The sequence below is a fragment of the Macaca thibetana genome, chromosome 5 (genome assembly GCF_024542745.1).
Source record: "Macaca thibetana thibetana isolate TM-01 chromosome 5, ASM2454274v1, whole genome shotgun sequence".
Taxonomy (NCBI): Eukaryota; Metazoa; Chordata; class Mammalia; order Primates; family Cercopithecidae; genus Macaca; species Macaca thibetana.
This window is the reverse complement of record NC_065582.1, coordinates 185,247,150-185,369,430: the sequence shown is the minus strand read 5'-3', so window position 1 is coordinate 185,369,430 and position 122,281 is coordinate 185,247,150. Positions and strand designations below refer to the sequence as shown.

At 53.9% G+C, this 122,281-nt stretch overlaps 6 protein-coding genes across 55 annotated transcripts; 3 read left to right on the top strand and 3 right to left on the bottom strand.

The window, feature by feature from the left end:
• Positions 1 to 725: 725 nt before the first annotated feature.
• Positions 726 to 2,178, bottom strand: TMEM271 (transmembrane protein 271). Its single transcript, XM_050790742.1, has one exon. The coding sequence runs from the start codon at positions 2,176 to 2,178 to the stop codon at positions 1,033 to 1,035; it is 1,146 nt and encodes a 381-aa protein (XP_050646699.1). The 3' UTR covers positions 726 to 1,032.
• Positions 2,179 to 2,392: 214 nt separating this feature from the next.
• On the top strand, positions 2,393 to 41,494 carry LOC126954473 (uncharacterized). The gene is made up of 3 exons (XM_050789976.1): positions 2,393 to 2,872; positions 38,472 to 38,544; positions 41,146 to 41,494. The coding sequence occupies exons 1-3, from the start codon at positions 2,393 to 2,395 to the stop codon at positions 41,316 to 41,318; spliced, it is 726 nt and encodes a 241-aa protein (XP_050645933.1). The 3' UTR covers positions 41,319 to 41,494.
• A 5,028-nt stretch (positions 41,495 to 46,522) lies between these two features.
• PDE6B (phosphodiesterase 6B) lies at positions 46,523 to 89,901 on the top strand. The gene is made up of 22 exons (XM_050790804.1): positions 46,523 to 46,990; positions 54,728 to 54,880; positions 55,287 to 55,376; positions 71,326 to 71,466; positions 71,554 to 71,628; positions 73,075 to 73,139; positions 74,427 to 74,493; positions 74,731 to 74,778; positions 76,574 to 76,723; positions 77,063 to 77,206; positions 77,868 to 77,933; positions 79,267 to 79,413; positions 80,993 to 81,100; positions 81,364 to 81,473; positions 81,969 to 82,056; positions 82,653 to 82,753; positions 82,995 to 83,102; positions 83,802 to 83,865; positions 84,199 to 84,273; positions 85,478 to 85,561; positions 86,773 to 86,926; positions 89,058 to 89,901. The coding sequence occupies exons 1-22, from the start codon at positions 46,523 to 46,525 to the stop codon at positions 89,117 to 89,119; spliced, it is 2,568 nt and encodes an 855-aa protein (XP_050646761.1). The 3' UTR covers positions 89,120 to 89,901.
• Positions 89,902 to 91,442: 1,541 nt separating this feature from the next.
• On the bottom strand, positions 91,443 to 102,337 carry ATP5ME (ATP synthase membrane subunit e). 50 transcript variants are annotated; one of them, XM_050790797.1, is made up of 5 exons: positions 102,334 to 102,337; positions 93,258 to 93,320; positions 92,954 to 93,008; positions 92,341 to 92,439; positions 91,443 to 91,532 (listed from the first exon to the last, which is right to left on the bottom strand). In XM_050790797.1, exons 2-5 carry the CDS (start codon positions 93,291 to 93,293, stop codon positions 91,507 to 91,509), a joined length of 216 nt encoding a protein of 71 aa, XP_050646754.1. In that variant the 5' UTR covers positions 93,294 to 93,320; positions 102,334 to 102,337; the 3' UTR covers positions 91,443 to 91,506. The 50 variants fall into 50 exon arrangements, with proteins under 50 accessions (XP_050646754.1, XP_050646716.1, XP_050646730.1 ...); XM_050790759.1 differs by lacking the exon at positions 102,334 to 102,337 and adding an exon at positions 102,224 to 102,227; XM_050790773.1 differs by lacking the exon at positions 102,334 to 102,337 and adding an exon at positions 101,367 to 101,370.
• MYL5 (myosin light chain 5) lies at positions 93,511 to 101,188 on the top strand. Its single transcript, XM_050790809.1, has 8 exons — positions 93,511 to 93,742; positions 97,000 to 97,137; positions 97,772 to 97,879; positions 98,077 to 98,152; positions 99,063 to 99,167; positions 99,653 to 99,731; positions 100,287 to 100,335; positions 101,048 to 101,188. The coding sequence occupies exons 2-8, from the start codon at positions 97,135 to 97,137 to the stop codon at positions 101,147 to 101,149; spliced, it is 522 nt and encodes a 173-aa protein (XP_050646766.1). The 5' UTR covers positions 93,511 to 93,742; positions 97,000 to 97,134; the 3' UTR covers positions 101,150 to 101,188.
• On the bottom strand, positions 101,113 to 106,285 carry SLC49A3 (solute carrier family 49 member 3). The gene is given in 12 exon segments (XM_050790807.1): positions 101,113 to 101,317; positions 101,319 to 101,414; positions 101,755 to 101,875; positions 102,203 to 102,312; positions 102,631 to 102,788; positions 103,030 to 103,182; positions 103,645 to 103,761; positions 103,882 to 104,019; positions 104,981 to 105,057; positions 105,253 to 105,466; positions 105,698 to 105,856; positions 106,152 to 106,285. Coding segments are annotated over 12 exon segments (1,584 nt in total). The 5' UTR covers positions 106,188 to 106,285.
• Between the last annotated feature and the right edge of the window lie 15,996 nt (positions 106,286 to 122,281).

Genomic DNA, 122,281 nt, shown 5'->3' with positions numbered 1-122,281 from the left:
TGTTATCATACTCAAAATTACCAGATTAACGAAATAATCAACAGGAAAATTATCTATGCCAGAAAAACTATGACTGATTTTCCAAAATAGGATTAGATTGTTCATATGTATTAACCAAAAATAAGCTCTGCTTTGCAGTTGAAACCACACAACCAGTTTCCAAAAAAAAAAAAAAAAAAAAAAAAAAAAGGAAAAAAAGAAAAAGAAAAGAAAAGAAAAACGAAAGAAAAGAAATGTATGGGATGTGGCATCAGTGTCTCTACACACACAGAAAGTTAGCTTTAGAAAGAGGCTGGATTCAGTCAACTAGCTAGCAGAATACAACTGTTCAAACTCAACGTCTGTCAGACCAAATGAAACCATTTCTCCCAACACTGACTTGTGCGTAGACATCCTCTAATTCCAATTTGATGAATATTCTCCAATAACATAGCAATTAATTTAATAAAGGAACTCACCAATTTTAAATTGCAATAAATTTACCAAACATTTTCACTATTTATGGAGAGCTTTACAGTAAGAAAGTATCAACAAAAGCAGGCACATCCGTGTACAAAGTGTTGCCGTTGGGTGTTTTCGCTTCTCCTTTCCTGAATTACCAGTTGCTTTTCGTCTCTGTCCGCTCTTCCTCCGTGGGAAGTCGCCGTCCTGGGGCGCTCGCTCTGTCCCCCTCGCCTCGGACCACCAGGCAGAGCAGCCCCAGGGTTTGGACTTGCCAAGAAAAGTGCAGTCGGGCTAGCCAAGCCCAAACATTTATTGTAAACTTGAAAATGGAATCCAGATATGAACGACACAAATAAGAAGAGAAACCTCCCAGATACAGAAATGGTCACATCAGGGGCCCCCTCCTGTGGTCACGGAGCCCGCAGAGGGGGCCAGGCCGGAGGCTGCAAAGCCACGTGGAAGAGGCAGCGCCCCTGAGGCCTGGCCCTGGACCCCACCCCGCCGCCCGTCCTCCCTTGCCGCGGGGGTCCTGAGCGGGGCGGGGGGAACGCAAGCACGGTCCGCGGGATGGGGGTCCGGCCCGCGGGCTCAGCAGGCCCGACGGGTCTCCCAGGGCCGCGGCGTCTCGCAGGGCGGCCGGCAGCAGTAGGGGTAGGAGGCGTTGAGGTCGGGGTCCGAGGGCGCGTACCCCGGCAGCTCCACCGACGGGTGCCCCCCGCAGCGCACCTCCGCGCCCGCCTCGTCCAGCGCGTGGAGGACGCCCACGTTGATGTAGGAGACCGCGTGGTGCGCCGCGAAGCCCGCGCAGTCCCCGGGGGCGGCCAAGTCCGACTCCTCCGGGGAAAGGATGGAGGCCTCGCTCGGCCGCTGCTGCAGCCGCCGCCCCCGCCGGCCCCGCCGGCCCCGGCGCGCCCGAGAGGCGAGCGGCTGCGCGCGGAGCCCGGAGCCGCCGCGGGGCCGCGCCAGGGCCCGGCCTCCCCTCCGCCTGCCGCGCCGACCGCGCCGGGCCTGCGACGACTTGTAGTTCTTGACGAGCAGCAGGCTGAGCAGGCCCAGCAGGCACTCGAGCGAGTTGAAGACGGTGGAGAGCACCAGGCCGCGCTGGTAGTCCTTCAGCTGGCGGCACTTGGCGGACGTGGCGCTGTCCAGGGTGCTGCGGGAGCGCGGGGCGCCGGGGGCCGAGCCCGGGGCCAAGCCGGGGGCTGAGCCGGGGGTTGAACCTGGGGCCGAGCCGGGGCTCGAACCTGGCGCCCGCGGGGGCAGGCAGTAGTGCGAGTACTTGCGCTCCACCAGGGACACGGTGTCGCCGTCGATCACGGCGCCCGCAAAGGCGCTGAGGACCCCGAGCATGAAGACCAGGACGCCGAGCAGAAGCAGGTTCTGGCTGCTCACCGGCCCCGGGGCCCCGGCCGCGGCCCCCGGCTCGCCCGGCGCGGCCTCGGAAGCTCCTGCCGGCGCCGCGGGTACCCCCAGACCCGGGCCCGGCTCCGACCCCGCGAGGGGCGCGTCCCGGGGTCCGCAGCAGAGCAGGGCGGCGCCGAGCAGCGAGAGGCCGGCGGCCAGCAGCAGCCCCGAGTAGAAGGCGCCGGCGGCGGCCCCCAGGCGGAACGGCTCCCCGCGCAGCTCCGAGCCCAGCGAGAAGCACTTGAGGCCGACGGCGGCGGCGCTGAGCGCGCAGGCGAGCAGGAGGCAGGAGGAGAGCGCGGCGCAGGCCCCGCGGACGCTCCACTTCATCCTCCGCGCCCGAGCCGGCCCGCACCCCGCGCGCCCGCCGCCGCCCGCCGCCGCCCCCGCCGCCTGCGCCTCCTCCCGGCGCCGCGCGGCCGGACCGCCGGCCTCCTCCTCATCCTCCCGCGTCCTCCCGGGCCCGCGCCGCCGCCGCCGCCGGAGCCCGCATCCTCCGCCTCCCGCCGCCGCCGCCGCCGCCGCGACCCCGCGCCGGGAACCGATGCGGCGCAGAGACCGCAGGGCGCGCGCCCCCTCCCCAGCCCGCGGGGCCCCTCCCAGGACGCTCGTTCCCCCCCCACCCCCCCACCCCGCCCGCGGCCCCGCGCGCCTCGCCCTGGCGCCGCCCTTCCCCGCCCCCGGCAGCCCCCGCCACCCCCGGGACGCCCCTCCGCCTCCTCCTCCCAGAGCGGGGGTCCCTGGCCGCGTCTCTCCGCCTTCCTTCCCTATCCGCGCCCCTATCCGGCGCGGGCCGCTGCGGAAACGCCGCTCTCCACCCCCAGCTCGCTCTCCCGGACCCCCTGGGCCCCACCCCCAGCGCTCCCCACCGCTCGGCGCCCCTGCGTCTGCGCTCCCCTCTCTCCCCTCTCTATCCACTGGGTCTGGGCCTCACTTCCCGCCCACCCGCCTGCCAGCGGCCGGGAAGCCTGTGGAAGTTATGGGGGTGCAGGGAGTTGGGGAGAGGGGAGCTCGTGTGCTAGGGGTGAGTGGGTATTGGGGAGAGCCTGGGTAAGGAGAAGGGGAAAGGGGGAGCCTGGGAGAGGAGGGAGGAAAGGAGAGCCCGGGTGCTGGGGTGGGGGGGAAAGGAGCCCGGAGAGGGAGGGGGAGGGGGCCAGGTCCTGGGGGGAAGGGAGGAGTGAGCCTGGGGAGGGAGGGGGAGGGACCGGGTGCTGGGGGGAAGGGAGGAGTGAGCCCGAGTGCTGTGGGGGGAGGGGGTTGTTCAAGGGATGAGGACGTTCAGGGTCTCTGGGAAGTGCTGACGTCTGCGCCTGTGCGGCGTGTTGCTTGTGGGTGCCTGTGTGGTGTGTTTCGTGTGTAGTGTGTGCATGTGTGTGCGCGCGCGTGTGCACGCGATTCGGGGGATGAGTAGGGGCGCTGACTTTTAGGACTAGCCATTTGAACTAAGCTGGAGCCGACGTCTTAGAACCTAGGATGAGTCTCGTTTGGTTTTAGTCTGCAAAGCTCGTCTGGATCAGACAGGAATTTTCCCCAGACGCGGGTGCACGTGAATTAATTCATCAGAAGGCGGTTCACGGCCTGAGTGAGGGGGACAAGGGCGGCAAATTCCTCCGCCTCATTCCTACCCTGACGATTCGAGGTGGGTGAGAGGAAGGCGTGGGGCGGCTGGGTGTGTGGGGTGGGGGAAGGTCACCTCCCCGGCCTCTCTGGGCCCTCCAGCCTTTTCCTGAGAAGAGCTCGCCTCGGCCCCTTGGTTGGGGGGATGGGAGCGTCTCCGGAAGGCCCTCGGCCGAGCAGCTGGGCCTGCACCCCTGGTCCCTTCCAGTTCGTTTCTGCTGTGGCGGCAGGAGGCTGGGGAGCCGATGACTCACCCTGCCGGCTAATTGCAGCGTTAAATAACTTTGCGCCGGATTCAGTGGCTGCAGCAGGGAACGCGCTCCGGGCGCCGGGGGAGGTGCAGGGACGCCCTGAGAACGCACCTCTGTCTGTGTCACCAACCTTAGCAAGTTCTGGCCTGTGGAGCCTGTGGAGCCCTCACCCAGAGCGCAGAGCTTCATGCCCCTGAAGGGCGCAGTTTGTCCCATGGTGCCCGGTGGGCCCGGACAGAGCCCCCAGAGGCTCTGTCTGAAGGAAGCTGCACCCACAGGCTGCAGGCAGCGCGGGCCCCTCGCCCACCTTTCTCGGAAACCATCTGCCCATGTGAATCTATGTGAAGGCCCTTCATGCGCTCCTGGACATCTGCGTGGGATTTACTTCAACTGCTATAGCTGCGAGGAGGACGAGCATGTTTCACTGTATTTTTAGCAGAGAGTGCAGATTTTAGAACCTCGCGAATGGTCCTGTGTATCCTGCACGATGACTCGCCAGAACAGTAGGAATAGTGACCCTTCATTTGCATTTATGGTGCATAGGTTTTCAACGGACAGTGTGTAAATCAGCTTGTATAATAATCGTGGCACCCACGCGCGCGAGCAGACTTACCATGAACTGACTTCCACTGATTATTGCGGTTTCCAGGGAAACGAGGTTTGCAGCCACCTCCGGTGAGGGCGGAGCGGCCTCTCCATTCCCAATGCAGCAAGGCTGCTGCAGCCACGACGATTAGGCTTTGGAGGAGGAAGTGAACTGATGGGGCCTCATCCTCCTCCCTCCCTAAAGGGTGAGGGTGGAAGGATGGGGCTGTGCCCTCTTAGGGCAGGGAAAAACAGCTTGGAGGGGTTTCTGCCATCAGAGATCCCATAGGAGGCAGGTCAGTCCTGCAGAATTTCTCCCCAGTCTGGCCACCAGCCTCCCCGGCCCCTTGCTAGAGGCCCCCATCCCACTGGCGGCTTGCTGCTGCCACAGGGCCTTTGCACAGGCACCTCCTGCAGCCTAGGGTGTGTCGCCTCTCCACGTCCTCACCGGCGTCTGCCTTTGCATTTCCCAGATGCTCGCTTCATCCCACTGAGGAGTAACTCAGTTTTGTGGGATCCCACTGCCCTCCAGGTGCCGCTCCGCGTGCTCTACACAGCCTACACAGCTTTTCATTCAGTCCTTGCGGCACACGAAGGTAGGCGGCCCCACTGTCCTCACAGAGGCTTCCTATGCAGGAGCCAGTGACTGGCGAAGCGCCGCTCACACTCAGGCTCCAAGAGCTGCCTCCCTGCGGTCCCCTGCCCCGGACAGACGCTCCTCCATAACAGGCAGGATTTCCCTGTGGTCCAAAGGTGTGTATCCCTGCCAGACTGGGAGTTCAGCTCACTGCGATCCTGTCCAGCTTGCCCCCATCTCCCATCCCCATCAGGATCTGGCTTTGCCCCAGCTATGTGGAACGAACGCATGAACAAATGAATGGGTGGGTTGCTCCATCTTGTGACAGGACGGCAAAGTCAGCTGGTTCTCCTCCTATGGCGCTCAGGGCCAGGTGAGGCAGGTGGGCCCACACGCAGACAGGCCCCCATCTCTGTATTGGGTGTGGGGAAGGGGCTCTGGGAGGGTGCATGCCCCAGCTGCAGGAATGTCAAGAGCAGAGGCCGTGGAGGAGACAGCCCGGAGCTGGCGCACAGTAAAGTCCTCAGGTAGGAGGGGCAGAGGGTGCCACCGTCGGGCAGCAGATGCCCACCCAGAAGGGTCTTTGAGCCTTGCTGGGAAGTTCAGATTTTACCCTGAGGATAAGGGAGGCCCTGGACCCGCAGGAGGATGCCCTGGTACGTCTAGAAGGAGCCCTGCCACTGGGGAGCTGGTGGGGTTGCTGCCCATCACGGTGCAATCACAGGTTTGCCTGCTCATCTCCCCCACCCTTTTCCCATCACTTCCTGAGACTCTGCAGATGGTCAGCAGTGTTCCTGAGTGGATGACATTGGGTTGGCAGAGAGAGGGGAGGGCAGTCTGTGGTCCCGGTCATGCAGTTTCCTTGTACAGTCCGTTGAGCTCACAGGGACCCGTCAATGACCCTTCACTCAGAGGGACGGCCTCTACACTTGAGCTGGTTTCTGACACCTAAAAACAGAAGTGGAAATGGGAGCAGACGCAGGCACATTTTCAAAGCTGATTCGGTTGCTTTCTGGCAGAATCCCTTCCCCCAAGCACCTGCGGGGCCCACCCCTTAACTCCGCCCCATGAGGGGACCTCTGGCAGCTGCAGTCTAGTCAGGTGATTTCCGGGGCTCAGGGCTCAGGGAGGGGCACCCACCTCAGAAAGAAGCGCCGTGCTTTTGAGAAATGACTTCTACAGGTTGTTGGGGAAAGAGGAGTTATTTTAAAGATCACAGAGCCCGTGATGTGCCAGGAGCATTCACACAGGGCATATAGTCCCCACAGCTGCCTCTGTGCTGGGGCCACCTCGCCCTCCTGTCCTAAAGACAAGGAACCTGAAGCCCAGAGATGGTGTCTTAAAACAATCGTGCGGTTTTTTTCTGATTACAACAGCAATTGTGTTAATCCAAGAATATTTTTCCTATCAACTGTAAACCTTATTTTAATATTTACATATTTATTAGCATTTAAAATTCAATCTCCTAGAATATTGACTTCAATTAGTTTGGCTGATTCTATTTTTTTTTTTCCTAATTTGTTTATCACTTAACTTTTTAAGTACTTTTTTTTTTGAGACAGAGTCTCACTCTGTTACCCAGGCTGGAGCGCAGTGGTGCAATCTCAGCTCACTGCAACCTCTGCCTCCCGGGTTCAAGTGATTTTCCTGCGTCAGCCTCCTGAGTAGTTGGGACTACAGGCTCCCACCACCACGCCAGGCTAATTTTTGTATTTTTAGTAGAGACGGGGTTTCATCATGTTGTCTAGGCTGGTCTCGAACTCCTGACCTCAAATGATCCCCCCACCTCAGCCTCCCAAAGTGCTGGGATTACAGGTGTAAGCCAACACACCCAACCTCTTTTTAGTGCTTTCATCCTTTATCTTTTTAACTACGTAAGTACTCAACATTTTAAATTATTAATCTTCACTGTGTTATTTCCAAGAACAATCACTACTGACCTTTCACTTACGCGGCCACAGTGTGTGCCTCTCTGTGTAACTCTGCACAGCTGGTGATTTATTGAAAGAACTTACTCTCATAAAACCGCAGCCAGCGAGTTCTCAGAGACACAATAATGCACCTTAAATATTACTTTAAAAGCTCTTATCTTGTGAAATGTAATCGATCCACAGAAAAATCATAAAGTATATATGTAATAGCTTAATGACTTATAAATGAGCATCTGTATACTTTCCACTCAAAAAACAGAATATTGCAGGATTTGAGTACACAACCTGTACCTTTCCAACTACAGCCTCCCTCCCACCAGAGCTTCTGCTGAGTTCACTTGAAATCACTTCCTTGCATTTATTTATACTTTCATTACCTTGACAAGCATCCCTAACCATTCTAGTTTGATTTTGCCTGGTGTTTGAACTTTATATTAATGGAATCATAGAACATAATTCTTTTTTTTTTTTTTGAGACAGAGTCTTACTCTGTCACCCAGGCTGGAGTGCAGTGGCCGGATCTCAGCTCACTGCAAGCTCCACCTCCTGGGTTTACGCCATTCTCCTGCCTCAGCCTCCCGAGTAGCTGGGACTACAGGCGCCCGCCACCGCGCCCGGCTAGTTTTTTGTATTTTTAGTAGAGACGGGGTTTCACAGTGTTAGCCAGGATGGTCTCGATCTCCTGACCTCGTGATCCGCCCGCCTCGGCCTCCCAAAGTGCTGGGATTACAGGCTTGAGCCACCGCGCCCGGCCTTAGAACATAATTCTTATATCTCTGGCTTCTTTCATTCAACTTTGTGTCTGCGAAGTGTATCCATGTTGCATGCAACGGGGGCTTTTTCATCGCTGGTTACTGATTCACTGCATGAATATGACACAGTTTATTATCCATTTCATTGCTGATGAACATTGGATCGTTTCTAGTTTGGGAATATTATTAATAAATTGTGAACCTTCTTATTTGTGTGCCCTGATGTACTTGGACATGCATTTTTGTGGTGTATACTTAGTGAAATTGCCGGTTCATTTGGACATGCATTTTTGGGGTGTATACTTAGTGAAATTGCCGGTTCATGAGTAACACCTATCTTCAGGTATTACTTTTTGTGCCCTTTTATATTGATACAATTTATGTGCAATACCAATCATTCATGTTAAGTGTACAACTCAGTGAGTTTAGACAACTGGACACTTCGTTATGAGTCACCATCACTGAGATGATCCAGCACTGTCCCAACTCCCCCCACGTTCTCCTTTGCAAGCACCCTCTCCCTCTGTTCTGGGCACAGGCAACCACGACCTGCTCTCTGTCACCGTAGCTTTAGTATGAAATTTCACATACATAGACTCAGGCAGCATAGTCTTTCCTGTCTGGCTTCTTTCTGTTGGCAAAATGCTTGGAGACTTTTCCATGTCGCTGTGTGAATCAATGGATCATTTGTTTTCATTGCTGAGCAGAATTCCACCAACATTTGTTTACTCATCCATGAAATGATGGACATTTGGTGTTTTTCCAACTGAGATTGTTATGAATAACGCTGCTATTGTCATTCAAGGACAAGTCTTCTGTGAACATGTTTTCACTTCTCTTGGGTACATCCTTAGAAGTGGTATTGCTGGACTGTATCAAAAGTTAATATTTAACTTTCAAGAAACTGATAAACTGTTTTCCAGAGTGGCTGTACCATTTTGCATTCCCAGACCAAAGTGTGAAAGCTCCAGATGCCCCACGCCCTCACCAGCCCACGGTGTTGTCAGTCTTAATAATGCTGACCATTCTGGTGGGTTTGCAGTGGTATCTCATTGTGTTTTAATTTGCATTACGTTGACAACTAATAGCACTGAGCCTTTCATATATCTTTAGTAAAGAGTCTTTTCAAATCCTTTGCCAATTTTTTAAAAATTGGGTTGTCTTCTGGTAATTGAGTTGTAAGAATTATTTATACTTTCTGAACGTAAGTTATTTATTGGATAAATGTTTGGCAAGTATTTCCTCCCAGTCTTTGACCTACCTTCTTATCTTCTTATCAACATGTTTTAAAAAGCAAAACTTTCCATTTTGATGGCATCCAGTTATTACTTTTTTCTTTTATGGTTTTTATGTACTACTTAGGAAATAATTGTCTAAACCAAGATTACAAATATTTCCTTGTCTTTCAGAAGTTTTATGGTTTTAGCTCCTAAGTGTACATCTGTGATCCACTTTGAATTAATTTTTGTAAATGGGGTGATGTAATATTCAAGGTTTTTATTTTTGCACATGGATATCCAGTTGTTCCAGTACCATTTCTTGAAAATAATCACCAATACCATTAAATTACCTTGGTACTTTTATTAAAAATCAATTGACTGGAAAATGTGGATTGATCTCTAGGCTCTCAGTTCTGACCCATTGACTTATATGTCTGTCCTTTTTTTTTTTTTTGAGATGGAGTCTCACTGTGTTGCCCAGGCTGGAGTGCGGTGGTGCTATCTCGGCTCACTGCAACCTCTGCCTCCCGGGTTCAAGCAATTATCCTGCCTCAGCCTCCCAAGTAGCTGGGATTACAGGCGCGTACCACCACACCCAGCTAATTTTTGTATTTTTAGTAGAGATGGGGTTTCACCATGTTGGTTAGGTTGGTCTTGAACTCCTGACCTCATGATTCACCTGCCTTGGCCTCCCAAAGTGCTGGGATTACAGGCATGAGCCACTGTGCCCAGCCATGTCTGTTCTTATGCTAACACCACAGTATCTGGATTATTGTAGCTCCATAGTGAATGCTGGAATCAGGTAATGTGAGTCCTCCAACATTTTGACTCTTTTTCAAAATAATTTGGCTATTTTAGGTCCTTTGCACGTCCATACAGATTTTAGACTCAACTTGTCAATTTCTACCCGAAAATGTCTGATTGAGATTGTATTGAACCTATATCTTAATGCGGGGATAATTAGTATGTTAGCAATATTGAATCTTCTAACCTACATTTACTTAGTCTTCATTAATTTATCTCATCAATATTTTGTAGTTTTCAGTGCACAGACTTTGCACACATTTTGTTAAATTTCCCTATAAGGATTTCATATTTTTATATTTTTCATTTTGTAAATGTTAAAGAAATAAGACACCCTTGTTATTTTTCTTTCTTTTTTTCTGTTTTTTATTTTATTTTATTTTTTTATAGAGAGAAGGTCCCACTATTTTGCCCAGGCTGGTCTCGAACTCCTGGGCTCAAGCAGTCCTCCCACCTCAGCCTCTCAAAGTGTTGGGATTACAGGCAGGAGCCACCACACCTGGCCAGATACCCTCATTAGATTTTTGTGTCTATTCTTATTTCTTTAAAGTAAAATTTACTTTAGTAAATGTTACTATATAAATATATAGCATTAATATAAAATTGTTTGTTACTAGTCATATAAATACAATTAACTTTTTAGATTGCCCTCTTACCCTGTGACCTTGTTAAATTCACTAATTCTAGCAGCTGCTTTTGTGTATTTGGTAAGATTTTCTACAAAGACAATTATGCCACAGGTACACAGAACCCATTTTACTGCTTCCTTTCCAAACTGCATGCTTTTTTTTTTTCTTGCTTTATTGTATTGGCTAGGTCCTCATGCACAATAGTGAACAGAAGTAACGAGAGTAAACAGCCTTGCCTTGTTTCTTGTCTTAGTGGGAAACCATTTAGTCTTTCACCCTTAAGGATAATGTAAGCTGTAATTTTTTTTGGTAGATGCTTTTTATCAGGTTGAAATCTATTTCTATTTTGTTGAGTGTTTTTATCATGAATAATTGATGAATCTTGTCAAATGCTTTCTTCCTCATCTTTTGAGATTATCATACGGTTTTTCTTTTTCAGCCTGTTAATATGATGAATTACACTGATTCAGTTTCAAATGTCCAACCAAGCTTGTACTCCAGAGGTGAAGCCCACTTGATCACATGTATTATTCTTTTAATATATGATGGATATGACTTGCTGTTCTTTTGTTGAGGATTTTTGTGTTTATGTTAATGAGGATATTATTTGTAGTTTTCTTGTAATGTTTTTGTCTTTGTTTAGTGTCAGAGTAATGTTGACTTCATAAAGTGAGCTGGGAAGTATTCCCTAGTTTTCTCTTTTCTGTAAAAGAACTGTATAGAATTGATGTTATTTCTTCCTTAAGTGTTGCGTAGAATTCACTTGCAAAGCCATCTGGGGTTGATGTCTTCTTTGGGAATGACTTTAGCTATAAATTCAATTTATTTAACAGATATAGGGCTATTAAGGTTATTTAATTTTTTTCTTGAATGAGCTTTAGTGTCCTGTGTTCTTCAAGGAATTTTCCCATTTTAGTTACGTTCTTAGATTTGTTGGCATAAAGTTATCCCAATATTTCCTTAGAAGTTGTGACTTTTACTGCATATAAAACATACCTCAATAAAGCCAAAAAAAAAAAACAAAAAAAAAGTAAAAGAATCCCTTTTGGCCGGGTGCAGTGGTTCATGCCTGCAATCCCAGCACTTTGGGAGGCCGAGGCAGGTGGATCACCTGAAATCAGGAGTTCCAGACCAGCCTGGCCAACATGGGAAACCCTGTCTCTACTAAAAATACAAAAGTTAGCCAGGTGTGGTGGCACACGCCTATAATCCCAGCTACTTAGGAGGCTGAGATAGGAGAATTGCTTGAATCCGGGAGGTGGAGGTGAGCTGAGATTGCACCACTTCTCTCCAGCCTGGGCAACAGACTGAGACTCCATCTCAAAAAAAAAAAAAAAAAAAAAAAATCCTTTTTTATCTATAGGATCTGTAGTGAAGTCCCCTCTTTCATTTCTGATATTGGTAATTTGTGTTTTGTTCGTTTGTTTTTTGTTTGTTTTTTTTTTTAGATGGAGTCTTGCTCTGTCACCCAGGCTGGGGTGCAATGGTACAATCTCTGCTCACTGCAACCTCTGCTTCCTGGGTTCAAGTGATTCTCCTGCCTCAGCCTCCTCAGTAGCTGGGATTACAGGTGCCCGCCACCACGCCCGGCTAATTTTTGTATTTTTAGTAGAGATGGGGTTTCACTATGTTGGCCAGGATGGTCTCAATCTCTTGACCTTGTGATCTGCCTGCCTCAGCCTCCCAAAGTGCTGGGATTACAGGCCTGAGCCACCGCGCCCGGCCTTGTGTGTTCTCTTTTTTCTTAATTTGGTTAGAGATTTATCAGTGTTACTGACCATCTCAAAAAACTAGTTTTTGGTTTCATCATTATCTTTATATTTTGTTTTCTATTCATTGATTTCTGCTCTTTTGGCTATTATCTCTTTTTTCTGCTTCCTTTAGCGTTAGTTTTCCTTTCTTTTTCTAGCTGTCATTTGAGACCTTTCTTTTTTTCTTATATATATATATATATATATATATATTTATTTTTTTTTTTTTTTTTTTTTTTTTTTTTTGAGACGGAGTCTGGCTCTGTTGCCCAGGCTGGAGTGCAATGGCCGGATCTCAGCTCACTGCAAGCCCCGCCTCCCGGGTTCACGCCATTCTCCTGCCTCAGCCTCCCGAGTAGCTGGGAGTACAGGCGCCCGCCACCTCGCCCGGCTAATTTTTTTTGTATTTTAGTAGAGACGGGGTTTCACCGTGTTAGCCAGGATGGTCTCGATCTCCTGAACTCGTGATTCGCCCGTCTCGGCCTCCCAAAGTGCTGGGATTACAGGCTTGAGCCACCGCGCCCGGCCCTTATATAATTTTTAATGCTATAAATTTTGCTTTAAACATTTCCTTAATTATATTCCACAATTTTCCTTATGTTATGTTTTTATTATTACTCTGGTAAAAAAATTTCCTAGTGATATTTGTGATTTCTTCTTTTACTCATTGGTGTTGAGAAGTGAGTTAACTTCTAGACATTTGGGGTCCTTTCTAGATTAGTTGTTGTTGCAGATTCCTAATTTATTACTGTTGTGGTCTGGAAACACTCTGTAAGATGTTGATCTTTTGAAATCTGTTGAGACAAGCACATGGCCTGTCCTGGCAAATGTTTCACATACAGTTGGAAAGAGTGTGCATTCTGAAGTTGTTGCTGATTATGTTCTCTAAATGTCAATTCAGTTTAGTTCATAGTGTCATTTGGATCTCCCGTATACCTTTTTCTTTTTGTCTACTTATTCTGTTACTGAGAATAGCATGTTAAATCTCCTGCTATGATTGTAGATTTTCTATTTTTCCCTTTGGTTTTATTAGTTTTGTTCATATATTTTGGCATACTGTTATTAGATGTGTATATGTTTGTAATTGTTGTCTCTTCCTATTATATTGAATTTTGTCTCATAATACTCATTCTATTGAAGAATTTTTTTTTTTTTTTTGAGACGGAGTCTCGCTCTGTCACCCAGGCTGGAGTGCAGTGGCCGGATCTCAGCTTACTGCAAGCTCCGTCTCCCAGGTTTACGCCATTCTCCTGCCTCAGCCTCCCGAGTAGCTGGGACTGCAGGCACCCGCCACCTCGCCCGGCTAGTTTTTTGTATTTTCTAGTAGAGACGGGGTTTCACTGTGTTAGCCAGGATGGTCTCGATCTCCTGACCTCGTGATCCGCCCGTCTCAGCCTCCCAAAGTGCTGGGATTACAGGCTTGAGCCACCGCGCCCGGCCTTTTTGAAGAATATTTTGTGTGCTATTAATACAGCTACTACAGGCCATGCACAGCGGCTCGTGCCTATAATCCCAGCACTTTGAGAAGCCAAGGCAGGAGGACTGCTTGAGGCCAGGAGTTTGAGACCAGCCTGGGCAACATAGTGAGACTCCCATCTCTCCAAAAAAAAAAAAAAAAAAAAGTTTAGGAAATCAGCCAAGCATAATGACATGTGGTGGCTGAAGAAGGATCTACATAGGAGGCTGAAGCGGTAGGATTGCTTGAACCTAAGAGTCGGAGGTTACAGTGAACTCTGATCACACCACTGCACTCCAGACTGGACGACAGAACAAGGCCCTGTCTTAAAACACACATGCACACGCACACACGCGCGCACACACACACACAGCCTCAGCTATGACAACTTTCTTATGCTAGCTGTTTGCATGGTATATTATTTTCCATCCTTAAATTTTAATTTCCACCTCTTTCTTTCTCTTGAAGGCAACATAAGGTTGGTTCTTGCTTTCTTAAGTCAGTCTGACCATTTGTGCCTTTTGCTTGGGATACTTCATTTATGTTTGATGCAATTATCTAAATGGTTATAGTTACATGATATTCTCTATGTGTCTCATCTGTGTTTTGTTCCTCGGATTATTCTTTCTTGCCTTCTTGTTCATTCATTAATGTTATATTTTCTTTGGACATATTTTTCTTCATTCGTTAGTGGAAGTAAATTTCCATATCATTATTTTATCCATTAAGGCAAAGCTGCACTGTGTGTGTTCAAATTTACATTCCCACCCAGGTCCCTTTCTCAGTTACCTTTTTCAATCTTTTAACTTTTTTTTTTTAATTTTATGTCTCTCTATAGATTTCTGGTTATATCCATTCTATCTCCTTCTATATATTCTTATTTTATAAATGGTGGGCAACAAGCATGCCCACAGACGTGACTTGCAAAGGTGAAAGCTGACTCCCTGGGGGTGATGAGAAGAGGCTTACCCCTGCTGCCTTGCCCGGAGCTGCTCCTCTGGTAGCTTGAATCCATTTCTTTCATATCCAGCCTTCATCCCTCAGTAACCCAACTGGAGCCACTCAAGACCCATGCGCCAGAAGGACGACCATCGTTATTCTGGGGCGGGCAGCAGCTTCCAACAAGATGGCCTTGTGATTCCAGGTCACGACTGCCTGCTCCCTTCAGAGGAAGGGCTCACCCCAAATCCAAATTCCGCTGTGCGTGGCCGTCAAATGTGAGAGGCCATCTGGGGACTTGTCATGGGGACTGGGGTGGACACAAGTCACCTTTCTAGCTCCCTGTTGGATAACCTTTCTGTATTTGATGAAAAGTAGTACCTGAAATATAGTACCTGATGAAGTAGTACCTGACTTCCGGACTTGGAGTTTGAAACTCAAGTTTCCAGCTGCCCGGAAACGTGCTCGGGAGACTGACTTGGAAGACAGAGCGTCAAGGAAGCGGCGTCCCAGCGTCACTTCCGGCGGGGAGGGGCGGCGTTTGGCGTCCTCTGACGCTGACTTCTCAGCGGAGGATCGCTGTGCCTCGGGCAGCAGTGCTCAGAGCTGCCGGGTGGGATATGGGATATGGTAACCTCTGGGCCGCAGTGCCCCGAGGTGCGGGGGATATGGTAACTGGGAAACAAGGCCCCGAGCCCAGTTACTGCCCCTGTTAGTTAGGCAGTGAGGATTCAGTAGTTTGCAAGACTTTGCCTGACACTGTGCCCGGGCGTGGTCTGGGCAGTGTCTTCGCAACATCAGCGAAGGTATCTGGGCTTTTTCCTGTGGGTCAGCGGGTGACTCCTTCATCTGTCGTCCCTCCATCCGTGTGGCCATCTTTTGTCACGTGCCTGCGCTGTGGACGTCTGGCTGGGGACACACAGGACCAACTGGACAAGGTGAGATCTAGAATTTATGCCTCATTCAGTTAATGTTCTTTAGATAATTTGTTCAACATTTATTTGGTAAGAAGCGGGTAAAAGTTTTTCCACTGGTAAAGACCTTACACTTTCTCAGTAACCTATGTACCAGCTGTCCTTTTCGCTCACATCTTTGAGCTTTTCTCCCTGTATTAGTCAGGGTTCTCTAGAGGAACAGAATAGGATAGATGTATTTGAAGGGAAGTTTATTAGGAGAATTGACTCACACGATCACAAGTTAAGTCCCACAATAGGCCGTCTGCAAGCTGAGGAGCCAGGAAGCCAGTCCAAGTCCCAAAACCTCAAATATAGGGAAGCTGACAGTGCAGCCATGTCTGTGGCCAAAGGCCCTGGAGCCCCTGGCAAACCACTGGTGTGAGTCCAAGAGTCCCAGAGCTGAAGAGCTTGGAGTCTGATGTTCAAGGGCAGGAAGCATCCAGCATGGGAGAAAGATGGAGGCAGGAAGACTCAGCCCGTCCAGTCCTTCCACATTCTCCTGCCTGCTTTTATTCTGGCCATGCTGGCAGCTGATTAGATGGTGCCCACCCGGATTGAGGGTGTATTTGCCTTTCCCAGCCCACTGACTCAAATGTTAATCTCCTTTGGCAACACATTCACAGACACACTCAGGATCAGTACTTTGCATCCTTCAATCCAATCAAGTTGACACTCAATATTAACCATAACATTCCTCAACTCAAAAAAGCAAAGAAAATTCCCCCCAAACACAACTCCACTTTCTCATGAGTGTTTGTGAGAGAACTTGCTTAGGATTGCAGGGGTACAGTGGTTTCTAGGTGCACAGCACCTCCGCAGAAAATTTCCATTATCTTTCCTCCTGTCACGCCTCCCTTCCAGCCTCCCGAAGACAGGCCTCCTGCCTCCTGACCCCACTGTTCAGTCTTCCCTGCGTCTCCTTTCTCGACTTCCCTCGGGTCCCTTCTGTCCCCTCCGTAACGCAGGGCAGCTCAGCTCTGTCCTCCCAGCACCTGTCTTCAAGCTTGAGCAGCTCCCTCCAGCATCTCCAGGTCATCAGACACCACCTTAGAAAGTTGTGGGGGTAATGACCGGGTGCGGTGGCTCAAGCCTGTAATCCCAGCACTTTGGGAGGCTGAGACGGGTGGATCATGAGGTCAGGAGATCGAGACCATCCTGGCTAACACGGTGAAACTCTGTCTCTACTAAAAAAAAAAATACAAAAAACTAGCCGGGCGAGGTGGCGGGCGCCTGTAGTCCCAGCTGCTCAGGAGGCAGAGGCAGGAGAATGGCATAAACCCAGGAGGCGGAGCTTGCAGTGAGCTGAGATCCGGCCACTGCACTCCGGCCTGGGCAACAGAGCGGGACTCTGTCTCAAAAAAAAAAAAAAAAAAAAAGTTGTGGGGGTATTTTTTAAATGGATTTTTCTTTTATGAGTTCAAGTTTAAGGGAGTCAGTTTACTTGCTAGTTTTTCTACTTCTGTGTAACAAATTTTCACCATTTTAGTAACTTAACACAAATGCATTTTCTACCACTTTCTTTTTTGTTTTTGTTTTTGTTTGAGATGGAGTCTCAGTCTGTCACCAGGCTGGAGTGCAGTGGCACCATCTCGGCTCACTGCAACCTCTTCCTCCCAGGTTCAAGTGATTCTCCTGCCTCAGCCTCCTGAGTAGCTGGGATTACAGGCACCCACCACCATGCCTGGCTAATTTTGTGTTTCTGGTAGAGACGGGGTTTCACCATGTTGGCCAGGCTGGTCTCAATCTCCTGACCTCTGGTGATCCACCCACCTCGGCCTCCCAAAGTGCTGGGATTCCAGGCATGAGCCCTGCACCTGGCCCTCTCCACTTTCTGTGGGGTCAGTTGGGTCCTCTGCCCCTTGCCGCTCCAGGCCGAAATCAAGGCGTCACCCAGAGCTGTGATCTCATCTGAGGCACAAGGGTCTCTTCCAGGGTTGTTCTGGTTGTTGATTTGTCAATGATCAGTTGTAGGGCTGAGGCCCTCACCCCTCCCAGAAGTCACTACCCTTCCCAGGTGGCCCACATGGGCCAGTCTGCATCCTTCCTGCTCCTGCTTCTGCTCTCTCCTCTCAGGGATCACCTGATGAGGTCAGGCCCACCAGAGGAGCCCAGGAGCCACGTGGGCCGGAGTTGGTGAGCACTGGCTCCCGGAGCGGATTGCTGCACTGCAGGAGCTTTGCAGGCCAGCTGTTAGATACAGACATTGCTGAACATTAAATGATATGCACTTAGAATTAAATAAAGCTTACTTAAAACATAGGTAATAAATACTCAAAGCCATCCCTTTGTAATTGTTTTACTACATTTTACATCACCTGCGTTCCTGAGGTCACTGATACCGGCTGTATCTGTAGGGGTAAAAGCTGGAAGGGGCTACCACCGTCTCTTCCTAGCACCGTGCTCAGTGACGTTTTGTGTGTGGCTCCAAGTCGGCCACAAGGGGGACATTTACACTATAGAAAGTGGCAAATGCTACAAATGCAGGCTGGATTGTTGCTTTATTGACTGTCTAGATTTAATGAAGTTATGGGAAAATTCGAGTAATGTAGATTAAATTTAAACGTGTGTTGCGGCTGTAACCATTACATTGTGAATAGTACCAAAAATCAAGGAAATGTTCTTCCAGTATTAGAAAACTATCATCTGACTCAGAAGAGACACTCATGTCATTGATGAAGTGACGTTCCACTGTCTTTGCGATTTCAGTTCTCTTTTACTTATTAACATAAATGAAAGTGTGAACCACGTTCAACTCAGAACTGCACTGTTTTTTAATAATGTGAGAAGTTCTCTGCTGGGTCAGATGATAGTCAGGCATTTATTCAAAGCCTGGTTCTGTCAAACCGTTGTTGGTGATAGAATTATAAAATCTGAGAGTGGGCCAGGTGCAGTGGCTCACAGCTGTAATCCTGGCACTTTGGGAGGCTAAGGCGGGCGTATCACTGGAGGTCAGGAGTTTGAGACCAGCCTGGCCAACATGGCAAAACCCCATCTCTACTAACACTACAAAAATTAGTCAGGTGCGATGGTGCACACCTGTAATCCCAGCTACTTGGGAGACTGAGGCAGGAGAATCATTTGAACCCAGGAGCCAGAGATTGCACTGAGCCAAGATCGTGCCACTGCACTCCAGCCTGGGTGACAGAGTGGGACTCCATCTCAAAACAAAACAAAAAACTGATAGTGGATTTTGTAAGAAACAGTAAGTCACACTGGAGTGATACGTACAAAACAAAAAAACAGAGAAGAATTTTGCTTAAAATATATGTTATTTCTAAAATTATATGAAGAAATTACTAATGGAAATTTTTATGTTAACTCTTACATAGTAGCATGGATTTTAATAACATAAAAGTATTTTCAAATGTTTATCCCTGACCCACCAAGAAAACAGAATAACTTATGTTTTTTAAGTGTGGCAATGGTAAAAACAGACACAGAAAAGAATCCTGGTGCCCTTCACTCATGTACTTGCTTATTGGCTTGTTACTGTCAGGCAGCCAGGGCTTGCTCTAGGCCTTGGGGCACAGCAGTTTGCAAAAGGACAGGGCTCCTTTTGCAAGGAGCGTGGTGGGAGAGACGGAGATGAATCACATCTTTACAAAAATACCCAGTTACAAACCATAAGTCCAGCTGCTGAAACATACAGGAGCATGTGGCAGGGGCTGCTGTCTCATAGGGACTAGGTGGAGTCCCCTTCACACAGGTGTCCCTAAGTCTTAGCCCTTGATTCTGTCCCTTCTGTCTACACTCACTCCCTTGGTGACCTCGTCTAGTTTTTCCTTTCCTTTCCTTTCCTTTCCTTTCTTTCTTCTTTCTTTTTCTTTCTTCTTTTTCTTGGCTATGAGTTTGTCATACATGGCTCTTATGATTCTGAAGTATGTTCCTTCAATACCTAGTTTATTGAGAGTTTTTAACACGAAGGATGTTGAATTTTATCAAAGGCTTTTTCTGCATTTGTTGAGATAAATATGTGGTTTTTGTCTTTAGTTCTGTTTATGTGATGAATCACATTTATTGATTTGTGTATGTTGACCCAACCTTGCATCTCTGAGATGAAGCCAACTTGATGGTGGTGAATAAGACTTTTGATGTGCTACTGGATTTGGTTTGCCAGTATTTTATTGAGGATTTTTGCATCAATGTTCATCAAGGATATTGGCCTCAAGTTTTCTTTTTTTCTTGTATCTCTGCCAGGTTTGAGTATCAGGATGATGCTGGAGTCATAGAATGAGTTAGGAAGGAGTCCCTCCTTTTCAATTTTTTTGGAATAGATTCAGTAGAGTAGTAACAGCTCTTCTTTGTACCTCTGGTAGAATTCAGTTGTGAATCTCTCTGGTCCTGGGCTTTTTTTGGTTGGTAGGCTGTTTATTATTGCCTCAATTTTAGAACTCATTTTTGGTCTGTACAGGGATTCAATTTCTTCCTGGTTCTGTCTTAGGAGGGTATATGTGTCCAGGAATGCATCAATTTCTTCTAGATTTTCTAGTTTATGTGCATAGAGGTGTTTCTAGTATTCTCTGATAGTTGTTTGTATTTCTGTGGGGTGAGTGGTGATATCCCCCTTATTATTTCTGATTGTGTTTATTTGATTCTTCTCTCTTCTCTTCTTTATTAGTCTAGCTAGTGGTCTGTTATATTAATTTTTTCAAAAAACCAGCTCCTGGATTCATTGATTTTCTTGAAGGGTTTTGGGCATCTCTGTCTTCTTCAGTTCGACTCTGATCTTGATTATTTCTTGTCTTCTGCTAGCTTTGGGTGGGGCTTGTTTGCTCTTGGTTCTCTAGTTCTTTTAGTTAAGATGTTAGGTTGTTAACTTGCGATTTTTCTAGCTTTTCAGTGTGGATACTTAGGGCTATAAATTTCCCTAACACTGTTTTAGCTGTGTCCCAGAGATTCTGGTACATTGTCTCTTGTTCTCATTAGTTTCAAAGAACTTCTCGATTTCTGCCTTAATTTCATTATTTACCCAAGAGTCATTCAGGAGCATGTTGTTCAGTTTCCATATGGTTCAGTGGTTTTGAGTGAATTTCTTAATCTTGAGTTCTAATTTGATTGCATTGTGATCTGAGAGACTGTTATGATTTCAGTTCTTTTCCATTTGATGAGTTGTGTTTTGCTTCCAATTATGTGATCAATTTTAAAGTAAGTGCCATGTGGCAACGAGAAGAATGCGTATTCTGTTATTTTTGGGTGGAGAATTCTGTAGATATCTATCAGATCCACTTGATCCAGAGCTGAGTTTAGGCCCTGAATATCTTTGTTAATTTTTTCTCAATGATCTGTCTAACATTGTCAGTGGGGTGTTAAAGTCTTCCCCTATTATTATGTGAGAATCTAAGTCTCTTTATAGGTCTCTAAGAACTTCCTTTATGAATCTAGGTGCTCCTGTATTGGGTGCATGTATATTTAGGGTAGTCAGTTCTTGTTGAAATGAACCCTTTACCATCGTGTAATGCCCTTCTTTGTCTTTTTTGCTTTTTGTTGGTTTAAAGTCTGTTTTGTCGAAAACTAGTACTGCAACCCCTATTTTTTTTTTCTGTTTTTCATTTGCTTGGTAAATTTTTATCCATCCTTTTATTTTGAGCCTATGTGTATCTTTGCATGTGAGATGGATCTCTCTCTCTCTCTCTTTTTTTTTTTTTGACGGAGTCTCACTCTGTCACCCAGGCTGGAGTGCAGTGGCGTGATCTCCGCTCACTGCAAGCTCTGCCTCCCAGTTCACGCCATTCTCCTGCATTAGCCTCCTGAGTAGCTGGGACTACAGGTGCCTGCCACCATGCCTGGCTAAATTTTTTTTTTTTTTTTTTGTATTTTTGTAGAGATGGGGTTTCACTGTGTTAGCCAGGATGGTCTCAGTCTCCTGACCTCATGATCCTCGCATCTCAGCCTCCCAAAGTGCTGGGATTACAGGCATGAGCCACTGCTCCTGGCCTAAATGGGTCTCTCGAAGACAGCATACTGACAGGTCTTGGCTCTTTATCCAGCTTGCTACTCTGTGTCTTTTAATTGGGGCATTTAGTCCATTTACATTTAAGATTAATATTGTTTTGTGTAGATTTGATCCTGTCATCATGATGCTAGATGGTTATTTTGCAGACTTGCTTATGTGGTTGCCTCATAGTGTCACTGGTCTGTGTATTTGTGTGTCTTTATAGTGGCTGGTAACAGTTTTTCCTTTCCATATTTAGTGTTTCCTTCAGGAGCTCTTGCAAGGTAGGCTTGGTGGTGATGAATTCCCTCAGCATTTGCTTGTCTGAAAAGGATCTTATTTCTCCTTTGCTTAAATTCTGGGTTGAAAATTCTTTTCTTTAAGAATGTTGAATATTGGCCCCCACTCTCTTCTGGCTTGTAGGGTTTCCACTGAGAGGCCCACTGTTAGTCTGATGGGCTTCCCTCTCCAGGTGGCCTGGCCTTTCTCTCCGGCTGCACTTAACACTTTCATTTCAACCTTGGAGAATCTGTGATTATGTGTCTTGGGGTTGATCTTCTCATACAGTATCTTACTGGGGTTCTCTGCATTTTCTGAATTTGAATGTTGGCCTGTCTTGCTAGGTTGGGGAAGTTCTCCAGGATGATATCCTAAAGGATGTTTTCCAATTTGGTTCCATTTTCCCCATTTCTTTCAGGTACCCCAGTCAGCTGTAGGTTTGGTGTCTTTACATCATCCCATATTTCCCAGAGGTTTTATTTCATTCATTCTTTTTTTTCTATTCTTTTCTTCCTATCTTACTTCAGAAATACAGTCTTCAAGCCCTAAGATTCTTTCTTCTACTTGGCCTGTTCTGCTATTGGTACTCATGGTTGCATTGTGAAGTTCTCATGTTGTGTTTTTCAGCTCCATCATGTTGGTTACGTTTCTCTCTAAACTGGCTATTCTGGCTATCAGCTCCTGTATGGTTTTATCGTGATTCTTAGCTTCTTTGCATTGGGTTACAAACGCTCCTTTAGCTCAGCAAAGTTGGTTATTACCCACCTTATGAAGCCTACTTCTGTCAATTCAGCCATCTCAGCCTCAGCCCCGTTCTGTACCCTTGCTATAGAGGTGTTGTGGTCATTTAAAGGAGAAGAGGCACTCTGAGTTTTCAGCATTTTTGTCTTGATTCTTTCTCATCTTTGTGGGCTTATCTACCTTCAATCTTTGAGGTGGCTGACCTTTGAATGGGGTTTTTGTGGGGACTTTTTTGCTGATGATGTTGTTGTTGTTCTTATTTTCTGTTTGCTTTCTTTTAACAGTCAGGCCACTCTACCATAAGATGGCTGCAGTTTGTTGGGGGTCCACTCCAGACCCTAGTTGCCTTGATTTTTCCCATACCTGAAAGTATCACCAGTGAAGACTGAGAAACAGCAAAGATGACAGCTCCTTCCTCTGGAAGCTCTGTCCCGGGGGGTACTGATCTGTTGCCAACCTGAACACACCTGCAGGAGGTAGCTGTAGACACCTGTTGGGAGGTCTTACCCAGTCAGGAGAAATCGGATCAGGGACCTTCTTAAAGAAGTAGTCTGGCTGCTTTTTCATAGAGCAGGTGTGCTGCATTTTGTTGGGGGTGTGGGGGGGTCCTTCCTCATCCAGACCATTTGTATTCTCCAAAGCTGGCAGGCTGGAATGACTAAGTCAACCAAACTGCAGAGATGGTGGCTGCCCCACCCCTGGGAGCTCCATCCCAAGGGGAGATCAGAGCTCTATCCATAGAACTCTGGCTGGAGTGGCTGAAGCCCCTGCAGGGAGGACCCACCCAGTGAGGAGAAGTGGTTGGGATCCCACTTGAAGAACCACTCTGGCCATGATCTGAAAAGGCAGCTGTGCTGTGTGTGGGGGACAGCTCCTCATCTGGACCACTTGTATTCTCCAAAGTCTGCAGGCTGGAATGGCTGAGTCTACCTAATTGCAGAGATGGCCGCCACCCCTCCCCTGGGAACTCAAACCCTTCTCAGGCAGAGTCCAGCCTGTTGCTGTTGGCTGACTGGGATTCCAAGCCAGTGGATCTTAACTTGTGAGGTGCCATGGAAGTGAGGACTGCAGAACGATTCTGCTTGGCTCCATGGAGTCAGCCCTCTTCCCAGGAATCTGGAAGGATGGATTTCCCACCTTGCCAGGGATCCTGGGGCCAGAGTACGTGAAACACCTGGGTCTCTGTGTGGCTGAGTGGCTGCTCTGCTGAAGTTCCACAAAGCTCTATGTATCGGCCCAAGGCGCTGGTGGTGGGGGCTCATGAAGGGATCTCCTGATCCACAGTTGCAAAGATCCATGGGAGAAGCATGATTTCCCAAGCAGGGCTGCACAATCACTCACCACTTCCTCGGCTGGTGGTGGGGGTTCCTGTGGCTCCATGCCACTCCTGAGTGGGCCATTGACCCCCCTACCACTTCTTTTCTTCTCCGTGGGTTGAGTTGTTTGCCTCGTCAGTCCCAGTGTGAGAACCTGGATGCTTCAGTTGAAGGTGCTGAATTCACTCACCCCTTTTCATTCTTCTCTGTGAGCACCTCAGACTGCAACTCTTTCTAATCAGCCATCTTGGATTGACCTGAAGGTTATTTTAAAGTCATCTAGTTTCATGGCTTTAAGAAACACCTGTATTCTGACCACTCCCAAATTCATATTCAGCTCAAATCTTTTTCTGGGGCCTCCAGATAAGACAGAGCCACATGTCCAACATCTCTCTCAGGGTATCCAACAGGCACGCACCCATAATATTGAAACTCAAGCGTCTGTTCTCACACAGATCAGACCCACCCTAGTGCTCCCTGTTTGGGGACTGGAAACCCCAACCTCGCTCTGGCCAGAAACCTCAGGGGCATCTTCTATGCCTCCCACCCACAGCCAGGCAGCAAATTCTGTGGCCTCTAACTTCGACGTGCATCGGAGCCTGACGGACCCCTGCATTTCTGACCTGGGTGCTGTAAGAGCCATCCCTGGTCTTCGGTCTATTCCAAAGGAGTAGCCACAATTAGCCTTCAAAATTTTAACTCGGTGTGCATCATCCTGTGCTCAAAATGGCTTTGGGCTCATTCAGAGTAAGAGCTGAAGTCACTGAAACAGACTGAGTCACTGTGTGCGCTTGTCTCCGGCCACCCCCAGCCCTGCGTCAGCCTCCGCCTCTGACAGCCACAGGGCTGCCCCTCCCCCTCTCCATGTCTTTACCCAAACATCACACAGGGAGGCCTTCTCTGACTCAAAGTGCACCCCAGGGCTCCCAGTCTCTTTCTCAGCTCTAGGTTTCCCAGAAAGGAATCACTCTTGTGTTGTAGAATTCACTCGTTTGCGATGTTTATCCTTCCCATAAGCTCTGGAAGACAGTGTTGTCTCTTTTGTTCACTGGTGATCCCAGGAGGAGGAGCTGTCTAGCCCAGGAGCACAGGAGGTAGGTGCTCCATGAGTATTTGTGGAGTGAACCAGCTGAACAGTTTAAGTAATTAGAATCCATAAATGGAACCTTGAAGCTATTTGCTAGGATGGGCTATGGTGAAACCCCCTGCGTTACCTGAGTCCTCAGCACACCTGCTACTCACCAGCGTTGCTGGCGGGAGTGAGGGGCAGGGCCTTGTGTCCAGGCCAGAGGTGCTGGATTTTGTTCTGAAAGTACTGGGAGACTGCTAGGATGTCTTGATCAGGAAAATGATGGGACCAGATCAGTCTTTTCAGAAAAATCTCACTGGCCACAGCATGGAAGAAGGATGGGGTGGGCAAGGCTGAGGCTTTGGCCGCTCTCACCCCTTGTCTCCACACGCGCCTCTGCCTTGCGTCTGCTCAGACCTGGGCACTGGCAGCTGCCCTGCTGGACAGATCAAGGCAGCGAAAGCATTTGTTCTCCAAAATGCTGACGGGAGACGACTTGCCCCAGCCGCCTGGGTCGTGAAAGAGGAATTTCAAAAGCAGTTGCCGAGGATCCCACTAGGATTCAAGAACACGTGGCCTCTCTCAAACTCAAGGCGTCAAAGCGGGGCCAGACTGAAGGGACATCGGGGAGCCCCACAGGACAGACGGGGCCAAGCAGCCTGGCACGGCCACAGGGGCTGCCTCTGCCCAGTCACCTCCCTCCTTGGGCCTTCGTGCTGCTCCTTTCTACCCAAGGCCAGCCTCTCTCCTGCCCTATAACAACCCCCCCATGTCTCCGTCGAGGGCAGCGGGCACCCCAGGCTGCTAAGACGTGCACTCTGAGGGCCCTCTCAGCCCAGGGATTGTCCCCAGGGTTCAGCTGCCCAGGGGCCCTGAGCAGCCGCTCCCACTTCTTGTCATCACAGCTGATAAGGACCTGTAGATGAGGGCATCCTATCTCGCCCAGTCCTGGGGGCCATGCTCAGGCCAGGAGAAGCCACCAAACATGGCCACCATCTTCCTGGCTCCAGAGGCTCTGTTCCAACACCAGGCCCCCTTGGACCCGCCTAGCCCACAGACCTTGGAGGCAGGTGCATGAGCAGGTGCATCCGTCCCATGGACTCTGATGGGCTGTCAGGACGGATGCAGGTAGAGCCCAGGTTCTGCCCAGCAGGTGCAGTTCCAAGGCTGCCTCTGGGTGGCGTGCTTGGACCAGTCAGCTGCCCTGCGTTCGCCTAACACCGCAGAACTGGTTTCCGGCTGCCAGGGTGATGCAAGCTGGTAGAAGCACAGATGTGGTCATTCCTCAGCCCTGCCCAGGCCTCGAGGGTGGAGGGTCAGGGGCCTCTGCCCAGAGTCTCCGGTCCCCCAAATACACAGAGACCCCTACTTTCCTTGTTAGTTTTCTAACACTTCCACAGCAAGCTACCACAGACTAGGTGGCTTCAGCAGCAGCAATGTATCCTCTGACCCCTCTGAAGGCTGAATGTCTGTGATGAAGACGTTGACGGGTGTGGTCTCTGCAGAAGCCTCTCCTCTTGGTCTGCAGACAGCTGCTCTCTCGCTACCTCGTCACATGGTCTTCCCTCCATACGTGCTCACCTGTGGGACTCTGTGTGACCTGGTCTCCTCGTCTCACAGTCATGCTGAATGCCAGTCATGCTGAATTAGAGCCCCACCTTCATGCCTCATTTCTACTTAATCACGTCTTTATTTTTTTAATTTATTTATTTTATTTATTTATTTATTTTGAGACTGCGTCTCACTCTGTTGCCCAGGCTGGAGTGCAGTGGCGCAATCTCGGCTCACTGCAACCTCCACTTTCCAGGTTCAAGTGATTCTCCTGCCTCAGCCTCCCAAGTAGCTGGGATTACAGGTGCACACTACCATGCCCGGCTAATTTTTTGTATTTTAGTAGAGACAGGGTTTCATCATGTTGGCCAGGCTGGTCTTGAACTCCTGAGCTCAGGCAATCCGCCTGCCGCGGCCTCCCGAAGTCCTGGGATTCCAGGTGTGAGCCACAGTGCCCGGCCCAGGCTGCTCTTAAATCCTGGCCTCAAGTGATACTCCTGCCTCAGCCTCCCAAAGTGCTGGGATTCCAGGCATGAGCTGCCGCGCCTGGCCTCAATTACTTCTTTAAAGGTTTTATATTCAAATATGATCACATAATGAGGTACCGGGGGCTGGGACTTCAACTTATGAATTTTGTGGGACACAATTTCAATCCATAACACTGACGTAAGGTTCTTGTACTGTATGTGAAGTGGTATAATATGTACATGTGACAATTCAGTGGAGAAAGAAATATCTTTTCAACAAATGATGCTGGAACTATTGAATATGCATGTGCAAAAAGAAAAAGAGAGCCTCGATCTATACCTGGACCACATATAAAAATAACTAAAAATACACTTGTAACACCTAAGACTACACAGTTTCTAGAAGTAAACATAAGCAAATGTTTCTGTGATCTTGAGCAGACAAAGATTTTTTAGCTGTGATATCAAAAGCATCATCTATAAAAATGATAAACCAGCCTTCATCAGAATTAAAAGCATCTGCTCTTGGGAAGATGCTGTTAACAGAATAAAAAGGCAATTCACTGACTGGAAGAAAGTATTTTAAAATCACATATCTGATAAAGGATTTACGTCTGGAATATATAAACAACAAAATGCATTACAGTACCCCCCGCCACGCGCTTATCTGTGGTTCCACTTTCTGTGGCTTCAGTTACCAGCAGTAGACTGTGGTCAGAAAATATTACGCACAACAAGATATTTTGAGAGAAGGAGACAGAGCCCACATTCACATAACTTTTATTACAGTTTATTGTTATAATTGTTCTATTTTGTTATTAGTTATTGTTAATCTCTTACTTTGCCTAGTTTGTACATTAAACTTTACCATAGGTATATATTTATAGGAAAAAAATGTAGTATGTATAGAATTCAGTACTATCCATGGTTTCAAGAGTTCATTGGGGGTCTTGGAATGTATACCCCACAGATAAGGAGAAGCTACTGTAATAAGTAAACAAACAATCCAATTTGCTTTGAGGTTTGGTTTTTTTTTTTTTTTTTTGAGACAGGATATCATTCTGTTGCCTAGGCTGGAGTGCAGTGGCACCACCATAGCTCAATGAAGCCTTAACATTCCAGGCTCAAGCAATTCACCCACTTCTGCTTCCTGAGTAGCTGGGACTACAGGTGTACACCATCGCACCCAGCTAATTTTTAATTGTTTTGCAGAGTTGGGGTCTAACTATGTTGCCCAAGCTGGTCTCAAACTCCTGGGTTCAAATGATCCACCCACCTTGGCCTCCCAAAGTGCTGGGATTACAGGCGTGAACCACCGTGCACAGCGACAACCCAATTTTAAATGAGGACACAGTTTTTTTTTTTTTTTTTTTTTTTTTTTTTTTGAGACAAAGTCTTGCTCTATCGCTCAGGCTGGAGTGCAGTGGCGCGATCTCGGCTCACTGCAAGCTCCGCCTCCCAGGTTCACGCCATTCTCCTACCTCAGCCTCCCAAGTAGCTGGGACTACAGGCGCCCACCATCACACCTGGCTAATTTTTTGTATTTTTAGTAGGGACGGGGTTTCACCACGTTAGCCAGGATGGTCTCGATCTCCTGACCTCGTGATCCGCCCACCTCAGCCTCCCAAAGTGCTGGGATTACAGGTGTGAGCCACCACGCCCGGCCGAGGACAGATTTTAAAAGATGCGGGCCACCTTGTTTCATTGTGTTCACTTTCCCGCACTTTGCAGGTACCATGTGTTTGACTGTTGAAGGTCCGTGGCCGCCCTGCGTTGAGCAAGCCCACCTGTGCCATGTTTCCAACAGTGTGAGCTCACTCACATCTCTGAGTCACGTTAGTCATTTTTGCAATGTGTCGAACTTTATGATGATGGTATCTTTATGGTGGTCTGTGGTTGGTGATCTTTGAAGGTACTATGGTCATTGTTTTAGGGCTCCATGAACCACACATATAAGAAAGTGAACTTAATTGATGAATGCTGTGTGTGTTTTGACTGCTCCATGGACCAGCCGTTCCTCCCTGTCTCTCTTTCCTTGGGCCTCCCTATTCCCTGAGAAACAGTAATTTGAAATTAGACCAACCAATAATCCTACAGTGACCTCTAAGTCCTCAAGTGAATGGTCAATCACAAGCCAGACATGACTAGGCTCAGTGAGAAAGGCATGTTGAAAGCCGAGATAGGTGGAAATCTAGGCTCATGCACCAAGCAGTGAGCCAAGCTGTGAATACAAAAAAGTTCTTGAAGGAGATTGAAAGCGCTACCCGCCAGAACACATGACTAAAAAGCGAAACAGCCAAATCGCCGAGAGGGAGAAGGTTTCAATGGCCTGGATGGAATGATCAAACCACCACAATATTCCCTTAAGCCAGGGGTCCCCAGTGCTCAGGCCACACAGCAGGAGGTGAGCGGCAGGAGAGTCAGATCAGCAGCAGCATTAGATTCTCAGAACCGTGCGAACCCCACTGTGAATTCCACATGCGAGGGATGGAGGTTGCACACTCCTTGTGGGATCTAACTAACGCCTGATGATCTGAGGTGCAACAGCTTCATCCCAAACCTTCCCCCGACCCCTAGTCCCTGGAAAAATTGTCTTCCACGAAACCGGCCCTTGGTGCCAAGAAGGCTGGAGCCAAAGCCTTAAGCCAAAGCCTAATCTAGAGCAAGGCCCCGACTTTTAAATTCTGTGGAGGCTGAGAGAGGTGAGGAAGCTGCAGAAGAAGACTCTGAAGCAAACAGAGGTTGGTTTGTGAGGTTGAAGGAAAGAAATCATCTCCGTAACATGAAAGTTTGAGGTGGGGCAGCAGGTACTGACGGAGAAGCTGCACCAAGTTACCTGGAACATCCCGCTGAGATCATGGATGAAGGTGGCCACGCTACACAGACTTTTTACATAGACTCATAGTTTTCTGTTGGAAGAAGACGCCAAATAAGACTTTAATAGCTGGAGAGAAGCCAATGCCTGGCTTCGAAGCTTCACAGGACAGGCTGAGCCTCTTGTGAGCGCTGGTGGCCTCAAATTGAAGCCGGTGCTTATTCGCCATTCAGAAAATCCTGGGGCCCTTAAGAATGACGCAACATGCACTCTGCCTGCTCTAGAAATGGAGCAACAAGGCCTGGATGGTAGCACATCTGTTCACGGATGGTTTATGGAATCCATTACGCCCACTGTTGAGAACTATTGCTTGGGAAAACAAGATTCCTTTCATAATATTAGTAGGAGTCTGGGCATCATGGTTCACGCTTGTAATCCCAGAACTTGGGGAAGCTGAGGCAGGAGGATCACTTGAGCCTCGGAATTCGAGACCAGCCTGAACAACATAAGGAGACGCTATCTTTATAAAAAAAATTTAAAATCAGCCAGACATGGTAGCTCATGCCTGTGGGCTCAGCTACTCAGGAGGCTGAGGTGGGAGGATCACTTGAGCCAGGGAGGTCAAAGCTGGTCAGCCAGGATCACACCTCTGCACTCCAGCCTGGGTGACAGTGAGACCCTGTCTCAAAATACATATATATATTCATTGACAATGCACCCAATTCCCAGAGCTCTAACAGAGACGTACACAGTCGTGCTGCTTTCATGGCTGCCAAAACAACATCCATTCTGCAGCCCTTGGATCAAGGAGTTGTGTCAACTTCCAAGTCTTACTATTTAAGAAACACATTTCTGGCCGGGCACAGTGGCTCACGCCTGTAATCCCAGCACTTTGGGAGGTCGAGGCAGGCGGCTCACCTGAGGTCAGGAGTTCAAGACCATCCTGGCTAACATGGTGAAACCCTGTCTCTACTAAAAATACAAAAATTAGCCGAGCATGGTGGCGGGTGCCTGTGATCTCAGCTACTCGGGAGGCTGAGGCAGGAGAATCACTTGAACCCAGGAGACAGAGGTTGCAGTGAGCACCACTGCACTCCAACCTGGGCGACACAGCAAGACTTTGTTTAAGAACAAAACAAAACAAACAACAACAACAACAACGAAAACATTTCTAAGGTCATAGCAACCACAGACGGTGATTCCTCTGATGGATCTGGCAAGTTCACCGACAACCTTCTCGAAAGGATTCACCATTCTAGATGCCATTAAGAACGTTCACGATTCACGGGAGGAGGTTACAACAGCAACATGAACAGGAGTTTGGGAGAAGCTGATCTCAGCCCTCAAGGATGGCTGTGAGGAGTTGAAGACTTCAGTGGAGGAAGTCACTGCAGATGTGGTGGAAACAGCAAGAGAACTAGAATCAGAAGTGGACCCTGCAAAGGGACTGAATTGCTGCAATCTCATATTTATCAAAAAACATGATAAACGTTTTTTGTTTTTGTTTTTTTGAGATCAAGTCTTGCGCTGTTGCCCAGGCTAGAGTGCAGTGGCACAATCACAGCTCACTGCAACCTCTACCCATAGGTTCAAGTGAGTCTCGTGACTCAGCCACACAAGTAGCTTGGATTACAGGCACCCACCACTACGCCTAATTTTTGTGTTTTTAGTAGAGATGGGGTTTTGCCATGTTTTCCAGGCTGGTCTCAAACTCCTGACCTCAGGTGATCCGCCCACCTCAGCCTCCCAAAGTGCTGAGATTACAGGCGTGGGCCCCTGCACCCGGCCCATTGTTCTATTTTTTACTTTAGAACATGTGTGGTCGTTTAAACGTCGCCAACAGTAAACCAGTGTAGACGTCAGAAAGGCTGCTGATCTGCTTGGATTTGCAGAACAGGGCTCTGAGAGCGAGGGCCACAGGCAGAGTCTTCCCAACCCTCTGCAGTCTGGAGTCTGCAGGCGAGTGCTGAGGCCTGGATTGTTTCTCTGTGAGGCCGACGCTGCTGGGGGCTCCTGCAGGAAGGGCCTTCCCCTCCCGAGTCATGCACAACTTTTCTTCAGGGTTCAGCATTGCCTCTTTTTTCCCAAAAGAAGAAAAACAATGCATTGTGGTAAAGTACATAAACATAAAATGTACCATCTTAACCATTTTAAGTATGCAATTCAGAGGTATTCAGTGTATTCATGATGGCTGCACATAATGAATATATTCAATATGTAAAAGGTTTAATATGTAAAAGGATGTAAAAGGTTTCATCTCCAGAACCTTTTAGTCTTCCCAAACTGAAACTCACCACCATTAAACATTCACTTCCCCGTCTCCCGACCCCACCCCGGCACCCACCACTCCACTTTCTGTCCCTGGAAATGTGACTTGTGACTGCTCCAAGGACCTCTTTTAAGTGGAATTGCACAGTATTTGCCCTTTTGTGTCAGGCTTATTTTACTCAGCACAATGTCCTCAAGGTTCATCATGCTGTGATGTGTCTCGGAATCTCCTTCCTTTTTAAGACTGAATAACATCCCATCGTATGAATGGAGGACATTTTCTCATCCACTCATCCCTTGACGGATGCTGAGTCACTTTCATGTTTTAGCTGCTGCGAACAGTGCTGCTATGAACACGGTGTGCAAATGTGTCTTTGAGACCTGTGGGGCAGTTTATGGTACAGAATTGCGTCTGCTTTTCTGCAGCTGTAAACAAAGAGGGAATTTTTTTCACTTCTTACTTTGTCAAGATTTATTTCACCAGAAATTGGAAGAGCTGGCAGGTTTCTTTTCAAAGTTATAGTGTCTTGCTCTGTGGCCCAGGCTGGACATGAACTCCTGGGCTGCAGTGATCCTCCTGCCTCGGCACCCGAGCAGCTGAGACCACAGGCACACACCACCACACCCAGCTAACTGGCAGGTTTTAAGGCCAGGTGTAGGAATTCCATTAATTCTAAGAGGGAAAAAAGACCAGAGTGGGAAGTTCAAAATTGACAAAACATAAAAAAGCCAGAAATATGTTATTGACACATGGTAGATGATTGACACGTGGAAGATGACTGACAACATGGAATATGATTGACACATGGAAGATGATTGACACATGGAAAATGGGATGTGCCCTGTTTTGCAGGTACAGCACACAGGTCTTGGTTAGACTGCTGAGGAGGGAGTGTGGCGCAGAGGAGCCCTGCCCCTTCAGGCTCAGGTGGGGGCATGAGGGTGGAGCCTGAAGCAGAGTCAGTGAAGAGCAAGAGGAAGGTGTGGAAGGGGGTCAGGGGAACACAGAGCCCCTGAGGAACTTAGCAGTGAGGGTTGCGGGAGGGCATCTGAGCACCTTTGTGTCAGGGGGAGGTGACCCACCTAGAGAGAGCTGTTGATGCAGCAAAACCCTCAAAGTGGTGACAGGGTAGGAATGTAAGCCAGGAGGGATGGGAGAGAGGGAGACACAGGGGATGAAGGTCTCATTGCAGGTGTGAGTATCAACATCATCAGTGCAGCTGAGAACCCAGCTCCCTCGCTGATGGACAAAATAGCCATTGATTAAAGCTTCACTCATCATCCTAATGCTGTCTCAATGGACTCCTTCGCCTTCCCCCAGATATTCAGTCACATAATCTAAATAGCAATCACAAGTTCATCTCTTCCTCCCTGGAATTTAGGCTCCAGATTCCTGTTTGCTGTCTTCCGAAATGACGTTAGGGACAGTGTTATGGTGGTTGTCTCAGATTGGCATCGCAGGATGTCTGTGAAGATGGCGCAATCCCTCCGGTCTTTGCCTAGTGCCTCTGCAATGAGACTCTGCTGCTCTGTTAAGAGGTGAAGCTTTTTCTGTGCCCCTTGAATCCAGGCTGGGCTGTGACTTACCTTGACCCACAGAGAGTGACGGGGAGCCAGGAGGGACCATCCCAGGGAAGGCCTCCAGGTCTAGCCCTCTGGAGTAGCAGCAGCCGCATGGAGCAGCTGAGGCCTCCTGGACCAACCAGTCAGGGGCGGGCGCCAGCTGCCAGGCTCATGAGAGGCGTTGCCACATCCAGCCCAGGTCAGCTGCCAGATGGCCAAGCTGCACAGTAACCATAGAGAACTGCCCAGCTGAGCCCAGCCCAAAAGCCTGACCCATAGAATCATGAGCAAATAGAACTGTTTAACCCACTAAATTTGGGAGCAGTTTGCTATGCAGCAAAACATAGCTGATACTCTAGGAATTCCTAGAAAACATAGCCTGGGACAAGGGTTAAGCGTGAATCATTTATTAAGGAGATATAATTCCAGGCAGTAGTGATTCAGGGAAGAATTGGCAGCAAAGCCAGAAACAGCGTTAGTGTCTGACACCTGGCTTATGACAAGCTGCAAAGAGACGCAGCAGGTTGCTCAGCACGTGTGCTCTCGGCCGCTTGCAAGGTGGCATTTCACCCCCATCTAGAAGTGGCAGAAAAGAACAGCCAAGAGGGAGACAGTGCCCTCCCAGCCCCCGTGACGGGTCAGCACCAGGTGGCACCACATGGACCCAGGTGGGCCAGACAGAGGTGGCTGAGGCAGAGGCCAGGAACCTGGGGGACGGTGGCCCTAGGACCATCTAAGGGGGAGAGATTACACAACCAAAACCTGTGCACTGTCGGAAAGCGAGGAAAGCATCATGCCTTCACCAGCATGCAGAGGCTGGGTGTGAAGTGTTGGGGAAGCAGGTGCTGGTCTTTCTCAGGAATGCTATTTTCCAAGAGCTTTTTGCTGGGCTGGGTGCAATAGCTCATGCCTGTAACCCCAGCACTTTGGGAGGCCAAGACGGGCAGATCACTTGAGGCCAGGAGTTCAAGACCAGCCTGGGCAATATGGTGAAACGAAACCTTGTTTCTACTAAAAATACAAAAATTAGCTGGGTGTGGTGGCCCACGCCTGCAGTGCCAGCTAACACTAATGCACAGTATTACTTTCTTTATTCTCAAGTGCATCCGTGTCAGGTAAGCTGCTGATTCCTTTCTCCAAGAGTCCCTCCCTGGCTGCATCTTTGCCCTCTGCAGCTGGGCGAAGGCTCCTTCCCAGGTTCTTGACTCTGTCTTAATCACACCAGTGCCTCCCTCCAGGGTTAACTCTCTGGGGAAGCCGCCTGGGTCCTGCCTCACTCTGCTGAGGTGGCGTTAAAATGTCAGAGCATAGTGGCTCCGTTGTGGTCTAGCAGCGAGCACTGCAGCTAGAATGAGGCAGGTGTAGCTCCTGGGACAAGGTGGCACCAGCGGCCGCCTGGAGAACAACAGGTTAAGGGAAGGTCCTGGCAGGGCCTGTGGCTCAGGCATTGGAGAGGCGTGGGGCAAAGGGTGTCTGGGCATCACCAGGGGGTGGATGCTGGCGGCAGAGCAACAGGAATGAGGGCAGATGCCAACATGAGAGCCCGAGGGTCCCCTGGAGAGGCACTCGTCTCCTCTGAGGAAGGGCGGCCAGGCCAAGTGGCCAGCGCAGGCCCCAGTGGTGAGTGGCAACGCCCCGGGGTGTTTAACTGTTCAACCAAGGCCGGGCCAGGGTGAAGGGACTCCTGGCTGCATCAGCCGCCCTGCCACGGAGAAGCTTCTGGACTGAGAGGTACACAGAGGGTCAGTTGCTGGAGGCACAGCCGAAGCCCCACTTGGAGTCAGCCGTGTGTGATGGAGGCCAGGAACCCGGGGGACAGTGCACCACCTTCCAGGTACACGAAACCCAGGACGCCATGTGACATCTGACCTCACCAGGAAGACCAGCATGAGTCTGGAACCAAGAGGCAGAAGTGGGGGTGCTCTCTACTCCCCTCTCCCACAGTGATCCTTGGGGCCTGGTGCTTCCTGTCCCTGAAACACTGGCTGGCAAGGCTGGGGGTCCTCGTCTCCTAAGGGGGCATGCTGTTAACAGGCCACGACTCAGGTCCTTGCTGCCAGGCACTGGGACTCTGGTATCCAGGGTCGAGATGGGAGAGGAGCAGCTGTCTTGGTAGAGAAGCTGGTCCCCGAGCAGCAGAGGATGTGGGGCAGCTGCACACAGGCAGGAAGGGACCTTGTGGGGCCAGGCCAACCTCAAGGTGCCCTTGCCCTGTGTCTGTGCTTGGGCAGGTGCAGCCACCCCAGCCCAGTAAGAGTGTGATCATTAGGGGCTCAGTCCCCTCACATAGCCAGGGAAGCCCCCAAGACCTACAGAAGTGATAGTCAAGGGAGAGGAGGTAGAAAGCGAGGATGGAGGATGAAGGGAGCCCCTGTCGTGGCCCAGTGAGAAGTGATGATGGAGGCCAGCTGCAGGGCTGGAGGCTGTTGTGTGCTCCACTAACTGTGCATGTCAAAGCCTTCTCTCAGGGGGACAGGCCCCAGGAACCATGAGGAGCTCCTCCCCCAACGTGGATGGAGAAGTCGGACTGTGTGGCCCGAGGCATGGACTGGCTGCCATGGTGCCTGCTCAGACCTCCCCCCTAGAGACCCACACTGAGGAGTGGGGGCCACGGCCTCCAGGCACCCCCACCACCCTCTCAGCAGAATTGGAGTTGTCTCATTCTGCTCAGGCTGCCATAACAAAATGCCACACCGGCCTGGTCTCTGAAACAGCAGACACTTATTTCTCATAGTTCTGGAGGCTGGGAGTCCAAAATCAGGGTGCCAGCACAGACAGGTCCTGGTGAGGGCTCTCTTCCTGGCTTACAGACAGCCGCCTTCTCGCTGTATCCTCACGTGGCTTTTCTTTGATACATGTGTGGTGGAGGATCTCATCCTCTTTTTATAAAGCCACCAGTGGTGTTGAATTAGGACCCCACCCTTGTGATCTCGTTTCACCTCAATTACCTCCTAAAAGCCTTTTCTGCAAACAGTCACGTTGGAGGTCAAGGCACAATAAATAAAGTTTTGGGGAGACACAATTCAGTCATATCTGACTGAGTGTGTTAAAGTCTCCAACCATGATCATGGATTCATAGCTTTCTCCTTGCAGTTTCTGCCTCACATGGTTTGATGCATATCCCTTAAGGATTGTTATGTCTTCTTGAACAACTTGACCCCTTTATCGTTATGGAATGCTTTCTCTTCATCCCTGGTAGCTTTCTTTGCTCTGAAGTCTGCCTTGTCTGGAATTAGAAGAGCTACTCCTGCTTTCTCTCCATCAGGGTAAACATGGTATCTCTTTCTTCACTCATTTACTTTTAGTCTATATGTGTCTAACTTTAAAGTGTGTTTCTTGTACACAATACATAGTTGGGTATCATTTTTTATCCACTCTGATGTAAAAATCTCGGTTTTTTTGTTTTGTTTTGTTTTGTTTTTTTATGGAGTTTCACTCTTGTTGCCCAGGCTGGAGTGCAGTGGTGCTCACTGCAACCTTCACCTCCTGGGTTCAAATGAGTCTCCTGCCTCAGCCTCCCGAGTAGCTGGGACTACAGGTACATACCACCATACCCACCTAATTTTTGGGTTTTCTGTAGTAGAGACAGGGTTTCACCATGTTTGCCAGGATGGTCTTGACCTCCTGACCATGTGGTCTGCCTGCCTCAGCCTCCCAAAGTGCTGGGATTACAGGTGTGAGCCACTGCGTCCTGCCAAAAATCTGTTTTTTTATTGTTGCGTTTAGACCATTGATGTTCAAAGTAATTATTCGTATAATTGGATTAATATCTGCCATTTTGTTACTGTTTTCTATTTGCTGCCCTTGTTCTTTTTCCCTGTTTTTTCCCACTCTTTTTCTGCCTTTTGTGATTTTAATTGAGCATCTGATATCCTCAGTTCTATTTTCTCTCCTTTCTTAGAATATCAGTTAGTGATTGCACTGGAATTTGCAATACATCCCCAGTGAATCCAAGTCTACTTTCAAATGCTCTACTGCTTCACAGATAACATGAGTTCCTGACAACAACAACGTCATCTTAACTCCTTCTTCGTATCCTTTGCGTGATTTAAGCCATTTGTTTCCCTCATGTCGAAGCATATGTGAGCATATACGTACCTAAGACACATGTAAGATACATAAGGAAGCACACATAATTGAAATGCATTGTTGTTATTATTTAGAGCTGTTATCTGTTAGATCAGCTAAGAATATTAAAAATTTTAGTTTACCTGACTGTTCCTTCTTTGATGTTCCTCCTTTCTTTATGTAGATTTGAGTTTCTGAGCTATATCACTTTCCTCTCTCTAAAAAGCTTCTTTTAAGACTTTTGCGGCCGGGCGCGGTGGCTCAAGCCTGTAATCCCAGCACTTTGGGAGGCCGAGACAGGCGGATCACGAGGTCAGGAGTTCGAGACCATCCTGGCTAACACGGTGAAACCCCGTCTCTACTAAAAAATACAAAAAACTAGCTGGGCGAGGTGGCAGGCGCCTGTAGTCCTGGCTACTCGGGAGGCTGAGGCAGGAGAATGGCGTAAAAACCCAAGAGGCAGAGCTTGCAGTGAGCTGAGATCCGGCCACTGCACTCCAGCCTGGGCAACACAGCGAGACTCCGTCTCAAAAAAAAAAAAAAAAAAAAAAGACTTTTGCAAGGCAAGTCTACTGACGACAAATTCCCTCCATTTTTGTTTTCCTGAAAAAGTCTTTATTTCTCCTTCACTTTTGAAGGATAATTTCATGGGGTGCAGAATTTTAGCTTGGTGGGTTTTTTTTCTCTCAACACTTTAAATATCTCACTCTGCTGTCTTCCGGCTGTGTGGTGCTGTGGTTCGGATGTCCCCTCCAAAACTCCCGTTGAAATTTAATTGCCATCGTGACAATATTGAGAGGTGGGACCCCTGAGAGGTGATTAGCTCCTGAAGGCTTCACCCTCATGAATGGATTAGTGCCATTATCTCAGGAGTGGGTTCATTGTCTCGAGAGTGGGCTCCTGATAAAAGGATGAGTTCAGGCTGATTTTCTCTTTGTCTCCCGGTGCTTGCGTCGCTGCTCTGCCCGCTACCATAGACTGATCCTGGCCAGACGCCGGCACCGTGCTCTGCACTTCCCAGCTCCCAGAATTGTGAGCCAAATAAACTTCCTTATAATTTACCTAATCTGTGGTGTTCTGTTATAGTGGCAGAAAAGGGACTCGGACACGTGGTTCCTGAGAAAAGGTGGATGTCATTCTTACCTTCGTTCCTCTACAGGTAAGGTGTTGGTGTTGGGAGGTTTTATTCTGGCTTCTTTCAAAATTTGTTCATGTTTGATTTTATGTAGTTTAAATATGAGGTGCCTAGGTGTCGTTTTGTTTACTTGTTTGTTTTCTTTGGGGGGAGTATTTTTTTGTATCGTTTTGTTTTGTTCCCTGAGCTTCCTGGATCTGTAGTTTGGTGTCTGACATTAATTTGGAGGAATCCTCAGTCATTATTGTTTCAGGTTTTTTGTTGTCCTTCCTTCCTTCCTTTCTTTTTTTAAATTTTATTTTTATTTATTTATTTTTTCGAGATGCAGTCTCACTCTGCCACCCAGGCTGGAGTGCAGTGGCGTTATCCCGGCTCACTGCAAGCTCTGCCTCCTGGGTTCACGCCATTCTCCTGCCTCAGCCTCCCGAGTAGCTGGGACTACAGGTGTCTGCCACCACGCCCAGCTAAGTTTTTTTTGTATTTTTCAGTAGAGACGGGGTTTCACCGTGTTAGCCAGGATGGTGTGAATTTCCTGACCTCGTGATCCGCCTGCCTTGGCCTCCCAAAGTGCTGGGGTTACAGGCGTGAGCCACCATACCCGGCCTCCTTCCTCCCTTCCTCCCTTCCTCCCTCTTTCTTTCTTTCTTCTTCTTTTCTTTTCTTTTCTTTCTTCTTTCTTTCTTCTGCTTCTGGTATTATTCGTGTTACACCTTTTATGGGTGTCCTACAGCTTTTGGATATTCTGTTCTGTTTGTTTGTTTGTTTTTTGTTTGTTTGTTTTCAGTCATTGTTCTCTTTGCCTTTCACTTTTGGAAGTTTCTATTGAGCTATCCTCAAGCGCAGAGGCTCTTTCCTCAGCTGTGTCCAGTCTACTAATGAGCCTATCAAAGGCAGTCTTCATTTCTGTTGCAGTGTTTTCTATCTCTCTGTTTCTTTTTGGTTCCTTCCTAGACTTTCCATCTGTCTGCTTACATTGCCCATCTGTTCCTGTGTGCTGTCTACTTTACCCACGAGAGCCCTTGGCATCTTAATCATTGCTGTTTTAAATTCCTGGTCTGATAATTCCAACGTACCTGCCATGTCTGGTTCCAGTGGTTGTTCTGGCTCTTCAAATTCTGGTGTGGGTTTTTGTTTTTGTTTTTTGCCTTATTTTTAGTATGTCTTGTAATATTTTCTTGATAGCCAGACATGATGTACAGAGTATAAAGACCTGCTGTAAAGATGCCTTTAGTGATGCGGTCGTAAGATGTCGGGGGAGGGGAAGCATTCTAGAACCTTCTACCCAGGACTCAGTCTTTGGTGAACCTGTGCATTGGGCTGTGAACTTCACAAGGGTTTCTCAGCTGCCCACCCCTCACCTTCTTAGGTGGGACAGGATGGCTCGAGGGGGTGGAAGTTGGATATTTCTCTTCCCCGGTCAGGTTATACTTTGGGTAACAGTTTCTCCTGAGGGCAGCTCTTGTTAAGGACAGAATGTTCTGCTGTGTTTCAAAATGATTCCATTTTCTGTCCTCCTATCTGCAGAATGAGATTTTTCTCTGATATTCACTGTGAGAATGTGTTAGAACTCCTGGGGTAAAACACACACATGTGGTGTCCGCCACGACTGGGTCCCCCCATGGTGTCCACCATGACTGGGCCCCTCCCCCTGTGGTGTCCGCCATGAGTGGATCCCCCGTGGTGTCCGCCATGACTGCGTCCCCCCCCCACCATGGTATCCGCCATGACTGGGTCCCCCCCTGCCGTGGTGTCCGCCATGACTGAGTCCCCCCCACCATGGTATCCGCCATGACTGAGTTCCCCCCCGCCGTGGTGTCTGCCATGACTGGGTCCCCCCCAACCATGGTGTCTGCCATGACAGGGTCCCCCCTGACTGTGGTGTCCGCCATGACTGGATCCCCCACCGTGGTGTCTGCCATGACAGGGTCCCCCCCACTGTGGTATCCACCATGACAGGGTCCCCCCACTGTGGTATCTGCCATGACAGGGTCCCCCCCACTGTGGTATCTGCCATGACAGGGTCCCCCGTGGTGTCCGCCATGACTGGGTCCCCCTGGAGGAGTTTGGAGTTGCCCACACTGAGCCTCCAGGGATTCATCAGCTACAGTTCAGGTTTCCCTGCCCTGGAACAAGCTCCTGAGGTGGTTTCCACTGATGCGTTTCTGCTCTGGCAAACCATGGCCCCTGATTGACAGGCCAGCGCCTGCCAGCCCCTTGCGTACCAGGTACCCATGTCTTTGCTGCTCTTTTGGTTGTGGGAAGAATTGTTGATTTTCAGTCTGCTCAGCTGACTTGTTGTTCGGGTGGGGCAGCAGCTCCTGAGCTCCTCACATGAGGCACCAGAGACTGGAAGTCCAGTTTGGGCAATGGCAGGTGCTAGACTCAGAAAGTTCCATGCGCAGGGGCTCCCCCAAAAGGCATTCTTTCCCGAAAGGCTAGTACGGTCTTGAGCTGCAGCCTGAGGCTGGTCCTGCCCAGCCACCTTCCTTTTCTCTCCTTCCACAGGTGCCACAACCACACCCTTACCTGGGGTTCCCCACCTGCTCCTCCTTCATCTCCCTTCTACCCCTCACAGGGAGTCCCCATCCCATAAATCCACTTCCTATTCTGTCTTGGTGTCTGCAGGAGAAGTCCCAGATGGTCTTGGAACGAACAAGGCCCTCCCTTTTCATGCGTGGTTCTCGAGAATACCTGAAGAATGTGCCAGGAATGTAACCACCTGGTCTAGGGAGGGACCGGCTGGACAGCCCTGGCTCTGCCTCCTAGGGCAGGATGTCCCGCACACTGTAGCCCCGTGAGTCAGGTCACCCCTGGCTATGGAACCCAGAGCACCTTTGGGATCCCTCAGCTGTGGTGCGAAGCGGGGCACACAGAGAAGGCTCCTTTCGTTCTGGGCAGCTTTTCCGAGCCTCGGGGACCGGCTCACTATGGATCCTAGGCTTCTGCTGTTCCCTGCTGCCTGCCTGTGAGGAATAAAGTTGCTTTCATAACCGGTTGTGTGAGTGTTCTGTCTCCCTGGACTCGTGCATGTGGGTTGATGCTGGTTCATGGTATTGGGAGGTCTCTAGAGTCCTCCCCTGAGGCTGAGTCCAGGGCATGCTGGAGTCCAGGGCGTCAGACAGGAGTCCGGGCCAAGTCCAGGGCGTCAGTCGGGAGTCTGGGCTGAGTCCAGGGCGTCGGTCGGGAGTCCGGGCCGAGTCCAGGGCATCGGACGGGAGTCTGGACTGAGTCCAGGGCATGCTGGAGTCCAAAGCATCAGTCGGGAGTCTGGGCTGAGTCCAGGGTGTCGGTCGGGAGTCCGGGCTGAGTCCAGGGCGTCGGTCGGGAGTCCGGGCCGAGTCCAGGGCATCGGACGGGAGTCTGGACTGAGTCCAGGGCATGCTGGAGTCCAAAGCGTCAGTCGGGAGTCTGGGCTGAGTCCAGGGCGTCGGTCGGGAGTCCGGGCTGAGTCCAGGACATGCTGGAGTCCAGGGTGTTAGTCGGGAGTCTGGGCTGAGTCCAGGGCGTCGGTCGGGAGTCCGGGCTGAGTCCAGTGCGTCAGTTGGGAGTCCGGGCCGAGTCCAGGGTGTCAGTCGGGAGTCCAGGCCGAGTCCAGGGCATCGGACGGGAGTCTGGACTGAGTCCAGGGCATGCTGGAGTCCAAAGCGTCAGTCGGGAGTCCGAGCCGAGTCCAGCGCGTCAGTTGGGAGTCCGGGCCGAGTCCAGGGCGCCAGTCGGGAGTCCGGGCTGAGTCCAGGGCGCCGGTCAGGAGTCCGGGCTGAGTCCAGGACATGCTGGAGTCCAGGGCGTCAGTCGGGAGTCTGGGCTGAGTCCAGGGCGTCGGTCGGGAGTCCGGGCTGAGTCCGGGGCATGCTGGAGTCCAGGGCGTCGGTCAGGAGTCCGAGCTGAGTCCAGCGCGTCAGTTGGGAGTCCGGGCCGAGTCCAGGGCGTCAGTCGGGAGTCCAGGCCGAGTCCAGGGCATCGGACGGGAGTCTGGACTGAGTCCAGGGCATGCTGGAGTCCAAAGCGTCAGTCGGGAGTCCGAGCCGAGTCCAGCGCGTCAGTTGGGAGTCCGGGCCGAGTCCAGGGCGCCAGTCGGGAGTCCGGGCTGAGTCCAGGGCGCCGGTCGGGAGTCCGGGCTGAGTCCAGGACATGCTGGAGTCCAGGGCGTCAGTCGGGAGTCTGGGCTGAGTCCAGGGCGCCGGTCGGGAGTCCGGGCTGAGTCCAGGACATGCTGGAGTCCAGGGCGTCGGTCGGGAGTCTGGGCTGAGTCCAGGGCGTCGGTCGGGAGTCCGGGCTGAGTCCAAGGCGTGCTGGAGTCCAGGGCGTCAGTCAGGAGTCCGGGCTGAGTCCAGGGCATCAGTTGGGAGTCCGGGCTGAGTCCAGGGCATGCTGGAGTCCAGGGCGTCAGTCAGGAGTCCGGGCTGAGTCCAGGGCATCAGTTGGGAGTCCGGGCTGAGTCCAGGGCATGCTGGAGTCCAGGGCGTCAGTCAGGAGTCCGGGCTGAGTCCAGGGCATGCTGGAGTCCAGGGCGTCAGTCAGGAGTCCGGGCTGAGTCCAGGGCATGCTGGAGTCCAGGGCGTCAGTCAGGAGTCTGGGCTGGAGTCCAGGGCGTCAGTCAGGAGTCCGGGCTGAGTCCAGGGCATGCTGGAGTCCAGGGCGTCAGTCAGGAGTCCGGGCTGAGTCCAGGGCATGCTGGAGTCCAGGGCGTCAGTCAGGAGTCTGGGCTGAGTCCAGGGCCTCGGTCGGGAGTCTGGGCGGAGTCCAGGGCGTGCTGTCTTCGTGCAGCTGTGTTGCTGTAAAGGATCACCTGGCGCTGGGTCATTTATGAAGAAAGAGGTTTCTCTGGCTCACGGTTCTGCAGGCTGTACAGGAAGTCTGGCACCAGGGTCTGCTTCTGGTGACAGCTTCAGGAGCTTCCACTCGTGGGGGAGGTGAAGGGGCCCAGCAGGCCAGGGTGGGAGAAGAAGGGTGGTGGGGTGTGGGGGCCAGGCTCCAACAACCTGAGCTCACAGGAGGTGAGAGGGAGAACTCCGCCCCACAAGAGGGGTAGCAGCTATTCGTGAGGGATCCACCTCCAGGACCTAATCACCTCCCACCAGGCCCCACCTCCAACATCAGGGATCACATTTCAACATGAGGCTTGGAGGGGACCAACATCCAAACAAATCAACAGTGAACCTGCTTCCCAGCATCTGCTTCCTGGGGAGTTCCAACTGACACCAGCCCCAGGGTCTGAGTCTCTTGGTCCTCCGGAGCTGTGGGGTGAATCAGTGCTTCTCACAGGGGACCTTCCTGTGGCTTTTTTTTTTTTTTTTTTTTTGAGACAGTCTCACTCTATTGCTCAGGCTGGAGTACAGTGGTGTGATCTCGGCTCATGGCAACCTCCACTTCCCGGGTTAAAGCGAGTTTTGTGCCTGAGCCACCCGAGTAGCTGGGATTACAGGCGCCCGCCACCACACCCAGCCAATTTTTGTATTTTTAGTAGAGATGGGGATTCACCATGTTGGCCAAGATGGTCTCGAACTCCTGACCTCAGGTGATCTGCCCGCCTCGGCCTCCCAAAGTGCTGGGATTACAGGCATGCACCACCACACCCAACCAATTTTTGTATTTTTAGTAGAGATGGGGGTTCACTAAGTTGGCCAGGCTGGCCTGTGGCCTTTTTGTGGACTTCCCCTGCCCCTTTAAATCAGGCAGCCACAGCTCTCATCTGCTGATAATCCTCTCTGTTCAACTGTCCTTTATAATTTCATTCCTTTCTACCAGCTCATTGATTGTTTCTCCAGAGAGTTGCCATTCTAACATTCATACCCATGCCATCTACATTTTAAAGATTTTTTTTGATGATCACTATGGGATAATAGGGGAGAAAATAATCTTTAAAAAGACTCTAGTTCTCCTAATCATGAGATGCTTGCTGCAGAGTTTCGGGATCCATCCAACATGGGAAATCAGAGCCTCTCTGGGATACTAGAGGGCTACGATGCACAGTTGCTCAGGTTGTGCACAACACAAGGGCACTCCATTCACATGAAAACATCTTCATTATTTTGAAAATCGGCTGAGCACTGTGTAGACACAAATTAGGAATTACCTTACATGAGGCTCTACTAATTTATGATAGCAATTATTTACGTGTTGTTATGGAAAATTGGGAGACAAAAATGAATTACTGTTTTGAGATCTCATGAAGCTTGGAAGACAGATTGGCCCTGGGGAGGCAGCGGTGGCTGCAGCTTGCAGAGAAGATTGCTGCTGAGGAGGGATCTGTGCACTCAACAGGCTCCAACGATCTGCGCAGGGCCACATGGGGCTTTGGCCGAGGACTAAGCTTGGCACGCACAGCACAAAACCCCAAGAGCGGAGCAAGTGGCCAACTGGGAGCCCCTGCAGGCTGCACCAGGGCGAGGCCCCTCTGACCAGGTCAAGTGGAGAGCAATGTGAGCTCGTCCCTGGGAGTCGGGGACTGCACCCGGCAGGCTCTGGAGGCTGATCTGGGACTGAATGCAAAGCAGGCCACCCTCTACCCTGGCCCCAAACCCAAGCACTGCAGCGGCCCCGCAACCCCTGCCCCCACCCACATCCCCACTCCCTGTCCCCAGTGAGAATTCACTCTTTTTAGGAAAAAGGGGAGGCCTCTCAGCAGATCCCTGAAAGGAAGCGACTTTGTGACTAAGCGGAGGCAGGAACGTCATGGCACAAGGGCACGCTTCGCACGCCCAGCTGGGCCCACGGTGGACGGTGGACGGTGCTGCTGCTGCACTCAGAGCAGCCCCGAGACAGGCAGCTGCAGCCCAGGGCCCGGCCTCGTGCTGAGAGAACTGTGCGCTCCAGAGGGCACCTGGCTGTCATGCACACGTGCTCACACACGAACACACACACCTACATGTGCTCACACTCACGCTCCGTGCACACACGTATGCGCACACTCATGCACGTGTGCACACGCGTCTACCAGCAGAGTGCAGTAAAAGAACCACATGAAAACCTTGCACCCTGGTTAAAAGCTTGGTGACAACACGGACGGACAAACTGGAAAAGATGGGAAGAAACCTCAAGCCCAGGATCTGGCAGCATGAAGGTGCCTGGAAAGCGGCAATCAGCGTTTTTATATTCAGGGAAGTTAGGAACACTGCCACCCGCCCGCCAGGCCGGCGCCCATGCCAGACCCAGCCAAGGTGCTTCCGGCCACATCACCCCTGCCGGCCGGTGGGGAGCTGGCCCAGGAGCCGAGTCCTGTGGGAGCAGGCAGGGCTTGCTGCGGTGACAGCGGAGAGGAGAGGCTGGGCTTCATTGCCAGGCAGCCCCCACCATTCAGGTCCTCCTGCTACCGACAGCCATGTGGCCTCAGAGCAGCGTCACCCCGAAGCTTGTCCCGGCTGGGGCCTGACAGCAGGTAAAGGCTGACTAGCGACTCTGGATCCCTCAGAGTGTGGGGGAAGGTGCATGTGGTCCCACCTCCACATCCAGGGTCCCCTTGCTGGCCTCTGGGCATTTGGGTCCTGGGTGTGCTTACCCAGCCCCCTCTCCCTGCACAGGGTAAACTGTGTCTCCTGGAGGCAGGGCCAGGGTCCCACCACCTCCCCAGCACACCCGAGCCCAGGTCTCGGCTCCCAGGAGGGCCTGGGGCCGCCTGTGGGACCAACCCAAACCCTCAGGGAGCTCCGCTGGCAAAAAGTGTCATGCTGTGTGTGGGATCACCTCCTCAGGGAATTAGTTCTCAGGGCTTGGTCTGCTGGAAGCCAAATGCCTGTGCCCAGTCGCCCATGACCCCTGCAACAGGCAGGATGTCCCCCAGCGGTTACTCCCAGCCCTCATTCCACGGGGCCTGGTTTTCCCGGAAGGTGGGAAGTCCCGGGGTCTGAGCAGAGGGAGCGCAGGCCCCCGTTTGTGGGAGTGAGTCAGCTGGCCCGCCCCCGGGGTTCCTAATCTCACTAAGAAAGACTTTGCTGAGGACAGGGTTTTCCCGGGAGTCCATGCGTGCCCGGAGCAGCAGCGTCTCCAGGGACAGGCAGCCACCATGAGCCTCAGTGAGGAGCAGGCCCGGAGCTTTCTCGACCAGAACCCTGATTTCGCCCGCCAGTACTTTGGGAAGAAACTGAGCCCCGAGAATGTGGCCGCGGCCTGCGAGGACAGGTGCCCGCCGGACTGCAACAGCTTCCGGGAGCTCTGCCAGGTGGAGGAGAGCGAGGCGCTGCTGGAGCTGGTGCAGGACATGCAGGAGAACATCAACATGGAGCGCGTGGTCTTCAAGGTCCTGCGGCGCCTCTGCACCCTCCTGCAGGCCGACCGCTGCAGCCTCTTCATGTACCGCCAGCGCAACGGTGTGGCCGAGCTGGCCACCAGGCTCTTCAGCGTGCAGCCGGACAGCGTCCTGGAGGACTGCCTGGTGCCCCCCGACTCCGAGATCGTCTTCCCGCTGGACATCGGGGTCGTGGGCCACGTGGCTCAGACCAAGAAGATGGTGAATGTCAAGGACGTGGCCGAGGTGGGTCTGTGCGGAGCCTCGGGGAGGCGGCTGTGTGCATCTCCTGCACCTGTCCCAGGTGTCTGAGGGTCAGCTCAGATACTCAGGCCTCCAGGGAGGCCTCTTATCAGGGCACAGGCTTGTTCTGTGCAGAGGAGCGAGTACCCAGAGCCCCCGCCGGGCACTGTGCCCTGGCCGCCTGCCTCTCCGGCTCAGAGCTTCTGGCTCAAGCTGACATCGTGTGGCCACTGAGTTGGTGAGGCCTGAGTCTGGGAGCCTCGGCTGAAGCAGACTCAGGCCCAAATCTGGGTGTCCCATGGTGGGGACCGTGTAGGTCGTGTGAGGACCCCCGGCTTCCAGGAAGACAGCCCAGGTGGGGGCTTCAGGGCCCTCTGGGCTGGGAGGGAGGCCCTGCCTTGGGATTTGGGAAGAAGAGGTCACAGCTGAAGGTGGTGCAGATGCCCAGAAAGAAAGGGGAGCCGGGGAAACCCCAAGTTCCCACCGTGGCAGAAGCAGCTTTATCCCATGGGAGCCAACACTGGCCGCCAGGGAGGAACAAACCTGGGAGCCTCTGAGCACGGGGGTCCAGGGTGGGACTGGGGAGGGACGAGAGACTGAGAATTGAGACAGGCTCACTGGGGTCACTGAAGGTGGGAAGGCCAGGGCCTGTCCATGCAAAGCACAGGCTGGGGCAGATACTTCCTGAGGACAGAGGCGGCCCTGGTGGGATTGGAGAACAAGTGTGGTGTGAGGTGCCTGCCAGACTGGGTGATGGCAGTGGCCAGCAGAGACCTGGAAAGGCCCTGAGGGGCTGCCTGGCAAGGAGGCTCCAAGGAAGAAGGGGGGTGGAGAAGCCCCTTCTCCATGTCCTGCACCAGTCCCCAGCTTCCTCTCCCCTTTTCTGTCCCCACGACTAAGGAGGCTGCAAGGGGCCCAGGCAGCCTCCACTCTTGCTGGATGGGTCTTGGGAATTACCCACCAGGTCGCCTGCCCAGGGGCAGGCGTGGTCCCTCCTTCCCAGGCAGCTGGGGAGGGAGTGGCAATCCTCTTTTTTTTTTGAGACGGAGTCTCTCTCTCACCAGGCTGGAGTGCAATGGCACGATCTTGGTTCACTGCAAGCTCCGCCTCCCGAGTTCAAGCCATTCTCCTGCCTCACCTTCCCAAGTAGCTGGGACTACAGGCGCCTGCCACCACGCCTGGCTAATTTTTGTATTTTTAGTAGAGACGGAGTTTCGTCATGTTGGTCAGGCTGGTCTCGAACTCCTGACCTCAGGTGATCCACCTGCCTCGGCCTCCCAAAGTGCTGGGATAACAGGTGTGAACCACCGCACCAGGCCGGAAGTGGCAATCCTCTTATCCCAACGGCAGTAAGCAAGCAGCGAGGCAGTGACCTAGATTCAGTAATCCCCGGGGTTACCTTCGTCTCCACCTCCCTCCTAAGAAGTGGGGCACCCACAAATCAATCATGCATCAGGAGCGTAGCTTACCAGGAAGCCGGGGAACTTCGCAGTGGTGGCGCCTGGGATGGACACCAGCTGCCTCCTCCCTCCCCCCATTCCCTCCTCCCTTCTCCCCTCCCTGTCCTGCTGCCCTCCTCCCTCCTTTTCTGCCGTCCTCCCTCTCTCCCTTCCTTCCTTCTGCATACGATCTCCAAGACAACTTCTCGTCCCCACCCTGTCGCAAGCCCGGGCTGTGTCCTTCTCCCGCCAGGAGTTCATCCCCTGCTGCCACCACCCCTTCACGCCGTTGTCCCCACCCAGCTGATGGTATCTCGTCCCTGCTCTGTGGGTCCCCTCAAACTGCTGGGCTGTCCTAGGTCCGTCCCTCGGCCTGGCCTGTTCCCCAGGGCTGTTCCAGGTCCTGCCACTCCCACCCCCCGTGCCATGGCCGCACCCGCCCCAGCACTGACCTCCTCCAAGGCCTCTCCCCTGCCCAGTGTAGCTGGTGCCTCTCTGAGGGGCTGGGCGTCATGTCTGCCCCTCCATTCTGTGGAGTCTTAGTTATCTCAGACTAGGGGAACAGAGACTTGAGTCTAAATTGCCAAAAAAAAGCAAATTTTCATTAAGTGCAAATTTTCATTAAGTGCATCTCAGCACCCTAAGCACTGCCAAAGGGTGGGATTCTGGGTTCACGGCTCAGTTTACAGAAGGGGAGACTGAGGCAGAGCACATCTCAGTCTGGCCCACTGAGCCCTCTTCGGGGGGTGTGAGCCACACCGGCCGTTTTGGGAGAGCAGCACGTGGCTGTGGTGCGAGAGTCCCTGAGACGGGGCGTGAGTGGCCGGCATGCCACACCCGGGCCACCCAGAGCCTCGCCCACCTGAGCCCTGTCTCCCTGTTTACACTGGGGAAATAATGTCTGCCTCACAAGGGAGCTGCAGTGGCTAAACCGGCCTGCTCCTGAGCACAGGTGGACCCTGAGTCTGCAGGGTCGGCAGGCCCCGGGGAACCAGCTCCTCCCTGAGCTGCAGCGTCTGTCCTCCTGGAGCTGAGAGTGACAGGCCAGGGCAAAGGCTGCAGTAGCCTGGCCTATGGGCCCTCTTGTCCCCAGGGGCCTGTCCCAGGAGCCACCACGGAGGGAGGGGCTGCCCAGGGCTCACACTCTCGGGCCTACAGGGAGCCCAGGCAGTGCCAGGCCACGTGGGACTGGCTTCTGGGAGGTGCAGGGCTTCAGCTGATGGCTCTAAGGCCCTGTCTGCTCCCAGAACTACGCTTGTTGTGTCACGGCAGCCCCTGGGGAGACAAGGCAGATCCCAGGGCCTGCACAAGGAGGGCGCTGCCGGAACTCAGGACTGAGCACAACCTTCCTGGAGCCCGGCCCAGGCCTGGGCGTGGGTTGTGAACCCTAAGACCTTGGGCTCAGGAACCACAGGTCCCAGAAGGTGGACACTGGGCCCTCCTCCATCCCTCCCAACATGTCAGAAGCCAACGGGGCAGCCGGGTGAGAGGCCCTGCCCAGCCACCCAGTGTCCACGGCCCCCAGACAAGCCTCTCAGCAGGAAGGAAGCACAGGTCGGGTGCAGAGAGGTAGGAGCGAGTGGGCCTGTGAGACAGCACGGCCTTCCCCATCCGCCGCTGTGCACCCCGGGCAGGGAGGCCGCCCACACCTGATGAGGGGGAAGGCCATCACCCCTTTGTGGCTCCTCAGACCTGCAAGAGTTCACGGCGAGGGCAGCTGGGATGGAAGATCCTGGCGGGCTGGGGGGGGCTTGGCCACGGCCACTAAGTGGCAGGGCAGGACTCACACCCCGGCTCTGACTCTGCAGCGGTTTCTGAGCCCGGCCCCAGCCGAACAGCCACGAACCCCGCAGTGCTGCGCATGCAGCCTCACCCTCCATCCCTCTTCCAGCTCCTCTCCCTGGGACTGTCACGGGAACCCACCCCAAAGGCCCGTCCCGGGATCCTAGTGGGTCCCCTGACCCCTGCCCCAAAACACCTCATCACAGGGTCCTGCACATCGCCAGCAATCAAGACCCTTGGACTCAGTCCTGTGGTGGTCACTACAAAGCTGGACAGAGCAGAGGCATTGAGAACACGGGCTGGGTGGGAACCCGGAGACAGAGGGAAGAGGGCGGCAGGACCGGCCGTCAGCCATGCAGAGCACAGTCGGCAGAGGAGGCGGGGGGCTTGGGCGGTGGAACGGAGGGTTGGGGGTGCTTTGGAGAAGCCACAGTGGGTGTGAAGGCCCCAGAGCCAGGCCCAGCTGCTCGGCTGTGTGAGCACATACAGCCCCCTGGCCTGCTAGAGGCAGAGCAGATGCAGGGGGTTCCCAGGAGCCTGACAGTCCACAGCTGCCGCCCGCTCCCAGGTGAGGCTCCTGGCACATGTGACCAGGAGGCTCTGGGGAAGCAGGGAAGCCCGGACTGGACAGTGGAGAGGAAGAGACCAGCAGGCAAGGACCCCCCAGCCAAGCATCACTACAGGGGACACAGAGCCCAGAGGGCACCAGAGAGGAGGGACGGGGGGACGGTGGAGGCCACAAGTTAATCTTCACCATGGTGTGGCTGCATTTCACAACGGGTGGGGCAGCTGGCAGTCGGACGGAGAGGCCGAGGGTCCGTCCCTGTGACTAAGGGGAGTTTGCAGGGCTGTCATCCCAGGAAGTGAAGGCTGGGCTGGGGTCGGGCTGCTAGCCACTGAGGCTGGAAGCTGCACCAGCCAAGCTGGGACCAAGGTGGCTGCCGCCTGGCTGGTACCAAGTGCCCATCCATGCATGGGCAGCAGAGTGACCAGACGCCGAGGAAAGGAGAGCCGGTGTCAGTGAGAGAGCGGCCGGATGTTTCCATGTGGGACTCTTCGCAGTCTTGATGGCAGATTTACAAAAAAATAAACATTCCCTGTGGTGTCAGGGAAGCTGAGGAGGGCAGAGTGCAAGCTGGGGCTTGGTACAGATGTTCCTGGGAAGTCGCTGGACCAGCTGCTCCCAGAGGCCTGACAAGGTACAGGGAAGGAGGAACGAGGGGCAACCTCACTCAAAACCATCTGCTCGGAGGAGCATAGCTTCTGGCAGAACCTCCGCGGCGGCCAAGCCCCAGTTCTGGCTGCCTGCTCTGGACCTCTAAGGAGCTGTTCCTCTCGCTCCTAAGGGTGCGAGGGCTGGGGAGACACCAGGGGGCTGCAGTCACAAAACCTCAGGGTGAAGGTCTCAGTGCTGGGGCCAAGGGTGTATCTGGCACAGGCCTGGAAGGACCAGGGAATGGGGTCAGCGGTGAAGGAGAGAGGCTGTTGGCATCAGGATGGTAACTGCGGCCCACCCACCTCAGCTGGGAGAGCTGAAATGGAGCCGGGCACCTGCTGAGACCAGTGATGCAGCCAGGAAGGCAAGGGATCCAGGAGCAGCTGTGAAGGAGAGAGGACGGCAGACGAACGGGCTGAGAGAGCATTTTACAGAGTCCCGAGCGCACTTAAATCCCAGGATGGGGAGAGACTATGAAGAAGAGAAGGTGACAAATAGTGTGAGGTTCTTGGGTGGAGGGCAGGCCACAAGAGAGAGGCGGGAAGGCTCTGTGGCTGCTCCCATACTTTCTTTGTGAAACTAGAGCTGTGAAAATGTGTGGGGCAGAGAGAAATGACAGCCAGGTCTGAGATCCAGGAAGAAACTGGTAGAGACAAGGCTGGCAAGAGAAGTGAGGCTGAACATTCATCAACCATAGCCTGTGTGACTATGGGGCACCATCTGAGGGTCACATTGTGTGGATCCTTGTGGCGCTGTCTGACGGTCACGTTGTGTTTCTGAGGGTTACGTTGTATGGATCCCTGTGGCGCTGTCTGAGGGTCACGTTGTGTGGATCCCTGTGGCGCTGTCTGAGGGTCACGTTGTGTGGATCCCTGTGGCGCTGTCTGACGGTCACGTTGTGTTTCTGAGGGTTACATTGTGTGGATCCCTGTGGTGCCGTCTGAGGGTCACATTGTGTGGATCCGTGTGACACCATCTGACGGTCACGTTGTGTTTCTGAGGGTTACATTGTGTGGATCCCTGTGGCGCTGTCTGACGGTCATGTTGTGTTTCTGAGGGTCACATTGTGTGGATCCCTGTGGTGCCGTCTGAGGGTCACATTGTGTGAATCCGTGTGACACCATCTGACGGTCACGTTGTGTTTCTGAGGGTTACATTGTGTGGATCCCTGTGGCGCTGTCTGAGGGTCATGTTGTGCTCTTTCCAGAATTGCTGGTATATGTCCAGGTGCCATGCTGTGATCTGTGTGGCACCATCTGAGGGTCACATTGTGTGAATCCATGTGGCATCAGCTGAGAGTCATGCTGTGTGGATCCGTGTGGCACTGTCTGAGGGTCACGTGGATTTGTGTGTGGCACCATCTGAGGGTCATCTTGTGTGATGCCATCTGAGGATCACATGTGGATCCAGGAGGCACCGTCTGAGCATCCTTTTGTGTGGATCCGTGTGGTGCCATCTGAGGGTTATGAGGGTCACATTGTGTGGATCTGTGTGGCGCTGTCTCAGGATCACGCTGTGCTCTTTCCAGAATCGCTGGTTTATGTCCAGGTGTCATGCTGTGAAGGTCAGCAGCCAGGGAAGGGCCCCAAGCGAGAGTGTCAGTGAGGTTGGCAAGGGATAGGTTAAAAGGATGGACTCCAGGTAGAAAGGGAGGGAAACAGTCACAGAGAATCTGAATTCAGCAGAGAGCACACATGGTGGCCACTGTAGCACTGACGGCTGGTGGGGGAGACACTGTCCAAACCGCCACAGGCACAACAGGCACCACAACAAGCAGGCAGGAGTGTGCTGTGCTTGGCTCAGGGGACGCAGGTGCCGAGATGAGCCCTTAGGGGATGCAGGTGGTGAGATGAGTCCTCCCTCAGGGACCACCCCTCTGTTTCAGATCCAGTAAAGGGATGGTTGCCCCCACTGCCCATGCTGCCACGCCTGCCAGGGCTCACTCACCCGTCTTCCTGCCGCACCATTTTTAAACGCTGGTTTTCCTTCAACGCCAGCCTACGTGGCTATGGGCAGCAGCTGCATCTCCAAGAATCAGGAAGGGAGGAGCAGGAAGGATGGGTGCCATTTAGGAGCATTCTGGCACCTCGGCCAGCCCCCAGCAGGCTTCCTCTGGGGAAGCGGGTGGAGGGAAGTTGCGAGGAGTCGCCCTCTGCCGCCGCAGGGCTGCCGTCCCTAGAAACAGCACGAGATGTGAGGCGCATCCCAGGGGCTCCCGTTCAGCTGGTGCAGTGGCCGAGGGCAGAGCCTGTTATTTTTGCCTCGTGGGCTAGTGAGGAGAAGGCCGTAGAACTGCCCTGTGCCTGCTACAGGTCGTACAGGTGGGAAGTCCAGACCCCAGCAGGGCCTACTCGGGAGCCATTGATCTGGGTCACTGCCCCAGGGCACCCTGGCCTCATGTAAACAATGTCAGAATCAGGAAGTAAGAGGAGGGTCTGGGGTCACATCCAACTCTCTGAAGGACAGAATCCTGGTCGCCTGGGGGTGCCTGGTCTCAGTAACCCTCAGTGCGTCTGGGCAGAGGCAGAGCTCAGCTGACCTGTTCCTTGGGGGGCCGGAACCTAAAACCAAAGAGAGGAGGGGCTGCTCTGAATCTGGTGGGAGTGAGGGTAGGAGTGAGGGTAGGTGGGGAGCCCCCAGGAGCCAGAGGCAGGCAAAGTTCTCATCACAGTGGGCCCCAGACCCCAGGGAGCAGACCCTGGGAGTGTGGGCCTGGGAGGCCAGAGAGGTAGCGTACAGACCCCAGGGCTGCCAGGACTCCCACCCCGGCTTGCCAGCTGCACCTGCCCTGCCTAAAGTGTCCCACGAACAAGCCCGCAATCAGAATGGGCTCATCCCGCATCCTACCAAGGGCTGTCTCTTGGGGAAGAGTGTAGGAGTGTCCTGAAGGGGGCTGAAGGCAGGAGAGGGTGGCGGACACCAGGAGGCTTCAGGGACAAGGTGAGCAGGCAGGCTCAACAAGCATCCAGGAGGCCCAACGCTGCTGGAGGGTGGCAGGTGTGGGACGGCACAGGAGGTGCCAGGCAGGGTGGGGCCACCGGTGAGGCCTGCATAGGTCTGCTGGACTGAGCACTGTGGGGCACCAGCGTCCTCTGCACAGAGGTGCACGGAGCCAGGCTGGAGTCACAGGGACAGGCCCAGCTCTCATCGCCCAGTGGCCACGTTCCAGTGCCCAGCAGGGCCCCCGGGCGCCTCACACCTGGATGGCAGTGGCCTCCGCAGAGCTTGGCAGCAACCCCAGTGGTGCGGGCCCCAGGCCCACGCAGCGACAGCCTCTTTAGCCTCTTTCCTCTCCTGCGGCAGTGCCCTCACTTCAGCTCATTTGCTGACGAGCTCACTGACTACAAGACAAAGAATATCCTGGCCACACCCATCATGAACGGCAAAGACGTCGTGGCGGTGATCATGGCGGTGAACAAGCTCAACGGCCCATTCTTCACCAGCGAAGACGAAGACGTGAGTACGGGGGGCGCCTGGGCAGCCGCGTGTCTGCCTCCTTGCCCGCCTGCCCACCTGCGTGTTCTGTGTGGCACGTCTGCCTGCCCGCCTGCCCGCCCACGTGTTCTGTGCTGCGTGTCTGCTGGGCTGTTGAGCTCCATGTGCTCGTCTGCACATCGCTGTGCTCCTGCGTGTCTGCGCACACCTGTGTGTGTGTGTGTGTGTGTGACAGAGAGAGAGACAGCTTGCGTGCCCGCCCTGTGCACCTGAGCTTGTGTGTGCCAGTCCATGTCTGTGTGCTGGGCACAGCTTCCCGGTGTGTCTGGGCAGCCTCAGGAGGGCATGTTTCTCCTGCAGAATACCCACGGGGGCACATGTCTGAAAGCTGGAATTTTAACTCCTCTTGTGGCGATTCCCGTTTCAGGTGTTCTTGAAGTACCTGAATTTCGCCACGTTGGACCTGAAGATCTATCACCTGAGCTACCTCCACAACTGCGAGACGCGCCGCGGCCAGGTACCACACGCTGAGCACGGCTCCCCCGTCTCGCTGCCTGCGCAGAGGCCGGTGGTGGCGGGTGGTATTGTGCTCGCCTGGGCAGGTCCCGGGGTGGGCATTGCTCCGGGGAGAGGAGGGCCCACGGCTTCTGTGGCTGTGCTGAGCTGCAACGGCCAGACGCATCTGCCACCTGCCTGCGATCCAGCCAGAGCGGGTGTGAGGCACCTGCAGAGGGGGAAAGGGGCACCGTTCCTAGAGGCCACCCCTGACCACCTTGGGAGGAGCCAGCATGAGTGATGAGTGAGCAGATCCGGCCCTGGCTGAGAGGGCACGGGGACAGGTCCGGCCTTGGCTGAGAGGGTACGGGGGCAGGTCCGACCCTGGCTGAGAGAGGGTACGGGGGCAGGTCCGGCCCTGGATGAGAGGGTACGGGGGCAGGTCCGGCCTTGGCTGAGAGAGGGTACGGGGGCAGGTCCGGCCCTGGATGAGAGGGTACGGGGGCAGGTCCGGCCCTGGATGAGAGGGTACGGGGGCAGGTCCAGCCCTGGCTGAGAGAGGGTACGGGGGCAGGTCCGGCCCTGGATGAGAGGGTACGGGGGCAGGTCCGGCCCTGGATGAGAGGGTACGGGGGCAGGCCCGGCCCTGGCTGAGAGGGTACGGGGGCAGGTCCGACCCTGGCTGAGAGGGTACGGGGGCAGGTCCGGCCCTGGCTGAGAGGGTACGGGGGCAGGTCCGGCCTTGGCTGAGAGGGCACGGGGGCAGGTCCGGCCTTGGCTGAGAGGGTACGGGGGCAGGTCCGGCCCTGGCTGAGAGGGTACGGGGGCAGGTCCGGCCCTGGATGAGAGGGTACGGGGGCAGGTCCGACCCTGGCTGAGAGGGTACGGGGGCAGGTCCGGCCCTGGCTGAGAGAGGGTACGGGGGCAGGTCCGGCCCTGGCTGAGAGAGGGTACGGGGGCAGGTCCGGCCCTGGCCGAGAGAGGGCACGGGGGCAGGTCCGACCCTGGCTGAGAGAGGGCACGGGGGCAGGTCCGGCCTTGGCTGAGAGAGGGTACGGGGGCAGGTCCGACCCTGGCTGAGAGAGGGCACGGGGGCAGGTCCGGCCCTGGCTGAGAGAGGGCACGGGGGCAGGTCCGGCCCTGGCTGAGAGAGGGCACGGGGGCAGGTCCGACCCTGGCCGAGATGTTGGGGACGGAGGCCCAAGGACCTTATGGAGTCAGGTGTGCCAAGGTGTGTGGGAAAATGCAGGGGGGTGACCTCCAGGGCAGGCGGTCCTCCCGTCTAAGACCCTGGCTCAGGGGAGACCTGGATGGATAGTGAGTGGGCCAGGGGAAGGAGGCTCTATGTTGGGGCTGGGAAGCCGTCCACACAGTGGCCTTGGGGCTGAGCCACAAAGGAGAACTGTAAAGACGGCGGGTCACCTCCTGCCTTCCCCGTGTCTTGTTCTGCCTGCGGACGCTGCCTGGCCCTGGTCACCTGCTGCGAGCCTGCTGAACATGGCGAGAGGCTGAGGTCTTTATCTCAGCATCTGGCGGGTTTAGGGGCCTCCTCCTGGCCTCAGGGCTGCCTCAGGGGCAGTCTGGAAAGGCGGGCAGGGCCCCTGACCAAGCAGCCCCAATCCAAGCAGGCCTCCCACAGGCCAGGGCCGTGGGAACCAGGGACCAGGGAGACCATCTGTGTAATTTATCTGGAATTATTTTGCATGAGAGATTTGTCCCTTTTCCCCATTTACTAAGTTATTCAACCATTTATTTATGTCAGTCTAGACTTAGGAGTGTTGTATGCTTAGGTTATAATTCAACACGATTTTGTTTATTTTCTTGCTCATGTGAGTCCAGCTTTGGCCCCTGGGAGCTCTTCTGCTTGGCTCCTGTGCTCTTTTGACATGACCCCATCACTGTGGGGTTTTGCTTTGGTTTATTTTTTGGTTTTTTATGTGTTTTTTATTTTTGTTTTGTTTTGTTTTGTTTTTGAGATGGGGTCCATCTCGGCTCACTACAACCTCTGCCCCCAAGTTCAAGCGATTTCCTGCCTCAGCCTCCCAAGTAGCTTCGATCACAGGTGTGCACCACCACGCCCGGCTAATTTTGTATTTTTAGTAGAGACGGGGTTTCACCATGTTGCCAGGATGGTCTCCAACTCCTGACCTCAAGTGATCCGCTCACCTCAGTCTCCCAAAGTGCTGGGATCACTGGTGTGAGGCACTGCGCTCAGCCTGGCTTGGTTTTGAAATTCCTCACTTTTTAGCTCCACAGGATGCCCCCGGCTCATTGTGTATTTCCTGCCCTGGTCTTGCCATCAGCCACTTCTCCAGGGAGCCCGGCTCCTTCTGTTGGAAAGCAGTAACAGGAGCCGCGGCCTGGGGGCTGGCAGTGCTGGTCGCAGGAGTCACTGCTTCCAGGCCGTCTCGGCCAGCAGAGCGAGAGGCAGCCATGCTCTGCCAGCCTTTGCGAGTCCCCTGAGTGTGCACAGAGCTGCAAATGTTCCTGCGCGTGACCATTGCGCTCGAGCTGACGTCTCCAGCCCTGGCCCACAGCAGCTCATTCTGGCTTCTTCCTCTTGCTGCTATGTGAATTCCCATCCAACAGTGGAACGCCTGGGAGCCATCCTCTGCCCATGCACTTAATTGTCTGATTCCAGCGCAGGGGTATAGCCGTGTCAGGATTGTTCACCCGCACCCCACGGAGAACTGTGTCGCCGAGTAGAATACGGGGTTGATGAAGAGTTTCTTTTGCCTTCAGTCTTACTGAGGCCAGAAGGCGGCTTGCTCGGTTCCTTCCCACCAGTGATGAGTGAGATTTCCTGCTGCTCTGCAATCTCACCAGCGTTTGGTGGCACTGCAATCTGATGGGTGTACGGTAGCATCTCATTATTGTTGTAATTTACAATCCCCTAATGACAGATGATGTCGCACGTCTTTTCATTTACATATCTGCCATCTGTACGTCTTAATCTTTGGTGAGTTGTCTGTTCAGATCTTTTGCCCTGTTTGATTGGGTTATTTGTTTTCTTATCATTTAAAGAAAGCCTGAGTTTTATTTTTATTTACTACTAAAAATTTATTGTATTTATTGGAGAATAGGCGGGTGCAGTGAGCCGAGATCCGGCCACTCTGTCAGCGTGAGACTCCGTCCAGGCTGGGAGGGTGCAATGGCGCGATCTCGGCTCACTGCAACCTCTGCCTCCCAGATTCAAGCAATTCTCCTGCCTCAGCCTTCCAAGTAGCTGGGACTACAGGTGTGCCCCACCACACCTGGGTAATTTTTTTTAGAGACAGAGTCTTGCTGTGCTGCCCAGGATGGTAGGACGGCAGTTCTGTGATGTTTTTCTGGGGGTCCACTGTTCACAGGAGGCAGAAATGGCAAGTCAGGCAGAGCAGGGGCTCTGCTAGAGCAAACATGAGGGAATAGAGAGCGTGTCCCTTAAGTTCATGGGCAAATGTCTGAACGGCCTTTTCTAAAGGAAAGGGGGAGAAGTGGGAAGCCCAGGCTTCTGTGCAGGAGAGATGCCTCTAAGTTCTTGTGGCTGCTTTCAGCTTGAGCCATTTAGGTGCAGAACTGGAAACTGTCAAGGGTGACTAAGCCCTGCTTCTGGCATGAGAAAGTTAAACTTGTATTCAAAAGTCATGCTCAGGCCGGGCGTGGTGGCTCATGTCTCTAATCCCAGCACTTTGGGAGGTCAGGGCAGGCAGATCACCTGAGGTCAAGAGTTTGAGACCAGCCCGGGCAACACGGTGAAACCGTCTCTATTAAAATACAAAAAATTATCCAGACACGGTGGTGCATGCCTGCAGTCCCAGCTACTCGGGAGGCTGAGGCAGGAGAATTGCTTGAACCCAGGAACTGGGTTCTCCTCCTCAGGTCCTCCTGCCCAGGACCTGCAGTGAGCTGAGATTGTACCACTGCACTCCAGCCTGGGCAACAGAACAAGACTCCATCTCAAAAAAAAAAAGAGAGAGAGAAAAAAAAAAAGGTGATGCTGAGACCAGGAGCAGTGGCTCCCTCTATAGGAAGGCTGAGGCGGGAGAATCACTTGAGGCCAGGAATTTGAGACCAACCTGGGCAATATAGCAAGACCCCATCTCTACAAAAACAGAAGAATGATTTGCAAATATTTTCTACCAGGATGTGGCTTGTCTTTTAATTCACTTTACACTGTATTTTGCAAAATAGTTTTAAATTTTATTATAATAAAGTCCAATTGGCCAGGCATGGTGGCTCATGCCTGTAATCCCAGCACTTTGGGAGGCCAAGGCAGGCCAATCACCTGATGTCAGGAGTTCGAGATCAGCCTGGCCAAGATGGTGAAACCCCATCTCTACTAAAAAAATATGAAAATTAGCTGGGCATGGTAGTGGGCACCTGTAATCCCACTTACTCAGGAGGCCGAGGCAGGAGAATCGCTTGAACCTGGGAGACGGAGGTTGCAGTGAGCTGAGATCACACCATTGCACTCCAGCCTGGATCACAGAGCGAGACTCCCATCTCGGAAAAAAAAAAAAAATCCAACTTAGTATTTTTTTTCCTTCATGGATTGTATTTTGTGTTGTATCTAAAAACTCATCACTAAACCCAAGGTCACCTAGATTTTCTCTTGTTGTCTGCTAGAAGTCATATAGATTTGTATTTTACATTAGATGTGTGATTCATTTTCTGAAAGGTGTAAGGTCTGCATCTGGATTAATTTTTTGTGGTGGTGTTGTTGGCATGTGGAAGTCCAGTTGATCCAGCACCATGTGTTGAAAAAGGCCACCTTTTCTCCATTGTGTTGCTTTTGCTCTTTTGTCAAAGATCAGGTGGCTCTGTTGGTGTGAGTCTGTTCCTGAGCTCTTTATTCTGTTCCACTGTCGTATGTGTTTATTCGTCCACGATACCAGACCGTAGACCGTCTTGATCACTGTAGGTTTAGAGTAAGTCTTGAAGTTGGGAATGTCAGCACTCTACTTTTCTTTCTTCTGCAGTATTGTGCTAGCTATTCTGGGTTTGTTGCGTTTCCACATAAACCTTAGAGTCAGTTTGTCAATATCCACAAAATAGCTTACTAGTAGTGTCATTGGGACTACATTAAATCTGTAGATCAAGTTGGGAAAAATTGCTGTCTTAGAAATAATGTATCTTCCAATTGATGAACACAGAATCTCTCTTCATTTATTCAGATCTTTGATTTCTTTCATCAGAATGTTGCAGTTTTTGCATACAAATCCATAATTTTATTAGATTTGTACCTAAGTATTTCATTTTCCCATGGTAAAGTAAGTGATATTGGGTTCTTAATTTCAAATTCCAATTGTTCATTGCTGTTATAAAGCAAAACAATGGACCTCTGTATGTTAACTTTGTATCCTGGGCAGAGAAGAGGTGAGGGTGAGGCGGTCAGCGCAGGAGCCAGGCCAGGCTGGGCAGGGGGTCCCTGAGTGCCCGAGGCCTCACCTTCTCCTTGGTCATGTCCAGGGGGCCCACCAAGTACTGTCACAGGCACACCTTTAAAACCGAGGTCTGCTGGGCTGTGTGGCTGGGGCAGGCCAGCCAGGCATCCCAGCTCCTGGGGGACCCATGAGGCCCTGACCACAGCCCCACACAGAGCCATCAGAGACACACTTTTTTTTTTTTCTGAGACAGAGTCTCACTCTGTCACCCAAGCTGGAGTGCAGTGGCACAATCTCGGCTCACTGCAACCTTTACCTCCCAGGTTCAAGCGATTCTCCTGCCTCAGGCTCCCAAGTAACTGAGACTACAGATGTGCATCACCACACCTGCCAAATTTTTGTATTTTTAGTAGAGACAGGATTTCACCATGTTGGCCAGGCTGGTCTCCAACTCCTGAGCTCAGGTGATCTGCCCACCTTGGCCTCCCAAAGTGCTGGAATTACAGGCATGAGCCACTGCTCTGAGCCAGGAGTTTTTTATTGATTATTTGGTGTTTTTACCTAGACAATCATGTCATCTGCAAACAAAGATAGCTTTCTTCCCTCACAGTCTATATACATTGTATTTCTTTTTCTTGTCTTATTGCACTAGCGAGGACTTCAACTATAATGTTGGATGTGAGTGGTGAGAGGAGGGAAACATCTTTGCCTTATTCCCAATCTTAGGAGAAAGCATCCGCTTTCTCACCATTAAGAATGACATCGGCCGGGCGCGGTGGCTCAAGCCTGTAATCCCAGCACTTTGGGAGGCCGAGATGGGTGGATCACGAGGTCAGGAGATCGAGACCATCCTGGCTAACACAGTGAAACCCCGTCTCTACTAAAAAACACAAAAAACTAGCCAGGCAAGGTGGCGGGCGCCTGTAGTCCCAGCTACTTGGGAGGCTGAGGCAGGAGAATGGCGTGAACCCAGGAGGCGGAGCTTCCAGTGAGCTGAGATCCGGCCAGTGCACTGCAGCCTGGGCGACAGAGCCAGACTCCGCCTCAAAAAAAAAAAAAAAAAAGAATGACATCGCCCAGCTAGGCACGGTGGCTCATGCCTGTAATCCCACCACTTTGGGAGACCGAGGTGGGTGGATCACCTGAGGTCGGGAGTTCGAGATCAGCCTGACCAACATGGAGAAACCCCCATCTCTACTAAAAATACAAAAAATTAGCCAGGCGTGGTGGCACATTTCTGTAAATTCAGCTACTCAGGAGGCTGAGGCAGGAGAATCGTTTGAACCTGGGAGGCGGAGGTTGCGGTGAGCCACGATTGTGCCATCACACTCCAGCCTGAGCAACAAGAGTGAAACTCCATCTGAAAAATAAAACAAAACAAAAAAAAGAATGACATTGTCCAGCGCGGTGGCTCATGCCTGTAATCCCAGCACTCTGGGCGGCTAAAGCAGGCAGATAGCTTGAGCCCAGGAGCTTGAGACAAGCCTGGGCAACATGGTCAAACACCATCTCCACAAAAATTGCAAAAATGTTAGCCAGGCATGGTGGTGTGTGCCAGCAGTCCCAGCAACTCACCACTGCGCTCCAACCTGGGCAACAGACACTGTCTCAAAAAAAGAAAAGAAAAGAAAAGAAAAAAAGAATGCCTTTAGCTCTAGGATTTTTGTTGAATTTTTAAAATCTAGTTGAGGAAGTTCCCTCTATTTCTAGTTTGCTAATTGTTTTTATTCTGAATGAATGTTGGATTTTTCAAATTTTTTTCTGCATTGATTGATAACATCATATGTTTTTTGAACAAATTTTGAACAAGCTTTGCATAATTAGAATAAATGCCACCTGGTTATATAGTGTAATTATTATTTTCATACATTGTTAAATTGGTCTTGCCATGTTTTGTTAAGAATTTTGGCATCTATAGGCCGGGCACGGTGGCTCAAGCCTGTAATCCTAGCACTTTGGGAGGTTGAGGCAGGCAGATCACGAGGTCAAGAGATCGAGAGCATCCTGGCCAACATAGTGAAACCCTGTCTCTAGTAAAAATACAAAAATTAGCTGGGCGAGGTGGCAGGTGCCTGTAGTCCCAGCTACTCGGGAAGCTGAGGCAGGAGAATCACTTGAACCCGGAAGGTGGAGGTTGCAGTGAGCCAAGGTCACGCCACTGCACTCCAGCCTGACGACAGAATGAGATTCTATCTCAAAAAAAGGAAAAAAAAAGAATTTTTGCATCTATATTCGTGAACTACATTGGTCTGTAGTTTTTCTTTCTTATAATGTCTTTATCTGGTTTTGCTATTAGGATAATTTTGACCTCAACGAATAAATTAGAAGTGCTCCCTCTGCTTCTATTTTTGGAAGAGATTGTAGTGAATTGACATAATATCTTTCCTCAATGATTGGTCAGATTCACCAGTGAAACCATTAGGGACTGGTGCTTTCTTTTTGGATGATTATTAATTATTGATTCAATTTCTTTAATACTCAGAGGACTCTTCAGATTCTTCTAATTCTCCTGGTGTGAGTCTTGGTAGTTTGTGTCTTTCTAGTGATCAGTCTATTTCATCTCAGTTAAAATCAAATTTTGAGGCATAGAGTTGTCATAATTATTATTTATTTTCTTCTGCTTGCTTTAGGCTTGATTTGAAGTTCTTTTTCTAGTTTCTTAAGCTTTGAGTATTGATTTAGATCTTTCTTCCTTTTTATTGTGTGCACTGCTTTCCCTGCACCTGACAAATTCTGATAGGTTGTGTATTTTTACTCTTATTTAGTTCAAAATCTTTTTTTTTTTTTTTTTTTTGACGGAGTCTCGCTCTGTCACCAGGCTGGAGTGCAGTGGCACAATCTTGGCTCACTGCAACCTCTGCCTCCTGGGTTCACGCCATTCTCCTGCCTCAGCCTCCCGAGTAACTGGGACTACAGGCGCCCGCCACCACGCCCGGCTAATTTTTGTATTTTTAGTAGAGATGGGGTTTCACCGTGTTAGCCAGGTTGGTCTCGATCTCCTGACCTCATGATCCACCTGCCTTGGCCTCTAGAAGCGCTGGGATCACAGGCGTGAGCCACCGCGCCTGGCCGAGTTCAAACCCTTTTAAAAGGTCTCTTGAGACTCTGGCCCATCTGTTATTTAGAAGTGTGTTGTTAAATCCATTTTAAAGTTTTCAGCTGTATTTCTGTTGTTGATTTCTAATTTAATTGCACTATAAGAACATATTTTTCATTATTTTTATTTTCAAAATTTTGTTAAGATGTATTTTATGGCCCAGAATGTGGTTTATCTTGCTGTATGCTCCATGTGACCTTGAGAAGAATGTGTATTGCGCTGTTGGTGGATAACATAATTTGTAGATGTCAATTATGTCCAGTCGAACAACGGTGTTGTTTATTATTTTTTATTTTTATCTTTTTTTTTTTGAGACTGATTGTTTCTCTGTCACTCAGGCTGGAGTGCAATGGTGCGATCTCAGCTCACTGCAACCTCCACCTTGTGATTCAGGTGATTCTCCTGCCTCAGCCTCCTGAGTAGCTGGGATTACAGGCACGTGCCACCACACCCACCTACTTCTTATATTTTTAAGTAGAGATGGAGTTTCACCATGTTGCCCAGGTTGGTCCCATGTTGCCCAGATTGGTCCCAAACTCCCAGCCTCAGGTGATCCACCCACCTCGGCCTCCCAAAGTGCTGGGATGACAGACGTGAGCCACCGCGCCTGGCCAACGGTGTTGTTTAGTTCAGCAATGTTCTTACTGAGCCTCTGCCTGCTGGATGTGCTCATTCTGATAGAGGGTAGTAAGTCTCCAACAGTAGTGGAGGATGTGTCTCTCCTTACAGCTTTATCAGCTTTTGTTTCATGTGTTTTGATGCTTTGTTATTAGATGTATGAACATGAATGATTTTTATGTCTTCATAGAGAAACAACCCCTTTATCATGTTGTGATGCCCCTTCTACCAATCATTTTCCTTGTTCTAAAGTACTCTTTGTCTAAATTAATATAGCTACCCCAGTGTCCTTGGATTCATTTTAGCATAGGATATATTTCTTCATTCCTTACTTTTAAACTATGTGTGTCTTTATACTTAAAGTGGGTTTTTTACAGACAACATATATATATAGGGTCAGGTCTTAGTTCTTTTTATCCACTCTGAAAATCTGTCAAGTGGTATATTTAGGCTATTCACACTTAAAGTGATTATTGATATAGTTGGATTAATATATATACCATATTCTTAACTGTTTTCTCTGCATTGCACTTAGTCTTCATTATTATCATCCCCTCTTTTTTCTGCCTTCTCTGGTTTTAATCGAGCATCTTATCCCATACTCTGTCCTCTCTTAGCTTATCAGTTATACTTGTTTTTCTTTTTCTTTCTTTCTTTTTTTTTTTTTTTTTGAGACAGAGTTTCGCTCTTTTTGCCCAGGCTGGAGTGCAGTGGCGCAATCTCAGCTCACCGCAACCTCCGCCTCCCAGGTTCAAGTGATTCTTCTGCCTCAGCCTCCCGAGTAGCTGGGATTATAGGCATGTACCACCACCCCGGCTAATTTTGTATTTTTAGTAGAGACAGGGTTTCTCCATGTTGGTCAGGCTGGTCTTGAACTCCCGACCTCAGGTGATCCACCTGCCTCGGCCTCCCAAAGTGCTGGGATTACAGGCGTAAGCCACTGCGCCTGGCTATACTTGTTTTTCTAAAAAAAATTTAGCATTTCCCCAGAATTTGCAATAATCATTTATGACTACTCTAAGCCCTCTTCCAAATAGCATTATACTGCTTCACTAGAGTGCAGCTATCTCACAGCAATGTACCTACAATTTCTCACTTCCACACTTACAAAATTTCTGTCATTTATTTTACTCATCCATGTGCTATAATCATGTAATATACTGTTACTATTATTACTTTGAACAAATAGTTATTAGAGAAATTAAGAAAAAGAAAATATGTTACTTTCCTGTCATTTATTTGTTTTCTGCTGCTGTTCCTTTTTTCACGCATATCCGAGTTTCTGATCTATCTCATTCTTCCTGTTTCCAAGGAACTTCTTTGAACATTTTCTGCAGGGCCAGACCACTGGTAACACATTCCTCAGTTTCTGTTTATCTGAGAAAGTCTTTATTTCTCCTTCACTTCTGAAGGAGAACTTTACTGGATATAGAATTATAAGTTAGCACATTTTTCTTCTCAACATTTCCAATACTTCACTCCACTCTCCTCTCGCTCGCATCGTTTCTGATGAGCTGTTTCCAACGTCTGCTTCCACTCTTGGTCAGATGTTCCCCCACCCCCAGCTTCCCTCGAGGTTTTCAGGTTGGTTTTGTGCAGTTTGAATATGATGTGCCTTAGGATCCGTTTTTTGACATTTGTCTTTTTTCACAGTCACTGAGCATCCTAGACGTGCGGTTTGGTGTCTGTCAATAATGTGGGCAAATCTCAGCCATTATTACTTCCACCATGTCTTCCCCTTCCCTCTTTCGGCTCCTCCCGGCACCCGCTGCCCTCCGGCACCTTCTGTATCTGTCTCTCTGCTCTGCTGCCTCCGCTCGTGGTTCCCTCTGCATTTCTCCTTCAGACACGCGCAGCCTCCGGACGGGCCACGGTGCTCTGCATTTCCGCCTGGCATCTCCTGTGCTCCAGCAGCCTTGTCCTTCCAGAGCGTCCATCTCTTTGCTTATGTTACCGTCTGCTCTCATGTGCTGCTTCCTTTTTCTAGTAGCGCCATTAGCATATTGATCATCGTAATTTTACTTTTTTTTTTTTTTTGAGACATTGTCTTGCTCTGTGGCCCTGGCTGGAGTGCAGTGGCAGCATCTTGGCTCACTGCAGTCTCCGCCTCCTGGGTTCTAGTGATTCTCCTGCCTCAGCCTCCTGAGTAGCTGGGATGACAGGCACCCACCACCACGGCCCAGCTAATTTTTGTATTTTTAGTAGAGATGGGTTGTCACCATGTTGTCCAGGCTGGTCTTGATCTCCTGACTTCAGTTGAACTGCCCACCTCGGCCTCCCAAAGTGCTAGAATTACAGGCGTGCGCCACCTTGCCCAGCCTGATCATAGTAATTTTAAATTCCCAGTCTGATAATTCCCAACTTCGTGTCACATCTGAGTCTGGTTCTGAGCTTGCTTTGTCTTTTTCTCGCCTTTTAGCGTGACTTGTAATTTTTGGCCAAAGCAGGAACTGGGGCAAATCAGCCTTGAGTGTGGGATTTGGGGTCCATCTGGCCCGGAACTGGGCTGTATTGAACATTGGCTGCAGCTGAGGGTGCCAGCAGCTTCCACGCCCTTGCTTGTGGTTTGCTTTTGCTCCCGTATCAGCTTGAGCTGCCATAACAAAATACCACACACCAAGCGCCTTAGACAGCAGGCATTCGCTTCTGACACTTCTGGAGGAGGCGAAGTTCCAGATGAAGGTGCTGACCAGTTCTGTTTCTGGCGAGGGCTCTCTCCCTGGCTTGCTGTGTCCTCGTCCCATAAGGGCACCAATCCTCTCGTGGGGGCCCCACGCTCGTGACCTCACCTAACCCTAATCATCCCCCAGGGCCCCACCTCCACTCACCGTCACATCTGGGGTGAGGGCTTCACAGATGCACGGGGGGAGGGGCACGTAATCTGGTCCACAGCAGGGACCACCCAGCAACAGACCTCAGTTTTTTGTTTGTTTTTTTTTTGAGAAAAGTGTGGCTCTGGTTCACACCATTCTCCTACCTCAGCCTCAACCCAGGTGTGATGGCTGGGCGCCTCACGCGCCACGGCTAATTTTTTTCTGTAATCCCAGCACTCCTTTGGGCCCGCCTCGGGCTAAGAGAGGGCAGATCACCTGAGGTCAGGAGTTCGAGACCAGCCTGGCCAAAATGGTGAAATCCTGTCTCTACTAAAACATACAAAAAATTATCTGGGCATGGTGGTGTGGGCCTGTAACACCAGCTACTCAGGACACTGAGGCAGGAAAATTGCTTGAACCCAGGAGGCAGAGGTCGCAGTGAGCCGAGATCATGCCACTGCACTCTAGCCTGGGCAACAAGAGCAAAACTGCGTCAAGGAAGGAAGGAAGGAAGGAAGGAAGATCCAAGAGTCAGGCATGTTTGCCCATTCTGTTGTCTGGTCACCCCAGCTCTAAACCAGGCAATAAGTGAATTGCCAACACCTAGGAAACCCCTTGTTTCCAGCCTCTCAGCCTGCAGGCGTGTGGAGACCAGCTCAAGGTTCTAACACATGACCTTGTGTCTCCATGCGAGACTTTTGATTTTGCACCAGACGTTGCCCAATCCTAGGAAAAGCTGTTTCTGGGCCTTCCCCTCCGAACGGCATTTTTAGGCATCCTGACTTGCAGGAGGCACAGGCCTGCCTCATGGCTCTTTTTGAAAATAGAAGTTTGTGATGAGCAAAGATTGGCCCCCGAGGTCCACCCAATGCCTGCACTTCGTCTGCCTCCTCCTTGAGCTGTGGAAGGAAAGCTGGTCACTGGGATTAAAGCAGCCTCCGAGCATTCACCCCTCCCTCTGTCCAGGGCCGTCACCTGGACAATCAGGAACTACCTTCTGTCCCAGGCACCCTCCGGACTGGAGGCCCCTGCCACTCCCTTTCTGAAAAGCCTCTCGGACATTCCCATCAGAGCCAGTAGAAGCCACAGGGAAGCCACGGGTTAGGCCCTGCGGAGTTCAGGTTTCTGTCTGACCTGTCAGGACAGCTGCCAGTTGGGCTTAGTGGAGCAATTCCCACGGCCCAGCCATCTGAGCTGCAGCAAAGCTGCATGAAGGGCCGGTGGGTGCAGGGCTGTGGCTCCCACCTCCCTGCCGGCCACGCGTCAGGACCCAGTGGCTCGCTGCAAGGGCAGAGGACGTGCCTCGACTCTTGCATCCTGTGAGCAAGCAGAGCCATTCAGAAGTGAGAGGCAGCCAGGAGGAGCGGGCATGGTCTGTGCACACCCGGCAGTGGCGGGAGCCTGTTGAGCTGGCCAACTTCGTGACTCAGGGCCCCGCCATGATGTGCTAGATGGAGCTGTGGGGAGAAACACCCTAGCACAGCAACCCGTCTGCTGTAGCGAAGCCCCGGGCACAGGCAACAGTGACCCACAGTTAGGGGCGGGGTGGCTGGGCCTAGATGTCTATCACCTTCCCTTTTAATATAACTTTCTAGTTTATAGGTTACATGATTTAATTGTAAAAATGGCTATGTTTAACAACTGGCTCTCAGAATTCCTGAGGATTCAACAACTAGCTCAGAATCTCACCGTGAGTGAGAGGAAGCCCTCAGCCCTGATGCCAGGACACACAGTAGATCTGGCGGTGTCGAGGCCCTGGGCCCGGCAGGGAAACGTCTCCAGAAACAAGGCTCCTGAGCCGCAGGCCCCAGGGCTATGAAGAGCCATCTCCATTCAGCAGGCCCCAGGGCTATGAAGAGCAGCCTAGCCTTGCTGTTTGCACCTGCTGTTTTCCTAAGTCCTGTTCTGGACCCACTAACTCCAGTTGGACTAAACTGACTTCTGCACAAATGCACGGGACCAAAGCCCCTGACCAGTGCAGGGACACAGAGGGCGGGACATACTCAGATAAGGGCTGGGAAGCCTGGGAGCTTCTGCTGAGGGTGGCACCAGCAGCAGTTCCACGACCGTGACTGCAGCCAGGGAGGCTCAATGACGGTGACTGCGGCCAGGGCGGCTCCGGGACCAAAACTGCGGCCAGGGCGGCTCCAGGACTGTGACTGTGGCCAGGGCAGGAGAATGCGGAGGCCACTGAGGAGGGTCCACGCCCATCGGTGAGGCAGGAGTCAGTGTAGGCTGCAGACCGGGCGGAGATTGGAAGGCAGGGGTCAGGGTCACTGGAGAAACATGGCTCAGGAAAGGCTTCAGGGAGAAAAAGGTGTCAGACACCGTGTGGAGAGAGGCTGGTGCTTGAGGGCTGCTGGGGGGCCGGGCCTCAGCAGGGAGGGAGGGAGGGGCTCTGGAAACAGCAGAGCTGGCACTGAGGACGTCACCAGGGAAGAACAGTGACGTGCATGGACATGGAGGATGCCGTTGGCCGAAAGAAGCGAGGATCTCACTCACGTGTGGGATCCAAAAACCCTGAATTCATGGAAACAGCAAGTGGAAAGGGGGTTGCAGGAGGCCAGGGCAGGAAGAGAGAAAGCAGAGACATTGGTCAAAGGGTGCAAAGTGTCCGTTAGCTGGAGCCGTGGGCTTCAAGGTCAGCCGCGCTGCATGGCGGCCACCGCTGCTATTAATCACAGTACACAGGGTGCTCGGTAAGTGCGGTTTGCTTCCGAGGATTTATTAGGTGGGAAAAGTTTTAAGTTAAAAGAACAATAAGAATGTAAAACAATACAGTAGAACAGCCATTTTCATGGCATTGCATTGCACTGGGTGCTGAGTCATCGGAGATGGTTTAAGGTGTGGGGGGCGTGTGCAACCTCTGTGCAAACTCTAGACCATTTCCTATCTGGGACTTGAGCATCCTCGGATTTTGGTATCAGAGCGGCGTCCTGGAACCAGTTTCCCTGAGGATACCGAGGGATGACTGTGTCATATACCAAATTGCTAGAAAATCGATTTGCAATGTTCTCACCACAAAAAAATAAGTTGGTGAGGTGATGGATATGTTGATTAGCTTAATTGAATCTTTCTGCAACAAATACATAGATCAGAACATCACACCAAACCCCGTAACACATAAACCCCATAAATACACACAATTATTCAACCGAATATAAACTAAAATCAGTAAAATCAATGTATTGGGAAATAAAGCTACGAACGTCTCACTGCCCTTGGCAACAGGAGAGCCTGGTCCTGTTCCCACCATGAGCTGAGTGCCAGGGGGTGGAACTTCAGAGGGCCTGGTGGGGAGAGAGCCGGGCTAGGACGCCACAGCGGAGGAGAGGGAGCTGGCACCACGCGGTAGGAGACCCAGCAGCTGCCGCGAGTGTGAGAAGGCGGGGCCTGGAGGGGCCTGGGTCTGGACCTTGACCAAGGAGGCAGAGAAAGGTGGACCCAGGAGGGCCCTGGGGTGAGTCTGAGCCTGGCGGCAGCGCTAACCCAGCAGCCAGGGGCCCGTGCGGTGGGACGTCCTGCGCAGGGTCTGGCCAGGACCTCGTGGAGTGCGTCAGCAACGCTTCACTCTCAGACACTTAGCGGAAGCCACAGGAGGCCCCACATCCAGAAACCACGGCCGGATGTTCTCAAAGCCCAGCTCGCCACAGGCGGCTTCTGCAGCAGCCGGGAGGAAGAAGGGCTGGTCGGATGTCTGCCTCTGTAGGTCCAAGCGGCGGATTCCACTTTCCACTCGTCCACTTGTGAGTGATGAGGGGATGTTTGCCTCTGAAGGTCAAAGCAGCAGATTCCACTTTCCGCTTGTCCACTCGTGAGTGATCAGGGACGTGACCGCAGCCTGGAGGCCTTACCGCCAGCCGGTTCCCAGGCCCCGCGCGTGTGGGTGCCACACGCTCAGATGAAACCTGGCCACGGAGCCGCCAATCAGGGTCTGTGCTGGGCTCCACGGCTGGGCAGGTGGTCAGATGCGGGAGCGCACCTGTGTGTCAGGCTTGAGTTGACCCCGTGCTGCTGTGGTCAGACAGGCGTGAGGGTGGGGTGGCCGCAGGCCCACAGGTGTGCCCCTCCCTGCAGGTGCTGCTGTGGTCGGCCAACAAGGTGTTTGAGGAGCTGACGGACATCGAGAGGCAGTTCCACAAGGCCTTCTACACGGTGCGGGCCTACCTCAACTGTGAGCGCTACTCTGTGGGCCTCCTGGACATGACCAAGGAGAAGGTGAGGCTTCGGCGGCTCAGGGACCCCCTGCCTGGCCCGACCCGGGTCCCACGCTGACCGCCCCACCCTCACCTCTTCTCTGCCCAGGAATTTTTTGACGTGTGGCCTGTGCTGATGGGAGAGTCCCAGCCGTACTCGGGCCCACGCACGCCGGATGGCCGGGTGAGTCTTAGGGGAGGGGCCCAGGGCCCGTCCACATGCCTCTGCTTCCCTGGCTCCAACTTCAGGGCAGGAGAAGGAGGGATAGGAGTAGGGTTTGGGGAGGTGGGAACTGGCGGGGGGGGCTCCCGGGTGCCTGTCTGTCGTCTCCACCAGGCTCCCCTACTGCTGCGCTCCAGGGATGGGGTGTCCAGGGCTGGTCCCCAAACGAGGGCCGCCAGGCTGGCTGTGAAGGCCCACGTCGGCTCTGATTGCCGGGACTCCTGCTGCCCCATCTCCCCGCGTGGGACCTCCTGTGCACGTGTAGGGTGTGTGTGTGTGTGTGTGAGAGTACGGGCCGAGCTTGTGCGTGGGATTGTGTGAGACACAGACTGGGAAGACAGATCTAAACCACGGCGTGTGATGCGTGTCCCGTGAGTATTGGTGACGGTCTGCTTGTGTGTGGACGTGGGTGTGAGTGCGTCCGCGCTCGTAGAATTCCTGTGCACGGCAGAGACATCTCGTCATGTGTGTACACATGCACAGTTACATGTGTGGGAGTGTGCATGTGTGTGCATGTGTGTGCATGTGTGTAACTGTGTGTGTGCGTGTGGGAGCCCCTGGGAGCTTGGCCAGGCTGTGTGTGTCTGCATGTAACTGTGTGTGTGTAACTGTGTGTGTGCGTGTGGAGCTTGGCCAGGCTGTGTGTGGCTGTGTGTAACTGTGTGTGTGTAACTGTGTGTGTGCGTGTGGAGCTTGGCCAGGCTGTGTGTGGCTGTGTGTAACTGTGTGTGTGTAACTGTGTGTGTGCGTGTGGAGCTTGGCCAGGCTGTGTGTGTCTGTGTGTAACTGTGTGTGTGCGTGTGGAGCTTGGCCAGGCTGTGTGTGGCTGTGTGTAACTGTGTGTGTGTAACTGTGTGTGTGCGTATGGAGCTTGGCCAGGCTGTGTGTGGCTGTGTGTAACTGTGTGTGTGCGTGTGGAGCTTGGCCAGGCTGTGTGTGGCTGTGTGTAACTGTGTGTGTGTAACTGTGTGTGTGCGTGTGGAGCTTGGCCAGGCTGTGTGTGGCTGTGTGTAACTGTGTGTGTGTAACTGTGTGTGTGCGTGTGGAGCTTGGCCAGGCTGTGTGTCTGTAACTGTGTGTGCGTGTGGAGCTTGGCCAGGCTGTGTGTGGCTGTGTGTAACTGTGTGTGTGCGTGTGGGAGCCCCTGGGAGCTTGGCCAGGCTGTGTCTGCGTGTAACTGTGTGTGTGCGTGTGGAGCTTGGCCAGGCTGTGTGTGGCTGTGTGTAACTGTGTGTTTGTAACTGTGTGTGTGTAACTGTGTGTCTGTAACTGTGTGTGCGTGTGGAGCTTGGCCAGGCTGTGTGTGGCTGTGTGTAATTTTGTGTGTGTAACTGTGTGTGTGTAACTGTGTGTGTGCGTGTGGAGCTTGGCCAGGCAACCCACCGACCGAGGTCTTTTGTTTCTCAGGAAATCGTCTTCTACAAAGTGATCGACTACATCCTCCATGGCAAGGAGGAAATCAAGGTCATTCCGTAAGTGCCGGGTTTTGCCAGAAGCATCCCCGGGGGAGGGACCACCCCTCAGACCCGGGCTCAGCCTCCAGGGCCATCCTCCCAGGGCCTCCCATGGTGTGGTCGGCAGCGCCGGCCTGGTCCGGCCCCACCTGTGGTGCTCTGTGTGCCGTGGGGCATAGTGGAGTGGGGGGTGAGACAGAAGCCAACTCACTGTTCTGGGAGATGGTGAGGAGGACGTGGGCAGCGGAGGAGCCTGAGTCACTGTGGACATCCAGAGTGGACGTCCAGGGACCAGGCAAGCTGTCCAGGTGGCCTCGTTAGCACCAATTGAGCATGAAGGCTCCAGGACCTGACCCTGTCTCCACCAGCCCAACCCAGACAGTGGAGCCTCCAGCTGGGAGGCCGAGTCTTGGCCCTGTGGGGCTGGAAGAGGAGGGAAGTCCAGTCCGGAGGTCAGGGCAGGACTCCAGCCAAGGGAGGGACAGCTGTTTGGCCCAGTGGCCCTGTGATCCCATAAGCCTATCGGGACCCTATCCCCAGACCCCAAGCAGGAACCAGGATCCAGGAGCCAGGCTTGAGCACAAGTCAGGGTCAGGATGGCAGGGCAGGCACCAACGCTGAGTCCTAGAAGACAGGCTGAAGCCACACAGCCTCCAGAGAGGGAAGGGTTCCAAGAGCGAGGGGCCCCAGCATGGCAGCGTGGGGAGGAGGGAGAAGGAAGCACAGCCGTCCTCCAACCCGCACCCTGGCCTCCTCAGCCCCCTGGAGCTCAGAGAAGAGAGTAAATGCTGAGGATGGCACACTGCGCCAGAGACCCCCAGACCCCTGCACACATGCCCAGTCCATCTGACTCCTGCACATACACGTCCAGCCCAGCCCAGTCCCTCTGACCCCTGCACACACATGTCCAGTCCGGCCTGGTGCCTCTCATCCCTGCACACACACGTCCAGCCCAGCCCGGCCCCTCTCACCCCTGCACACCTACATCTAGGCCAGCCCTGCACTTCTGACCCCTACACACACACGTGCAGCCCAGCCCGGCCCCTCTCACCCCTGCACACACACGTCCAGCCCCCTGGGCCTGGTGCCCCTCACCCCTGCACACACACGTCCATCCTGGCCCGGCCCCTTTCACCCCTGCACACACACGTCCAACCCAGGCCTGGCCCACCTGACCCCTGCACACACACGTCCAGTCCAGCCCAGCCCCTCTCACCCCAGCACACACATGTCCAGTCCATGTGACCCGTGCACGCACACGTCCAGTCCGGCCTGGCCCATCTGACCCCTGCTCTCTGCCCGCAGCACACCCCCAGCCGATCACTGGGCCCTGGCCAGCGGCCTTCCAAGCTACGTGGCGGAAAGCGGCTTTGTGAGTCCCGTGCTGTCTGGAGCCCCCACAGCCTTACCCTCGCTGGGTGCAGCGATGTGTGCTTGTCCTTGTCTCTGCCACGTCCCAGGCTCCTGGCCGGCCTCCGTGTGCCTCAGCGAGCCCCCAGCTGCTCTGCTTTGCCTACTTAGAAGCTCACCTCAGGGCCACATAGGCCATTTTAGATCATGATAGACCCTCAGCTGCTTTGGATGAAATCGTTTTTTGATCTTTTTTCAGATTTGTAACATCATGAATGCTTCCGCTGATGAAATGTTCACATTTCAGGTATCTGTCCGTGCCTTGGTAGAAATTATACTTGCTTACAAAAGAAGAGGTTTTGATTCAGCAATGATGAAGTGAATTAGTTTTTGCCACTTAAGAAACAACCTCAGCTGGTGTGGTGGCTCACGCCTGTTATCCCAGCACTTTGGGAGGCCGCAGCAGGTGGATCACCTGAGGTTAGGGGTTCAAGACCAACCTGGCCAACATGGTGAAACACTGTCTCTACTAAAAATACAAAAAATAATTAGAGGCTGGGCACGGTGGCTCACACCTGTGATCCCAGCACTTCTGGAGGCTGAGGCAGGCGGATCACGAGGTCAGGAGATCGAGACCATCCTGGCTAACACGGTGAAACCCCGTCTCTACTAAAAATACAAAAAAAAAAAATTAGCCAGGCGTGGTGGTGGGCGCCTGTGGTCCCAGCTACACGGGAGGCTGAGGCAGGAGAATGGCGTGAACCCAGGAGGCAGAGCTTGCAGTGAGCTGAGATCCGGCCACTGCACTCCAGCCTGGGTGACACAGTGAGACCCCGTCTCAAAAAAAAAAAAAAAGGCCAGGCGCGGTGGCTCACGCCTGTAATCCCAGCACTTTGGGAGGCCAAGGCGGGTGGATCAAAGGGTCAGGAGATCGAGACCACGGTGAAACCCCCTCTCTACTAAAAATACAAAAAATTAGCCGGGCGAGGTGGCAGGCGCCTGTAGTCCCAGCTACTCAGGAGGCTAATGCAGGAGAATGGCGGGAACCCAGGAGGCGGAGCTTGCAGTGAGCCAAGATCGCGCCACTGCACTCCAGCCTGGGCGACAGAGCGAGACTCCGTCTCAAAAAAAAAAAAAAAAAAGAATTAGAATTAGCTGGGTGTGATCTCAGCTACTCAGGAGACTGAGGCAGGAGGATTGCTTGAATCCGGGAGGTGGAAGTGGTAGTGAGCTGAGATCACGTCACTGCACTTCAGCCTGGGTGACAGAGCAAGATTCCGTCTCAAAAAAACAAAAAAGAAACAAGTTCGAAGTCCCAGCAGCTGGCCAGAAGCCTGTATTTCATGCTCACTGGTCTGGAGGTCGGCTGAGGCTCAGTGGGGCTAAGCTGATCTTAGCTGGACTCGCTGGGTTCGCTGGGCCAGACAGGGCTCGGCTGGACAAGGGTTTGAGTCTGCTCCACGCACGTCCCTCTGGGGCTGCATGGCCAGGGCAGGCTCACTCCTGGGGAAGGTGGAGGGCCAACCGGGCTGGTCCAAACACACTTTGTCCCTGGGGGCCTCCTCTGGGAACCAGCCCACCGTCCATATTTCACTGGCCGGGCCCAGGACCCGTGGGATGGGAGACAGGAGCAACCATATCATTCCCAGGGTCCAGGGCAAATAAAAACATGGGGCCCCTTGATTAGCAATTAATTATGAAGAACTTTAAGAGGGTGACAGCAGAGCACTCAGCCACACACGGGACGGAGAGCGGCTCCTCGGGACCCCAGCCCCACACGCACCTGTGAGGCCGTGACCGCAGCCCCCACACACGCCCGTGAGGCCGTGACCGCAGCCCCCACACACACATCTGTGAAACCACCCCTGGTGGGAAAACGGCCTCTACCTCCTCCAGTGGGAAAATATCATGACACAAAAACCATGGACATAAACTCCAAATGCAAAGAGGGAGAGCGGGAGAGAGGGAATGCAGAGAGCAGAGACAGGAATGAGTCCAGTTGTCACGGCTCTAGGGGAGAAGACGTGAGGTCACTCTCCCCGGCCACACTGGGTCAGGGCCAGCCTCAGGGCAGAGCTCAGCTCTGGACACCGCTCCCGCAGGAAGGGGCCCTGGATGACTCCGGGTGGCTCATCAAGAATGTGCTGTCCATGCCCATTGTCAACAAGAAGGAGGAGATCGTGGGGGTCGCCACGTTTTACAACAGGAAAGACGGGAAGCCCTTTGATGAACAGGACGAGGTTCTCATGGAGGTAAGCACCTGGGCAGACGTGGTTCCGCCGGGGATGCCCTGCGAGGGGTGGGGCCTGTGCAGTGTGGGGGCCTCCCTACCACGCATTCAGCCGTGCGTGCGTGCTCATGTGCGTGTTATGTACGTGTGGTGCAGCGTGCGGCCAGGGAGAGGATGACAAAGGGCCCCCCCCCGGGCAGGGGACTCTGTAGAGCACCCGGGAGACCCCGCACGGAAGCACTGCAACACCACGGTGGCAGCCCCAGGACCTGCCTGCCAAGCCACGGGCCCGGGCACACGGGCACACGGGAGGGGGCGCGCCAGGAGCACTGAGCGCCGGTGACACTGCCACCCCCTCCAGTCCCTGACACAGTTCCTGGGCTGGTCAGTGATGAACACCGACACCCACGACAAGATGAACAAGCTGGAGAACCGCAAGGACATCGCACAGGACATGGTCCTTTACCACGTGAAGTGTGACAGGGACGAGATCCAGCTCATCCTGGTGCGGCGGGGGCAGGTCGTCCAGGGGTCACCCAGGGGTCATGGCTGTGCGGCAGGGGCACGTCACCCAGGGGTCATAGCTGTGCGGTGGGAACAGATCGCCAGGGGTCACAGATGTGCGGCAGAGGCAGGTCGCCCAGGGGTCATGGCTCCCTCTGTGCAGTGGGGGGCCAGGTCACTCAGGGGTCACAGTGGGGGCAGGTCGCCCAGGGGTCACAGGTGTGCAGTGGGGCCAGGCTACCCAGGGGTCACAGCTCTCTCTGTGTGGCGGGGGCACGGCCCTGGAGCCAGAGCCGAGTACAGCCCTGGCATGCCCCCTGAGATCTCTCTGTCTGCATAGCTCCGGTACCCCTTCCCTGTGCTCAATCTCCCCAGCCAGTGTGGCCTTGTGTGGCCAGAGCCCTCCTGGTCATCATGAGAGAGTCCCATCATTATACCTGAGGACTGTAAAGCAGTGCCCAAGAGACAGGGCAGGTGGGAAAGTGAGCAGGCCGTGCACACGGTCGTTTGTCTCCAGATCAGAGGCTGCCACGGCCTTCCCAAGGAGAAAGCATGAGCTCTTGGCAGCACCTTCCTCCAGCTCACACGGGGTGGACGCACTGCTGTCACCTTGTCCCACACGCGAGGCTCCTTCTTGTGACACATCTGTGTCTCTGTGCTAGCCAACCAGAGCCCGCCTGGGGAAGGAGCCTGCTGACTGCGATGAGGACGAGCTGGGCGAAATCCTGGTAAGAACCTCACTCCCGTCCCTCCCGTGGAGGCCGGCCACGTGTGAGGCTGGGAGGAAGCATTCTCCATTCTCCGGGACCCGAGGGTGCTTTGCACACACAGTGACATCGGGGATGTTGGTGCTCTGTGTGTGTGTGTACTTGTGTATCTAAGCACCTCAGTGTACGTGTGTCTGCCTAAGCTTTCAGTCTCAGCCAGTGTGTCTCTGAGTGTTTGCATGACCAGAATGTGGGTTTGATGTCTGTACTTCTGAGTGTATCTTCGTGTCTTCCTGTCTCCTCTGTGCTTTGCCAGATGTTTAGTCTTCACCAGATGTTTAGTGGGCCTGACTTGGACTAAGTGTCCGTCTACGTCATTTCTGCTGTCGAGTGCCTAGGTGCCTGCAACACCCAGTGTGTGTGCATCTGCATGTGTGCACACACAGGGGTGTCTGTGTGTGTGTGCACAGATGTGTACACATGTGCACATGTGTGGGTGTGCACATGTGGATGTCTATGTGCATGTGTGTGCACATGTGGGTGTGCATGTGTGTGCATGCATATGAGTATGCACGTGTACATATGTGGGGGTGTGTGCACGTGTGTGTGCGCACACATGGGTGTTTGTGTGTGCTCATGTGTGCACAGGTGGGTGTGTATTGTGTGCGCATGTGTGTGCATATGGGTATATAGAGACACATGCTTGTGTGTGTCTCCCAGAGACCATTGCTGGATCAGTGTGGGGATTACATGGTGTCCCCATCATCCTGTGTCTGCCTGTGCAATTCACCCAGAATCTCCCGGGGCCGTGTGCCTTGTGAGGAGGCCTTGGGCCGAGCATGGGAATGTGCTAGTGAGTCCACTGTTGTGTGTGTTACCTCATGGCTGTGTGTGAGCCTACATGTGTGAGTCTGCACGTGTGTGCCTGCGTGTCTGTGGGTGTGCCTGGGTGCTCATGTGTGCGCCTGTGTGTCCACACTGGTGCCTTTGTATTCACGGGAGTGGCCGTGTGTCCAGGTGTGCCTGTGTCACGTGTGTGTCTGTATCCGTGTGTGTGTGTGTTTCTTTTCATGTGCACACCTTTGTGTTTTCTTATTTCAACAACATCACCCTGTCCACCCAGCTGGGCAAGTTCTTCACTCTTGGGCCACAGGGTAGAAGAGGGGAGAGTGAGGCTGAGTCACGGGGGCGTGTGAGCAGCCTGGGATACAGGCTGGAGCGCCGGAATGACACGTCTCCTCATAGATGCCTGGGGTGTCTGAGGCTTGACAGGGGATCCTGAGAGAAGAAAGGATGAGAAGTAAGTGGGGGCTGTGGCAAGCCAACTTCCCTCAGCCCACAATCCCTCCCACAGAAGGAGGAGCTGCCAGGGCCCACCACATTTGACATCTACGAATTCCACTTCTCTGACCTGGAGTGCACTGAACTGGACCTGGTCAAATGTGGCATCCAGATGTACTACGAGCTGGGCGTGGTCCGAAAATTCCAGATCCCCCAGGAGGTGGGAGACACCGCAGGGCGCATAGTCAGGTCCCTGAGGGCGCCCAGGATGTGGGGATGGGGATGTGGTCACGGCCTCAGTTTCCCCAGGAGATAATGGGGACGGAATTGGGGGTTCCAGATCCCACAGGAAGTTTAGAAGGCAGACATGTTCATCACAGAACAGGTAAAATGCATACGGGAAGTAAGCATAAAACAAATAATTGGATGGCTGGATTGATGGGTGGCTGGGTGGGTGGAAAGCAGGAAGGAAGGAAGGAAGGAAGGAAGGAAGGAAAGAAGGAAGGAAGGAAAGAAGGCAGGCAAACAGGTAAGCAGAAAGAAACAAAGAATAAATGAATGGATGGGCGGGTGGGCCAGTGGCAGTTGGATGGTCGGATAAATGGATGGATGGGCGGGTGGGCCAGTGGCGGTTGGATGGTCGGATAAATGGGTGGATGGGCGGGTGGGCCAATGGTAGTTGGATGGCTGGATAAATGGGTGGATGGGTGGGTGGGCCAGTGGTAGTTGGATGGTTGGATAAGTGAATGGATGGATGGATGGATGGATGGATGGATGGATGGATGGATGGAAGGAGAAGTGGGTGGATGAGTGATAGATGAGTAGGTGGGTCAATTCATGAATTAATAGATGGGTCGATGAATGGGTGAATGGATGGGTGGACAGCAGATGGATGGTGAATGGATAGATTTAAAGTTTTATTATTAGGAGTTCCAAGGGATTTGATCATTAGGCACATCATCCGGCAATCATAGGGGATCTGGTGTGGGGTGCTGAGGAAATGGAGGCATCCCGTCACCTAAACAGAGAGCACAAAGCGGCCATCCAGGTTTGGCTGCAGCGGCGCTCCTCGGAGACCCCATGGCTTTCCCAGCCCTCGTCCACAGCTCTGTGCCCTCCCTGGGTTCTCCTGCTCTGCCCTGCTTCCAACGTTGCATCTCAGGGGGCTTCCCACAGCCCAAGGAAGAGAATCCTCTTTTCTCATGCCCCTCTGAGAACAGGTGCAGCAGGCCGGCATTTTCAAAATAAATTTTACTAAATACTAAGGGAAAACACTCAAGAAAAGATGTATAGAAATATTTGCAGAATGAAAAATATTTCCAAATAATTTTCTGACCCTAAAAATCACAGTGGCTGCAGGAAAAGCTCCCAGTGACCAGCATTCTCTTGCCCTGCAGACGTCGGCTCTACCATCCCAGCCTGCAGCCCACACATTCTGCTCATTCAAATGTCCATGCCTAAAACTGACATCTTAAAATATGCTGTGTCCCCAGGGGTCCTCCTCCCAGCTTGAGGCCAGGCAGTCGGATGGAGGCCGGGCAGCCCCTGAAGGCTGGGGCTGTTCTCAGCTCCTGCCCTGCCTGGCTCCACCCCATAGGTGCCAATGTGGCAGCCCCTACCCAGGAAGGCCAGCGGAGGCCAGGGGGAAACGCAGGGTTGGGGAAGGTCGGGGAGTCCAGGAGACAGGGTGTGGGGTTGACGGCACGGAGCAGAGCTTCCACTATGAAGTCAACCACATGTGCCACTCTAGCGACTTACACACTGGCCGCCGGAGCCCTGTGTCCTCTCGGCTCCCCTAGGTCCTGGTGCGGTTCCTGTTCTCCATCAGCAAAGGGTACCGGAGAATCACCTACCACAACTGGCGTCACGGCTTCAACGTGGCCCAGACGATGTTCACGCTGCTTATGGTGCGTGGCTGCCAGAATGACCAGGGTTGTGCAGGCCCTCCTAGTACCAAGGGCAGCGCTCATGCACCCGGAGGGGATGAGATGGGGGTCCTCCCAGGGCAGAGGGATGGAGGAGGGCAATGCCCTCTGACACCGCACACCCCGCCCCCAAGTCTGCAGTGGTTGGAGGGCACCCGGGCCGACTCCTCTGCCATCCCAGCCCCTCACCACTCCCCACCCTGCTGGAGCCAGGACCGGTGAGCAAGGCGGCCCTGTCTCTACAGACCGGCAAACTGAAGAGCTACTACACAGACCTGGAGGCCTTCGCCATGGTGACAGCCGGCCTGTGCCACGACATCGACCACCGCGGCACCAACAACCTGTACCAGATGAAGTAGGCACCGCAGGCAGGCGTGTGAACTAGCCCTCCATCAACTCCACGCCCTTGGCATGAATCAGGCTCCGCATAGCAGACTATGTAGAAAGTGGAGTCCACAGCCGGGGCAGTGGTCCACACCTGTACTCCAGCACTGTGGGAGGCCAAGGCGAGCAGACTGCTTGAGCCCAGGAGTTCGAGACCAGCCTGGGCAATATGGCAAGATCTCTCCTCTACAAAAACTTAAAAAAAAAAAAAAATAGCTGTGTATGGTGGCGCACGCCTGTGGTCCCACCTACTTAGGAGGCTGAGGTGGGAGGATCACTTGAGCCCAGGAGGTCAAAGCTGTGTTGAGCCATGACTGCACCACTGCACTCCAGCCTGGGTGACAGAGCCAGACTCTGTCTCAAAAAAAAGAAAGAAAGAAAGTGGGGCTCATCTGGAGGGGCTGCAGAGCAGAGGGTGGGCTGAGGGCAGGTCCCATCAGCCTCACCCCCACCACCTGTGTGACAGGTCCCAGAATCCCTTGGCTAAACTCCACGGCTCCTCGATTTTGGAGCGGCACCACCTGGAGTTTGGGAAGTTCCTGCTCTCCGAGGAGGTTGGTATCCTCGTTTTCGGTTTCTGCTGTGGGCGCTGGGGATGCAGCGTCCGCAGGAGCAGGACCGCAGAGCCTTATCCTGCGGAGCAGGGTTCTGATGTGGAGGGTGAGCACTGGGTGGGTGAGCACTGGGTGAGGGCGGCAGAGAAGGCCCAGGGCCGAGGCTGGGGGCAGGTGCATCGGAGGCTCTGGGAAGACGCTTGTGGGGCTTGAGCCACATCTGGAAAGGACCCCTCGTGGGGTGGGGTGGAAGCCGAGGGGGAAGCGGCCTGGGACCCACCAGCGGGGGAATGAGGGGCAGCCAAGCCCTGAGTGGCCCCCAAGGACCTGGACCCTCAGCGGCCCCCTCCCTGCCCTCCCCGGTGGTGACCTCTGAGGCCATCTGCGTCCCAAGCCGACGACCCCGGGCGGGAGCCGCTGGCGGAGGTCTGGGCACCCTGAGGAGGGCCCTGAGCAGCAGGAGGATTTAGGGGTCCCGCCCACCGAGGGCCGGAGGGCGTGAGAGGCACAGGCAGTTGGGGCGGAGGGGGCGGGGTCCCCGGGCACCCCAAGAGGTGACCGCAGGGCGCCTGACGCGCTGGGCACGACCTCTGCAGACCCTGAACATCTACCAGAACCTGAACCGGCGGCAGCACGAGCACGTGATCCACCTGATGGACATCGCCATCATCGCCACGGACCTGGCCCTGTACTTCAAGTGCGCGCCTTCCCGGGAGGGGCGCCTCGCGGGGCGGGCGGGAAGCCTGGGACCCCCAGCAGACACGGGGGCGCAGCGGCCGTTTAGCCCGGGGGACGCAGCCCCGGATTCTGTCCCTGCCGGCTGGTCCCGCACACCCCGATGGGGCCTCGCTCCGGCTGCGCTCCTCCCTGCAGACGGGCGCTTGGGGCGGGGTCTCCACACTTGCTCCCACCTGCACCTCCCTTGTTCCTGGGTTCAGGAAGAGAGCGATGTTTCAGAAGATCGTAGATGAGTCCAAGAACTACGAGGACAAGAAGAGCTGGGTGGAGTACCTGTCCCTGGAGACCACCCGGAAGGAGATCGTCATGTGAGCGCGGGCGGAGGGGGCACGAGGGCTGTCCTTCCCCCGCAGGGACCGGACCCACTCATCAGCTGGTTAACCCTGCAGCCCTCCCCAGACGCTCTGGAGCAGGAAGAGCCGGTTGGGGCAGCTCCTAGAGGCCTGTGAAACAAATGCACCGTCCTTATTTCCCCCCAGCGCTCAGGGAGAGGGTGCAGAGGTGGGGAGCGCACAGGTACTGCCTTGGTCTGTAGCCCTTGGCAATAACTTACTTCATTTTGACTTTCCACTTTTTCACCTGTAAAATGGTGATTCACAGCCAGCGCCTTCCCAGGCTGGTCATCCCAGCACTTTGGGAGGCCAAGGTGAGTGGATCACCTGAGGTCAGGAGTTCGAGACCAGCCTGGCCAACATGGTGAAATCCCGTCTCTACTAAAAATATGAAAATTAGTCGGGCGTGGAGGCGGGCGCCTGTAATCCCAGCTACTCGGGAGGCTGAGGCACGAGATTCGGGAGGTGGAAGTTGCAGTGAGCTGAGATCGCACCATTGCACTCCAGCCTAAGTGACAGAGCAAGACTCCATCTCAAAAAAGAAAACACATATAGACCACCTGCCCTGAGCAGATGCCCATCAGCACTCATGCCCATCAGCACACATGCCCATCAGCACTCATGCCCATCAGCATGCATGCCCATCAGCACTCATGCTGGCTTGTGTGTCTGTAGGGCCATGATGATGACAGCCTGTGATCTCTCTGCCATCACCAAGCCCTGGGAAGTCCAGAGCAAGGTTAGGACACAGGGCCCTCCAGACCCAGAGTCCGCACCTCTCAGCACAGGGGACTGCTGGCGGGGGAGGTGGGGGGCAATGGGAGCCTCGCAGACGAAAGACCATTGTTTGCAAGGAGCGCTGAGGGCTGCCTCCTCCTCCGCCTCTGGGCCAGGCCAGGGTGGCAAGGGTGGGGGTGCTGCAGTGTGCCCAACCAGAGCCCTGTTTGGTGAGGACCCTGGGGGTCTGGGGAGGAGAAGATCAAGGCTCGAGGCTCAGAGCCTCACGGGGCGGAACCAGGCCCCTCCGCATGGGCTCAGAGCTCCACAGACAGCTGCTTTCCTGTGCCTCCAGGTCGCACTCCTTGTGGCTGCTGAGTTCTGGGAGCAAGGTGACTTGGAAAGGACAGTCTTGGATCAGCAGCCCATTGTGAGTGCTGCTTCTGGAACCTTCCACTCCTGAAATGGGCGTTAGAGACCCCTCTTGGTCCTCGGGAGCCTCAGGTCCTGGCTAGGGGTCAGGCAGGGGGTTCTGAGGTCCTGGGGCTTTATCTCAGTTTGTGGGGTCACGTGACATGCGTATGGGTGGCTCGGATCTGGGTGCAGCTGTGGCTTGAGCGATGCTTATGCAGAGGTGACATCGTTGGCACTGAAGGAACGAGGGCCACTGGCTCATCACCAAGAGCCTCTGGGTCCAGACAGCTCTGCAGGTGAACCCCAGCGGGGCCGCGAGCCATGCCCCAGGAAAGCCCTGGGGAGGGTGCTGGGGCAGAGAACGCATGGGGAGTGTCCCGGGCCCACGCTGTGGTATGATGGACAATGCCAGGGTCCTCAGGTTAGCAGCAGGGTCTGGATACCTGCTGGCAGCAGGAGAGGCGCCAGCAAATGGGAGAGGTAGGATAGGCGCCGGGGAACAGCAGAGGCAGGGCTGCCCCAGCCCCACGTGGACCAGGTGGGAGCTGTGCTTTCTCACACACCTGCTCCAGTGGGTGGTGACGGGCTGTCTGGAGCCTGCAGTGGAGAGGGCTTAGGCCAGATGCAGCCTCGGCAGGAAAGGGGGCCTTGGTTGGTCAGCAAAGCCCCACAGGGGAAGGACAGGCAGCAGGTTCATCCCCTGGACCCGGCCTCTAGAGTCCTGTGTGGTTCACCCTCCATGGGGAGGCTGTGAGGGGACTGACAGATAGCTCAGGGCACTCAGGGTCTGACACTAGAAACAGCTCCAGAGCACGTCTGTCTGCCCCAGGCGAGTGCATGGCAAGGTCCTGGTCAGCCAAGTGTCTGGGCAGTGCAGCTTGTCCAGGCTCGGCACTGTGTACAGTGCCATCCCCCTCCCTGCCTCTCCCCATTTGCAAGAAGGGTCCCCAGAGCCAAGAGGGAGCGGCCCTCAGGGGACCATGGGCTGGAGCCAACAGCAGCTGTGGGAAGGAGCTGCCCACAGTCCCTAGGAGCTGTGGAGCAGCTGGCCAAGGGGGAGGGTGTCAGCTTCCCTTCCCGAGAGGCAGTTTCTGTCGGGCAGGCTCCGTCCCAGGCTGTGTCTCCATAAGCACATCTGTGTCGCAGGGTCAGGGGGCTGGGCGGGGTCCAAGGAGCTACCTCCCTGTCACTGTTCTCCCGCCCTCTGCTCCTCCCACCAGCCTATGATGGACCGAAACAAGGCGGCCGAGCTCCCCAAGCTCCAAGTGGGCTTCATCGACTTCGTGTGCACATTCGTGTACAAGGTTCGTGGTTCACGGGTGTTCCGAGGTGACTGGGGCAGTGTGGCTGGGAGCAGGCAAGGGGGCGTGGGCTGGAGTCGCGTGGACTCACACAGGGGCCTGGCGGGCGTCCTCACTGGAGCAGGGATGCCGGTGCTGGCTTCATGCCGCTCTCGAGGAGGAACATCAGTGTCCGTACCCCCACAAGTGCCCCAGCCCGTCCTCACCCTGCTGCGCCCCTGGAAGCTCTGAGCCCTTTCCCAGCCCAGAATGTCCTCCGATGGCCTCCAGGCCCACCCCAGAAGTCCCTCCTCAGTGGCCCCCGCCGCAGCCAGCACACTCTGTTTTGGGGGCCCTGGCTGCAGCCCTGTGGGTTCATTCGTCCCATGTCTGTGAACCCTCGAGGCGGGGCTGGGTCGGCCTGTCTGCTGGTGTGCCTGCCCGCAGTGGCGTTTGGAAAAGCAGGAGGAGCCACATCCCTGCTAATCTGCCACAGTCCGATGCCAGCTGAGTCTCCAAAGATGCAAGGCGGGCACTGAGGGGGAGACTCGCTGGGGCAGGGGTCTGACCGTGGGGCCCCGGTGTGATGCCCACAAGAGCCACCTGCCTCCGGCTGCTCTCCCTGGGGATGGAATCCACGCCCCAAGGAGGATGCCATGGGTTCCACATGAAGTTGTCCTGGAGCGGGACGTGCCCACTCCCCGCCCTGGGTCATCAGTGCTAGGGAGAAGGTGGGACAAGGGAGGATATTTGGGCCTGAAGTGGCCGCAGGTCACGACCCCACTGCAGGTGCCCCCCACTGCCTTCCCCACCCCGCCACACTCCATGTGTGATGTGCGCGAGTACACACGTGTGGTGTGTTGCATGATGTGTGCCGTATGTCAGGGGGAGGGACGGGAGAAGGCACTGCAGGGCCTGCTGTCCACCTGCGCCCACCACTCCTCTGGCCAGCACCCTGCCCCCACCCTCTGAGCTGTTCTGCTCATTCTTGGGTTCCTCTCCCTGCAACACTGCGGCTTAAGCATTCACACCCTAAAGCTCCCGGCTTTAATGTCACCAACACCAGCCCCAAGGTTTCTCCCTTCGTAGGGCTCTGCTGGGAAGGTGACCCCTCCGTGGCGCTCCCTCCTCCTGCCAGGCAGTTCCCCTACGAGGGGGAGGGGCTGGGGAAGGGCTCTCTTACTTTCGGAGAGCAGGCAGGACAGGACTCGTGGTGACTTCTCGACCCCCCTCAGGAGTTCTCCCGTTTCCACGAAGAGATCCTGCCCATGTTCGACCGACTGCAGAACAATAGGAAGGAGTGGAAGGCACTGGCTGATGAGTACGAGGCCAAAGTGAAGGCTCTGGAGGAGGAGAAGAAGGAGGAGGAGAGGGTGGCCCTCAAGAAAGGTCTGGCTCTGTGTGGCCTGCGGGGCAGGGACTCGGTGACTCTCCCAAGACGAAGTGAAAAGACAGGGCGCAGAGCAGAGTTAAAATGGAGAAAAGCAGAGCCACTTTCAAGCAGCCCCGAGGTGGACAGGGCCATGGTGCAGGGAGCGGGGCTACGGCAGGGGAGAGCAGCAGCTGACTCCATCTTGGTAGCAAACCCGAACTGAAAAGTTTCCTGTTCCTAGCCGATGAACCCCATTTTTCACTAAAGAAGTAACTACATGTTACATTCTTTATAAAACACATATAACAAGTTGTAACAAGTCAGCACACCCCCAAGTTCAAATCCCAAAGGCATCGTGGTCTTGCCATTTGCCCGCAATTGGCTACCTTAGCTCTGAGGTTTGGCATGCTATTCCCACTACCCCATGCTGCTCCCACTACCCCGTGCTGCTCCCACTATCCCGCGCTATTCCCGCTACCCCATGCTAGTCCCACTATTCCATGCTGCTCCCACTACCCAAAGATATTCCAGCTACCCCATGCTATTCCCACTACCCCATGCTGCTCCCACTATCCCATGCTATTCCAGCTACCCTATGGTATTCCCACTATGCCATGCTATTTATCCCACTACCCCATGCTATTTCCCTACCCATGCTATTCCCGATGTCCCATGCTATTCCCCTATGCCATGCCAGTTCCCTACCCCATGTTATTCCCAGTATCCCATGCTATTCTTCACTATACCATGCTATTCCCATTATCTCATGCTATTCCCACTATCCCATGCTATTCCCCTATGCCATGCTATTTCCCTACTCCATGCTATTCTCACTGTCCCATGCCATTCTTCACCACACCATGCTATTCCCATTATCTCATGCTATTCCCACTACCCCATGCTATTCCCCTATCCCATGCTATTCTCACTACCCCATGCTATTCTCACTACCCCATGCTATTCTCACTGTCTCATGCTATTCCCACTACCCCATGCTATTCCCCTATGCCATGCTGTTTCCCTACCCCATGCTATTCTCACTATCCCATGCTATTCCCACTATGCCATGCTATTCCCACTATGCCATGCTATTCCCACTATCCCATGCTATTCCCCTATGCCATGCTGTTTCCCTACCCCATGCTATTCTCACTGTCCCATGCTATTCTTCACCACACCATGCTATTCCCACTACCCCATGCTATTCCCCACCCCATGCTATTCCCACTATGCTGCACTATTTATTCCCCTACCCCATGCTATTCCCACTATGCCATGCTATTCCCACTACCCCATGCTATTCCCACTACCCCATGCTATTCCCCTATGCCATGCTATTCCCACTACTCCATGCTAGTCCCCTATGCCATACTATTTCCTTACCCCATGCTATTCCCACTATCCCATGCTATTCCCCTATGCCATGCTATTTATTCCCCTATCCCCATTATGCCATGCTATTCCCACTACCCCATGCTATTCCCACTATGCCACGCTATTTATTCTCACTGCCCCATGCTATTCCCCTACCCCATGCTATTCCCACTACCCCATGCTATTCCCCTATGCCATGCTGTTCCCACTACTCCATGCTAGTCCCCTATGCCATACTATTTCCCTACCCCATGCTATTCCCACTATCCCATGCTATTCCCCTATGCCATGCTATTTATTCCCCTATCCCCATTATGCCATGCTATTCCCACTACCCCATGCTATTCCCACTATGCCACGCTATTTATTCTCGCTGCCCCATGCTATTCCCCTACCCCATGCTATTCCCACTATCCCATGCTATTCCCACTATCCCATGCTATTCCCCTATTTCATGCCATTTCACTACCCCACACTATTCCCATTATCCCATGCTATTCCCCTACCCCATGCTATTCCCGCTATCGCATGCTACATAAACAAGGAGACTTCAGGGCTGTGGAAGGCCATGACGAGCATAATCAGGGCACAGTGTCAACAGGGGCTAAAGCACTAAGAAAGGCTCAGCCTGGCTAATCAGCTTGAACTGGTCACAGGCCCAGGCACTGTCGTTCCTCCTGCAGGGGTTGGTAGAGGTCACACCAAGCAGGAGGGAACGAACAGGGCTGGTGTGCACAGGTGGTCCCACTCACCATCTTCCGTCTTCCCTTGCAGTAGGCACAGAAATCTGCAATGGCGGCCCAGCACCCAAGTCTTCAACCTGCTGTATCCTGTGAGCACCAGCCTGTGGGGACCCGATGGCTCCCTCAGTCTTCACCCACTAGGATGTGGGTTCTGCCTGTGGCCATTTGCTACCAGAGGTTAGGAAGTCCAAGAAAATGACTGAAGATCATTTTGGATATTTTAATTTTTTTTTTTTTTTTGAGATGGAGTCTTGCTCTGTCACCCAGGCTGGATGGAGTGCCCTGGCACAATCTCAGCTCACTGCAACCTCCAACTCCCAGGTTCAAGCGATTCTCGTGCCTCAGCCTCCTGAGTAGTTCGGACTACAGGCGCCGCCACCACACGCAACTAATTTTTGTATTTTCAGTACAGATGGGGTTTCACCATATTGGGCAGGCTGGTCTCAAACTCCTGACCTCAGATGATCACCCCGCCTCAGCTTCCTGAAGTGCTGGGATTACAGGCATGAGCCACCATGCGTGTTTTTATAAACTGAAGCCAACTGTGAATAAATTGTAGCTTACATTACTCATCGTTTTTGGATAGTTACCACTGGGAGGTCTTTGAAAAGGGTCCATGCATGAACTCTGAAATCACTGAGAACATTTGCAGCCACACATGTACATATGTGTATACAGGTAGACAGATGGACACAGGCCGTTTCTCATCTGGTTTAGAAAAACACACATGCTCAGAAATTCAGAATAAAATAAACAGAAAACCACTTGCCCATTATTTGTGGTAAAATGATAGCAGAAGCCACACTACATTTGACCCATCAGAAAAATTCTGCCAGAAAGGTCAAGGCCACAGGTAGAGCGGCCATCCAACTTCAGTGGTCTGAGCAGAAATGATCTGTAATGAACACCACGCAGTGGCTCTGATGGCTCCAGATGGCACCAGGAGGGGAGGGCGGGGCTGGATGCCGATGTCTGTGCGCCCCCATGACTAAATATTGGTGAGCCTGGAGTAAAGGACAGAGGCAAAGAAATGGACTTCCCAGTTGAAATGGGAATTATGTTAAATTCGGGATGTTCAACTCATGATGGGAGCTCCAAAGCATTTGCTCCCGACAATGACACTTAACTAGATGGGGTCATTGGGGTGGGTGTAGGAGAGCAGCAGACGTGCCCGGCACCGCCAGAGGCCTGCAGGAAAGGGGTGCTGGATTTTTTGTTTTGAGACAGTCTCACTCTGTCACCCAGGCTGGAATGTAGCGGCATGGTCTTGGCTCAATGCAACCTCCACCTTCTGGGTTCAAGCAATTCTCCTGCCTCAGCCTCCTGAGTAGCTGGGATTACAGGCACCCATCACCACAACCAGCTAATTTTTATATTTTTAGTAAAGACGGGGTTTTGCCATGTTGGCCAGACTGGTCTTGAACTCCTGACCTCAAGTGATCCGCCCACCTCAGCCTCCCAAAGTGCTGGGATTACAGGTGTGAACCACCGTGCCCAGCCTTCATTTTCATCTCACTGGTCAGAGACCCCTGGTATCCAGGGCCTGGGACTGGGATGAGGGGCTCCTAAGAGGTTCTGAAGGACCCTGCAACCAGCCCCTCTGGACGCCAGGACGGGATGTGAAAGCATCTTGCTCACTCAAACGTCACCTTAACCAAATGTCCTGAAAAGCTTGTAGGCTGCTCCTCCCTCTGGCCTCACATGTGCAAATGAACTCATTTTACAAACTGGGGCTCCAAGCCTAGATTTGTTCAAGGCATGTAATTGGGAAGTAGCAACTTCAATCTATCCATTGCAAACCACCAGGCCAAGGGTTAGAGTTGTTGGCAAGCTCACAGCCAGGAGGGTGAGAAGTCCAGGAAGCCTGTTGGGGAGGGAAGTCGCTCAGGCACCACAGGACCACCTTCCTGCACAGCTCAAACAGCACTCAGGCCCTGTCCTCATGAGGTCACATCACTGGACTTTTAGTCCCAAGTCTGACCTGGCCACCTCCTGGGATCAAAGGGAGGATTTGTGAAGTGGCAGGTGGGGGCAAGGAGTTATCGTGGAGGACCCAGCTTCCAACTGTAAGGGCAGCAGCCAGTGCCCACCTCTCCCCATCCAGGAGTCTGGGCTGCTGACAGCAGCAGCCTAGAACTCAGAATCAAGACAACCCCAGTACTCATGAGGCCTCCAGCTGACTGACCATTACAGACGCCCTTTGGGGCGCCCACCTGGATGCCCCAGACAGAACAGGCAGCGCGCGTCTGTCCTTCTCGCTGTGTTTGTATGATGCATTCTGGGTCTGTGAATGGTCACGTGGATTAATACTTTTGAAACCCCCTCCCTGTCTTCCACCTCATGTGAACTGGGAGATGGACAGAACTTCAACCTAGGAGTTTGACAACCAGTGACAGCAAATGAGAAGGAGCCAGAGTATCACACATCACAGGAAGCTTTATTCATCCGCTGCTGCTCCAGAGAGAGGGTCACGGGGTCACTCACTTTAATATGCTGTCATCTTGGGCTGGAAGGTTAGAAGAAAAGCACATGTTACTACACGCAGGTAACCTAAAAAGACGTCAGCTTCCCAGTTGTTTTGGTTTGTTTTTTTTGTTTTGAGATGGAGTCTCCCTCTGTCACCCAGGCTGAAGTGCAATGGTGTGATCTCAGCTCACTGCAACCTCTGCATCCCAGGTTAAAGCGATTCTCCCGCCTCAGCCTCCTGAGTAGCTGGGATTACATGTATCTGCCATCATACCTGGCTAATTTTTTTTTTTTTAGACAAAGAGTTTTGCTTTGCTGCCCAGGCTGGAGTGCAGTGGTGTGATCTCAGCTCACTGCAACCTCTGCCTCCCGGGTTCAAGCACCACCTCCCAGGTTCAAGCAATTCTCGTGCCTCAGCTGAGTAGCTGGGATTACATGCCTGCCACCATGCCCGGCTGATTTTTTGTATTTTAGTAGAAATGGGGTTTCACCATCTTGCCCAGGCTGGTCTCGAACTCCTGAACTCAGGCAGTCTGCCTGTCTCGGCCTCCCAAAGTGCTAGGATTACAAGCATGAGCCACCACACCCGGCCATGCCCAGCTAATTTTTGTAGAGACAGGGTTTTACCATGTTGGTCAGGCTGGTCTTGAACTCCTGACCTCAGGTGATCTGCCGGCCTCGGCCTCCCAAAATGCTGGGATCACAGGCATGAGCCACCATGCCTGGCCAGCTTCCCTGTTTTTAAACAATCCACATCTACTTAGCTCTGCTTGAATGTCCTTCTCCATTTTCCTTATCCCTGCACAAACCTGGGAGGGACAATCTATAAGAGCTAGTGTCACACGTACCTTCTGCCAATTCTCTGGCAATCCGTTTCAGTTCATCCTGCCTCTTCTTCTCCTCTGCTTCTATCCTCCTCTCCTCTTCTGCCCGAGGTTTTAGGTAATCTGTTTGGGGGAATGCAGGGGAATAAACTTCACTGGAAATGCTGCATAAAAGGAACTGAGTCCACAGGTCAAGGTATCTTCAGCGACGCTGTGAACCAGAAGCACCTGCTGTCCCCTCTCTTTATGTCAACGAGAGTCAACGCCTGACCTTCACCCTAAAGAGTCCAATCCAGAGGCTACAGGGTCCCTGCTGCCCACTCCCTCATGCACTGGCTCACTCGTCCTCTGTGAACAGGGGCTGCCTCCCGTCAGACCTCAGCACTCCAACACCCACTCAGCACCCGTTTTCAACAAGCAGCAGCCGTTTTCGAGTCCCCCGCCCGAGCCTCAGAGGCCTGAGCTTTGGGTGAGCTGTTTCCACTCTAGGGGTCCCGCTCGGTGGAGGACACGGTCTGCCTCGCATGAGTCCCAGCCCCACTTCCAGAGCTGGAGTTCACCAAATGGCAGATGAAGAACTTCACAGGAAAGCCGAGCAGATCCCGCCCCGGCCCCGGGCCCGCCCGCGGTCACTCACTGTAGCGCGTGGCTCCGTAGGCCATACCGAGGAACAGGGCGGAGTAGCGGCCGAGCTGCGAGAGAGGTTGATCAGAGGCGGCGGGAAACCGGACTCGCGGGATGGGGGTCGCGGGAGGAGAGGGGATGGGGTCGCCGGGCAGAGGTCGCAGGAGGGGTGGGGGTCGGGTCGCCGGGCGAGCGAGGGTCGCCGGGCGGGGATCATGGGGGCGGGGGGCGGGGGTCGCAGCCCGCGGGGTGGGAGCTGCGGGGCGGGACACGGAGGGGCCCAGAGCACTGCTCGGCGGCTGCAAAGCCTGGATCACCTTGATGAGCGGAGAGACCTCCACCGGCGGCACCATCTTGTCCCTGACCTCCGCACCGGAAGCACAACCCGCAGTCGGAGGCGGACGCCGCACAAGCCCGCAAAGCCTTGGAGGCAAAGGCGGAGCTGGACGGACGCATGCGCTGTCAGCAGCGAGAGAGCGGGGCAGGGGGGCGGGGCGCGCCTCCTGGTGGCTGGAGGGTGACTGCGCACTCCCGGGCCGTGGTGACGTCACGTAATGCGCACGCGCACAAGGGCCGGGGCGTGCGCGGATGACCACCGGCTGCGCCCGCGCGGTTGCTTCGTGAGGCGGTGTCAGCGCCGAGTGGGCCGGGGGTTTCTTTTCGCCGCAGGGCTTGGGCCCGGCTGTCTCCCCGAGCCGCTGCTGAGGTCCTGTCGTGCGCGTCCTGGCCGTGTGTCCACACCCCAGACTGCGGACTGAGGCGCACTCGGTCTTCTTGCGGCGCGGAGCGTCCGGGACCTGAGGTCAGGGCGGCTCGGGCGGGTCCAGCCCCGCGGTCCGTGCACACCTGAGGGCGGCCTGGGCAGGGACCTGGGGGTCCTGGGAGCGGAGTGTGAGCCAAGTGCAGGTGGCTCCCCGGGCAGGTCCTTCCCCTACAGGGCAGTGACCCTCTGGCCAGTGTCTGTCGCCGGCCGGGCCGCGCTGGACTCCGCAGCCCGCGGTAGCATGGCCTCCAGGCCGCTCTGCCTGTGGCTGCTTTGCCTGGGGGCACCGGACGCCCTTCCCGCCGGAGCTGGAGCTTCCTCACCCCAGGATCTCCCATCACTTCCGTCCCGAGGAGGGGCTGGGATCTTCTTGGGAAGACCAGCCCCCAACAGAGGCTGCTCCCTGGGTCCCCCGACTCCAGCTTTCAGGACTCCACAGCTCCAAGGGCCCGCCCCGGCCCAGGCCTGGGGACCACTGAGCCCCTCACTGGTCTTTGCTGGCCTCTGTCCACCTCCCAGTAGCTGTGTGTCTCCCACAGCTGCCCAGAGATAGGGCCTGCGGTGCCCATGTAGCCTCCCCACTGTACCCGGGGTGCTGACCTGGCAGCCCCATGGACACCAGGCCTGGAGTCTGGGCAGGAGCCTTGCCCCTCCCACGTTCTGGATCTTCCTGGCAGCAGCCATGCTGTCCGTGTTGGGCCATCTGCGGGCCCCCTTTGGCCCCATGCAGTAGTGACGCAAGGCCTCCTGTGTCCCCTCTCCTGGCCCTGCACTGCTACGGGCAGAAGCAACTGGAGAACTATGGCTCGGGCCTCGCTAAGGTGCAGCATCACAAACTCCAGGACTCCTGAAGCGGGCATGGGGAGGACCACAATCCTGGCGACCTGGGCTGCCTGCCCAGGCCTGAGCCACCTCTACCTTCTCTCCTGGCTTGTTCTGGGGTCCAGGGCCTGGGCCTCTCTGGCTGAGAAACTGGGAAGTCACTGGGCTCTGTTTCCTGGGCTGGGTATACCAAGACCAATCCTATAGGGCAGGGGTTCCCAGCCCCCAGCCACAGACCAGTACCAGCTGGTGGCCTGTTAGGAACCGGGCAGCACAGGATAAGGTGAGGGAGCATTGAGGGAGCATGACCGCCTGAGCTCCACCCACTGCCAGATCAGCCTGGGCATCAGATTCCCACAGGAGCATGAACCGTACTGTGAGCTGCGCACTCGGATCTGGATTGCGCTCTCCCTGTGAGAATCTAATGCCTGATGAACTAAGGTGGGACAGTTTCATCCCGAAACCTTCCTCCCCAACACGGAAAAATTGTCCTCCATGAAACCTGTCCCAAGTGCCAAAAAGGTTGGGGACTTGCTGTGGGGCCACCCTGATCTTTTCTCCAGCTTCTGTGAGGTTGACCTGCAGGCCCTGAAGACTCCTGCCTGAGGCCTCTGCCTGAACCCTGTCCTCAGGGGGCCAGAAGCAAGCCCCAGCTCTCCCCAGACCTCCTATTGCTTGCTGAGGAAGCCGCAGGTGCACACTGGATCCGCCAGGCACAGAAGCATTCTGGCCCTCAGCAAAGCCCCCACCTTCCGCCAGGGCAGACGGCCTCGGGTGACCACGGGTGGTTTCCCTTCACTGGATTTTAAAATAAACCAGAGTCCTCAGCAACTCCTGCTTCCAGAATCAAAAATAAGTGTCTCTGGGGCCCAAGGTGGGGGGTGAGGGGGACATACCAGCAGCTTCCACCGGAGGTGGGGTGGGGCAGGGCAGGGCACCAGCAGGGAAAACACTCGGGCAAACACATACCGCCCAGGGAAGACCCCCTGAAGCCGGTGGAGACCTGCCTTTGCTCAGGGCCTTTCCTGAGAGCTCAGTGGTGGGAAGGGTCCCACCTGGCTCAAGACATGGCCTGTCGGGGCCTCTGCAGCTGTCGGGTCAGCTGTGGGTGCAGAAGCTGATAGTCCCCCAGCTCAGGCTCTGCTGCTATCTTTAGTGCTGTGCTCAGACTCCAGTGGCCTGGGAACCCTCTGCAGGGAGCTCTGCAGCCCTTCTCACATTCCTGGTGGCCTCGGGGGGCCTCCCAACCATGCTTCCCCTTTCGGTGTGGTTCTTCTCACTCCTGCAGCCCAGCAATACCCCTTCAGGGTCATACCCAGACCCCACTGGACTAGCAGCAGGGGATGCCCTGGCCCTTGTTCCCAGCCCCAGGTTCCCACATCTGGTCACCTGGCTCCTTGCAGTCGGCCCCAGGTCCCTCCTGGGCAGGTCATGCCTCCCAGGGACCTCGAGCTCGAGCGTCAGTGCTGCATAGAGACCGTTGGACCTGGGGATGGAACCAGGCAGCATCTCGGGGGATGCCAACTGTAACCATGTGTCCCTCAGAGGGTAGGACCTCTGCTCAAAAGACACACAAGTGGCACCAGTCTTTTTAGCTTTGCAGACACAATGGTGCCCCCAGGGGATTCCACCCGACTGCTGTGGCTGCATACACTTACTCCCACCCCCGCCCCTGCAGCACCGAGGGGCAGCTGCCTCCCACCCAGACACAGGCCTGGGGGGCTCCAAGAGCTAGTTCTCCACTCAGTCTGCAGGCCTCCTCTTTGATCCTGCTTGGCCTGCAGACCCTCCCCCCACCCCTTGAACCAGGGCATCTGGATTGACTCTGTGGTGGCCTCCGATATCTGGCACCACCAACAGACCCCAGGCCAGGTCCCTTCCCCAGACTCTGCCCTTGAGGCCATGGTATAGGGGGTAAGACCAGGCTCAGGGCCCTGGAGTCCCCTCCCAGGCCATCTGAGCAGCTTGGCCACCTCCGTGGCTCCTCCATCCCAGAAATGTCATCACCCATGGGCCAGGCAAGGAGCTCCCAGCCATGAGGTCAGACCGGGTGGTCCCAGGGCCAAGGCTATGGACTGACTTTTCTGTCACTGAGGCAGGGAAGGGCGTAAACACCCCTGACACACAGAGTGTGCTTGGCAGAAGCCTGGTGACCAGCTGCAGTCACCCACAGCAGCTTGGTGCAAATCCAGAAAGATGCCCCTTCCTCTGGCTCCTGCAGTTCCAGGGTGCCCAGGCCCCCAGGCAAGAGCTCGTGCAGGTGGCCCTGGTGACACACAGCATCGTTGGGAGAACTAAGCCTCCCCGTGGGTGGGGGACACGTGGGGTAGGAGGTGGTCCTGGCCAGAGGTGCCTGGGGAGGCTGGGGGCCTGGCAGGGTGGGGCATGGCAAGGGTGTGAGTCACTGCTGGGCTGCCAAAGCTCACTCTGCAGTTGTCCAGTTCCCTGGGGTAGCCCCAAACCTGTCCTTGTAGGGAGTGGCAGCCGGAGTCTGAGCTGTCCTGGGGGACCAAGTGGGAGCTTAAGATGGGCAAGACCTGAGGCCCTGGGTAGACGCATCAAAGCAGGCAGAACCCTGGGCAGACGCATCGAAGCAGGCAGAAGCAGGCATGGTGAGCAGGCCACTGTGCATGCCTGGGGTAGGCAAGTGGGTATGAGCTGTGCCGTGCGTGTGTACATGTGCACAGAAAAGAGCATGGGCATGTCTGTGCATGCCTGTGAGTGCAGGTGTGGGCGTGTGCTGTGTGTGCATGTGTGTGTGCATGAACATGTGTATGTGCGTGTGTGTGACCATGCAGGTGTGGGCGTGTGCTGTGTGGTGGGAGGTACATGCCCCACGCTGCTGCCCTGGTGAGAGTCTGGAGCAGGATGAGGGGGTTCCTGGCCTTCATGAAATCCCAGTACCCAGAACAAGCCCACCCAGAGTCCACTTGCCCGTCAAGCCTTCAGAGGCCAAGCTGGCTCCTGCTGGACGGCAATCCCTGACCACTGTGCTCTGTGGGTCTTCCGGAAGCCACTCTCTCTCCCCCACTCCCTGTGCTGCAGCCAGACACCAGCAGCCGCCCTGCCCCCAACCCCAGCTACCCAGGCTTGAGGCTGGCATGCTCCTCAGCTGCCTGGCCCCCTCCAGCCCCACCCAAGGGCTGAGGTCCACCCTTCATCTGAGTTAAGTCTCTCAAAACTCTGGGTGCTCTGGAAGGTTTCCTCAGCCGGCCAGGACCCTCAGCCATGGTGCTCCCATTGCAGGCCAGCAGGAAGACCAAGAAGAAGGAAGGGGGTGCCCTCCGGGCCCAGAGAGCCTCATCCAATGTCTTCTCCAACTTCGAGCAGACTCAGATCCAGGAGTTCAAGGAGGTAAGACTTTCCTGCTTCACTGGGAGCCCCCGTCCCCAGAAGCCTGTGCTGGGAAGACCCCATGTGGGCTGGCTCCAGGGCCAGAGGATAGGAGTGGGAGCCTATCCTCAGTCAGGGGTGCTGAGGAGCTGGGAGCAGGGGGCAGGGGCAGAGCCCAGCCGGGTCGGCAGCACAGCAGCCCTGGCCTCGCTTCCCAGGCATTCACACTCATGGATCAGAACCGAGACGGCTTCATCGACAAGGAGGACCTGAAGGACACCTACGCCTCCCTGGGTAGGTACCCAGGCAGAACACCTCAGAGACCTTGGAGGAGGCGAATACAGAGCATCCTCCAGTCCCATACGCTGCGGCCCCTCCTCCTCCAGGGCCTGGGCTTTAAAGACCCATCCGACGGCCCTGAAGGCTGCGAGGGGATGGCCCTGGCCTCCCTTGGTTCCATCAGAGCTAGCAGAGAGTGTCCCAGGGTGAGACAGGGTGGGTGGTACAGCCCAAGCCTGGAAACTCAGAGTGGGCTTTGGGGCAGCAGGCTCCAGGGCAGGGCTGACGCTCCGGTAGGACACTCCGATAGGCAGGCGGCTTGCCCTAAGCCGGACCACAGAGCTGACAGAGGGCATGGAGACCCTGCCCAGCCGGAACACAGAGCTGGGGGAGGGCCTGGAGACCCTGGCCCGCCTCTGCAGCACAGCCCAAGTGTGGTGGGGCACACTGCCCTCCCCAGCCTCAGTTCTCCCCGTGGCATATTCTGTTCCCAGCAGCTGCCTCTGACCTGAGGCAGGAGGGCAGGGGGCTTCGGTCCCACCCTGGGAGCTATGGAGTGACTTCTCCTTGGGGTGGGAGGGTCACAAGTGACCTGTCTTCCTCTCAGCCCTGCTTATGCCCAAGTAAGAACAGCAGATCCCAGCACCTTCCCAAGCTCTGTGTCACCTCCCTCTCCATCAGCCCTTAGTCCTGGGGCTCAGGGTTTGGGGTGAGGTGGACACAGCCAGCCAGACGCACCCACTGCCCCACATGCCTGGGCCAAGTGCCTCCTTCCCGCTCCCTCCCCACCCCTCCCATCTGCCTGCCTGGCCCTGTGCTGGGGTCACCTGCTGGTGGGGCCTGGCCCTGTGCTGGGGTCACCTGCTGGTGGGACAGCAGACATAGCAACAAGCCCTGCCCTGTGACGCCCCCGCATCTGTGACAGGCAAGACCAATGTCAAGGACGATGAGCTGGACGCCATGCTCAAAGAGGCCTCGGGGCCCATCAACTTCACCATGTTTCTGAACATGTTTGGGGAGAAGCTGAGTGGTGAGCACTGTTGGGACAGTCCTTGCCCTCCTAGTTAATTCCTGACAGTTAGAGATCCAGACATTTCACGTAAAAATCCCTCTTTTCCTATCTCTGGAGAAGCCCTAGGGCCTGGGAGCCAACAACTGTGGGGCCCCATCAGCCATCCCAGAGCCATGTGCTCAGGCTCGCCCTCCTGCCCCACATGCTGTGTGACCCGCCGTCGGGACCTCTGTCCCTCACTCATGCGGCACTCACCCCCAGCTCCAGGCCTGGGCTGACCCTGGGCACTCCAAAACTCACTACATCCCAGGGCAGGAGTGCCCGACAAGGCCTCCTTGGGGCTCAGGAAAGGAGAAGGCCTTCAGGCAGTGGCCACCTTGTGGGCAGAGGCTTGGAGTCACCCCTTGCTTGGGGCAGGGGTCTCCCCTCCTGCCACCTGCCCTTGGCAGCCGAAGCAGGACTGCCACCCTGAAGGCCCAGGGCTGAAGGTGCCTTTGTGGCAGGTACCGATGCCGAGGAGACCATTCTAAACGCCTTCAAGATGCTGGACCCAGACGGGAAAGGGAAAATCAACAAGGAGTAGTGAGTGCCCGGCTGGGGGAGGGCGGCCGGGCCGCCGGGGGTCCCCAGCGATCTCACCCTGTCCCAAAAGGGACAATCACCCACCAGATGCCACGCCCACCTCCCTACCTCTGACCAGCTTCAGGACCATGAGGAGTGAACCCAGGATCCCAGCTAAGTGGGACACCAGCCCTGCCCACACAGGGACCAGCAGCCAGTGCCCAGGGAGCGGCTTCCCCTCAGCCCACTCCTCCATCTTCAGCTCCTGCCAGGCACTGGCCTGTGACCTCCTTCGGGCTCTGTTCCCATCAGCAGCCCCCAGGCGGGCCCCCCAGAAGTGATGACCCCTGAGTGTGTCCTCTAAGGTCCCTCAGGCTCTGTCCCCATCAGCGGCTCCCCCAACCGTGATGATCCCTGAGTGTGTTGGGAAGCGGCCTGCCCCAGGGCCACACTCCTGCGGGAAGGGCGGGAGTGCAGTGAGCAGGGGCAGCCTGGGGCCCCTGGAGCACCTGAGCCCCACGAGAAGGCTCCTGCGCCCCCGCATCAGCCCGCGCTGACCCCTTTCCTCGTCCTCAGCATCAAGCGTCTGCTGATGTCCCAGGCTGACAAGATGACAGCGGATGAGGTCTGGCCCGCGGCTCCCCTGCCAAGCCCACGAGGGGAGGGCGGGGCTCCCGGGGTCAGCTGGTTGGAGGCGCACGCGGAGCCCGAGGGGCTGCAGCGCCGCGGTTAGGACCCAGGACAGAACAGGCCCCCGGGGGGACTCCCAAAGTGCCCGTTTGAGGGACAGAACTGGCTCAGAGGGGTCAGGTCAGCGGCTGGAGACCCCTCCCTTCCGTTAGGTCAGCGGCTGGAGACCCCCTCCGCCGCCCGAGCGTCTGTCCCAGCTTGAGGGGCGGGGCTCACAGCTGTGCGGCCCCGCAGCCGCCCCCCACGCCTGACGCACCCCTCCCAGCCCCAGCCCCAGAGGGCGAGACCAATGCCCGGGCACCCCCAGGACCCCCGCACCTCCCCCAGACCCCACACGGTCCTCCCAGAGGCTGCTGAAGGGCCGAGCCTCACACCTGCGCCCAGGCTATGGCTGCAGCCGCCCCCATCCCCGCCCCCATCCCCGCCCCCATCCCCGCCCCCATCCCCGCCCCATCCCCGCCCCCATCCCCGCCCCCATCCCCGCCCCCATCCCCTCCAGCACCGCCCTCATCCCCCGCCCCTGCCCCGCCCCCGCCCCTCCCCGCTCCCTCTCCCCCCGCGCGGAAACCACACCCGCGACCGCTGCAGGTGCGAGTTTGTATTTCGCTCCCGGAGCCCGCAGGGGGCCCTTTCGCCCCCGCCCGCAGGTGGACCAGATGTTCCAGTTCGCCTCCATCGATGCCGCGGGCAACCTGGACTACAAGGCGCTGAGCTACGTGATCACCCACGGGGAGGAAAAGGAGGAGTGAGGCCCGGCCTGGTCAATAAACCTGGACGCTAGGACGCTGCCTGCGAGTCCGCCGGGGCGGGAGGGCGCGTCCGTGGCTGCTGGGCCCTGTGCGCGAGGGGTCGCTCGGCAGCAGATAGGGTGGGGGCTCTGGGGCTCTCTGGGGTCCTCTAGCGAGGCCCCCCGCCTTGCACTCCGGAGTCGCCCTGCTGGGCCCCAGGACCCCAGCCCTTCCCGCTCCCCCTCGGTCCACACCCCGCCTTGAGTCTGCGCCGCCCACGGCCGCCCTGCCTGGTCCGGGTCCACACAGCAGTAGCCCTCTCGCTCAGCCGCGCATCAGTCTCGGGCCCAGGGGCTCTCCCCAGGCCCTGAGTGCGCCGAACGCCTTGGGTCCCTCAGCCCAGCTGTCTGGCGTGGTGGGCACAGCCCCGGTGACCCGAGTCTGCCTCCCCTTCACCACACGTCCCTGGTCAGTCTCCGCATCTTGGGGCTCTGGGAGGAGGTGGCAGGGCCCAGAGAAGCGGCTCCAGGAATGAGCTGGCCCTGAGCTTCCAAGCTGGGAGTGCCATGCTGGGGCCTCAAGGGGTAGTTTCCGGCGGGGACTCCTGGTCCTCGGCGCCTGGGCACGCGTTCTGGGTGGAGGAGGACTTGCCAGACTCTGCCTGCAGGCGCCGGTATGAGGTGTGGAAGAAGAGTACCAGGATGCAGCTGAAGAGGTTGCACAGGCTGGCCATCAGCAGCACAGACGCTGGGGACACATAGCACAGCTGTCCCCACAGCCAAGCCCCGGGGCCACAGATGGGCAGAGCCGGACGCTGGCCTATGGTGACACCACTACCCTTGACCACAGAGTGACCCCAGACAGAGCCCACTCCCAGTTCTTGACAGCCCTGAGGGGGTGTTTGCAGACCCAGGTCCTGAGAGAGGTCACCAGCATGGGGTCTGGGATATGGGTGTGCCAACCCACCTCTGATCTTGGCCACACCTGTCCTAGCTCACCTGTACTGTTGCCCAGGGACTCCCTGCGTGGGGCTCACCTGTCCAGTTCCCCGGGAACTCTCCATGTGGTGCTCACCTGTCCAGTCAAGTGGATCCTCCCCCTGCTGGCAGGTGGAGAAGGACCGCTCCGAGCATTGCACAGTCAGTGCCATCATCGCCAGCATGATGAATATTCCCTCGACCTGCCTAGACACACGTGGCCCTCAGCCCCCGCTGCACTGCCCATCCCCTCAGAGCCAGGTGCCACTTTGGGAAGTGTTGACATCAGTGCTGTCCCTTTTGCCACCACCCTCCCGAAGGCAGCACACAGCTTCGGTCACGGGCCCTATCAGCTGGCCCGGCCTGCACACAGCAGGCGCTCAGAACCTGCTCGGCTCTTGCCAGAGCAGGCAGGTTCCCCACCTCCCCGAAAAGGGGCCTGGACCACAGGGTGCAACCCCAGGGGTGTAGGGGTGGAGCAAGGGGAGTATCTCTGGGGAGCAGCAGGGGCAGATGGATACTCACCCCAGCACAAAGATCAGGCCTACGGCAGCCCCCTCCCCCACGGGGAAGGAACACTCGACTGCCAACTCCATGGCCACGGGGGTCACCGAGAAGCCAAAGAGCCCGAGGAGCGAGCAGGTGGTGGCCAGGGCAAGGGCCTGTCCCTGCAGCAGGGACACCTGGGAGCAGCGGAACGGCAGGCAGACAGGTGGAGGGGGTGGTGGTCAGAATTGGACCTGGTTTCATGGGACACGGGGCATGGGGCGGGAGAACCCATCCCACCCAGGGGCCACCCTAGCTGGCAGAGGCCGGGCAGGAGACAGTCCGGACCTCTGTTCCAGCCAAGCTGCCAACCGCCCTCTCCGGGCCTCACCACCCACCCACCCCTGCAGGGCGGTCTTGGCTTGAGGAGACCCTCACCAGGGCAAAGGCCATGCAGGCCAGAGAGACCAGGCACAGGCCGATCTTGGTGGCCTCAGTGAAGTGCTTGGTCCGGTCCACGTAGGGGCCGAGAGCCAGCGCCCCCAGGATCCCAAACGCAATGAAGAGAGCTCCACAGAGGCCAGAAAACCCCTGGAGGAGGCGAAGGCAAAGGTGGAAACATGCCCCCAATCCTACACCGGGCACTGATCCCAGAGGGCAGAGGGCCAGCTCAGAATGTGTGAGCAGAGCAAGGCCCTCCCTGCTGCATGTCTGGATACCAGAAGATGGCCCTGTCCTGCAGACCCACAGGGGTGGGGTCTTGCTGGGAAGGGGCACTGGGAGCCCTGGGGGCCCCATCTTCCCAACCACGCACCATCAGTCCCTCCACTCCATCCCACAGCTGCACCACCTCGCTGCAGCTGTGCCTACCACCTCCACCGCCTGTGGACATAATGTCGCCCAAGGCATCTCGGGAGGGCCCACAGCACAGAAGGGCGTCAATGTGGCCCCTGCCAGGATCGGACACGGAGCACCCCAGAGGCAGCGGTGACTCCGTGGCCGTATGGGGTGGGTGACAGAGGCAGAGCCCCCATGGGTGGGGCCAGGGCTCACATTGGAGTAGCCGCTTGCACAGAGGATCTGCTGCAGGAGGGTTGAGAAGCTGTAGGAGATCCCGATGCATCCCCCGAAGCACACAGCCAGGATGACATAGGCCTTATTCCGCACCAGCTTCGGGGAAAGAGTGTCTCAGCCCTGCAGCCCCGGGGGCCCTTCCCAAACCCATCCCCTCCTCGGCCTCTAGCCCCAACCCCCAAATCCACCCTACCCTGGGGAACCCACAGCACTGACCAGCTTGAGCCCATCCAGGAACTTCTCTGAGGTGGAGCTGGCAGCCCCGGCAGAGGGCGGGGTGGGGGGCACGCTCTCCCGTAGGCAGATGGTGGACAGCAGGCAGACAACGCCAGCAGGGATGGCATAGACACCGAGCTGGGGAGGGGTGTGTGTGTGCACAGGGAGACCACGCAGACTGGCGCCCACACACGCTGCAGCCCTGCCTGCCCCAGGTGCCACCTCTCAGCTCCTCCTGCCCCACCACTGGCTGCCTCCCAACCCCTGGTCTGCAGCCACCCTCTGCGAGGCCCAGGCTGGGAAGGGCCTGCTTGACTTCATCCTCGCCTGCTCCAGGGGCTGATAGGGAGCCCTGGCTGTCAACACATCCCTCACCAGTGACACCCTCCTGGCTGACGTTAGCCCAGCACCCCCAGGCTCCAGACTCATCTCACTGTCGGCTGCACAGCCCGTGACAGGGCTCAACACACGGACACCGATGGGTGCAGAGGCACACATGCACACACGCTCACCCTCAGTACATAGTCACAAGCACAGACACACCACACACACCCGATGCACATGCACGAGCACACACAGGCACACACCACACAACACACATGGGCACAGGAACAGAGACATGCACCGCACACACCACACACACTCGATACACATAGTCATGCATAGTAACATCACACACTGGCCGGGCACGGTGGCTCATGCCCGTAATCCCACTTTGGGAAGCCGAGGCAGAAGGATCACGAGGTCAGGAGTTTGAGACCAGCCTGGCCAACATGGTGAAACCCCACCCAACTCTACCAAAAATACAAAAAAAAAGAAAAAAAAATTAGCCGAGCATGGTGGCGCACGCCTGTAGTCCCAGCTACTCCAGAGGATGAGGCGGGGAATTGCTTAAACCCAGGAGGTGGAGGTTGCAGTGAGCCGAGATTACGCCACTGCAGTCCAGCCTGGACAACAGGCTGAGACTCCTCCTTGGGGGGCGGGGCGGGGGAAATCACACACAGGCATAGGAACACGGACACGCTTGGGCTCAGGAACACACAGACACGCATGCGCACACACCACACAGGCCAGGCACGGGCGCCTCATGACCCCTCACCATTAACAGAATGTCCTCGCCCTTCTTGACCAGCGCAGGGGACAGCATGTTGGCCACAAGGACGCCCAGGGGGTTCGCTGGGTGGGCGGATGCACAGGGAAATGCATCAGCTCGGCTGTGGCCCGGCTTCCTCTCCAGCCCACAGGTAGAAGCTTCTGGGCCCCAGCTCCTCCACCCTAGCCAGAGAGCCCGGGGAGCCGAGTATCTGTGCGTGGAGCCAGAAGAGACCCCGGGGTTCGCCCAGGCAGGCGGCCTCCCTCCCCGGAACTTACATATGGTGGTGAGCATGTTGGCCGTGGCTCGCTGGTGCTCTGGGAACCACAAGGCAGCCACCTTGGCTGGAGAGAAGATGACCAGGCTCTGGGCAAGGGCACAGAGGCTCTGGCCACCCATGAGGAAGGCAAATGGGTTTTGGGTCCCAACAACCACGCAGGGCACGATGCGTAGCACACTCCCAGCAAAGTTCAGCCACGCGCCCAGGATGGTCTGCGAGGAGGGTGTCAGGGACGGGGTCAGGATCTCTGCCGCCAACCCAGGTGCCCACCGCGTCCTCCCAGCACCTGCACTTCCCACTGCCGCCACCCTGACAGCTCTGCTGGGTCCCCAGCTGTTGGGACTGATGGGCCCTGGTCTGGGGAGGAGGCCTTGACTCTCGTACCCAAATGCAGGGGCCTTCACCCTGTCCCAGAGCGGGCCACGGTGTGGGGTCTGACTCACCGCCCCACGGAGCCCGACGGAGTCCAGGACCCAGATGGCCACCAGGCCAAACAGGGTGGATACCACGAGGTAGACCAGTGACAGCCAGTTGACCTGCGCCATGGACAGGACGAAGTGCTCGGCAACGATGTCAGCCACAGGTGCAAAGCTGAGCCACAGCTGCAGGGGCCAGGTGGGAGTCAGCACAGAGCCACAGACCCCAGACCTACGTGCTCTGGCCCCAGCCAGCCCGAGGGAGCCAGAGTGCCAGCAGGCCTGTGAGGCCGAGGGGATCCAGCAAGCTGGACACAGGGCCCTCCTGCCCAAGGAGAGCGCCACCTTGCCTTCCCCGAGGGAGGGCACCCAGTGCAGGGTCAGAAAGCATGCCCTGACCGGGGACCAGCCTGAGGGGCAGACACTAAGGCCAAGGACCTGGCCAGAGCCCACAGGACCACGAGCCCCACCCAGACCAGACCTGGGGCTCCAAGGCAGGCCAGGGAAAGACGGGCATGACAGGGTCTCAGCTAGAACCTCTGGGATTGCAGGCCAGCCCCACCCAAAGCCAGCCCGACCTTCCCTCCCAGAAGGCCCAGGTGTTTGGGCAGAATGTTGACAGAGCGGATGCCATTCCCCACCCCGCAGGCATTATCAGGTGCTAGGGCTCTCCACCCCACAGACGTCTGGCACACAGCACGAGTGCACACTGCGGCCGAGGGGAAGGCCTCCTAGAGGAGGTGAGACTGGCTCATCCCTGAGGGAGGTCAAAGTGGAGCCGGTCACCAGGGCTCACTATAGGAGGGAGGAGGGCGTCCACGCGTGGGCCCCGAGGAGGCTGTGTCACTCAAGGTCAACTTCCATGAGTCCACCAAGCTCCAGGCCACACCCTCCGGCAGAGCAGCCAGACCCAGGCTCCACCCGGACGAGGTCTGACTCAGCCCACGGGACAGGACAGGGAGCTTGGGCAACAGCCACCTTGTCTTCCTTTTTCCGCAGGACAGGGCCAGGGGCAGATCTCCCAGGCACAGAACGAGCTCCCCAAGCCCAGCTGATGGCTGCCTGGCCAAGCCCACGGAGAGAAAGCCAGGCGTCCACTGACAAAGCCTGCCCTGCAGAGCCAAGCCCGCCGTTCCAGCCTCAGCCCTGTCCTGCTTCCTCGGGGGCCTGAGTGAGGCCCACAGCTGACTCACTGAGCAGAGATGCGTCTGAAGCGTGCGGGGCAACGTGGGAGGACGATCTGTCCAACTCCCTTCCTCCTCTCCCAGCCTCGACCCTGCCCTCGCTCGCCCCCTTGGGTCCTTTGAGTCTCATCCAGAGCACTGGGCTTGGCTGTCTTCTAGGTGGGTGTTGACCCAAGCTCTGCTCCGCCCGCCCCTTACACTGCCCGCTGGAACCCGGGAGCCCTGGTCACTGGCTGCAGATGAGGAACTCCAGCCTCAAGGGCACTTGGCTGGAGTGAACATGGTGCTCACGGCTCACTGTGGTGACCCAGGCAGAGACCATGATGACTCTTGGTGTCAGGGTGAGATTTCTGTGTGCTCCATGATGACTTGTGGGTATTGCTACAACGGTGAAGAACTGCAGTAGGAGGCCCTTGACTGTCCAAGGAATGCCCCACACCCAGGACACCTACTGACCATCGAACCAGCCCACACCCTCAGACGCTCCAGCCAAAGTCAGTTATGGCTCCCCCAGTGCCTGGACACGGTGGGCCAGGACGCCAAGCCACGGCAGTGAGTTACATACGGCGTGTGCCGGCATCTGTGGGCAGCAGGCAGCCCCCAGGCCCATCCAGCAGATCCCAGGCCTGTCTTGTCCGGGAGCTGGTTCTCCATTCCCAGCCAGCAAAGGAGGAGGGGAGAGGCCCCGGGGTCCACCTGGAAGAACCCTGACCCAGGCCTAACAGCGGCTCCTGCTCCTGACCCTGAGCTTCCTGACCATCCCCGTGACCCGGCGCCTCCCTAAGCTGTGGGTCCTGCTGCCAACTCTAGCTGTTCATTGCACATTGCCCAGATACTGCCCAACCAGTTCCTGAAGCTCCCTGGAATGGTTGATGAGGGCACACAGGGCAGGAAAGGCTGCAGTGTGCAGCACGGGAAGGGAGTGGGGGCAGGATGGAGCCCAGCCCAGCCCAGGAGCCGCCCCTCACTCAGAGTCAGGTGGAGGAGAGTGCGGCTCCAAGCCCACCTCTGCTCTGTGCCTGCTGTCCTGGGGCTGGGAGGCGTGGAGGGAGGGAGGGAGGGCCTTTGCAGGGCCACCTGTATGTGCTGGCTGGGGAAGAGGGACCCAGGCCACTGGCTGGAGCCACTGAAGGCTGGGAAGGGCTGGGACTCCATGACTGGCAGATCCCCCTGGACACCCAGCCCTCCTGCTCTGTGCCCTGGGCCCCGACACCTCCAGGACAGACAGTGCCCCCAGTGCCCACACCCCCTAGCCACCCCCAGAAGGCACCACCTGGCCCCGGCCCCAGCCAGCACCTGGCACCTCGGGCTGTGGCCACAGGAAAATGAAACCCAGCTGGTCCGAAGGGACCGAGGGTCCCGGAGCCCCCTGTCCCTGTCCCCGCCCCTACCATGGCGTTGGAGCAGCTGACCAGGCTGACTACGAGCAGGAACACCCAGCGGCGAGCGTAGGTGCGGTGGGCCTGTTGTGCACACAGGGCCCCGGGCTCGGCCAACCCGGGGTCTGCCCCCGTCTGTCCTGCCATCGTCCGCGGCTCCATGGGTCTCCATCGGTCCCACGGGCGGCCCGGGCTTAAGGACCTTCCAGTGTGGGCCGGGACCGCCCGCGGGTGGAGGTGGGGACAGGTGGAGCAACGGGGCCAGTTCCGCCCCAGGGACTACGGAGGAGGGTCCCGCCCCGTTGCAGTTAAAGAAGACCCAAAAAAGGGGATGAAAGGGGGGCCAAAGGTGAAGTTGGACCCTCCTCCTTTGGCCTCAGTTTGGAAGTCCCTGCCACAAAAACCGAATGTCCCCTCCAGAAAGGGCCCCCGGTCACAGCCTGTGTGGTCCTCAGGGTGGAAAGGCGCAGGAAAGGCGGCCTGGAAGTCACTCTGCCCAGCAGAAGCTCTGCATTTCCTGAAGGGGGCTGTGGATCCCAAGTTCCTGAGGTTCAAGCCAGCCACAGGAAGGGGCCAGAGGCCAGCCTGGAGGAAGAGGCTGGGCTCGCTTTGCACAGAGCCTCAAATCAGACCAGTCCCTCTAGTGCCCCTGTGGAAAGCAGGCATGGGGTAGGAGGGGCCAAAGGCTGCCCGCCAAGGTGGGAGGGAAGGCTGGGAAGGCCTGTGGGCCCTACCCTGGGGTAGGCAGTCTCCCACACACGCACCAGATTGTTACCTGCATTTTACAACCAAGGACACAGCTCTCAGAGGAGTAGGCACAGGTTTCTGTTTGTTTAGGATGGAGAGGTCTGTGTGTTGGAAGGCAGAGAGGACGGAGTTTCGGCTTAGTCTTGTCTGCAAGAACCTGCTGATCCCACAACTGTACCTGGCCCACCCTGGGAGAGCCCAAGGGGCTTCAGGCCCTGTTGCTGAGGCCAGTATAGGGGTGGGGTGGAGGCTGGCCTGGTCAGATGTGCAAACAGATTCCAAACAAGAAGGCTTTCTTGACCCTGAAACACATCCCTGTTTTCTGATACTCACAATATTATTCCTGTTTTTTTGTTTTTGAGATGGAGTCTTGCTCTGTTGCCCAGGCTAGAGCGCAGTGGCGTGATCTCGGCTCACTGCAAGCTCCACCTCCCAAGTTCACACCATTCTCCTGTCTCAGCCTCCTTAGTAGCTGGGACTATAGGCGCCCGCCACCACACCCGGCTAATTTTTTGTATTTTTCATAGAGACGGGGTTTCACCATGTTAGCCAGGATGGTCTCAATCTCCTGACCTCGTGATCCACCCACCTTGGCCTCCCAAAGTGCTGGGATTACAGGCATGAGCCACCAGGCCTGGCCTGGTTTTTGTCTTAAACATTCATCTCCTTTGCCAGGGTCTGTCCGTTGTCCACACCTGAGTCTGAACAGGCTGATCATGAGGCCTCAACTTTCACTGTGCAATCTTCTGCAGAGATTGGGTGTGTGTCTCAGATAGAGCTGTGCACGTTGAGATTTTTCTTTTTTTTTGCATAGCGTCCCATCCAGTAACAAAGAGAAAATGGGGCTCACCCAGGGGTGTCCTGAGATGGGCGGGCCCCAAGGGAGTTCCACTCTCTTGAGACATGTGATGGGGCCCTGTGATCCTTGCTCCCTTTATCTCCTCTGCCTTTCCCCCGTCTAGCCTCCCTCCTCATCTTTGTTCCCCATTCCCCCACCAGTTCCTTCGTTCTCCTTCTCCTCACCTCTTGCTCGCCCTGTCCTGAGGACCTAGCCCCCTTACAACCTTCCTTCATAGCCCAGTGCCAATGTTGGCCTGGGGCCTTCAACATCCCCTAACCCCCCCTGGCAGAGGGGGAGTTGCAATGCAGGCTTCCCTGTTGAGGGACCTCACTATTGTGGAGCACTGCTTCTGACAGGTGGTGTCTGAGCCTGTCACCATGAAATGGGGCAGCCACAGTAGCTACTTTCATCATTCAGTCTCTGTTGAGCATGCATTGTTGAGGGGCTCCTCCCCTCTACATGTCAGAACTCTTGGGTTGAGCAGGTGAGCTCAGCAACATTGCAGAATGCAAGATTAGCACACAACAATCAATTGCATTGATGTATACCAACAAGAAACATGAAAACCAAAGTTAAAGACATTTATAATTACTCCAATTAAATACTTTGCTATAAACTTAGCAAACCATCTACAGAACTTGCATGTAAAATTAAAAACCATGGGCCGGGCGTGGGGGCTCACGCCTTAATCCCAGCACTTTGGGAGGCCAAGGCAGGCAGATCACAAAGTCAGGAGTTTGAGACCAGCCTGGCCAACATGGTGAAACCCCGTCTCCAGTAAAAATGCAAAAATTAGCCAGGTGTGGTGGCGTGCACCTGTAGTCCCAGCTACTTGGGAGGCTGAGGTAGGAGAATCTCTTGAACCCAGGAGGCGGAGGTTGTAGTGAGTTGAGATCGTGCCACTGCACTCCAGCCTAGACAACAGAGTGAGACTCCATCTCAAAAAAAAAAAAAAAATTACACACCATGGCTGGGCAAGGTGGCTCACGTCTGTAATCCCAGCACTTTGGGAGGCCAAGGTGGGTGGATCACCTGAGGTCAGGAGTTCAAGAACAGCCTGGCCAATATGGTGAAATCCTGTCTTTACTAAAAATACAAAAAATTAGCTGGGCGTGGTGGTGCATGCCTGTAATCTCAGCTACTCAGGAGGCTGTGAGGTGAGAATTGATTGAATCTAGGAGACAGAGGTTGCAATGAGCTGAGACTGTGCCACTGCACTCCAGTCTGGGCAACAGAGTGAGACTCTGTTTCAAAAAAAAAAAAAAAATTGCACACCATTAATAAAAGACATCATCAATAAACACCTAAAGAAATGGATAGGCATACAATGTTCATGGATTGGAAAATCCAACATAGTAACAATGTCAGTTCTCCCTAAATTGATCTATACATTTAATTCACTTCCATCAAAAGGTTTTTGTACTTGTAGACTGGGAAAAATATTTGCAAACCACATATCCAACAAAGGTCTAGTATTGAGAATATATAAAGAGCCTTCAAAACTCAACAGTTTAAAAACCCAATTGGTAGCCAAGTATGGTTTCACATGCCTGTAATTCCAGCTACTCAAGAGGCTGAGGCCGGAGAATTGCTTGAACCCAGGAGATGGAGGTTGCAGTGAGCCAAGATTGCACCACCACACTCCAGCCTGGGTGACAGAGTGAGACTGCATCTCAAACAGACAAACAAAAATCCAATTAGAAAATGGGCGGCCTGGCGCAGTGGCTCATGCCTGTAGTCCCAGCACTTCGGGAGGCCAAGGTGGGCAGATCACGAGGTCAGGAGATTGAGACCATCCTGGGCTAACACAGTGAAACCCCATCTCTACTAAAAATACAAAAATTAGCCAAGCGTGGTGGCAGTTGCCTGTAATCCCAGCTGCTTGGGAGGCTGAGGCAGAAGAATCGCTTGAATCTGGGAGGCAGAGATTGCAGTGAGCTGAGATCGTACCTTTGCACTCCAGCCTGGGTGACAGAGCAAGACTCCATCTTGGAAAAAAAAGGAAAAAGAATGTAAAGTGTTATAGCTGCTGTGGAAAACAGGTTGGCAGTTTCTCATAAAACTAAATATGCAATCACCATATGGTCCAGCAATTGTACTCTCGGGCATTTATCCCAAAGAAATAAAGACTTATGTTCACCCCAACTGGGCACGGTGACTCACGCCTGTAATCTCAGCACTTCGGGAGACTGAGGTGGGTGGATCACAAGGTCAAGAGTTTGAGGCCAGCCTGGCCAATATGGTGAAACCTCAATTACACTAAAAATACAAAAATTAGCCAGGCATGGTGGCAGGTGTCTGTAGTCCCAGCTACTCAGGAGGCTGAGGCAGGAGAATCGCTTGAACCTGGGCAGTGGAGGTCACAGTGAGCCGAGATTATGCCACTGCACTCCAGCCTGGGCAACAGAATAAGACTCTGTCTCAAAAAAAAAAAAAAAAAAAGGCCGGGCGCGGTGGCTCAAGCCTGTAATCCCAGCACTTTGGGAGGCCGAGATGGGCGGATCACGAGGTCAGGAGATCGAGACCATCCTGGCTAACCCGGTGAAACCCCGTCTCTACTAAAAATACAAGAAAATTAGCCGGGTGAGGTGGCGGGCGCCTGTAGTCCCAGCTACTTGGGAGGCTGAGGCAGGAGAATGGCGTGAAACCGGCGGGGCGGAGCTTGCAGTGAGCCGAGATCGAGCGCCACTGCACTCCAGCCTGGGGCACAGCAAGACTCCGTCTCAAAAAAAAAAAAAAAAAAAAAAAAAAAAAAAAAAAAAAAAAAAAAAAACCAAAACAACAACAAAAAAACACTTATGTTCACCCCAAAAATAGTGCCCAAATGTTCATAGTAGTTACCTGTGATAGCCCCAAACTGGAAACAAGGCAGGCGTCTCTCAGTCAGTGATGGCTGAGCAAAGTGGACTCAGCAGGAACCAACCGTTAATACATAGAACAACCTGATGAATCTTCAGGTAATGACACAAAGTGAAAAAAAAGCCAAGCCTAAAAAGCACACCCTCTATCATTCCATTTATGTTCCATTTTGAAAAGGTAGCGTCTTAGAAGTGGAGAACAGGTCAGCAGTTGCAAAGGTTTAGGGACTGGGGGTGTGGGGCAACAGTAGGGACCCTTGTGGTATGGAAGCGTTCTGCATCTCAAGTGTGGCGGATACAGGAACCCACACGTGCGAGATAAGTACAGGCACACCAATGAACATGAGTGTGGCGGAAACAGGAACCCACACGTGTGAGATAAGTACACCCACACAAATGAACATGACTGTGGCGGATACAGGAACCCACACGTGTGAGATAAGTACACCCACACGAATGAACACGACTGTGGTGGATACAGGAACCCACACGTGTGAGATAAGTACACCCACACGAATGAACACGACTGTGGTGGATACAGGAACCCACACGTGTGAGATAAGTACACCCACACGAATGAACACGACTGTGGCGGATACAGGAACCCACACGTGTGAGATAAGTACAGGCCCACGAATGAACACGAGTGTGGCGGAAACAGGAACCCACACGTGTGAGATAAGTACATGCATACGAATGAACACGAGTGTGGCAGAAACAGGAACCCACACGTGTGAGATAAGTACACCCACACGAATGAACACGACTGTGGCGGATACAGGAACCCACACGTGTGAGATAAGTACACCCACACGAATGAACACGACTGTGGCGGATACAGGAACCCACACGTGTGAGATAAGTACACCCACACGAATGAACACGACTGTGGTGGATACAGGAACTCACACGTGTGAGATAAGTACACCCACACAAGTGAACACGAGTGTGGCGGAAACAGGAACCCACACGTGCGAGATAAGTAAACCCACACGAATGAACACGACTGTGGCAGATACAGGAACCCACACGTGTGAGATAAGTACACCCACACAAATGAACACAATGAAAACCGGGGAAATCTGAGCAGCACAGGCAGATTGTGTCAATGTCAGTATCATGAATATGATATTGTACATTTGGGTTCTGCAAGCTGTTACCGTTGAGGGAAAACTGGGCAAAGTGTACAAGTGATCTCTCTACTACGCATGTGCATCTATAATTAGCCGAAAATAAGAAGTTTAATTTTTGGCTGGGCGTGGTGGCTGACGTCTGTAATCCCAGCACTTTGGAAGGCCGAGGTGGGCAGATCAACTGAGGCCAGGAGTTCGAGACCAGCCTGGCCAACATGGCGAAACCCCATCTCTACTAAAAATACAAAAATTAGCCGGGCGTGGTTGTGGTTGCCTGTAATCCCAGCTACTCGGGAGGTTGTGGCAGGAGAATTGCTTGAACCCAGGAGGCAGAGGTTGCAGTGAGCTGAGATCATGCCATTGCACTCCAGCCTGAGTGACAGAGCAAGACTTCATTTCAAAAAAAAAAAAGTTGACCAGGCTCGGTGGCTCACGCCTGTAATCCCAACACTTTGGGAGGCCAAGGCAGGTGGAGTACAAGGTCAGGAGATCGAGGCCATCCTGGCTAATACAGTGAAACCCTGTCTCTACTAAAAATACAAAAAATTAGCCGGGCAAGGTGGTGGGCGCCTGTAGTCCCAGCAACTCGGGAGGCTGAAGCAGGAGAATGGCGTGAACCTGGGAGGCGGAGCTTGCAGTGAGCCGAGATCACGCCACTGCACTCCAGCCTGGGCGACAGAGCGAGACTCTGTCTCAAAACAAACAAACAAAAACCACAAGCTGTGCCCCAACACCTTAAGCACATGCCATCAGGACTGTCTGAGGCTGTGTCACAGGCACGTCCTTAACCTTGGCAAAATAACCTTCCTAAGTCGGCCAGGTGCAGTGTCTCACGCCTGTAATCCCAGCACTTTGGGAGGCCAAGGTAGGCGGATCACTTGAGGTCAGGAGTTTGAGACCAGCCTGGCCAAAATGGTGAAACCGCATTTCTACTAAAAATAGAAAAACTAGCCGGGTGTGGTGGCACACACCTGTAATCCCAGCTACTCAGGAGGCTGGGGCAGGAGAATAATTTGAACCCGGGACAGGGAGGTTGCAGTGAGCCGAGATCGAGCCATTGCACTCCAGCCTGGGGGACAAGAGCGAGACTTCATCTAAAAAAAAAAAAGTTTATTTATTTATTTTTTATTTATTTATTTTTTTTGAGACGGAGTCTCACTCTGTCGCCCAGGCTGGAGTGCAGTGGCCGGATCGCAGCTCACTGCAAGCTCCGCCTCTCAGGTTTACGCCATTCTCCTGCCTCAGCCTCCCGAGTAGCTGGGACTACAGGCGCCCGCCACCTCGATTGGCTAGGTTTTTTTTTTTTTTTTTTTTTTTTTTTTTTTTTTTTTTTTTTTTTAGTAGAGACGGGGTTTCACCGTGTTAGCCAGGATGGTCTTGATCTCCTGACCTCATGATCCACCCGTCTCGGCCTCCCAAAGTGCTGGGATTACAGGCTTGAGCCACTGCGCCCGGTCAAAAAAAAGTTTATTTAAAAAAAAAATCGCATAGTATAAGTGCACTCATCTGGAAACAATGACTTTTTCCAGTCTCACATTTTTTTTTTTTTTTTTTTTTTTTTTTGAGACGGAGTATCGCTCTGTCGCCTAGGCTGGAGTGCAGTGGCGCGATCTCGGCTCACTGCAAGCTCCACCTCCCGGGTTCACGCCATTCTCCTGCCTCAGCCTCCTGAGTAGCTGGGACTACAGGCGCCCACAACCGCGTCCGGCTAATTTTTTTTGTATTTTTAGTAGAGACGGGGTTTCACCGTGGTCTCGATCTCCTGACCTTGTGATCCGCCCGCCTCGGCCTCCCAAAGTGCTGGGATTACAGGCGTGAGCCACCGCGCCCGGCGTCCAGTCTCACATCTAATGAAACAGTTTTGTTTAAATTTCTCCACAAGCACCTTCAGTGCACTCATCTAAGCTGCCTGGGTTTTGGATCCGGGTACAGCACCATCCTGGGATCTTCACCCTGAGCCCAGAATTGTCTGTGCACCTTTAGATGGTGACCTCCACACAAGGGTTCCCAGCATCTTGCTTTTCAAAAGGATCTTCGGCCAGGTTCGGTGGCTCATGCCTGACATCCCAGCACTTTGAGAGGCCAAGGCGAGCAAATTACCTGAGGTCGGGAGTTCGAGACCGGCCTGGCCAACATGGTGAAACCCCGTCTCTACTAAAAACACAGAAAAAATTAGCTGGGCTTGGTGGTGGGCACCTGTAGTCCCAGCTACTTGGGAGGCTGAGGCAGGAGAATCGCCTGAACCAGGGAGGCGGAGGTTGCAGTAACCTGAGATCGCACCATTGCACACCAGCCTGGGCGACGGAGTGAGACGCTGACTCAAAAAAAAAAAAAAAAAGAAAAGAAAAGGATCTTCAAAAGTTTATTTAAATAATCCTTAGTGTACACAGTTATGGCTAAATTTGCATTTCAGTGCTGTTATCTCTCTTCTTGTAACCCAACATAGACTTCTGTCAGCATCCCAGACTAGCATTCATTAATTTCGGGCTAATGTGTCTTCCCTAAACAGTATCTTGCTCACAATGAAGCCACTGGGAACAGTTGCTCTGCCAAGACTGAAGGAGGAGGCAGGCTGCCTTTTGCGAGGCTGTCAGGGAGGGAATCTCACGTGCCGCGCCTGCCTGTCCTGCTGCTCCTCTGCGTGGTTTTTATCTGCTCCTCCCAGAGAACCTCAGCAATGTGAGGGCAGGAGCCATCTGCCCATCCCAAAGCCCTGGGGGAAGGGCTGCCCAGCACAGCTCCAGGGTAAAAACAGAAACCATGGGCCGCGTGGCCTCTCTGCTATGGGTCCCTCCACCGCCCCGGGCCTGCCGGACAGGTTCCTCCATGGGGTGCCCACTTCCTGTGTGGAGCCTTCTGGACCTGTCTGGTTCCATGTGTACCCGCCCCGTCTCCACGCGCCTGCATGCCATCACTCCCACCTGTCTCTGCTCCTCCCTCCGGGGCCCGGCTGCCAATAGCCCATGCGGGACAGCGCCTGTGGCCGGGACTGAGTCAGCACACACAGACCCGGATGCACAGACTGCCCCAGAGTGACAACGTGATGGCATCCTCAAGCATGTGGAAGACCCATCCCTTTCCAGAGATGTGCACAGGAACGGGAGCCTATTTATTTACTTAGACGAGGGAGGGCTCTGGCCACGGTCAGGCCACATGCCACTCCAGTCGGGCCACCAGAGAGGAGGCCTCCGTGTCCTCCTCCCCTCCCCATCCCACCTGGGGGCTCCCGTGAGCCCCGAAGTCAGGGCACCTTGAATCTGGAGTCCAGGGGACCCTTCCTGTCTCTCCTCCACAGAGGATTTGGTGTAAGCAGTCGAAGGACCTGGTGTTCTCATTTGTGTGTAAACGAAAATTAAAATTTTAAGCCCCTAACCAAAGGATGGACCCTCCCCTTGGCAAGCGACATTCCAAATTATCCAGAAAAACTGCTTCAGGCCATGAGGGGAAGTGGGAATCAGACCAGCCTCATAAACGTCAACACAGAGACCTTCAGTCTCTTTGAGTCTGATAAGCATTTACCGTCTATTCTCTCTGAGGCCTTCTCCCTGGAGGCTTCATTCGCAATAAAACCTTGGTCTCTACAACTGCTCATCTTAGCCCAGGGATTCCTTTCTGTTTGATTCCGGGTCTTTAGATGATAACTCTTTTAACCAATGGCCAAGCAGAAAATCTTTAAATCTACCTGTGACCTGAAGCCCCCCACCTCCTCACGTTGTTCTGCCTTACCAGACTGAACAATGTTACATGTATTGATCAAGGTCTCATGTCTCTCTAAAATGTAAAAACCAAGCTGTGGCCGGGCATGGTGGCTCACGCCTGTAACCCCAGCACTTTGGGAGGCCGAAGCGGGAGGATCACCTGAGGTCAGGAGTTCGAGACCAGTCTGACCAACATGGTGAAACCCCGTCTCTACTAAAAGTACAAAAATTAGCCGGGCGCAGTGGCGGGCGCCTGTAATCCCAGCTACTCCAGAGGCTGAGGCAGGAGAATGGTGAACCCGGGAGGCGGAGCTTGCAGTGAGCCGAGATCACGCCACTGCACTCCAGCCTGGGCGACAGACAGAGACTCTGTCTCAAAAACAAACAAACAAAATAAAAACAAGTTGTGCCCCAACACCTTGCGTGCCATCAGGACTGCCTGAGGCTGTGTCACAGGAGCGTCCTTAACCTTGGCAAAATAAACTTTCTAAGTTGGCCAGGTGCGGTGTCTCATGCCTGTAATCCCAGCACTTTGGGAGGCCAAGGTAGGCGGATCATTTGAGGTCAGGAGTCTGAGACCAGCCTGGCCAAAATGGTGAAACCCCATTTCTACTAAAAATATAAAAATTAGCCAAGAGTGGTGCCGCATGTCTGTAATCCCAGCTACTCGGGAGGCTGAGGCAGGGAGGGCAGAGGTTGCAGTGAGCCGAGATCGTGCCATTGCACTCCAGCCTGGGTGACAGAATAAGACTCCGTCTCAAAAAATAAAATAAAATAAAATAAATATATAATATAATATATATATTATATATAATACATATAATATATATATTATATATTTATATATAATATATTTATATTTTATATATATTTATATAATATATATTATATGTATTATATATAATATATTTATATATCTATTATATGTATTATATATAATATATTTATATAATATATCTATTATATATAATATATAAATATATGTATATTTATGTGTATATATATGTATATAAAAAACAAACTTTCTAAATCACTTGAGGCCAGGCAAGTGGCTCACACCTGTAATCCCAGCACTTTGGGAGGCCGAGGTGGATGGAACACTTGAGGTCAGGAGTTTGAGACTAGCCTGGCCAACACGGTGAAATCCCTCAAAAATACCAAAAAAAAGCCAGGCGGGGTGATGCGCGCCTGTAATCCCAGCTACTTGGGAGGCTGTAAAAACTAAAGTAGACGTTCCTCTTCAAAGACTTTCCTCCCCGTCTAATTAGGAATAAATAGTAACTTCTCTTAGAAGCAAAATGTATTCAAAGACCTGTGCTGACATTCTTAAATATCTGCTAGCTGTAATAAATAAATCAATGTACTTTACTTTCTTAGCTCCCACAATTTAGCCTAATATTTGCCCTGGCATGCTTATACTGGTCCAAGCAAGCATTAGTTCAAAGCCTGTTCCTCTTCCTTATTTGAAGGTGTTTTTACCTTTCTCAGCATTCCACAAGTGACTTCCTCCTTCCTTTGTTCTCCTCTGCCTTTGCCTCTTTTAAAAAGTTCTAAGTTGCTAGCCAATCGGGACAAATACAGAATGTGAGGTCCTGTTCCAGCCAATGGAAGCCGGACACAGCAGGAGGGTGGGTGCGTCAGGTTCTAAATGACCCTCTCTCCTTTGTTCGGTGTACTCTCGTGGCAAAACTGCTGGCAAGTGTACCCTTTCTGCAGGAAGTAAAAATGGCCTTGCTGAATAAATTAAATTTATTTTCAAGTGCTATTTCTTTACGGCACCGGGGAACAAGCATTTCAAACAAGGCTGAGGCAAGAGAATCATTTGAACTGGGGAGGCGGAGGTTGCAATGAACTGAGATCTCACCACTGCACTGCAGCCTGGGTGACAGAGTGAGACTCTTGTCTCAAAAAAAAAAGAAAAAAAGAATTTGTGTGTGTGTGTGTGTGTGTGTGTGTGTGTGTGTAGGGTTTAAAAAGTTACCCAATATTGTGTACATTGTGTGATCAGGTATCCACTTTCTTATCTACATGGTGTGAAATGAGTGTGTGTGTGTTATAAAATGAGCATGTGTTAAACCAGAGACTTGAAGTGTCTGAGATTTTGCTCTGCTCACAGGCTAAGAAGCTGATCAGCCAGTTTCACACATACACGGACACGGGAAAGATTAGCTCCTGTCAGAGCCAAAAGCATTCACCACTCCCGCCAACGGCAGTCGCCGATCCCGTCCCCGATCCCATCCCCATGTCTCAGCCTCGGACGATGTGGGTAGAACCTGGACAGGCAGCAGGTGCATGTTGGGGAAGTTGGGGAAGAACCCGGAGTTTAGGAAACTCTCTTATCCTTTTTTTTTTTTTTTTTTTTTCCCAGCGGAGTCTCGCTCTGTCGCCCAGGCTGGAGTGCAATGGCGCAGTCTCAGCTCACTGCAACCTCCCCGTCCTGGGTTCAAGCAATTCTCCTGCCTCAGCCTCCTGAGTAGCTGGGATTACAGGCATGTGCCACCACACCCAGCTAATTTTTGTATTATTAGTAGAGATGGGGTTTCACCATGTCGGTCAGGCTGGTCTCGAACTCCTGACCTCAAGTGATCCACTCGCCTCAGCCTCCCGAAGTGCTGGGATTACAGCCGTGTGGCTGCTGGGGGCCTCCACATCCTCCCTGACAGAGACAAACCTGGTCCCTTCTCTGGAGTGTAAGTAAGCCTTCTCCAGGGACAGAGGTAGGTGGGGGATGTTGTGCGGGTGGAGGAGGTCTTTGTCCTTTCTGCCCTGAAACGTCTCCAGAGAGGGAGACTTCCGGAGCCTCACTACCCTAAAGCATCTCCAGAACAAACATCCTTTTTTTTTTTTTTTTTTTTTTTTGAGACAGAGTCTCGCTCTGTTGTCCAGGTTGGAGCGCAGTAGCACAATCTTGGCTCACTGCAGCATCTGCCTCCTGAGTTCAAGCAATTCTCCTGCCTCAGCCTCCCAGAGCAGCTGGGATTACGGGTACATGCCAATACATCTGGCTAATTTTGTATTTTTAGCAGAGACAGGGTTTCACCATGTTGGCCAGGCTGGTCTTGAACTGACCTCAAGTGATCTGCCTGCCTCAGCCTCCCAAAGTGCTGGGATTACAGACACGAGCCACCGCGCCCGGCCTGCACAAACATTCTTAATGTGGTTTCAGTGACCCTGAGGACCTGGACCGTGGAGAAGCACAAGGTGTGGAGAATTGCCTCCCAACAGGGTCTAACCTGCTTTAAGACTTTGAGAAGGAGGCCGGGCGCAGTGGCTCACGCCTGTAATCCCAGCACTTTGGGAGGCCGAGGCGGGCGGATCACAAGGTCAGGAGATAGAGACCATCCTGGCTAACATGGTGAAAACCCATCTCTACTAAAAATACAAAAAGTTAGCCGGGTGTGGTGGCGGGCACCTGTAGTCCCAGCTACTCAGGAGGCTGAGGCAGGAGAATCGCTTGAACCCGGGAGGCGAAGGTTGCATGGGCCAAGATCGTGCCATTGTACTCCATCCTGGGCAATAGAGCAAGACTCCATCTCAAAAAAAAAAAAAAAAAAAAAAAAAAGACTTTGAGATGGGTATTTAATTTTTTTGCATATGGGTGTCGTGTGGTATCTTTTGGCAGGTAGGTATTGTGTGTGTTTGTGTGCACACAGCTGTGTGTAGTGTACGTGTCTAATTTCTCTATAGGTATGACTGATATCTAACCTTTTGTGTATTGAGTGGCGTAACTACTTTGTGTATATTATCAAGTTTTTGTTGACTATGTTGGAAATGAGCATCTATTTTTGTTTTTTTGTTTTTTGTTTTTTTTTTGAGATGGGGTCTTGCTCTGTCACCCAGGCTGGAGTGCAGTGGTGCCATCTCAGCTCACTGCAACCTCCACCTCCTGGGTTCAAGCGATTCTCCTGCCTCAGCCTCCGGAGTACCTGGGATTACAGGTGTCCACCACCACGTCTGGCTAATATTTGTATTTTTAGTAGAGACGGGGGTTTGCCATGTTGGCCAGGCTGGTCTGGAACTCCTGACCTCAGGTGATCCACCCGCCTCGGCCTCCTAAAGTGCTGCACTTACAAGTGTAAGCCACCGCGCCTGACCAATTTTGTTCTTTTTAAGGTTGTTTTGGCTATTCTGAGTCCCCTGAATTTCCATATAAATTTTAGGATCAGCTTGTCAATTTCTGGAAAAAGCTCACTAGGACTTTGATATGGATTATGTCGAATGATGAGGTTGGAAGACACCTTAACGATATTGTCTTCCCACCACGGACGCAGGAGATCTTTCCATTTACTTAAATCTTCTTTAGATTCTTTTGGTCATAGTTTGTAGTTGTAGCCTTCAGAATATTTGTTTTGCATTCTTTGGCTACATTTATTAGTAAGTTGCTTTTTAAAATGATTAGACTTTATGTTTCAGAGCAATTTTAGGTTTATGGAGAAATCTATCAGAAAGTACAGCATTCCCACATACCCCTCTCTCCCCCAAAACCCTGCGCTCTACTTCCCCATTATTTACATCTTGCATGAGTTTGGTACCTTTGTCATGATTGATGAACCGATATTGACACGCTCTTCTTAATTGAAGTCCATCCTGAAGCCCACACTGGCTGCTCTTGGTGTGGTGTGTTCCATGTTGGTTAGTTAGTTAGTTTGTTTGTTGGAGACAGAGTCTCCCTCTGTCACCCAGGCTGGAGTGCAGTGGTACAATCTCGGCTCACTGCAATCTCCACCTCCCGGGTTCAAGCGATTCTCCTGCCTCAGCCTCCCAAGTAGCT

What these genes read in the sequence shown, in the direction of transcription:
- MYL5 (XM_050790809.1), top strand. An exon ending in GGACACCTACGCCTCCCTGG is followed by an intron (nt 98,153 to 99,062) that starts GTAGGTACCCAG and finishes CATCTGTGACAG; the next exon opens with GCAAGACCAATGTCAAGGAC. An exon ending in ACAAGATGACAGCGGATGAG is followed by an intron (nt 100,336 to 101,047) that starts GTCTGGCCCGCG and finishes CCCCGCCCGCAG; the next exon opens with GTGGACCAGATGTTCCAGTT.
- ATP5ME (XM_050790797.1), bottom strand. Translation starts at nt 93,293, where the DNA reads ATGGTGCCGCCGGTGGAGGTCTCTCCGCTCATCAAG. An exon ending in CTACGGAGCCACGCGCTACA is followed by an intron (nt 92,440 to 92,953) that starts GTGAGTGACCGC and finishes TCCCCCAAACAG; the next exon opens with ATTACCTAAAACCTCGGGCA. An exon ending in TGCCAGAGAATTGGCAGAAG is followed by an intron (nt 91,533 to 92,340) that starts GTACGTGTGACA and finishes CTAACCTTCCAG; the next exon opens with CCCAAGATGACAGCATATTA.
- LOC126954473 (XM_050789976.1), top strand. Translation starts at nt 2,393, where the DNA reads ATGCGGCGCAGAGACCGCAGGGCGCGCGCCCCCTCCCCAGCCCGCGGG. An exon ending in GGGGAGCTCGTGTGCTAGGG is followed by an intron (nt 2,873 to 38,471) that starts GTGAGTGGGTAT and finishes GTTCTGTTATAG; the next exon opens with TGGCAGAAAAGGGACTCGGA. An exon ending in TTACCTTCGTTCCTCTACAG is followed by an intron (nt 38,545 to 41,145) that starts GTAAGGTGTTGG and finishes TGGTGTCTGCAG; the next exon opens with GAGAAGTCCCAGATGGTCTT.
- TMEM271 (XM_050790742.1), bottom strand. Translation starts at nt 2,178, where the DNA reads ATGAAGTGGAGCGTCCGCGGGGCCTGCGCCGCGCTCTCCTCCTGCCTC.
- PDE6B (XM_050790804.1), top strand. Translation starts at nt 46,523, where the DNA reads ATGAGCCTCAGTGAGGAGCAGGCCCGGAGCTTTCTCGACCAGAACCCT. An exon ending in CACGCACGCCGGATGGCCGG is followed by an intron (nt 71,629 to 73,074) that starts GTGAGTCTTAGG and finishes TTTGTTTCTCAG; the next exon opens with GAAATCGTCTTCTACAAAGT. An exon ending in ATGAAATGTTCACATTTCAG is followed by an intron (nt 74,779 to 76,573) that starts GTATCTGTCCGT and finishes CCGCTCCCGCAG; the next exon opens with GAAGGGGCCCTGGATGACTC.